Raw genomic sequence first — 141,739 nt, forward strand, 5'->3', positions numbered from 1 at the left:
TTATATTTGCTTACAAAATAGATCCCATTTTATTAGGTAATCATTATTACTTTTATGACAATTATTTTTTCTGTTACTAGAGAGTAGAGAGATCTAGAGAATACGAAAGATGTGTTTCAGCGTTTTTGATAACATATTTAACTCTGTTAACTGAAACAACATCCGAATTGATGAAACAAAAGACTATAGACACGACTATAAAAAATTTGAGATAGTAAAGGCAAAGTACCTGAAAATAACTCAAAATTCGAATTGAACGTCTTGTTGATTTCTTAATAAATAATATTGTCAATACTAAAAATATTGTAACAATTTTTAAAGGCTAAAAATACATAGAATATTAAACAGAGACTATTAATTTTTAATTGATTGGCAAAACTTGTATTGCAAAAGTATTTGATATATAGTACTGAAGTTCAATGAACATAACTTGAGTCTTACAGGCTTAAGCGTAAAAATACTAGTTGGGCCTTAATGTGATTTTAATTTATAAAATACTATGCAATATAAACTACCGTCAAAAAAATCAAAACTTCTTCTTATAAGGCTCTAATAAGGCTCATTGCACTGTGTGGGTTTCACACCCACCGGCTAACAGATTCAGAAACTTAGAAACTAGCAGTTTATGAAGCGAAAATCAAAAAAATAATTTTTTAATTAAATTTAAAAATTTTATTAAATATTTTTCCATGAAAATAAAATCATAAAAAAAATTTTTAATTATAAAAAATAAAAATTGACGAAACCCGAGAAATTTAAAGAAAACAAATGAAGTGCACATTGGCTTTGTGTATTTACGGTTTAATTTGACAAGGTTCAATTATTAACACTTACAGTTCAGGCATTATATACGCACAATTCAATCAATATATAATTTCAAAAACCACAAACAATGGATATTTGACGGCATTTGAAATACCTATATGGTCAGCCTAAAGCGCGGTGCAGACTATCATTTTTGAATGTAATTCAAGTTGCGCTCGCTCTCTTGCTCAAATTTATTCTAGCGATCGAGTTGTCATGCAAACAAAATTTTTAAAGATTAAGGATGTTTGCGCACGCTGCAAATGTGTTTCGGGTGCTGTAAGTGTATTAGTGCAACCACGAAAAAATATGCTCTTGAATGACAGACGCAAGTTCATCGAGAAGCTGAATGATGTGTTTATTCAAAGGTGCAGGCTATCATTTTTGAATTTCATTCATGGGTTTTCTCTCTTGAATGACACTCCAAAATGATAATCTGTTGATTCACTTGTTAAAAATTAAAATTTTTGGGTTTAAAAATTTAGTTAGAATTAGTAAAACAATTTTACTGCCATAATATTTTTTATAAAATTTTATTTTAAACAATATGTACGTAGTTAGGAAGTCTAAAAATATTTTTATTCAATTGGAACGAATTTATTAGTCACTTTAATTTTCACCTTTAATCAAAAGTTAACTGCCCTAAAATTTAGACGCAATATTAAATAAATATAATAGAGAAAATATAGTATAAAGTTTTGGAATTAAAGTAATTTGTATAAAAATTTAGCAGTATTTTGTGTTCCAAATAAGCAAATAAGCAACAAATTAAAATCTATTATGTGTTTTTGTGTGCTCTAAGCACAAAAAAACAATTTCCTTTTAAAACAATTAATTTTTTTTGTGCAAATCATAACACAGTCGATCTATTGTTACAGTATATCTAACGTTATGTGCAGATTTTTTTATGTACGGTTTTATATCGGTTTTTTTGTTGTGGTATCCATTCACTTGGTCAAACTACATCATCATTTCCATAGCCAATCGACACCACTAACCCAGTCACTTGCATAATAAGCGACCGTGATTGCAATTTAAACTTTTCATGACATTCACTGGAAACTAGTTGCACAGAAAGTGCATTAAATGCAGTTGCGGTGCATAAGATTTTTTGCTGCCATTTTATCGATGCTGTTCAAACTTGTTTAATTGCAAAGCGGAGAAAAGCCAAGAAAAGATAGAAAGAATTCTTACTTACTTACTAACTACCTTAACAAAAAACAAAAATAGTTCAATTGTGGTCAATAGGTTTGCGTCGTCATTGCAGTTAGTGTCGTTATAGTCATGCGCCAAGTCTAATCAGTATCACGTTGGCGTCATTAAAAACGAAAAAGAGTAACAATAATAATCAAAGCAATCCCAGTGTTCCTCTTCTTAGAGCACAGCGGTAGCTTGCATCATCTTCATAATGATCAATAGCTACATCATTATCACGAAGTACTTTGCTGTCATCCATTACAGCCGCTGTAGTTAATTAGGCCATAATAGAGTGGTTCTGCGGCACAGCTAGCTGTGGGTTCTAACTATCAGATTTTTTGCCCAATAAATTTATTTAATGCTTGATTTGTTTTATAGAAAAAGTGCATTTTTTTGTGATTGTCTTGTCTGCTGTATAAATATACTTTTTTACCTTTCAATTCTAATATAATTTATGTGTTATATTTGAGTTGTGATTTTTAGTTTACCCGCCGTTAAATAACTTAAGTAACGAAAATACAAAATACAAAAAAGTGACCTTAGCTGGATGTCTAAGCTGATTAACTCATAAAATAGACATTATTTTTAGAATTAAAGTTGAATGGAACTTCAGTTATAGACAATTGCGGCAATAACATAATTTGTTTGTAATTATGATATAATCAAGCATCATTTACCACCTGGGAAGTATCATTTTAAACAGAAGGAAGAGTAGAGGGTTTAACAAAATTTTTATATCTTCTTTTTTTAAGATACAATTGATTTATTAGAAGTATCCCCGGGGGCTTTATATACTTTTTACTTCTAAAAGTATTTATTTTCAATGATTTCTATTTGATGTAAGTTTTTTTTAAACATTTTCTCTGAATAATTTATTGATACATGATAGATGCTTATGTTTCTCTATCTACTGATTATAAAGATAATTTATACACACTGCAATATTCATTACTATTAAAAATAAATGATAGTTAATTTTAGTAAATTGTACGGTATTTAGTAGTAAAATGTATTATATGCTATATCTGCGTCTAAAAAGTTAAGTATGATTATGACTACGTACGTTTGAGTATCAACTAATCAGTAACTATGAAAGAAGTTACCAGTTTAAGTTTCTCTTTGCAAACATTAAATAGATTCTATTGAAAGATAATGCAAACAAAAAAGTGAAGGCATCTAAATCATTTTTAAATCTAATATTAAAATTTTGTAATAAATAAATAAATTTTATATCTCTATCTTTTAATCTTAACTACACTCTTATTGAACTCATGATTTCTGGGAGATGAAAAGCTTGATATTAATGAAAGGACTGACAAATGCAATTTCTTAACTAAAATTTCTTAAAATAACGACTTTTCTGCTGTATATCCACTTGTTAGATTGCAACAGCACTTACAAACTTTGAATATATATCACAAGAGAAGTCATAGGGAGATATGAAGAATCTGAGGCAATCTAACACTTCTTTCAGATTAACAATAAAAATAAGAAGAAGAAGGTTAATCTAAATAGATTAATAGATCATATTATAGTTAAAAACAATTTATTAAAGATAAGATTTGAACTCATTGAAATGCAGAGAAAATCATCCATTAACATTATTTACTTCTGTACTTTGGATGTCAGTAAACGAGTGCACAATCTTTATTTGGATTTCATTAAACTGAATGGGTCTGGCGATATTATTATGTTTAGTTATTGTTTTAAATTATATATGTTAGATTAAGCAACTTTCTAAAGGAACTTTATACATAAAAAAGCATATAATTAAATAGTATTTAATATATATAAAAAGGTTCATTCAACTAGTTTCACTTTTTTGGAGTAGAAGATAATTCACTTCAAAGTTGTGTAGTAAGAAAACGATTACTATGGACTAAGGAATCATCTGACCCATATATGTCATTTTATTAGAAAACACCCTGTATATCAGTTGTAGTGGAAACTTTATGTACACATTTATTTAGTTAGGTGTTATATATTCTTTGTAAAAATAATATAATAAAATATAATAAAAATAATAGCTTCAAATAAACTTTAATAACTTATGACTAAATGTCATAATTTCAAATATTTCTTGATTCCTAAAAGTGCTAAAATACCATTATTTGGTTTTTTTCATATATATATAGTTAGAAAAATGAATTTTTTTGATCATTTACTTTTAAAATCGATCATACTTATTATTAAATATTTGTTATTTTTTTCGTTAGTTTCTCTTAATTAAAATCCAGAATCTGTATATTTGACCTCATATTCAATTCAATGAATTTTTTTTTTATTTTTCACTATTTTCTATAATTTTAAATTTTATTTTATTGTAAATTAAAAATTTTTTTAATTCTTTAACTTAAATATTTATGTATAAATATAATACATAAAGTATATGTTGTAGTTCTTTGAATACGAATATGAAGTGGGTATTTGTGAGCAATCAATGCACCCAAACATGTATCTTTGAGAAGACTAAAAATTGAGAAGATATCAAGGAACGCCTACATAATTTTATGGCATTAAAAGTTTAGAATGATTTTGAACTCATAAACTTGAAAATAATATTAAATATCAATTATGAGATAAAAATTTGAATGACAACACTTTATGGTTGAATACTTTGCAAGTAACAATTTACGCCATTAAAGGTCTAGCTTAAATAATAAATGTAATTTGAGTCGCCAGACATACTTTGATGTGTTAAAAGTTACCTAAAATCATATTTGCAGTAATTTGAGTACAATAAACCCTAAAACAAAACACCAGAGGCTATTGTACTTCAAGTGAAACAAGTATTTCAGTTTCTTTTCTTTCGACTCAACCTATGAGTTGCGGATTTATGGATTTATTATATAAAAAATGTTCAAAAGATAAGTAAATTTTTTTATAAACTTAAAAAAAAAAGAATGTATAACATGTCAGGAATTAAATTGTTGCTCTACTTTATAAGGTAATGTTTTATTATAGATACATTACACAATATAGATATCAAGCAATCAAATTATATGTTAAGCACGTGCGTACTAATATCGACAACGGAGAAGTAAGTGGTAAGTGTAAACCCAAAACCACAATAAACTATTTAATAATAAGGAAATATTGCACAAGTATTGGGTATCGTCAGTAAAAATCACCTCAAACCAATTATTAACAATTACAACCTATAAGTGAAGCGGCGTCGTATTTATAGTTCAAAACCACATAATATATATTCTTCCATATACAGATAATTAGCATATTGTTAAGTAAATGGAAGAGTTTTTATTAGTGGAAGTAGTGGAAAATGACGCTAAATTTAATGTACTATTAACAACTAAAAACTTCATAAAAATAACAAAACGTATAATAATTGAAATTAAGTATGACATTGAAATGCTTCTATAATATCTGAACTTGTACCACCCAAAATAGTTAGTTGGCAAAATGGGTACGTGAGTGTATCTTGCATATATTAAAGTTGGAAAAATAAAAAAAAATAAATAAATAAAAACAATAGAAATAAGAATTTAATATGTGTGAGTACACATATAATTGAACATGATTTATGTACGTAATTAGAATAAATTAAAAAATAAATTTAAAAGCATCTAACGTAATTTAAAATTATTTTGACATTTGCAAACCTACATAAAAATTTATTTGTACTTCACTACATATCTACACAATTATATATACTTATGTATATATGTTGTATAAATGTTTTAAGTATATATGTTTATATGTATAGTAGCTCATAATCATATTCATATTTATCTTGTAAGTTCGCGTTATTTATTCGCATGTTGAATCTATCTTTTTAAATTAACGTTTTTGGTGTTAACGGCTTATTTTGTTGTTTACAGAAATTGCAAGTTCATTTGTTGCCTAATGAGTGAAAAATAACAAATTTTTCATAGTCATAAGATAAAAGATGGTGTGAATAAGTGTTTCGTTGCCACAAAGTACCGCACGATACTCAACAATACAGTATGTTGGCGTTAGATACAATTTACAAAAGAAAAGAATGCAAAAAAATTAAATAGTAAATTTTTATCAACTCTGAAGAATCCACTAATATCAAATCAAATAATACTTCAGAAATAACTTTTCTAAATTTGGTTATGCATAGTTGAAAATAATTACTTAAGTTAAATATTTTAAGAGATATAAAATACAACTTTGAAGTATTTAAAATATTATATTATATTAATATTATTAATATTTTCAAAAGGAAGTATTTGCAATATATATATAATATATATATTATATAAGCATATATATGCAATAAATTATGTTTTATATTTAGATCAGATTATGCTGGCAGACCAAAAAGGCCACGCGTAGACCATTAAGGTCGATTGCGATACTAGATCAGAGTCTTATTTTAGCGATTGTATGCATCACGCGTTTCATTAGCATAATTTATTAGGATTCAAACAGAAACCTCAGGTATGTGGTCCAGTCCTGTTAAACTGACAGCCCCCAAGTATTTTTGTCGAGTTCTCGAGAGAGCCGGGCATTTACACAGTAGAGGCTCCAGAGTTTTATTTTATATTTAAATGAATATAAACTTCATTTAGCTAAAACTATGTATACATTTATAATTATTTCCTTATGATAATATAAATATTTTTTATTTTGTAAAAATTTTTATAGTCAATTAAATTTATTATATAAATATATAATCTACAAACCAATTCCTGTAAATAATAATATTATTCATAAATATATATTACATAGTATAAAGAAAGTTCCATACGCTTTTGATGTAAAGCTACAAATCATATTATTTTATTATTAACTATCTCATAAATTTGCTGAAACAATAGTGTAATACTAATATTAATATTATTTAAATTAAATATTAATATTACACTAATTTTTCAACAAATATATGTGGTAGTTAATAATAAAATAATATGATTTATAGTTTTACCACAAAAGCTTATGGAACTTTCTTTATACCATGTAATATAAATATATATTAATAAAAAGTATTATTATTTGTACGGCTTAATTTGGATATTTCATATTTATACAATAGATTTAATAGACTATAAAAATTTTTGCAAAATATAAAATATTTATTTTTTCATAAGGAAAAAGTTAGTAATATATACATTGTTGCAGCTAAATGAATTTTATATTCATTTAAATATAAAATATAATATATTGCATATATATACTTATATATAAATATTTATACATATATATACATATATTGGAATGTAGCAAATGTAGCAAAAATATTTATTTTTTCATAAGAAAAAAATTACTAATAACATATATACGTAGTTGCAGCTAATCGAATTTTATATTCATTTAAATATAAAATATATTATATTGCATTTATGTGCTTATACATATATATACATATATTGGAATGTAGCAAATATATCTATCCAGGAGCTCTATCCATTATTATGAATGACGCAGAGAAAAAAGAGAGAGAACTCTATTGGGAAATGCTACCAAGACTCTCACAATCTAAAATGCTTTTAGGGACTTACAACCTAAAACGCTTTAAAGATTGCATAGTACAATCAAAAACTAACATAAGAATTATTACGGGATTACTGACCGGTCACTGCAGATTGAATAATCACCTATCGAAGTTAGGAATTCAATCCAACTCAGACTGCAGAAACTGCAGGGAAGAGAGAGAAACGGCATACCATGTGCTTGGGGAGTGCCCGGCACTGATGCATAAGCGAAAGAAACACCTAGGAGGGTATTTCATGGATCATAAGGACTCAAGACTGGGGAAGATAGGATCCATACTGTCTTTCATTAAAGAAATCGGACTTGGAGAAATACTCTAACCCGACAAAGGGGCACAATAGATCTTTCAGGTCGCAGTGCACGATCCCTTACTCAATAATAATAATAATAAATATATCTATATTAAAATTAAATATATACATATGCTATTGCATTTTCAATAAGCATGGCTCGACTAATTTGTAGTTGTTATTGTAGAAGCCCCCGGGGATTTATATTGAAGATATGAAAAGAATTATAAAATAAGAATACATAGGTTAATATATAGGTTATGGACCCCTCCATAAAGTGGCGGAAAAACGTTATCAAAAATAAATAATTTTCGTATTGGTGCGTGCATCTTATAAGTAATAAACAAAAATCGGTTAACAATGAATCGATCTAATGAAACATTAGAACAGGACGATGAACGACTACAAATGAGATGTTAAACGAACACATACCTATTGGTGTAGTCTCTGCTGGTGTAGCGTTAAGCGACGCTTGGTTGTTATATTCGATTTCTCTTAATTTATAAATGTTCGTTACGTTGTTCATCAATTTCATTTTTTACTACACTTTATTTTACTTTTCCTTTTTTAATATGTTTTTCGAATAATAGTTTTTCAATCACAATTTAATGTTTTTAATAAAAAAAATATTAATATGTTAATTTCTTTCGCTTCATTGCTACAAAGCAATTTGCTATTTTTATTTAACTGCAATTGCTAATAACCAATTAAATAGAGAACGAGTCACTAGTAAGTTGCTAAGGAGGTAAGTACATAGTTAGCATTCCTTGTTTTATAGATACTTACGACCCAATAATCGTCGATTTTGCTTTTTTAAGCAAATATTTTGAGAAAGCTTCTATTAATACCTTTTCGAAGGCATTCTATTTTATTTCACTTAAACTTTTTCAAAAATACATTATTTATTTATATTTTTAGCTCAATAAATATTCTGTTCGTAGTTAAATTGTGTGGAAACTTAAAAAATGTTAAGGATTTTTAACTTTTTGAACTTTTAACCTCAATTTTTGCTTTCTATTAATTTAGTGCCTAAATTTTAAAAGTTTAATTTACCTCCAACTAAAAATATTTTAGAAATTAAAAATAAAACTTAACTCCATGTATTAATTTCGTATGCAAAATTAATGTGTGGAGTTTATATATAAATCTTGCAGCACCGAGGAGCTCTGGAAGGAAAAAAGTTGGGAAGAATTTTTTTTTAGTGACTAAGAGTCATGTTACGTAGACGATGAAATGATTGTCAGTCACCAAATTTATAGTTGCTTTTAATCTATGTTAAAGAAATCTAAGCATTGAAATCAAGAACATATATGACAAACGTAGATCATCTGATCATATGAAAGACATGACCCCAAGAGTTTAACTGCTCAACAGTTCAAGGATAAACATAACATGAGAAATAGTTAGATAAATAGGTTGATAACTGTCAAGTATTAATTTTAAGGCAAAGTATATACTTATTATAAACAAAGAATGATAAAGATAAAAACTTAAAAATGGGTCTGGAATTTATTCATTCATTTCTTATCAAATCTGTTTAATCTAAATGTTTAACAATAGTTAATAAATATCACAATAGTTTTAAATTCTATAAAATTGTAAAATTTTTAACTTAAATAAATTTTGTACTACTTTACTTTTGATTTTTATATTTCAAACCAGGTTTATTCAATCAGGTTTAAAAAAATTAAAATTTATAAGAAAATCTTAAAATATATCAACGTTTCATTAATAAAAAAATATATTACCATAAACCCACTACCGGTTTTTATCTGTCAGCTGAACAAAACTTGCTAACAACATCCGAAACCTCCAACACATGTTTTTTGCGTATTACGTCAGATGAAGTTTATTTTAAAATGCAAACTCGTTAAAAGATACAAACAACAAGATACAAAGATACATTTTCAACCAGATTAGCACAAATTAATTGAATTTTTGGAAAGAAGATAGAATAACCTTAAAACAAAAAATATCTACTAGAAATATTTGGTTTTGAGGCTTGGCTCATATAATATATTGTATTTTGAATAATAGTTAATAGAAAAATAAACTGTTAAGAAATCGAAAGTGTTGGTTGCATTCGCGTTCCTAAAAAAATTCAGCATAAACAATAATTTTACACATGAAATATTTGCGCACGCAGGCCACTCAAATCATTAATAGCTGAGTAATTTTCTTCGAAATAACTTGTATCTGTGGGATGCGGCTCATTAGGTGTGCAAAAAAAGAAAAAAATAATGAAAAAAATAAATAAAAATAACATAAAAGTATATACACAACGACCTTTTGGTGTAATTATTATTAATTTTTCTTTCATATGTTCAAGCTTGGCTTACACAATTTCTTAAATATTGTGTATGAAAAATTGCAGTTGTGACGTGACGTGCTTGGTTTTATTGCTTGTTGAGTAAAGTTTCCAACGAATTAAAAATAATTTTTTTTAATTAAATGTATAGTCTTTTATATATGCAAATAGGTATGAGATTCTAGTAATTGATTATACAACTTGAAACTATGGTATTTAACATGTTGCATCATTTCAATCATGTCTATCTATGCGAGTATAGGAGTAATTTTTTTATGAGATTTTTTGAACTTCTTATAAAACAGTTTTCAATTCATACTTAAACCTTAGCATTTGATTTAGCAATAGATTAAATTAAAGAAGCAGATTCACTTCCAACATTAAAAGTTATTAAATTGGCCTAACTGCGTGTAATTAAACTCTGGCTGTGATTTAATCTATATGATTTGTTTTGAAATTCATTTCCTTTTATTCAACAAAGTTGAGATAGATTATTTATTGATAATTATTTAATTTCAATAATTATGTTTTACAAATCAAAATTCTAATTATTTGTGCACTCCTAACAGTCTTCAATGCAATCTTTTATTAATTTGAAGAACAAATCTTGTAATGAATTTAAGTAACCATAACTAACTTTGTGTTGTTTAAGTGCTATTAGTAATATATTTTCCGGGAAGTGATGCTAAAAAATTACAAATATAATACTGATTGCTATGCTTTAATAGCAATTCGATATAGTTAAGTTAAATATCGATAAAATGTAGTAGGAAAAACAGCAGAGCGATATGTTTTGATAATAATTGGGTTTTTTTCCATTTATAAAAATTAATTTAAACAAAAAAATGTTGTTCATAACATATTGTAATTGACTGTAATTATATTAGTTTTATATTAATTTCATATATTATAGTTGCATATTTTTAATATTTTATAATAATTACTACTAAATGTATCGTATATGTTCAGTCAAATATCAATTTATAATCCATTAAAAATTATCTTTGATTAAATTTGTTATAGCTTATTATTTATTAATTTTACACAATTATATAATATTACTATATATTTTTAAATTATTATGCAAACTAATTAATATATAGTCTTAAATGATATTAATAAAAATATTTCTAAATTTTTGTTGAAAAGAGTAGTTACCTAGCATCGATTATAGAAAAATTGTGCGTGAAAGATGGATAATTATTTAGGAAAAAATATTCACAAAGTAATTACTTCATGATATATGTAAATAAAAATGTACATAAATCCTGAGATTTATTATCTCTTTTTATATAGCCTTGGCCACTTGTGGGAAAACATAATTAATCATTACTACTAATTTGATAGGTACGGGATCTATGCCTGTCACTTACAGTCTAAACAAATTATATATGGATTATTTTCTCAAACCACTGATGATATGTACTTGGCATTACTTGAAACAGCGTTGTATGGTCAGCCAAACTTCAATAAATTAACTAAAATTTTTGCCTTTGTCTTTTCATTTCTATTCGAACCCTTCTAACTTAAATAAATAAATAGTTTCTTTTCATCATAAGACGCGTCACTTTTTACAAAAAAAATTAATATTAAAAAATTTTTGTATCTTTCTTTTTTATAGAAAAGTTGAAAATCTGAATTTCTCAAAAAAAATAAATTTCTTACAAAAGGGCTCAGATGCAATATTATATTTGCCATATTAATATATATTTTTACTTCATTTAATACTGATATATCCATACCGATTTCAACCGATTTCAAAAAAGGAAAATCAAAACACTGTGAAACATTTTCTTGAATTTAAAGAGGAATTGTCATAGTGAATTCGTTCCAGGTCAGAAAGTCTATACAGAATTATATATAGGAGCTCAGCACCGATTTTGGGCCAGTTTTAACAAATTTTAATTAAACTTAAAGATCTGAAAAATCATGGTACGTTAATTCTTCACCAAAACAGGCATAGTTATTGAAAGTTGTACAGGGTAATTTAGATCTATATATCTTATGGCTATTCCTCATAATGCAAATGTAACTGATGATGACAGGAAATTATTTCGATACTGTCACACTGAAAGTTTGGACACCACCTAACAATTTTTATTAGTGCTTAAATATATAATTAAATCGATAACAAAAAGCACTTTTACAATTTTTTAAAGAAAATAAGTATATATAATATGATATTTACTTGATGTAGATGTGTCCATAATCTGTTTAATATAACTTAAATACATATGACTTGTATCCGATTATGTAATATTTGAACATCTCCTATAAAGCACGTACGATGAAGTGAATTTACTAATAAATTATTGTTATTGTATTATTTTTCATTTAGTTATTTCATTTACATAAATATTTACTTTATAATATAATATATGTATTATTAGTGATCTTTAAGCTTGAATCTGTTTGATTAATCTATTTTGAATAATTTTGTAAATTAAGAATTATTTATATATTATAAGTAAACAAATATATTATGTATATTGTATATTAAATTTTTTAATTTAATTATATTTTATGAAAAATTTTTAATATTTATTTTATATAAATTTTTATAAAGGAGTAAAAATGTTGATAATTAAGAACTCATTTTATTGATTAAAATTCATTAATTGAATTAAATAATAAATATTAAATTTTATTAGTTATATTAAATTTATTGATATTTATATTATCGATATTAATTTTATTACTATTAATATTTATTAAATAATAAATATTAAATTTTATTATTTAGTATTATTTAATATATTATTATTATTCAATTTAATATTATTTTATATTATTATTCGTTAATACATTAATATTTATTAATTAATTTAATATTATTTAATATTGATGGAATTGTATAATTTAAATACAAACATCCCGTTCAACCTGGCAGATTTATTATATATTATTAAACATATAAAATTATTTATTATATAAAAAAAATTAATCTTAAAACATATATTTCTATTAGAGGTTGGAAATATTGCTCAAAATATCTGCCTCTACTAAAAATCTGTTGCCAAATTGGTATGTCGGGGAGATCGGAACGGTCCCAGAATGGGCAAAAATTGGCAATATATATATTATATATATATATATATATATATATATATATATATAATAATATAATATTATTATATATTTATTATATATTTATTATATGGATTTCATATACTATACATACATGATATATATCGAAGCTGGTATAATATAACTATATCTTGTGATGACAACTTAGTAAATTTAGTAAATTAAAAATTTATTACACTAAATATTAATTAAAATTTTTCCAATTCAAATATTGTCTCAAATAATTAAAAATGAAATTAATTTATTTTCACAATTATTGTATGCATTTACTATTAGTAAGCATTTTTCACTGTTGGTTGCACTATTAAAGTACTGCACATATTTAAGTACATAAGTACGTTAAAGAGGCAAAACAACCATTGTAGGTCTAAAGAGTTTCTCTAAACATAAATATGAGTATCTTTCAAATTAATAAGATTTTCTAAATCAATTTATTTTTGGCTTAACTGATACGAATTGACTTGCATCAATTTTGTACAGCGTTTGTATGAAAGCACTTTTCCCGAAAACTAGGAAGGAAAAAACTCTCACTCATTGTCGTAACAAATCAGATTATCTATAAACAAATTGGAAAATAAACGAATAGAAAAAATTATTAGAAAATGGGAAGAAAAAACTATAAATTTGAGGTCAACAGAAAATACAAAGAAAATTTGTAAATATACCAACATTAATGAAAAGTAAACCAAATTATTTTGTTTATTTTTTTATTTTTTGGGTTTTGGGTTTTGAGAAAATAACAAATTTTTTAATTGTTATAAGCAAAAGCTTAAATACGATTTAAACGTGAAAATATCGGTCAGTGGAACTCATAAAATTGAAAACGAGAAATGAAGAAGATGCGTTACAGCAATTTTTCGGTCGTAGACTTCAAATATGAAATGCTGAAGCCGCGCAGATTATGGACCATTTTTATGATACAAGTACTTGGTATACATCGGTGCACTTATTTTTTTTAATTATGCATAAATTTTTGTAAAAATAAATTACTTTCGTATGGTTGTGATTTAATGGTTTTTAAAGCTTAGTTTTTCATTAAGTTTCTTTCTTTGAATATTAATGTTTTAGGTTTTTAAATTAATAAATATTAAATATAATAGATTAACAGCTACCTAAAAATTTTTTTAATTAAAATTTCTTCAGATTACAGGAAAATGCTTTAACAGAGATATTAGTGCTATCAACTAGCTTCGTTGATTTACAGAAAAATACGAAATAATTAGATTTCCTTTCAAATGCATAGAATTTTATTCAATTAACTGATAAAGTAGGATTTGTGAATAGTACAAATACAAAACAAATAATAGTTAATTTCATTTTATAGTTAATTCCATAATAAATATGAAAATAAAAATCATGTAACCTAACAGTCCAGTTCCTTATTCTTAGTTAACTTTAAAATTAATTTTAATATTAACTTACAAATAAATTAAAATTATATAAATATGTAGTTTTGAATAACATAATTATTTCAATGAGCCATCAGAAATTGATAATTTTACTACAGGTATTAATTGAAATCAGCTCTACAGATAATTTCTATAATAAAATAATTATTATTAGGTGTAAAAGATGCCTATTGACCCGGGTATAATAAATTATTTTAGGAGTAACATAGGTAATAAAACTATATATACATAATACATTATATAATTTATATATATAATATATATATATATGTAGTACATATACAATACATGATATCATGAATAAGTCAACATAGATTCAACACTTCAATCAAGGTGGGATATAAACAAAATATACAGGCTGAATTTTTTATATTAAAGGAATAAGCATTAGAAAGTTCTGGAGAAGGTTTGAAAAATTATACTGAAAAGTTAAACACAAGCTAAAACCTGGCGAGTTATATAATTTATGGCAATGTCTTGTTTAAACCACATATCTTTTACATCGATATCTTTATATCAGAATTAATTCAGATCAGAATTGATGCTTTGTATCACATTGCAGTCATTATCAAAAAAAGGACGGACTTATCACATTTTTAGAACCCGGTGCCTCAGCTTTTAGTGGATCCAATGGTCTTCTGACAGTTACTACTATATTTTTGCTGTCCTGAAAGCGACAATTCTTATTGACTTATCCATCAAGCAAAAAATAATCCTCATTACTGAAGAAAATCTATCTAGTAGCAATTTTTCACAATTGTAGCACATTCAATGGTTGTTAAACGAGGCATATTATACAATGGCAAGTTTTAAACTGAGTACAGGATATTTCAATTGGCAATTTTGTTTGACACATGTCACTAAAATTGAGCTCTCATATCATTAACACGAAATGGATAGCCTCTTGTATTGAAATTAAAGTTTAATAAGATAATTAGATCTAACACTTCTATACTTTTAAAATCACCAGTAAAAATCTGTCAGTTTAGTGGGTAGGTTAGGTTAGGTTAGAGTGGTGGCCTTGTGTACTAAAGTCCAACTATGGATCAAAAATGGCATTATTGAACTCAAAAAATAATAATAAATAATAGAAATAATTGAGCTTTAAATAAATAAGTTTAAACCGCTTATGACAGTTTAGCGTTGTTTAAAAACAGATCAGTAGCATCCGCAAAAGGACGCAGGGATTAACATACCTACGTACAATTCTAGAAGTGGGGGGCTTCTAATGAAATGAAAATGAACCAACGTAATAACTCTATAGACTCTTAGTTAACTTATAATAATTTTATATATATACCGAAATAATATTAATATGCGTAAATTAATGTGGTACCAGGTTTGTTGAATAACTTGATAGCAAATATAAGCATCTCTCATATTAAAATATTTTGTTATTTTCTAAATAGCTTCTAGCTTAATAATTTATTATTATTATTATTTTTATTTTTAGTATTAAGCTTCAGAATTATAAGAGTATGTATTTTATTCATCAAAGCATTTAAAATTTGTGTTTTTGTTATAAATTGAGAATTTAAATCGATTTATTTTTATCCTAAACTTAATGTATATGAAATCAAATTAACATATTTTACACATAACAATACACATATACAATATATTTATATGCAATCTTACCTTGCTTATACACAGCATGGCAAATAATAGCAACACTATTGATAATGTCCTGTGGTCATTGCCTTTTGCGGCTCCGAAATGTGTTCCTTTGTAATGCAATGCCATGGCGTTCGTTGCTTAAGTCCTTTGTTCAAATACGCGTAGTACTTTTGACAATCACACTTAGCACTCTGAATTCAGTAAAAAAATAAAATAAAATTTTATCTTTATTTATTTTTATGACTTGAAGATACTGATTTTTGAATTTTTTTATTGATATCGATTTTTATTTATTTCTGAATCAAATCCATTCACGTCACGTAATAAAAATTCCTGTTTAATAATAATTTCGTTTGCATTTTTAAGTTAGTCAACTTGAAATGTGTGCATTTAATAATTTTTAAAATAATTTTTAAACTAATTTTTTTTGTTATTTATTTATTTTTTTTTTGGTAACAATGTTTTATTGGTTATATTGCAATAAAAAATTTTAAATATCAATGAAGGTTTGCATAAATTATCTCTTCTAAGGCATCTGTTGCATCCGTTTAAGATTTGTTTTGTATTTTATTTGCGAACAGAATAATTTTTCCTAGAATTTATTGTTATTACTCATTGTGACATTTTTTTTATTTTATTATTTATTTTTCGCTATATAGTGTGAAGTATCGCTATACTAAGGCTAAGGCATTTATTCTCGTTCAGATACAATTGTGGCACGTATTTAGTTTTTTATTTGTGTTTTTTACTTTAGATGAACATTCTTAATTGTTGAGTCATTTCTTTACTATTTAAACTATATATATTATTTGTTTTTGCTTTTTGTACAAATTAGTTAAGAATTAAAAAAAAGTTACTATTGTTTTTATTTATGACAAATAATTCTTTTGGTACACAAGAAGTCGGAAGAAAGCAAAGTAACGTTAAGTAATATTATACACAACTTTTAAAAAGAACAGTAAAATAAATTTATAGAGAATTCAGTTAACTTTATGTTTTATAGTACTTATATATTCAATAAAACAAATTCAAACTTTGTTCTTGCGGCATCTTCAAAAGTATCTGAAAACTAATGCCTATTTGACTTAGCACTAATGAAGTAAAATTACATAGTATTGTAAAAAAAACTCTGTCGAAAGAGCATATCCTGTATGTTCTAAATATAATGAAATAACATTTGTTTTGTAAGTTTTCTTATTTATAAAAAAAAATTTTTGTTAAATCTTTTAAGTTTATAAATTTTTATAAATACAAATATTTCAAATTCTTTATTACGTTAATTTCTCGTTTAGGTGAGAACAGCATTATTCAAAAAGATTTTTGTTATAAATTTCTGTTCTATCTCAGCAGCCATTCTATTTTGGACTATATAAACCTTTTTCTCTTATATAGTCAATATATTTAAAAAAAAAAGTTTTTTTTGTTTAATGAATTTTTCATATACGACGGAGGAGTATATTTTCTGTAATTTAAATATTTCTAAAAAGTATATTCATATTATATACATTAACTTTAAATTACATAAAAATTATAAGCAGTCTAAGGCTTCATCTATCTTCAACTTAAAAAGATTGACTTCATGGTTTTTCTCATATAAAATAAGAAAAACAACATATAACTAAAAATATATGGAGTATAAATGTTAGATTATCAAAATGTCGGTTTTGGATTTTAAATGTGAATAACTATAAATTCTTTCAAGCAAAATAATATTAAATAAAAATGCACACCTATTTCTTGATAAAAAATTATTATTATAAAAAGAAGACTAAGAAGATTTTTCAAGGTACCATGGTACATTAGGACGAATGACATCCTCAGGAACATCAAGATTGATCCCATCAAAAAATACATAAAGGATAGAGCCCTGAAATGATTTGCGAAAACTGACAGACTTACCAACACCGCGTTATCAAATCTCAAAATGGTTACAGGCTCCTCGGGGAGGTATGTAGATCTAAGAACAATTATTGCTTAGTCTGATGAAGTGATGAACAATAATCTAGTCAAGGTGTAAAGAGGGGTTTTGAAAATACCTTGAGTTAAAAAAGAGTATAAGTGCTTAAGTGCACTAGCTCAAAACAGCTTCAACATAATAAAAAGAACTTACAGTTTGCTGTATAGATCAATTCTGTATCTGGTCAAAAGATATCATTTAGCCTCAGTTCTTTGAAATATGACTATAAATGATACTCCTTTAGAGAGGCATCATTTTGATAACCATAAGAAAGAAGTGGAGCTTGTGGCTATATTTCACTTATTCAAAAAAAGAAAAACAATTCAAAATTTGTTGCCATCTGATTAAGGATATATTAGATATAAAGCTGTTAAGAACGCTTTGTGGTAATTGAGAAATATGATTTGATAATAATTTCTTATATAATAGCAATATTTCTCTAACATTTGTTAATGAGAGTTAATGAGATTTGGAGTTTGTGATTAAAACTGTCATTGCCAATTTAGTAGCAAAAGCCTATAAGATACACCATACATTTAAAACTTATCCAATGTTTAAACAATAAAAACAGTACATATATTTTTGCATATCAAAAATAAGTACAAATATTTATATAATACAATTTGTTGATAGATACTTATTATTAGCAATTAAATCTCTCAGACATTTTAGGCTCGATGTTCGAAGAACTCACTACCAAATAAATTCGGCATATACACGTAAATTATATTAAACTGTTTATAAACACAACTTATAATAGAAATAGTGATTTATATATACTATTGTGGTTCTCATAGTACTAAAAAAGTGCTATATATTATCTTTTTAATGACAAACGAAAGCACTATTAAAAATGTTTAGTTTAAATTTTTAGTGCTTGTAGTCAAATTGAAAGAAATGAATAACAATATTGAACTACGAGTACAATGTTGTACTACAAGACAATAAAATACTGATTAGTATACTAAGTGTATGAAAAGAGATATTATAGATCTTTGGTTACATTGTGTTAATGAAAATAAATTCAATAAATAATTTTTAATTCGAATTATTCATAGAAGTGTGCAATTGAACATACTTTTTACCTACAGTTTTTTAATCATTTTAGTTAAAGAGGCAAGCTCGTAATTAGAAATTGTATTTAGGGAGATGGGTAGAGGGTCTTTGGTTTTCGGGTTAAATTGCTGCTTTCGACTTTTAGAAAAAATGCTACATCGACTATTATTCTGTTTATCATTCAGCAAATTACTGAAAAGTATTAAGTGCTTTTGAAGAGTATGAGCCGGTTCCCATGTTTGCTGGATGTCAGCAGAAATCATATCGAAAACATGCCTAAACTAGACAATATCAGTGAAGTCTGACAGAAATGGTTTATCCAGGGAGGATCTTACTACAACAAGCTTTTCATTTCGAAATATTCTGATAAGATAAGCAAATACTTACTAAATCTAAACAGTTTGGATTTAAAAACAGTGATTGAAGTGATAACTAGTAACTGCATTTTGAACAAACATAAACCGATAAATGCAGATAATATGTGGAAGATACAGAAACATTTTTATATATCCTTCAACGAATGTCCAAAGAAGATTCCACAAAAAATTGTTTCACAAATCAGAATTGATTTAGATAATCTTATGACTTTTGGGGATATAGTTGAAGTGACAAATATCTCTCACTAACTTTAGAAAGTGCAAGATGCAATAGTCTAACAATGGGCGCAGTATTATGGACAGTTATGCCCGGTATTATAGTCGTAACGTAAATCTTAAAATTGGCTTAAGTATGAATAAGTCAGCATAATGGATGATGTTAGTATGACTTAAGTCAGTATTCTGACTTAAGTAGCGGTTATGAAATCGTCTCTTAATTTTCCAGCCCACGACTATTACTATGACTATAGAGTATGTAACATGCAAATAGGATGTTTCAAATTGAAGCTGAGCCTGTTTCTTTACGAAATAGATTAGAGTGAGAAACTTTTAAGCTTGATTGAACTTATAATTTGATTTAATTTTGCATAAGGACTTATCTTAGGCTATTTTTGATTATGAGAAGAATATTTTTTTTGTTCCGCAAAATATTACACCACTGAGATTCTGCATGTATGGTTTCCTATTTATGTTCTAGATGTGCAGAAAAGATGTGCAGAAATCTGTTTTCGACTTCTCCATGTGCTGAAAATTTGCCTTTTAATAACATTATCATTTTTATATACATTTAAACTTTCGATTCATTTTAAGGGAAGTGGTTCCTCAAGCTCCCTCACTGGTTACGTGCCAAGGAGCGAAGTTCAAAACTTTTACATTTTAAGATATCTATTTGTTTTAATTATTTTTTCGTATATATATTATAGGTATAAGTCCAATTTTTTTTAACTTATAATATATTTTGCATTAAAAAAATATTGTAGAGAGTAAAGATAAGGATATGGTTTCAAGCTACTTTAATACATTTTTCGTATTATTTTATGGTTATTGTAAATGTTAACTTTAAAAAAGTAATTTTATTTTTGTTAACTATTGTAAATTAATATACTTTATATGTAGGCTACTATACTCAACAAATGGCAAGAGAAGATCAGAATTAAATCATTCGAAATGTGGCAACAAAGATGAAACAATAGCACTCAAGGAAGATGGACAGCTAAACTGATACCAAATATAATCCTTTGGCTCAAAAGGAAATCGAAAGATACAAATTACTATATCACTCAGATGCTTATCGGACATGGATACTTTTGTAAGTACCTGTACCGCATTGGGAAGATGAATTTACCCGATTGCATTTATGGTGATGGAAACTGTGACGACGTAGAGCACACCTTCTTTTACTGTAATAAGTGGCTCACAAATAGAGAAGAGATAATAGCACAGCTTGGACCTATAAGTCCCGAAAAAATAGTGGGAAAGATGAGAGCGAACCCAGAGAGTTGGCAAACGATAGAGTCATATGTTATTCAAGTTCTCAAAACGAAGAAATTAGACCTAAAAAGGAGAATCAGAAACTGGTATAATAAATAGTGCAGACATGAAGAATATTTGGTGAAAAATTGGAAGTCTGGACGCAGATCGAAAATTACAAAAGCGTGGCTTGAAATGCCAACATAAAAGAGACCCTCCTCGAAGTAATGCGAAAGCGGTTCCGAGGGGGAATAAGTCTCGCCGAAGAGGGGGTGTTTTAGTTTGTATACTACATATTAATGTTAGGGAGTCGGACACACCATTCTGACGACGATCGGTTTGACGGTGCATAAAGCATTCCACCTCCTCACCACAAACAAAAAAAATAAAAAAATATGTATATATATTTATGAAAATATATATTTAAATTATTTTACAATTTGTCAATAGGTTGTTTTGACAAAAATCATAATGCGCAACCAAAAAATATTAATAAAAATAAATAAATTACAAAGGTTAAAAACAAAAACAAGTGCTGACCACATTCATCCCAATGTGACTGACGCATGCGAATAAATGCTAAAGATACAATTTTCAACTGACAGAATAGCAATAATATTTTAATGGAATTTAAAAATAAAAAAAATATTAACTAATATTATTTCAAATATATTTAAGTTCATAAAATCATTTAAGTATGACTTGTGAGTGTGTGTGTGTGTGTGTGTTCGCACATGACACTAAAACGATGCGGTAATGCCAATATAATTTATGCATGATTATACAAATTGTTATGCGTCTAAAAAGTATTATAGTAGCCACATTAGATACAATCAAAAATATAAAAAATTTTGTAATAAAAAAAACAAACTATATTTGTAAATATGCAAAAGGCGTTAAAAATTTGAGTTAAAAATAAGCGAAATTCGTTAACAAAGCAGAAAAGTTAAATGTTACTGTCATTGTATCTTTACTTCAGACTATTTTTAAAAGCCAAGTTAAGAGGCAAAAATGTAAGAGAGACACTGTTTTTTTTTTGTGTTGGAGTCTAAAGAGTAGTTTAGCAATACTTAAGATTCTGCGTTTTTATTATTTTTTTTTTTTGCCTTAAATCAACAAGCCAGACAGATACTTTTTAATGACTTATTATGGTAAACTCTCGCATTGAATTTTTAATAAATAATTTTTTTTTTTTGCAGTTTTCTGTACTTTTTACAATTTATTTATTTATTATACAATTTTTGAAAATTTTTTACTTATTTATATAAATGCACATATCTCATTAGCTGCACTTTATTATTAATATTAATTTAAAATAAATTCTCACAGAAAAATCTCGTAGTTATATTTCGTTACATAAAATTTACTCAGTTTTGGTTCAACGATTTCGCGCTTTAATCCTAATTTTTTATTTAAAATTGCTTTTTGCGTGAATTTTTTTATTTTTATTTATTTAAAAAGATATCTAATAAGTTTCACACTATTTGATTTGTTGTGTAAATTCTACCTTTTTCACAATACAGTCAAAGTAAACAAAATGTATCTTTACAAATTTTCACAGAAGTTCTTCCGCGCTTCAAACTTATTCGCTCGAATGTATCGTTTAAACTGATCGGAGCTGCCGTTTTGGCCAAGAGGTTTGCGTGCAGGCTCACAAATGACTCAACAAACGTCAGTTCTGATTGTATCTGTTAGTGTTGCTATATCTCACTTGGTATTGAGCGAACTCCGCTTAGCTGAATTGTCTTATGGTTTTTGGTTATATCTCTTGACTGTTTAATGCCTTTTTCGCTTTGTGCTCGAGAACGTTAACAACTGAAATTGTGAGCGCTGAATTATTTGTTGCATTTTGAAGCATTTAAGGTGAAAAAGTGTTGCTGGTTTCAACAAAAAAGTACTTTTCAAATCATTCAGTTAAAAATGTACAAGTCATAAGCCGTGAGATATATTAACATGTTATAACGCATAAATATAATAGTATGTTTCTACTGCCTACGTTAGACCAGTTTATTCAGGTTCAGGTAGTTAATAAAATTAATTGTATTTTAAAAATAAAATTAATTACCTATTATTATTATTATTAAAAGTTTAAATGTGAAATCGTCCAACAGTCGGTACTGCGGCCAGAAGGGTCCTATTGTACCAATTTCACTATTGATTAAACAAAGTTCCATAAAGCTTAGTAAACAAAGTCCAGAACTAAATCTTAATGAACCATATAAAGAGCACGAAACTTTTCAATTTATAGTATGTTTCCACTGCTTACTTAGTAAGAGTAACTTAGTAAGTGTAAATTTCGTTAACTATGCAGAGAGCTTTCGTGCTTTTTAACTTAGTTAAGAATAAATTAAAGAATATTATAACAAAAATGTCAAAGGCAACATTGCAAACTATATATCCTAAAAGAGAAATTATCAAATTTTACATATGAAACAAAATATAAATAAATAAGAAACAAATAAAAAACAAGAGCTGGAACTTTTTTAAAATATTTGTTTTTTATAAATACAATATATAATGGATATATAAAAATATATAAATGAGTTTATATATCAAATATGACATATTTGCGTAATGAATTAATTAATTTATTTTAACAATACAAAACGAAATATCATCTGCTAACAGTTGAATTCTAAAGAACAAAACCTTTCTTACTACTTTCACAGAACGTAAAAGCTCTTTCACATGCCAATAATCAACTTATGCCAATGGAAACGACAAAATCTTAATTTGATTAACAATTTATTTATGTCTTTTTTGTATGAGCTAATTTGTCAAAGGTAAATAATACAAACCTATTTTAAATCTAATTAGGAAATTTGTGTGGTATTTAACACTGACCAGTTAGCCTATACAAAAAGAGATCATATTTAATATATACTAAAATTTATTACAATTTTTTGGGCTGGAGTCTTGTTGTGGATTTAGTTGGTTGACACCTAATTATTTAATAGAAAACTAGATAATAACTGTTAGAATCCAGTATTAGTTTGACACTTTACGTAACCGTTTAATAACGGCAGACTGGCAGACAAACCCATTTGAGGAAGGTGAGATTTGCTTTGAGATTTCTAATCACACCCTTCGAGACTATATGCATTTGATTTGAGTTAAGCAGGTGCTTCAATAAATATTTTTTTTATAATGAACAACTTTTTTACATATAAAATACGAGAAATATATTTTAACATCTTATAAAGTATTTACCGTCTTATCGACAAAATCTCAATTAGTTGCCTATATTGTTATGTTTTATAATAATGTAATGTTTTAATGAAGTTCAATTTAAAAAAATTACAACAATGTAAACCTCTTCATTTTACTCATGCACACACTCATTGACTGCTCTACTTAATAACTGAAATGTGTCAAGTAATTGCATCAAAGAAATGTACTTAAAAATATGTAGCAGTGAAGTTGACAATCATATGAAAAATTTTACTTATATTATTATACAAATTTAAAAAGAAACATAACTAACAGAAGCATGTTTATTTTATCATATAGTCAAGCATTTCTACGGCCCTATGCTCCTTCTAGAAGTTAAAGAATTTAATTTATATAGTCAAGCACTTAAAATGTAAAACATAACTTAACTGCGAATCATCTCTAACTAAACTGGGTAGATTTTCTTTTTAAAAAAATCTATATAAATCTGAGAATTAATATATGAATCCTCTATGTTTTCTATGTTTTCATTTCATACTTTTCTTGAACAAAAACCACATAGATTATATATTTTCTACTAAAAGTGTTGGTTTATGTCTGCGGTGTTGTAGAAAGATGTACATTTTTATAAGTATTGCATTTCGATGAAATTTCGATGTTTTTGGAGATTCTATATTATTTTGCATTTTGTAAAATAAGTGAAATAATATGTGCACATGTCCAAATATATTCAACAAGAAAATATAATAAATCAGATTTCAAGGTACATCGTAACATTTTTATATACAATAGATGAAAATGTTTTTTCCAATAAATTTAATTCTAAATTCTTCTAACACCGAACACCTGCTGGAGATGTGTCGAATTTTTAATTTAAATTTTTTGCTTGAATTATATATATTACAGATCTATGTTTCTGTGAAGAGAAGTCGGCCACACATGTGCTGTTAGAATGCCCTGCACATACGGAAAAGACTCGTGGAATGTTTATTCTTACGGAAGAGGTAGATATTTTTTACGGAAGATATTTTTTATTGATGCAACAGTGCTTAGAGACCTACTCTAAACCCAGAAGGGGCACAATTGACCCAACAGTCGCAATGCCACATGCCCTAACAATAATAATAAATACTATTCGAAATATCTTTCTATTGAAAGCAATCGTTTATATTAAGAATTCAGTTTCTTTCGTCAAAACGGATGTTAAAAATCAATTTATTATAAATCATTGTTATAATATATTATATCATATTATTTAAGTTATATAAATGTCTGCTAATAATACATATTATTAGATAGAGTAAGAAATAAAAATAATAATTCTATCATTATAAAATTAAAATATGTTACTTGCTTGCAATAGTACATTTTCGTTGTTCTATGTTTTTTATTCAAATTTTTTTATTATTTCTTTAAAGTGGATATAAGTACCGCACTGTTTGACAGGCATTGAATTCTATGTATTTATGTTCTTTTTTATATTTTTGAGTTGCTTTGTTCAATTTTTAATTTAATAAATTTTTTTTTTAAATTTCATATGTTTTAACATAATTACATATTATACATATTATGAAAAATGAACTTAATAAAAAAATAATTTTTACAATTTTTTCTTTTTTTAATTTAATTATACTGTTTCGTCCACCGTTTAATTGGACTTCGCGGTATCCATTAATGTAACTCAAATTGTCAACAAATTGTAACAATTTCTTGAAATGCCGCAAAATGAAAATTCTTTTAGCATTTTAAGTATTTATTAATGCGTATGGGACGCATTGAAATCTAAAGTAGGAAAACATGTTGCAGTCAATAAGCAAACTGAAGTAAGTAACAAAAGAAGCGTTTAATTGATTTTCCCTCAAACTTCAGTGAAAACTTTAACCTACAACTGCGAAAGTAGGAGTTTGAGATACAAAAGCAACCCCTAAAATATTCGAGTATCTTCCTTTATATAAACGCTTTATTGCTACACGCTTTATTCCAAAGGAGCAGTAGGTGCACACCAACTCGCAAAAGCAGCAACAATTTTCAAGTAGTTTGAGCGATAATATTAATACTACAATGGAGGTGGGGATTGGGTGATGGAGATACGTCACAGGCATTAGTAAACATTGTTTTATTCTCAATTTTGCTGTATAGGTACTTTCATTGAAACTCTCAGTTCCAAGTGTTAGATTTTTATTTTTCCATGTGAAACAAAAATAAAATGTGCATTCAAATCGATAAGAGCGAGAGAGTCAGTAAAGGATTTAGCAGGACATGCGCAGAGTTGCCTCATTTACATTTTACGTTACAAGGTAGTAAATATAGTAGGGAAAATGCACATGTCACGAGTCGAAGCGAAATACCAACGTGTATGAGAATTATGTTTTATTGTTTTGTTGACATAGTTTTTTTGGAGTGATTTTTGTTTTTGTAGGTGGCTAAAGTGAGTAACCGAATTTCACAACTCAAGTAATTAGTAATCAGAGTTTACAAATAAAAACCAGGTTTGCTGGTTATAATAATGCCAAAAAAGAAATAAAATAAATTCACTGTTTTTAAATACTCCATAGTTTCATACAAAGTTTGATTTTGATGATAAGAAAGTTAATTTTAATCTGGCTGTACGTAAGCCATGCATAGACGCATTGGTTCCCAGTGGTATCAGATAGAGTTAAGCCTCTATACAGAATTTTTTAGTAGGTTTAAGTATTTTAAGTAGTGTTTGAAGCTCCAAGAATATTTGTGAGATAAACCCACCAAGAATTCTAAAATTCTTGTTTTGAAATTAAATCTTAGGGCACACTAAATGTGCAGGAAGGGATGGGAATAACGTAAAGTAAAAGGAGAATGATTGTAGAGTAGAAATAAACTTACCTTGCTTCTAGTTCAAAAATTTTGTTGATTTTATGGGTTGGAGCGACAAATCAATTATACATAAAGAAGGTTATATACTCAAATTTTCATATATTTAAGATGGCTTGTTATGAGATGGTTTTATCATCATGATAAAAAAGAAAGTTCCGAAAAAAAGTGTTGAAAGCGAAATTCGAAGTAATTTGGAAAAGCAAAAGTCGACGGAGAAGACTGTAGCTTCGATGGACTGTTCAAGCTGAGGGAACATTAATCGCACTTGATGTATGAGAGTTGAGGAAGCGCGTAGCAATGCAAGGCTTAATCATTATAAATTTTAAAAACAGCTTATTGGAACCAAAGGAAGCAAAAAAATATCAGAATCTAAAGTGAAGTGTAAGTTATTAAAAGCCGGTTTTATTCTGAGTCGATTAAAGATGAAGAATGAAGGTAGATACAAAATTATTTAAATATGAAAAAATGGAATTTCTAGCTTAAGTTGATTTAAGCAGTTTTTACTTAAAACTTAATTAACTTAACTTTTTGATGTTCTTTGAAAAAGTCCACTACACATTTTCATTGCTATACTTTCATTGCGATATACTTTTTTATGTTGAATTAAGTCAAGTAACCGGTTCATTAAAATCCATTTTTTTCCAACAACACTTACATTAGGGGGTAGTTACCCTCTTATCAGAGTAGAGAAATAAATCACTCTCACATGTGGCTTACTCCCGCAGTATGTATCGCAACTTTTGGCAGTTGGAAAAATCGAAAAGCACTTTACGCTCAGTGAATTTTTCATCACCGCCGTAATCAGTTCAATTTTCTGGCATAAGAAAAATGTTTGTAATTTTTTAATTTGTTATTTTTTTTTTAATAATTTTATTAATAAAGAATTATTTATTAAAATTTTTATTTAATTATTTAGAATCGGAATAATTGACGCAATAATCCAATTAATTGATTAAACCGGGCATTTGAATAGCACCTAAAGTTTTGATTTTTCAAAATTCAATCAATAATATCAAGAATATAGAGAAAAACCTTTTTTGGAAGGCATACATATATATGTATACTTCTCCTAGTATATATATGTATGAGTAAATCCGAAGAGTTTTCGCTGTTATAAACGGATAAATAAAAGTATTTATTTAGCCGAAAAACACATAAAAATCGAAAAAAAAAACCATCGAAAGTTATTGAGAATTGTAAGATATTCTATACTTACGTGTAAGTCGTATGTCGCGTATATACTTACTTTTATGAATGTGATAAGAAAGCCAACGGGCAAATAAACAGTGCAATAGGACGAAGAGCAAAGTTTTTAAATTAAATCGAACAAAGCTTTTAGTCTCATTTTTTCAGTCTCTGTGGAACCGACATTTGGCTACATTCTGTGAAGTGATTAATACGTTAAGTATTAAGACAAAGACTTACAACCCAGTTACCTACTTAATGCGATTAGATTTTTAATTCAAGCTTGGTAAGTGTTAATACAAGACATATATTTGTCTTTTGTGGTATATTTTATATTATAGTTTTGTTTTATCAATGCACTTCAAGTATTCAGCTTAGCAGATTATTAGGATTATAACTTAGGATTTGTTTTAATGGAATTATTAATGCCATAATAATTCAAAAGAATAATTAAAAAAGTTTTTATCAGGCTTAGAATTGGATAAAAATGTTATTTTACTTAAAAAAATATATTATACAAGTTTTAGATAGATATGAGTGTTGAGATAGAAAATTCCAGAATTCAGAATTCCAGAATTCAAAAAGATTTGTAATATATAAAATATTACTTTAAGAAATATATAATTAATTTTTTTTAAGATTAAATTAAAATTTTGAATTGTTATAGTTATTAGTACTTTTGTTTAAATCGTAAATATAATTATAATGATCTTTCTGAAGACGTGTATAATATGAAATAAAATACTAAGTATTATCATTCATCAATCGTAATCATCATCATTATCATTATCATGTATCATTCATCCCTTCAGTAACTTAAAGAAAATAACACTCTGAAGAAAGACATTATATATAAATTTTTACAAATAAAATATTAATTTTTTAATTAGATATTATAATTAAAAATATTTGATTATTAAATTTAATTTTAAAATTTAAATAGAAAATAAAATTATGTTACTTATAGATAGGTTTTTGAATATAGTAATGAGCTATAAGAACAAAAGTAAAATATAAATTGTTAAAGTAAACAATATTATTAAAAATATTTGTTTTAAAATTTAATTGAAAAAATTAATTATGAGGGAAGAAAATTATTTTACTGTTAGAATGGTTTTTGAATAGTAGTGAATTATATACAATATTCCTGCAGATGTGTATAAAATGTTATAAAATACTAAGTATTATCAGTCATCAATCGTAATCACCATCATTATCATCATCATGTATCACTCATTTTATCAGTAACTCAGAGAAAAACACACTGCAGGAAGACACTAATTAATAATTTTTATAATTAATATATACATTTTTTTTTAACTATTAATACAATAATATTAATAATTAATATTATATTTAATTGTAGTTAAAAATATAATAATCTTTTTGAACACGTGTATAAAATGAAAAAAAATACTATGTATTATCATTCATCAATCGTTATCATTCATTTCAACAATAACTTATAAGAAAAAAAACACAATCAAAAAAGATATTATATTAAATAATTTACAATTAATATATAATAATATTAAAAATATTGAAGGAAATTTATATTAAAGTATATTATAGAAGTGCATTGAAATTGGTTAAAATTTTGTAAGACTACAAACAAAACTGTAATAGAATAATTAATTTATTTTGTTTATATTAAAAATATAAATTCATACAAATACACTAAAACTCAATCATTTATTATTTATTTATTATACATTATTTAAATCATTTTACACACTTTCCCTACACAAAATCAGAGTGGATTGGATATTTTCTTATGAGTTAAAAACATTAATAATATTAATAATATGTTATTAATATTATGTTATTAATATTAGTAACATAATATTAACCGATGGACAGATACTTAGAAATACAGATAAATAGACACACTGACAGTTGTCAGACAATACTATATTGTTTGATAATAGTCAGACATACAGTATTATCTAGAAATAACTACCCTGAATGTATAGGTGGTAAACAGTGCTTATAGTAGTTGTATGTGGAAGCAATGCGCCAATAAACGGCTTATTGGAGACATTCTGCTGGAACCAATTGAAGTCAAATTTTTGGAACAACTTCTTCTTTGTTTAAGATGAGAGAATCCGAATATTTTTGTTCTACATATATACTGCCAGATATATTTTAACCATAACCACCATTGTACTCCCTTAAGAAATTAACCTCAACAATCTGAACAGTTTAAACTGCAGGCCGTTAATTTTTTAGGTACAGTAAATTCCACTTCGGTTAGGTGTCGCAAGAGAGAATTAACCAAATCTGTTCAACATTGTATCAGAATAATTCCTGTCTCATTTATTTAGCACTTAGACGGACAAATAGATGAAGTTATTGAAAAGCGGATCTTGTCATATAACGTTGATCAAAGTTTATATGTTGCTTGATACCTTCACCATTTGTGATTTGTCGAGAACGCCTTGCACAATAGTTTAGGGAGTATATTAGTCATACATTTAATTGATAAATACGTTTGATTTCACTATTTTTCAAATTCAAATAAACGCCTTTTAAAAAAGTTTAAGCTATGAACTATTTGATAGTAAAAAAAAAAGAGTTGTAGTTATGAAAAAAATATTGAAGTTTGAAATTGACTTAAGCATATTCATAATTTATATTTTATTGCCCATAATTCATAACTCCTCAATCATAGTTCGTTATTAATAATAGTAGTCGATATTCTGATAGTCATCGCAATCGCTATCGAAATCATCATCGCCATCGCAATCGCTATCGCAATCGTAATCGCAATCGTCATCACAATCTAAATTGTATGTAATCATAATCGGAAACGGTATCGGTATCGGAAACGGTATCGGAATCGGTATCGGAAACCGTATCGGAATAGGAAACGGTATCGGAATAGGAAACACTTTCGACATCGAAAACGGAGTCATACTTAAAATTTTGAATATGTTTAAGTTATAATTTTAATAAATTTAAAAGTCAAATGTGACAAAAGTAATTATTTATTAAATACATAAAATGAATTTGGACAATAGTAAATCACAAAAACGTAACTTTTACTTCAGTTAATTGGATTTTTGGCTAAACATACTCATTAGAAATATTTCTTCTATTAAAAATACCAATGATTGAACCTGTACCCTGTCAAAGTTAAAACTCAATGTTAGCGTTTAGTTAACTGAACCAAAATTATAAATGAATTATATAGTTTTTATTGAATAAGTTTTATATCAAGTTTCATTTTATAATTCTCATTAAGTTTAGTAAAAATATACAATATAATATAAATGATTTTTGATGTCTTTGTATATTTGTTTAATAATTGAATATTCACTTTTTATGGAATAATGAGTGTACTGTTGTACTGTTGTACTGTTTAGTTTCAATTATTTATAGTACAATTAGCTAAGCTTAGTACCCAACATCTGTTGTAATAGTAATTGGTAGTTTCTTAAAATTTTTTGTTGTCTATTTTACTGAGAGTATCCAGTTTCGCAGTCTTGTTGTCTTTTTCTATATATTATGATAGTACCAAAAATTCACTGGGTATTGCTATTATCATGTATTGGGCTATCGCTATGTTGACCTTTCTATGTTCCTTTCTTTAAGTATCTGATATCCGTTTTATTGCTTCACTGTATATTTTTATCTGATTGTAAAAGAACTTTTTAATTAATGAATTTCCAAATTAAGAAGCAAGAGGCTTCTTAAATGTTCAAATGTTGGACAATTAAACATAGTCTAAATATTTTAATAATGTTATCTAAATATTTTAATAATGTTGCAAATGATTTAACAGACAATCTTTATTTGTTGTTAATTATTTGATATTATTCACTTTATGTATTCCAACCTAACTTTGAGCCATTTCAGTTTCAATTAATTCGAGATTGTCATATTAATAAGGATTTTAATAAAATTGATGCTTCCATTAATTTTTATAAAATTCAAAAATATATACCAGACAGAATTTGTCAATTTTAAATAACATGTCAAATCTATTAGTTATATCTGACATAGATATATAATCTTTGTATAAGTGATATCTGATGACTTTGATACTGTATATGTTATCAATACTATCTTTTACACGTGTCGCCACTTTAGTCCTTGTTTTAACTGACAATTTATTTGTAATTTTTTATTGATGTTAGAGTGATATCAGTGAACGAGAGATCCTTTTTGAGATTTCTATAGCAGTGATGCCGAAGAAATTAGTTAATATGTGTTATTCAGCTACTCTAGTTTAAACGTGCAACGTGAACAAGTCCAACGAGTTCTCGGAGGTAATATAACGTCAGATAAATTAGTAACGCGCATACTAGCCTCGACAATTAGAGCCGTCGGAAAGCTATTGCCAATGGTGTGGAAAAGAATTTGACAGTAGTCCACATCCACCTCATGAAACCATACTTGATTTGTATCCGTGGGGGTATACGGAACAATTGAGGGCGGCAAAGGGGGTGTTTTAGTACGTAGGCTAGTCTCAACTGGAGTTGAGACGAAGAATCGTGCATGCTAACAGTACGGGCTGTTAGTATCTATGAAGATTACACCTCCCTCGGCGTACCGAAAAAAAAAAAGAAAAATGCATATAAATCAGTGATGCTCACAGTAAATGTTCAGTACCCTGTATTTGGGGTTACTGTGTGTATATACATGTGTGCAAAAAATAAGTTTTTACACAGTAAAGAAATGAGCTTTTGCGCATGTTTTACTGTGAAAAAGCGAAAAAGTTTTTTTGTTCAAAAATTTTTTTTTATTAATTGTATGTAGTTAAAATTTATTTTATTGATATATTGTAAAAATTAATAATAGAGTTTAAAAAAAATAAATAAATAAAATATTTGTATAAATATACAATGACGAACAATTATACACATAGATAAACTATTTAATAAAATTCTTGCATTGTTCATAAACTGTATAGATTTTGTTTATTTTAAAGCTTTTATAATATACTCTAAATTTTGTTTCAAAATTTATAAAACTTATTTATTTTTTATAATAATATTAAGTATAAGTAATATTTTTTATGAATATTAATATACTAGAAAATATAAATGCACCTTATTTTTCTCACTGTATTTTCATCACACACAAATATTTCAGACACAATAATTGTCTTTGGTTTAGTGTGGGCACCACTGATATAAATGCATTTGAATACTGAAAAAAAAAAAACAAAAAATCCTTATCTAACCTTACTAACTTTTATCCTTCACCTTTTAATCCTTATTATCCTTTTTACTCATCAATTGATTCTGTTAGATGTTTAAACAAAATCAATGCCAACTATGGGATTATGTGTAATTAAATAAGAAGTACGTATTATGACTGGGCATTGCAGGTTGAGCTACCACCTTAAGGAACTGGAAACCCATGGTAACAAAAATAATTGCTTTTTAAATTTAAGTAAATGTAAAATATGAAAAAAATAAAATTGACAATTGTGATATGATTGCCTGTAAGCATTGCCTTAATGGAGCTTCGAGGTTCTGTAGGAATGGAATTTTGAATATAATTTAAAAGAGCGTAAAACTGGTATGACCATTCGTCAAGTATCTTTGCGTAATAGTACCTTTAAAGAGTTGATATAGATAAATAGATAAATGATTGATAGATAAATGAGTGATTATAAATAATAGATAAATGATAATAGATAAATGAGTGATTTTGCAAAACATGTAGCTGGAAAAAACATAAATAAATTAAACTCCTTAGTGGGCATCTTATATCGGATGAAGAAAAAACACTTTGGTATAATAATAATAAATACTTTGAACCTAACAAAAGATTACTACAACAATATTATAATGAATAATAATAGTATTAAATAAAAATTTTTTTCTCGAATGTGACACATCTTTTGACCAAAAGAAACTAATTATAATTTAGAAGGGTTCGAACAATTATGAAGAACTAACAACAAAAATTTTAATTAATTTGTTCAAGTCTGACTGACATCCTCAGTGATCTTAGAAAATAATCACATGTTTATTTAATTAGTTTATAGTCTGTAGATAATTTGTTAGACTGCAAGTGCCAGGCTTAGAACACTTGCCTGTCAAATTAGATGACTAGAATAATGGTTAATTATTTAAAAGAGACATAATAAACTCATTTCAGCTATCATTAGGCATATGGTAAGAGTTTAAAAAATGCTTTGATCTTGTGGTCTGATCATTTTTAGGTATTCAACGCTGTTGTCGTATCTTCTGTACTGATTCTGGCATTCAAAAATTTTTTATTTGAATATTTGCTTACCAAAGGTTTGTACTATAGTAATTTTATTCTAAATTTTTGTCAAGAAACCTCTTGTTGTTGGTCAATTTAAACTTTGCACTTTGTTTAAATCTAACAAAAAAAAATTTTATTTTGTTCCACTAATAAGTAAATTCTTAATACCTTTCGTTACTTCCAATTTATTTTATATAAACTTTAGTATTTTTTTTGCCAAATTGCAAGTGAAAAGCATTTAAATTCTAAGTTCGAAAAGTTTCTAAATTTAATTTTTGGTAGCAGTGAAAAGTTTAATTATCTCAATTACTTTAATATAAATCAAAAGTAAAGTTCTTTGTACGGGTAACTAACGCCATCAAATCCTTGACAGAATGACAGTTTGAAATCAAATTGATGTAAGAGTGCCAAATACCCTATATACATGCAAGAAATTACACATATTTGTTACTCAAAATGATATGTAGAAAATGAAATGTCACTAGCAAAATGAATGACATTTAAATTAAAAATTTACAAACATTTTTATTGTAAAGTATGTATGTGCAGTTGAGATTATATATTGGCTCTGAAGTTTATTTACATATTGATGAAGTAGAATTAATCGAAAATGTAATTAGTAGATATATAAATTAAAATCTATCTTATATCACAATCTATCAATGTGTTTTGATAAAAGCACTGAACTTGCTTTGAAATTGTCACTGAGCTTAATAAATTAGGGAACATGAAGTTTTAAGCTTTCAACAAAAACTGTAAGTAATTACAAAAACTGAGATAAAAATTTAATTAAGAGATTATCCTGTGTCACTAATGCGTTTATGTAACGACGTATACTACCATTGCTTATACTATAATGTAGCAATTTTATAACGACCGTTGAAAACAAAAGCGACATTGTGGCAGCCGAAAACTATGCTATGGAAAATGTTACAAGTTTTATTTCCGCACATCCGCTTTTCTCGCTCAAAATTACAAAATTTTTTGTTTGAAATTTTGTAACGCGTAAGTCCTTTGCAGAAATACGCTCAGTGACTCGGTAGGCGGAAAAAAGTGGGTGTGTGGTTTTCATATAAACCACAAGAGTTGTACGGATCAGAAAACCGTAACTTTATGCAAGGCAAATGCACTCAACTGTGCATTTGATGCGCACGACTACAAATAAAAGCGCAGATAGCGTATTAAAAGTCATAAGTACTCACACATACATACATACACACATAGATGCATCTTCTTCAGTTACATAATTTAAAATTTTCATAGTAAAAATGTCTGTAATTTGTTGGCTGCTGAAATGTTTTTTTCGGTGACTAAGCGTATAATGCACTATACAAGCAAGCAAGCAGAACTGGGTCAAAATATGAGCAGCAAATGGATTCCCCCGAAATGTCTTCGACCTCATAATGATTATGCTGGCGACTGTATCTGCTACTGAAACATATAGTGAATGTTATGAAATTCGGTCTTGCATCCTGTGACATATGGTAATGTTGTATTTTGTAGTGAAGCATTGTGGTGAAGCATTGTACTGTATAAAATATAGTGCTATATTTTGGACAATATTCGATTTATTTCGAAATTTGTTTTTTTTTCGTGCTGAATATTTTGTTGTGACAAACTTCTGAATAGTGTTTATTTTTATTCAAATAATTTTACTTTATGTGAGCTCTTTTAGTTTCTTTTGGTACTTTACTTAAAACTTGGAATTATTTCAAAACTTTTCACCATATTTTATGACAAAGGGTTGCTTCTTTGTATTGTTATTTCAATGAAAATAAATTCGAACAAAAAAACTTTTGTTCATTATTAAAGAATTATTCTAAAATAGTTACTATTTAAAGTTTTTTTAAAATTTATATAAATTCCTCACTAGTGTCAGCTACAGTTTTCAGAAACTATTCTTATACTATTTCAATTCAGCTCTGTTTATAGTTTAATGACATCAGCAGGAATTGTCATAAATCCAAGCTGTCCAAAACATGCTATTATCTATGAATTCCATACAAATGTATGCATTAATAGAAGGAGGATGTAGAGTACAATATTGTACATTTGTGTGAATTTCTAAGCACTATATGTGATTATCATGGTTACTAAATTTTAAATCAAAATTCTGTATAAGTGCAAAATGGATATGAAGTACAACATGGATAATATGTGTGCATTTTTGAAAACTAATATTCTCAAGTTACTTCAGTCGGTTCCTAATTAAGAAAATTTCATGATAAAAAAATTTCAAAACTATTAAATTAAAAAATAGGAATCAAGAATTTTACGCAATTATTGTTATCGTAGCATGTTTATAGAGATATCACTTATTCGTTTAAGATTGCAAAACCTGCTCCTTTCTAGCGTTATACAAAAAAAACTGTTGTATATATTAAAGATATGTATTAAGGTGCTTGCTTTATGAGTTGAATTATATGGGTGTAATGTATATATGTATTATTCTGTACTTAATACAGTACATATAAATTTTTTATGCTTGTTTCAAATCAAATGGGATCAATGTATTAAAATTTTTGACATGTTCGAAATCTATGCTTGTTCTATCCTTTTTTCAAATCAAATGGGATTAATGCATTAAAATTTTTGACATGTTCGAACCAAACCCATTATGAACGCATATATTTATTTCTGCAGCCCTGCAACCTATTTAGTGATTTGTATGGGCCCGTGATCTTATCTGGCCCTGCTGTACATGAAAAAATGCAGAAAGGACATATTAGATTTATCAAGATTTTTGAAAGGCGTTGACCCCATAAATTAGATATATTTGTGAATCAGTTGTGTACAATTGATCTGCGAGTTGAATACAATAAGCTTTGTCTGTCTCTCATTTTTTGACCTATTTGCAAGGGTACTTTGATCATTTGTTGGATTGATAGCTATACATTAATGCAGCTGTAGTCTTGTTTTGCTATAAACCAGCATTTAAACTTTTTGAATGTGTATATTAAAGCTAAGTTGAGCACTGACCACTTCCATAAATAATTTGAAAAAACATTTTTAAATTATTCTATAAGTTCTTTAGAATTTGATTATGTGATTTTTGTATATTTTCTCGTACACATTCTTAATATTTAATATAAAATTAATATAAAAAACTACAGTTTTTAATTAAAATTTTTTATATTTGAATCGATTATTGCAAATATAAAATAGTATGTACGACATGCTCTTATTATATAGAATTCATTTCATCAGCAAATTTCTAAGAATTTTTCATGGCTGATTAATAAATTTTCAATGATTGAATGAAGCAAAGTTTGAAATCAACGATATATGCTTTTACAAAAAATATGTTCTCAACTGCACAAAATTGAAGCCAACTGTGAAAATATAATGAAAAAAATAAAAATTAAATTCTTTTCTTCAAATAGCAAAATTCCAACAAAGCAAAATTAATCATTACTTAAATACATATCTATATTTCACTGTGTATCTTACTCTATGATCCTAAGTCGAATATAATGAACAGTGGGAAGGTTAGATAAATATTCAATATATGCAATAGATGAGTAAAGCAGATAAAGGAGGTAGCAAAATGAAACATGAACAGTTATGTATCCCAGCTTTTTTGACAAAAATCTTTAATAAGAATATACAAAAAATAAATAAAAAATATAATTTAATACCATATATTCGTATCTTAATTGAAGATTTAAGTTTAAATCAACTGCACTTAAAATATTAATAAATTTTTAATTAAGTAAATTTGAAAAAGTTGCTATAGTATATATGTATTGTATATAATATGTATTGGTATATAAGAGCTATAAAAAGAGTTAAGATATATATTGGTATATAACAACAACTTAAAAAATGCACAGCTTAAGTTTTAATTTCAATTAAAATTCAGTTTTTATATTCTAGCATGCTTTTAAAGATTAAGATTTAAAAAAAAACATTTTTTTTTGGCTTATTTGTCATTATCATTGAAAAAATAAAAAAGTTTCTATAAAATATATAAATAAATATGAAATAGTAAGTATTTTGAGCAATATTTGCAGGTGCAACACACTTAATGTAAATTATAGAAAGTAAAATCTATAACAAATTTTTACTTAATTGGTATATAAAGATTAAAAATAATTTATTGTTTAAATAAACAAATATTTTTTAATAATAATTTTATTTTTAAAACAAGTTAATTAGTCAATAGTTAAATAATACACTTTTAAAAAATTTTTTTCTGTTCTAAAGGATTTTATTTTAACCAATATATCGACAATATACCCTATATCAGGGAAACCTGAAGATGACTATAGAATTTGTGTTTAAAAAAAAAAATTAAATAGTGACAAATTAACAAAATTATTATTAAGATTAAAAATATATATTTTGAAGATTTTGAAGCATATTTTATGACTACAATGAAAGAACAAAAAAAAAGGATTAAACAAAAGAAAAAAATGTAGTCGCTAAAACAACAAATGAGAAGTGAGAAAATTTTGGATTATCGAAAATATGTGGGTAGGAATGTGATAAGTAATTAAATTAGACACTAAATTAATAAAATATTTCAATTTTGAACTCAAATTCTTTTTTTTTAAAAGAAGTCGCAACTATTATTATCAATAATAGCTTTAGTATAGCTTTTAAGTAAAATGTATTTTTATATTTCAACAAAGGATTAGCAAAATCATAGTTATAACTTTTCAATATCTAAAAGAGGGGATGGGTAAGAATATTATGAGTAATTTAATTCAACTTTACCTAATTTAAAGCTTTAAATTTCAAATTAATTTTGTTTTTTAAAAGAAATAGAAATCATTTGTATATTTCACCAAAATATATAACACAAACTTTATCAATTAAAAACCATTTTATATCAGATTTTTGCTTATCATGCAAAAACCAAGCACTCTAAATCTTAATCAAATAAGTGCCAGAAAACCACACTTGAGGTTATATATATATGACTGACTTTTAGTTGATATATTATCGATGCTTGCTGCAAAACACACTCAATTATTAATTGCTGACTTAACACATTCTGCCAGAAAAAACTTTTTAAGTGCCAGTAATTTTCTCAAATTTGTAATACATTTGATACTAAGCAAATAGAATTTTCTATCCTCTAACTTTAACTAATGGAAATTGTCTGTTAAAGAAAGTTTAAAAGTCAAGCAAAACGGAAGTTAAAAATTAATGAAATCAAAGCTATATACTAAAAGTCTTTTTTTTTGGTTAAACTGACTTTAAAAATATCTAACATAGTTGCAAAGTGAAGCAAAATCATTTGTCTGCACTTTAATTAAGCAACCATTTCAATGGAAATGCACAATCAACACGATTTTCAAGCATACGCCCAACAATACATATACATCTACACCGTATGAGGTAAGAAAGAAGGACTTTACGGAAGTAACACTAAAGTGAAGAAAAAATTTTTTTAAAAATATTTTAAACTAAAACATTGTTTGCCTTAAAGGACATAAAGAAATAGGTTACAGCTTCAGGTAGTATATTTGTTTTGTTACATACATTTGTATATAGCTATTTTTATACATATATATATACATGCATATTGAAATGTTTATATCCTGACTTAAACTTCGTTTTCATTCTATTTGGTTTTCTTTTAATATGAAAAATGTTTTATGTCGGCTTTGTCACTACTGATATTAACGTAATGGAACTTTTACTGCATAACTGGGAGCATAAAATATAGTAGAACTCTGCATAAAGATATTTAGCATATGCATAAAATCTATTTTTTACTGCAAATACTATACACATTTGTACGTGTATAAGTAGAAATTTTATGCTTTAGGCAATGTAAGTTCCGGTTAGGAAAAATATTTTAACTGCAGTAGCAAAAGAACTTCACTTGCAAGCTATTACCGTTGCTATAGTAAAAAAATACTACAAAGTTAAAAAAAAAATATTAAAAAAGTATATAGAAAGTATGAGAATAAATTCAAACATAAATGAAATTATATATATGAAGCATTTAAAACGACAGCGGAGCTAGTAGTTGGCTTACTCAAGTCACTTTATAAAAAATACTACATTGCGTATGAGTAACTTTTGTTTACTCATTTGTGTGTAATTGCAAAAAAGTTTAGCAAAATTGTGTATATCTAATTTAATTAGATTTATTTGATTTAACTAAATAAGTTAAAATGCTTAAATTTACAGAAATTTTATTTAGTGTTTAAAATGTTTTAAATGTCTGAAATAAAAAAATATAACCTAAAAAGAAGCATATTATTTAATATAATAAGTAGAAAAACATTACTTTTAAATTAGAATTTATTGTAGTGTTATTTAATTACCCGGTTTAAAAAATAAAATTATTATTGAGATTAAAAATATATATAACCATATATATAAAAAGAAGAAGAATAAAAAAAAAAAAAATGGAGTTGCTAAAATAATAAATGAGAAATGAAAACATTTATGATTGTCGAAAATGTGTGGGTAGGAATTTAATTATATACTTAATTAATTAAAATATTCAAAGTTTAAACTGAAATCCTTTTTTTAAAAGAAATCGCAACTATTATTATTAATGTTAGCTTTTACAGAAATTTTATTTAGTGTTTAAAATGTTTTAAATGACTAAAATAAAAAAAATTTAATCTAAAAATAAGCATATTATTTAATATAATAAGTAGAAAAACATTTCTTATAAATTAGAATATATTGTAGTGTTATTTAAGAAATAAATAAAAAATTTTTAATAATATTATTTTTATGTATATTTATATAAATTTTATATATATTTAAGTAGAAAAATATATCTTTTAAATTGAGATTTGTATTAATGTTATTTAAGATATATAAGAAAACATTTTTAATAATATAAAGCTAATATGTATATAATGAAATAATATAAATTGAATAAAAATTTCAGAAGATTTATTTTTTTAATATTTTTAATATCTTTAAAAAATTTAAATAAAATAACTATGTTTATATGATAAAACTAAAATTCAATTAATATAAGTGCAAAATAAAATATGATGTAATTGTTATTAAACTATATTCACACTCCTATAATTTTTACGTTTTATAACTCATTTCATTAATTAACATTTCATAGTCAGAAAGTATTTTCTCATGCAATGTTGCAGTTTAATGTGCTGTCATTCAAGCTGTCGCAAAGTTGAAATAGAAATAAAAAACTTTGTTGCATAAAAAATAATTGAGAAATATTTTCTAGAATGTTTCTAGAATGTGCAACATTTTAAACTGAATACAGCAAAAGCTTTAGAAGAAAGAATTTAGTTTCACATCAGCATTTTTTAAGATTTATTTCGTTCAAACATTTGAGTATCATATGTCATGATTAAAATTGTTGAGTGTTAAATACATATTTTATGTTGACTATTTTGTTGCCAATTGTGTTAAAATATAAAAGTTATTTAATTAAGTAAAATTTTTAATTCCTTTTTGTAGAATTATATACATATATCTCGCTTATATAAAGGTAAGTGAATAGCGCTAACTTGCTTTAAATTAATTTTGTTTAATATTTGCACTAAATGCACACGTAGTGATAATAAAGGACACATATTAATTTAAGCAATTATAACTAAAGATCAAATTATAAACATAATAATAATATAACAAATACTGGCATTCATGATATTTATACTTGAACCAATAATATAATTAGAAACCATTAATTACACGCAAAATTACATTTATTGCTTTAGAGTCATAAACCCACAAAATTGTAAAATCAATATAAAGAAGTATTTTATTAAAAATGTATAATAAATCTTTTTTCCTTATTAAATATATAGTGTATCATGAAATTATTGATTTTCAAAAAATATTCTTCTTACTACAAAAAAAAACCAAAATTCAGAGAAAGAAATGCATATGTAGAAATAGTAAATATAATATTTACAAATTATATGTATATGGAAATATATATTCGGTTACTAATAGTTGGTATTTTTGTAAAAATTTTAAATATTTGTTTTTTAATAATTTAATTATTGCATCCTTTTATGCTAGGTTTGTTTTATATCCGTTAGCTTTATTGTAGACATTCCAAATTTATTTCCTTAAAACGAATCCAAATGCTTTCCACACTTTTCCTTTGGCAAATCTACAGGAAAATACTATTGAAAATATCGAAAAAAAATGAATATTGAATAGTAATAAGTAAGAATTATATAATATATATGCGAAAAACTTCCAGCTAAAGTTTTTTCAATGATGATTAAATGATAAGTCAGAAATCTATGACACATAAAAATAAATTTTGAGAGTAGAGTTTTTAAATTTTTGTGTAGTTATTAAAGATATATTCAATGTCTACCTTTGCAGTAAAAAATAATTAACTTTCTCTGAACAGTTGCATTTTAGTCTTTTACTTGCATAAAATATGATAGCCCTGCAATCACACTAAAGATATGACTTCACTTTTCTTGTCGCCAATATCGAATTGTCAACAACTTTTAACCCGGACCATATTTTTCCAATTTTTGGCAGTTGTTATCATAAACTTCAAAATAATACCAAATACATTCTTTTCCGACAGCGATTATAAAGCATAGATGAAAACTTAGTCCATTATTTAAAGTTCTTAACATAGAACTTTGTATATAAGCCATTTTGGGATTTATATTCAGTTTCTTAGCGATATTTACGAGCTCATATGCCGTTATTCTTGTAACTCTTTCGTAAGTTTCTGTGATATCTAATCAGAATGAAGAAAATATTTAAGATTTGTAGTTACGAATTGAAGGTGATTAATACCAAATTTACACTACACCAGTTAATGGTAATGTCTATTAAGTTGTAGCTGTTGTACATATATATGTTGTTTTGAAACTTGCTTATAAACTTTTGCCGAAAGTAGGCAGGAAAAAACCTCTTAAGTATTTATCCAAAATCGTTTTTTTATCTTCTTTATATTCATTCACTTGTATTATATCCAAATTATTACAGAAATTTGCACATTATCACAGAAAATACCTAAGTTTCTTCTCATTACTGGGTGGTATCATTTTAATTTCAGACTGCAACTGTTTCAAGAGGGAGTATGGAATGTGAATGCACTTATTATACTCTTTCTGTAAGAGCTCTTATGTAAATGAGTATAAAGTATTTTCTGTCAGTTGTCGACGATAGTGTACTTACAACGTTAATACTACAGACCTTTTCACACATCTAGCCCACTTTTTCTTCTTTACTATAGTAAAAATGTGAGATACTTGGATTTTTTTTTGCTTGCGGTTTAAACAATATTAATATAATCATGAAATATTAAACTGAATAATGTATTCACATTATAATCAACTAATTTTGTAGTCTTCTAGATGAATTGCAAATGTAATTCACCAATTTATAGTTATTTAACTGAGCTGTCAAATGCAACCTAATAGATAACTAAGCAGTTAGAAACTATAATTTTACTTAACAGTTTTGTTATTGCTTAACACTCACCATTAGACACATTTTATCTTTAGCGTCTAACTGAATGAAACAACTGACGTCTTCTAGTCAGATAGCTACAATATAGACAACAAAGATATTCTCGTTTTGTTAACATCAGAAACAGTCTTTAACTGGTAACTGTGCCCCTATAAATGAGGACTTTACTGCTACTGTGTAGAAAACAATCTTTACCTGGAATAGTAATCGTAGTCCTATGAATCAGAAATTGGACTGCATATTTTTAACGAGACCGAGCTTCTTGGATCTACCACTTACCAACGACTCGTCTCAAAATCGATTGAAACGCATTGATCAGAATAAGACACTTATTCAACGCTAAATTAGATATCATTTCTCTAATAATCTCTAGTTTAATGCTTTCTTATTAACATATAAATTAATAAATTTTCATTTTTCTATTTATTTCGAAACAAATGATTTATATTTTTTTTATTGAGTGGAATTGTTTCAATATATGTTCATAAAAAGTTCATGGAAACATAAATTAATTGCAAGGTCAACATTGTTCAGTATATTTCTGTACTAATTTGTTCCAGTACAAAATTTTCCCAATTAAATGAATGAATAAATGTAGATTTTCCTGTAATTAAATGCGTTACAGTTAAAGGCATAAAAATTTGCTCACCATGAAGTAGTGAAAGTGCCTGCTTTCTATGATAATCATTTGTCCTCAAATTAATGCCACTAACTTTGACATTTTCATGTTTGAATAGAACAAATGTCAAATGGTACAACTGCAGCAAACAAAGTTGCATGTGTTGCCAAGTAAGCTTCATTGAATCGCTACAAATTTCAGTTTACACGAATATTTATCCTCTTCCTAAATGTGTGTAAACCTCATCGTACGAGTATTTTCGTATGCGATGTGGCTCACACACATCGATTTTTTTCTACCCCAAAATGGATTTACCACCCGTACAGGATATGAGCACGAATTTTTTACTTTTTGTTTTTTTGGCAGACTAAAAGTCGTCAGCTCAGTTTAACTGTCTTCCCTAAAGATGTTTTCAACTGAATACTGACAACTGACAACTGAAACTAAGTCCTTTATTATCAAAATTTTTATTTGTATTTTCTTTTTATGTATATTTCTCGACAACTTTTCATTACTCTTCCGCTTGTTTGTTAGTCTTGTTTGAGTTTCCGTTTCAAATTCTATATTTTGTTATGTTTGAGTATTTTTCCGGTATTGGTATTTCACTACTTATCTACTTATTGAATTTTTTAAAGATTTTCAAAGATATGAAATTTATTCAAAGATTGATTTAATTTGCTTGAAATCCATATTTCAGTTCGAGTAAGATGTATAGATATTTCATTCAAAATAGTTGTTATGGTTTGAATAAATCATGAAAGATGAACTGATATCCTGAAATGGAACATGAAGAATTTGCTGTATATGATTTTTAAGAAATTTTGCTAGTGAAGATATTTTTAGTAAATATAGATGATATATTTTATGTAAATTGTTTACATCTTTTATCTAAAAATAGTTTATAACTTTTGTTGGTTAAAATGAGGTACTATAAATTTGTGGACGTATTTGTATGTATACTGTGCTTGCGTAAAACTTTGAACTACCCTCGAAATTTCGTATTGATTTTTTTTGAAAAAAGTACAGTTTTAATGTAGCTCCTACAAGGATATTTTTTTGTTTTTGGGATAAAATCACAAAAATTGTCAAATACATGCCTTCAACCCACTTATTTTTTGCTGAAAATGCTGAAAACAAAATTCATTTACGTCAATTGTCAACTGAAGGAGTTTCAAAGTTTCTGATGAATACAAATAATTAAAAAGCTTAAACTTGCACCAAATTAAGTTTTTGCGTGAAAAGCAGCTATTAAAGAATATCAATTTTTATAGTTTTTATTTAATTCCTACCGTCTGACAGTCTAACATATATGTATTTACTATGTAACTAAGCTTCATTAGAAACCATTATTAATTGTTATTAGTCTGAAATACTATAACATTTATAAAAGTTATTTCTTTATATATAATGTTTCCTATATACTTCTGAGTTAATTCCTTAGATGAAATGGTAGACCAAATGAGATAGCTTACTATCTTACATTTGTTTCCAAAGTATTATCTTCTAACACGCACGTGTTTCTGCAAAAACATGTTCAAACATTCTTATGTAAAATATTTTCCTATTAAATTTTGAATTTTGGATGCTATTCTTATTAAATTTTGAATTTGTTTTTCGACCTGGTTTTTTTAAAAATTGTTTTTTTATATATTTTGTATCCGGCTATAGGTCACCTTTTTTAAATTAAACATTTGTTTAATATTTTTTAATATATTCTATATTTCGACTCTCTTTGAGAGTCATCATTATAATATATAATAAAATCAAAATCTATTCGTCGTGTTTGTGATTTGATTTTTGTCAGTACAATATGGACAACGGTACCAAAAACAATAAAATTTTCCTCAAAAATTATCATATATTCTTTAAGAAAATCAATTTAGTACCAACATAAATTTTTTAACTAATCAAAAGACAAGCACATAGGTAGACGTCCAATTAAAGGATTAAAAGTCAATATATGACTAAAGTTCAAATAAATTAGATTTGATTTATAAGACTTTTCTTTATTCATTTCAATCTTTTTAAATATCAAAACTGGCATCCCTGTCTCCCACATACGATTATTCATTCTTTGAAGTTAGGACACAGCCCTTCATATATTTTATGATTAGTCTGTAGGAATATATTAAGAATAGTTTTAGGAAAAGGTGTAAAATGTAATCAATGATAAAGTTCTGCTTATATGTCACATAAGCGTATAAGCTCCTTAGAGTTTTACTAGCAATACTCTTTTACTAACACTTTTTTGTTTAAAATATAAAATTAAAAAGAGAAGCAATTAAAATTTATCACAAGAAAACTGTATTTCTTTAATAATCCAATGAAAATTGAAAAATCTTTACTGAGAAGTGGTGTTACAATCACGGTTTAGTCCTGACATTGTAGAGTGAGATAATCGCTTAATTTGATATAGAAAGAAACTGCGAAAAGCAGTTCCATCAATTTTTCAAAGATAAAACTTTTGAATTCTACATTAAAGCAATAATAGTGTTAGACGAAAAGTGATAAAAAGATGTCGAAAAAATAAACGCTATATAATATAATAAAAACATTGTGTCAAAAAATCAATGAATACTCTTTTCTAACTCAATATGATCACGTATGATATCATTTGAGATATATATTCTTGTTTAAGCTTTGTTATTTTTTCTGTAATTTTTATTTAAAAAACAATAATATAATTGTTCTTTCTTAATAATAATAATTATTAAAAGAAGGGATCATACACTGCGATTTTAAAGATCTATTATGATTTCTTCAATAAAAGCCAGTATAAAACCTATCTTTCCTAGTCCATTAAATACCCTCCAAGGTGTTTTTTCCGCTTGTGCGGAAATTTTGATTTCTTTCTCTCTTTTTTTATAGTCTTTGGTTTAAATCCAATTTTAGGCTTACATTGAATAATTACGAGGAGCCAATTAAAAATTTTAATATTTAGGGAAATAAATCCTTAACAAGAATAATTTACATTTTTCATTTGCTCAGTAACAAGTTGTTAACAAAAGAGGTAAATTGGCGATAAAATATGACCTTTTTAAAAATGAATTTTTTTTAAGGTACAAAACAAATTTGTAGCTAACAATACTTGTACTTTATAGTACCTCAAAAAAAAATATATATATTGATTAAAGTAGAAAAAAAAACGGTTATTAAAAAGTTTAAGAAAAATGTAAATAAATTCTTTTAAAACATTTTTTGTGGCATGTAAGGATTTAGTGGATTTAGTAATAATTTGTACATTTAAGTAAATCAGAAAGGACCAAAAGAAATTTTAATGAAAGTTAGAAAAAGATTGCCTCTACGTCGCACAATTTTGTATACTTTCACTTTTACTTTCACAAGGGAAAAATTAATGAAGCGGGACGTATGCAAACTGGCGTAGAAACATGAAGTTGAAGTCAACACGGTAATGTAGCACGAAAGGTGAAGGCACCATATATATATATATATATATATATATATATGTATATAGATATATATATGTTGATATGCAGATTAAAATGTTGCACGTGTAAAATTGAAAGGTGTTGCCGTGCTTGGGTTACATGCTTTTTTTTATAGGTCTTTTGTGTAAAATTGTTGAGCAATATTTTTATAATATTTGTGCGTGTTCCACCACATATGTTGGCTTGAAAAGGTTATATTTATTTATTATTTTTTATATGTATCTTAAATATGTATTTCATGTTTATTATGTGCAGGTTAAAGTATCTGAGTAAACACCTATACAATGTGGGAATATGTAAATCAGCTGAAATGAAGTTTAGGGTGAATTATAATGAGAGGAAAATTTGAAAAAATTGTGCTATTCATTTCGATTTTATTATAATTTATTATATATTTCGTTTTCATAACAAAAATATTTATTTCTTAAATTACGTGAAAACCACGCATTTATCTCATTAAATAGACTACATAATTTTTAACACGCAAGAATATATAAACGCACCTGCTGCTTCTTTTCAACAATATTAATGTATCTTCTTTATATCTTCCTTAATTTAATATCAAAATTTTATGCAGCAGCTGACTATACTTTAAAAGATAATACCATTGAAATACATTACTTATAAGCCATCATGGCTAATTTGAAATCTGTTATGACAATCTTACGAACACACTCAACATTACTAACAAAGTGCGAACAATAAACAATGCAAATCCTGGCAGAGCATTTATTTATGTATTTAAAAGGGATTTAGATGTGCTTAAATATACTCCTGAGACTTAAGTAGACACTGCTCATCGACTGAAATAAATTGCTTATAAAGAGTCGAGCATATTTTGCATAAAATTATGTGTTTTCAAGTAGAGTGACAAAATTTCACGTCTTATTTTACTATTAAGTTAGAAATAAAATTAAATGAACTTTAAGAATAACTAGCGTTTTGCCTATATATTAATACGTAAAGCACTACAGTATACGATATGTAATTATAGTTAATGCTTATGATTAAAATCTTGTTTTACATGTAGTTTAATGTTCATTATTCAATTAAATTTTCACACAAAAACGTCATAATGGCTCACATGCAAATGAATGCGTTATTCAATTTTCTTTGTTTCCATATATTAGACCCAAAGGTCCTTTCAATTTATTTATATGTGTGTTATATTTATATATACATATATGCTTATCTCTATTTAAATGTAATTATTTTATAGACTATTAACATTTATTTTTCTAATAAAGCTATTAAGCTAATGCTCGCTCAGCGTCAAATTTTTGCATGTTTTAATAAATATTTTTATGGGCACAAAAATTATGTTTATTTATTTATAGTATATAAAATTATACTATATGTATTCGGTGAAATAAAGTGAGTATTTATAATAAATAGTCAAAAATATAATTCATAGTAGCAATATTTTATTAATTTAGATATTTTTAAATAACTTTTTATATGCGCTTTCTGACACTAGAGAAAAGAAACTAACATATCATATAAAGCTATAAGTCTATTATCTATTTTATCTTAACTCTTTAAAATCTCTTTGAAAGTTTTAACTAAACTTTTAATAAAACTTTATGCATAAAAATTATGATTACTATTACTATCAAACTTATTATATAAAATACTAGAAAAAAGAAACTATCATATAAAGCTATAAGTCTATTATATATTTTATCTTAACTCTTTAAAATCTCTTTGAAATTTTTAATAAAACTTGCATACATAAATATTTAACACAATAAATATAACTAAATTATTATTCCTCGTATAACGAACAATAAGTTCTGATTATGAAAAAAACTTAGCATGAGGCCTATTCTTTTGTAAGAATATCGCAAAAGAACAACATAAAATAAGCACTACTATCGACGGCAACTCTGGAAAAACTGAAACTTTTTGTTTTGATATGCGATATGTTTAAATATGCAAATACTCATAGTTATATACACATATTTCAAGTTGAAGTTAAAGTTTTGAAAATGAATAATAATTTTTTAACAACTACGAAATACGAATAATTATTAAAAAATTGATGATAGTTAAAAGGAGATTTTGAACATACTTTAAAAAAAAGCATTCATAATAGAAGAATTTTTAGACTTTTAGGCAATCATGCGATTTGAGCTACTTTTAGTTCAGTGATTTCAAAGAACTTGGATTAAAAAAGCCAGTGGTGTTATTGTTTCATATGTTATTTTTAAAATAAACGGTTGTTTTTTTGCAATATGCTTACAAAAGAATACGCCTATAATAGAGAAAGAACTTTGTATATTAGGAGAAAGGAAAAAAGTGTTAGAAGTTAACAAATATATATTCATTATTGTATATATGTCTTTAAATAAATTTAACTTACATCTTGATGTATGTCACAATATACATATAATCAAGAAATATTTTTCCTTAGTTTGTTATGAATTTGTTTTTGGGTACGAGGATCAACTGATTGAATTAAATCATAATAACAGAAAAAACAACAGAGAGGAAATTGTCATAAATATCAAAAAATGGACACTTGAAATATTGGGCGTTATATAATATCTACATAATTAAAAAATATATAATTATATAATTAAAACACATCTCGGTAAATGTGTGACAAAATGTTAAGAATGTTTATGATATTCAAGAAGAAAGAAGCTCATATGTCGTTTACCAAACAACAGGATTTATATGATTTAATATACATATACATATTTATATATAATATATACAAAATAATTTTTTTTCCATATAAAATTTTATCAATAGGTAATAAAACTTATACTATGTCATTCCCAAAAGGGAATGGTTAATGTTTTTTTTTTTGGCTGAAAAGAATATCTTTTTAGTTTCAATTTAAATGTCTTAAGATATTTAAGCATATAGTTAAAATATTTAAATTTAATTCATTATAAATTGGAAGACCATATTACACTATATTGTCTTAATACGTTTCTAGATTTCTAGTTCTAGTAGCTTGAATTCCTATTAAATTACTATTTACTCAAAAGGGTGAATGTGAAATTTAAATTGAATGAACTTTGAAGAATTTCAGCATAAGTCTATCAGATGCTATCTTAAACTTTATGGAATGTTCTTATGTATGCATGTTACTTTTAAGTATATGTACTATATGTAATATAAACTCAATTGTTAATATTTCTGTCTAAATACACAATTTTAAAAAATATATTTATTTTCAACTTAAAAGAACTCTATCAATATTATCGATCAAAGTTTTCTTAGAACATTTGATTGCACAAAATCAATAAAGTTACTTTTGTAACTTTATTTCTTACTTAATTATTTTCGAATAGTTTATATAACAATATTTTTTTATACTTTTTACAGAAGCGCATCAATCGTATAGCAAACAGACTAATAGACAGTGAACCCATATCAATAACGGAAACGGAAACCAACATTGTGAAGTGGAAAGAATATTCAAGCATTTTTTCATCATCAAACTCTTGCTTGGTTATAAGTGCGTAGAATAAACTTCATTGTACGCCATTTTGCTAGCAATCATCCATAAAAGCATATACATTGTAGCATAAATAACACACCAACATCAACCAATTCGTATAGCTAATCGGCCCAACCTCCCAATTATCCAACTAACCAAACAGCCAATTTACCCGCCGCCGCCGGTCGTTTCACAACACAGTCGTCGCACCGCAGGATAACGTGTGCGCAATTTTTACTGAACAGCAGCTACTGTTCGGTAAACTCGCTTTTCTCTAGTCAATATTAGTGCAATAGCAACTGCTGGGTGTGGGCGAATTTGCGCCCCGCCACCGGTAAGGCTAACGACTCATACATTTTACATTTTTCATCGCTTTGATATTACAGCACAATTAAATGTTATGTATATTATTAAATTTTATTAATTATTTTTGTGTGCTTTATTTTAAGTGCGAAATTTTCCCATATCTGTTTTGAAAATTATTTAATTTTTATTTTAATTTTATAATATATAAATTAAGCTTCCATGAATTAAAATATTGACACATGCACCGCTAAATGCACCCATGCCATATCTTGAATAAATACAGTAGCAAGCAATACAAAAGAGTTTCACATATATATATATATATATATATATATATATATAACAATTAAAAAAATAAAAATTTAAATAAGATACGTATGTACTCGAATTTGCATAATAAGCCTTTCTATATGGAACATATTTTTTATATATTAAAACTAAAAAGATTCAATAACTTTTAGTCAAAATTTAAAAAAAAAACAACAGAAGAATTCAAAATTCTCAAAAATTTCTCAGAGCCAAAAATGTGATAGATTTATTTTCTATTTTATTATGTTGAGGCTAGTTGAGTCAGTGCACTTGAGCATATTTACTCTCTATTAACTGCAAGGTTTCTTCACAACCCCACTTTACGCCTTAACTGGATTATTGTTTATCACTTCATCAGACTAAGCAAAACTTAATAAGCAGATCAGATATAATAAGTAATTTGAATATTTTTTACCAGAAATAATTTTAATGAAACAAATTTAAAAAAATTATGTTTTCAGATTACTCTGAAGAGGTGATCTTAAAACTAGAAAAGTATCGTGTTATCTCTTCCTTAAACTTTATTATCGCTAATAAGAAATCTTAACGCTGTGACCTGAATTGTTTTAAGGAAAAAAAAAAACAAACATCAAATCTAAGTTTTTGAGTATATATTTTAGTTAAGGAAAGGTCTTTAGTAATCAGAATAATAAAAGAATTTGAATAAAAGAATAATACTATAAAATAATTTTCCTAAAAGAGCAACATAGACATTGTGGATATTATCAAAAACTTGGTTTAGATATTAGGTGCCCAATTTGACATTACTGACATTTCCAAAAGGAATAGCTTAGATTATTGCATCTATTTTAAAATTCTTAGCCAAAAAGAATAGCTTTAAATATTGTGTTTCAAACAAAATTCCACTATATTAGAAAAAAATAAAAAATATTATATTTAATATATATGTAAAAAATAAAGTCAGTCTATTGACGAACGTCGGCAATTGAGGTTGTGTAAGCGCGGCATAAACACATATAACACATATACATATATATATATATATCAAAATTAATATAAAGACGTGTTTTATTTTTGACATATGTATGAAATAAATAAATAAATATATTTAAATAGGTTATAAGTGAACCAGGTTGCAAATTCATAGTTGTTAAACGATATTAGATAGGAAGTTATTTTTAACGTGGCCCTTTTTAATATACCGAATGCATTAAAAAACCGAAACCTATATTTAATATTGGAAAAAATATTATTTCCAAATAATTTTTACTTCATAAAAATGAAATACTAAAAGTTTTTTTTTTATTGCTTTACGTTTTCATAACTGGGTCATAATTTCAGTATGACAGTAAAGGTTTCCAAGAAAAAATATAAATAAAAATGATATTCCACAAAAAGAAATATAAATGAACTTTTAACAACTTTTTTTATAATCGAAAATACTTATTTCAACATATATTTGTTGAATGAAAGAAATATTTATTTAAAATGCAATATATGAAATGTGGAATATTTAAATAAAGGGATTTTTATTATATATAAATAATGCAATAAGAATTATTCAAGAGAAATTTTACTCAACATTAAAATTAAAATAATTTTTAAATACATTAATTTTTGAAAAACTTCGTTATATTAATTTTATTTAAAAGCAAATCTGCCGAAAGAAATTTTTTTTAAATTGAAATATTTTAACGTAAATTTTAAATTTAATTATTATTAATATGTTTTTGGCGGTCCATATAACTGTTTCGAATATTTCCAGATATACCTACATTATCAGTAGATTTCGGTAATATTTTTTTGTTTAATAATTTGTAAATAATTTTTTAGACTGCAAGTACTAAAGTGTGAACTAATGACTTGCAAAATTTTAAGTGTAGAGTCATGTTTGTTTATCAACTAACCCAACACCGTATTCAAAACTGCTTTCTTAGCTAATTGAGGTGGAGTCGTTCCTCCCTCCACTTCAACAACCCAACACCGTACTTGAGTTTTTTATTTTTACTTAAAGTTTTGTTTATTTATTGTTAAAATATTCACTAACAAATCCACTTCCTGTGTTATATTAGAACGCAGTCAGAAACCACAGTCACATAATAACTATAATTAACTAATTGTAGTTCTTGCTGTCAGATTTCTATATTATTCCTTTTACGAGTATAGAGACCATATTTGTGAAAAATATATTTATCATTTTCTTATGTATTGCTCCTTTTTTGGGCACTTATTATTACTAACATATATAACTACAATTACACTGATGAATATAAGTATGTAATTACACTTATGATGAATAAATAATTTTTATACTAGAAACACCTATATGGTCATTCTAAAATTCAATTATTTCAATTTATAAGAATAAAAATGTTGTTATTTTTCTGTTTATTGTTAAAAACTTTTTTTAAATATAATTTAATACTTCTATTTTAATTTTCTAACAACAAAGCCAAATTTTTGTTAAAATTATAGATATTTGTATTAAATTCAGCTATGACCTCGATATAATTTCTTTTTTATTTATAGGTAATAGTATAAATGTAATTGGAATTTGAATTAATATATTTATTATTGCTTTTTTTGCATTTCAAATACTTCAATATATACGTTTCTTCTTTAATAATGCATTTTCTTATAGTAAAACGACATTTCTAAGAAATGATTTGCATATAAGCACGCACAAAATTTACAATAAAGCAAGTGCCTTTTATTAAAAATGAATATTTAATATAAAAATTCTAAGAATTAATTTATCCTTGAATGCATGATTTTGCAATGGGACTATAATTAAAATTAATATGCAAGGTTTTGGAACTAGTTCAGATAGTGAAAACGAAAAGCATTTATTTAATATGCTTGTACAAGATTTCACAATTAGAAACATATGGCCTTATTTAAATAATGACACAAAAATTTTGGTATAATTTAGTATATTATTTATATTATTAAACGGGATTTACTTGGATTTTTAGATTTGAATGTTTTGTCATTAATACTTCCCTTTTTATTCGAAATGGTTTTCTTCTCATAGGACATAAAACTCTTAATTAGAAATTATAGACATATAGAATTTTCTTCATAAGTATATTTTTATATTAATACTGCTTATTGACTAAGTACAAAAAAAGAATACAGAACTTTTAAAAAAAGTCGGCATTCTAGTCAAACAATAGTTTGACGGCATCAGTAATAGTCCGAACGGGATCAGTAATAGTCCGAACGGCATCAGTAATAGCCCAAAAAATTATATGTGTATAAGGCAAACCTAAACTATATTGTAAAATTATAACTCCAAATGGTAATATATCAGCCCTAATATTTTATTTAAATATTTACAAAAATATTTTATTATTTATATATTAAGATTCGTAAATCAATTAAATTTATTTCAAAAAGTTGGTATGCTTTGATTGACTACCAAATATAAGCTCAAAAATATAGTTCGTTCAAAACTTGAACGCCAAGTTTTGAGATTGAGATTATATAGTTTAAGGACACATTTGTTCAATTTTAGTGTAAAAGAGCAGCATATTCTAGGCTTTTTAATTTTTGAACTACTTCAGTAAAATACTTTATGCAAATATTCAATATACTTCTATACCTTTAAAACAAAAATAAAAAAATTTTATATCTTGTGAGAATAAGAGAAATAATTATTATTAAAATTTAATTCTTCCTTGTCTCTAATAATAATATAGTGTGTAAATGCAAGTATATGATTTATTGCACATATAATGAGTTCACAAATTTTCCAACTTCTTACCATTAAAATAAAGTCACAAAATATATTTAGTCTTTATGTGGCAGTTAAAATTTTTTCGATTGCTGTTTTATCTATAAAATAATCAATAATGAGTTATTAAATTATTGTTTTATTATCATTACTGTGGTTATTAAACCTCAAAAATACAGTAAAATTTACAAAATTTATTGGTTATAATGATATAAGCAATAATATAATTTTCTATAATAATTTTTATCAACATAAAAAACATATAAATATATATTAATGACAAGAAAAATGTGAATTTTGATATTATTTATATAAACGCACATCAAGAATAAATAAAATTTATTATCAAAAGACAATTTTTAAAGCACTAACAACAATCAAGCCTGTGTGAAAAAGCACATCCTCTTTAATAAAATCATTCAAAAGACAAGAACACAAGGATGTTGGCAAGGATAGCAAATAGCAATTTATTTCATTTTGCTTGATTGTTTCTACTACTGCCTCTCTTTGATTCATTGCCATGATTATGCCGAAGATTAATACAAACGCTTTCGAGCTGCCATTTGTTTATATAGAATAAAATGTGCCAAATGCTTTTATCAAGGAATAAGCAACAATAAAAAGCAGTCAACACGGGTAAACAATTAAGTTTTTCCTTGATATCCCTCTCAGTAGCCATATAAATATTGACCGCTTGTGTTGCTTTATTTGCACTGCATTTCAGATTGTAGATACTCAGTATAAATTTGCAAAAAAACAAAAACCAAATTGTTTTTATATGCAATTTATTTATTTAATGAAAAAGAAGTCATAAAAAATCTGCATATTGGTACCATTGTATGGCAAATAGTTTAAGGTCCTTTAAAACAATATAAAACCATGTTAAGCTGCTCGGCTATTTGCACATATTTGTCATGAAAAAATATTCCATTGTGAGTGATACAACAAAGACAGATAGTTTCATTGAAGCTTCTACAAATCCGGGCACAATTGACGGTGCTGATGACGGTGCTTTAGCTTCAGTTGACAATAATATCAGGGAAGTAAGTTTAAATGAATTTTAATTTATTTATTAAATTATTTTAATTTTAATTTAATTGAATTTTGATTTAAATTTGATTGTATATAATTCTTATATATGTGGAGTGTATGCTAATTTTTTGTAAGTTTGCAAACGTGTAAGAGGTAAATTTTTTCTATTTTTATTCTAATAATACTCTCATCTGTAATTTCTATTCATACTAATTTTGCTTTTCATTTATTGCCTTTCATTAATTTCATTATACATATATAACAGTCTCGTATATTAAATGTTATTATCAATAAAATATATTTTTACTAATAAATATTACAAGAAAGGCATATGAAATTTTTTTTTTACCCATTAAGAAGCTTTTTATATTAAAATTAAATGAGTACTGAATGAGCTTCTAATAATATTTTTACGATTTTTACCATCTTTCAGTGTTAAGATTCTCATTTGAAGTTTATTAGTTACATTATTACGGCAAACAATAATATTAATAGATATAATATATTAATAATAATAGGTTAAGATAGGTTAGTTAAGATAGTTTTAAAAATGAAAGGAAAAGTAATTGGGAGTTAGTTGAATAATGGTTAAATCAAAGTAAAACATAAAGTTGTGAATCAAAATAATTTAATAAAATGAAATATATATTGAAAAATTAATATATTGTATAAAAACGAGATTTAATAAACACTTCTACTGTTAAGTAGTCGTCATAGAAGTCAGAAAACTCAGAAACCAATAGGATAAGTAATTTAGAATAAATCTCTTAACAAAGTCATTATATCTTCTAAAATAACAAATATATATATTTTAAAAATTTTTGAAAATATCAAATCGGAAGTTTATTTAAAGGCTGAAGGAATGGCAAACATCCTATGAAAACATCCTATATGTAGAATTTAGTTAAAACAATAGTTTGTATGTTCTTCCTTTTAAAGTATCTTAAACGAGAAGTCTCTTTTTTTGTATATCATGAATTTGAGAGTTAATTTCAATAAAAATATATTGTTTTCTTTATGGATTTTTAAATTTTTTGGGTTACAGAAATTCTACAAAAATTGTCAGTATGAGAGAAGGTATCCATTTTAAGAGTTCAGTACTTATTACTCTAAAGATACTATTAAAAATTAGGACTATAAATTTCACTTCAATTATAAAAAATTTAACCATTTTTGTTAAGCAATACTTTGAATTCTTAGAATATTATACAAATGATATCTTTCCAATGAAGAAAACTAACAAGATATATGACTTATTGCTTAACTATTACTTAACTACCTACCAATATGATGTTTATGACATTAGCTCTACAAAAATAGCATCGACCAAAAAATCTACATATTTATACGAGTATATACCTAATATATGCAATTTTTATTTAAATAATGTAAAATATTATATTAATCAACTACTGCACAATATAAATATGCTATTATGCACTGCAAAATACAAAATGAGCCCATTTAAAAAAATGCATATACGTATAAACTATTATTTGATTAGGTGCTTTTTATGTTTGTCTTACGCCTTTATATGTTAAAAAATAAGCGCACTGCAATATTAGACAAAAAATATATAAAAAAATATTAATTAAAATTATAATAAGAAAAAATTAAAAAAGCAAAAAAAATCTCTTTCTTCTCTTCATGCTTACAAATATAAAATTATGGTTAAATAGGAAACTAAAACCAGCACCCTGAATTTCTCATCGTTTAAGTCAAGCTTTACTTCCAATGTTAATTTCCTGAAGAGAAGGTAAAAACCTTAAAAACTTCATAGTATAGAATTTATTGACTAAAATTTCATATGTTTTTCTACCTTTTTTTCTTTCTTTCTTTTTTCTCTGCTATTTGGTTACTTTCAAAATTTTCCCCTGCACACTTTAATCAAAAAAAAAAAAAATAATAATAAAATAATATAAAATAAAAACAATCATATAAATATAAAATAAAAATCATCAATAAATTCCAAATTATAAAACCCTGACACCATAACATCATATATATTCACCCGCAACATAACAGATTTAGTTCGGGGGATTTATCCTCCGAAGCGGATGATGTCGATCCAAATGATTTACCACCAGCCGCACGTCCTATACAGGACCAACCAACGAAACCACCAATTGGTACTGGCGGACCACCGAGTATGCCACCACCACCGGCACCAGGTGCAACAGCACCACCAGGCACTGCTGCACCAGAGCTTTCATTAAGTTTCGGTGGTGCTGGTAAAGCGGCTCCAGCACCACCGCGTGGTGTTAGCGCTCCCACCAGTCCAGCTAAATCGCGCGAAAGTTTACTCCAACGCGTACAAAGTTTAACAGGAGCTGCACGTGATCAAGGCGCTTCCATATTAGGTACATACAAAAACTAAAATATTTTATAAAGTTTATATAAAAGATATGATATATATTTATTCAAAACAAAATTGTAATTGTAGTCTTAATATCCTCAAAAATAGTAAATTTGATTGAACTTAAAGAGGTGTGAAAGCCAAAAGTTATTTTTCAATAATTTTTCAATCAATTAGGCATATAGCACAAAGTGCTATCCTTAGACAGTACCAACAGCTATCTACAGGCAGTACCAGTAGCTATATTCAGATAGTACCAATTACTATGTATTAATTGAACCCACTAATAATTAAACACAAAAATATTTATACAAACTTTTTACAGGTATTTAGCTAATTTGTCTCCAAAAAACTACTACATTTTTCTATAAATAATGAACAAAATAATAGTAATAGGAATGATAATATAAACAGAGTCTTATATACTAGATTTTTTAATATATTAGCAGAACAATTATGAAAAAATGGATTTTTAGTAGTTAAAGTGATTTTATTTTTCAATGTAAATTTCTTTGACTTTAATAATAATAACTCAACGATCATCAAATTTTTATATTAGATATCTGTGGTAGTTCTCTGAAGGTCTGTAAAATACTCTATTGCTTAGAAACAACTAAACAAAGAATGAATTAATATATCTAAATCAAATTTTGACTATCGTATATATAGTTTATAATTTAAACTATATTAATTGATATATTAAATTGTATATATTGAATATATATATATATATGTATACATATATATAATTTTTATATCGTATTTTTATATATAATGAAATATTAAAATAGAGTTGTAAATTTAGATTGAATATTGATAAAAGGATCGATCTTCTTAAACTTATTGGTTAACTTAGTATCGTGTTTTTAACAATCGACTGTGTTGTTTCACTAAGCATAATAATTTTCTCACTTTATTACTTTATTATATTAACCCATTATATTAACATTATATTAAAACACGGCTAGTTTTAATAATTTTTAAATATTCAAAGAATATTTTATTATTTTTAATTAAAGATAAACTAAGAACTCTCTTTCAAATAAATATTAAACTTTTGCCATTTACTTAAACTTGTTTTATTTTACTATATACTATGGAAATTTCCCAGTAAAATTTCAAGTATAAAATTACGTGGTACTTAATGGGTTAATAGTCCACCTGAAATTACATTAAAATTATAGTATAAATATTGTTAATATTTTTACTTATTCCTTTAGACTTCTATTTTATTAAGTTTCCAATTAATGAATTTCAAATGTGAACTCATTATCGAAAAACTAATCAAATAAACTATTCTGAAATAAGTTTGCCGTGTGCGAGTTTGAGTAAATTGATGGTAAATTAAGGGAAAGAGTAAATTATGTCGGTATGGCAGCGAATGTTGGTATTTGCCAAAATTTCGAGTAGGGTAAATTAGAAAAAAATAGGTATATTAGGTATTACCATTGTAAAAATTTTATAAGATATTTAATAAATAAATAAATAATATTTGAAAACTTAATAAATAAGTGCAATAAATAAATAAATAAATATTTAAATAAGTGCAATAAGTGCAATGCAAAAAATTCCTAGAAAATTTCAATTTACTTTACCTTAATTTACTCGCACTTGCACACGCCTTAAAGTAAACTAAATATTTGAGTAAAATATATTAGAAAAAAATAAGAAGTAAAATAATTTAAACTCAAATTGCTACTATATTTAAATTGTTCATTATATTGAAGTATTTTTTAAATAAAAAAAAATTATTTAATTTAATAGATATAAAAAATCAATGAAAAAAAAATAATTATAAAAAAAATATTAGATTTAAATATGAGACTTTAAGCAGCGTCAAAAAATGGTGCAAATACTAGGCTAAAGTAGCATCTTCATAAATAGTTCAGCAAATTAACGTCTTTAGAAAAATGTACTCAGACAATCTCATTAAAAAAATAAATGATTAAAAAAGTGTATTTGTGTTCATAATTTTTGGTTTTTTTTTCCAACGCCAACAGGCGCTGCAGTGCAAAGTGCTACACGTGCCCCGGCATTTAACAAGGACAAGTATTTCACTTTGCTGGTGCTCGACGATCAGAACACGGATTGGTCTAAGTACTTTCGCGGTAAACGTTTACACGGCGACTTTGATATACGCGTTGAACAAGCTGAGTTCCGGGTAAGCGCACACACTATGTACATAACCTAAATTGTACTAAATTGTAACATTATATAAGTATCTACGCAAATTTTCCTGCAAAAGATACGGTTGAAAAAAGATACAGTGCAGAAAATATTTCACTTTTCTGTGAAATGTAAACTATGTAAACTAATTTTAAATTTTGCAGATTTTTGTTGTAGTTTTTCGTAATATTTCCATTTATTCTATTTATTTATTTTTTGCGTTTTCTGCAGGATATTTCCTTAACGTCAAGTGCTGAGACTGGACCAGTGGTATCAATGGCTGTTTATAGGGGCGGAACAAGAGTAAGTAAATAGAAACTTGTGTATATAATATTTGTGTGTTCATTTATGTTTTTATTTTGTTTATTTATGCATAATTTTTTAATTACTCTAACCACTTACTTTATATGGCTTTTTGTTTTACTGCATTCATTTTTCATAGTTTTCACTGTAGTTCAACAGCAAAGAACTTGAAAGAAATGGAAAATGCTATATTTTTTATCATTGTTTGTCTAAGTTAAGTGAAGGTGAAGTGCATTTTCTACAAAGGTCACCTTTGCCATATATATTTTAACTTGTCGTTGCGAAAGTGGGTAATATTGCTCTTAATGAGACGCTAACAGTACATAAGGAGCTCTGTGAAAGCTCTTATTGCAATGGGCTGTATATTAATAAATAATATTTATACTCGTATTTTTGTAAATTAATATATTTATTATAATGATTGCATTTAGCTCAGATTTTTCTTAAAATTAATTTACCACTTACTATATTTCTTGAATAGAGTTACAGGAATAAGGCTTTCAGGTGGATTTTTTACCCAATTGATACACAAATGATAAGGCTTTCAAGGATACCAAACTGTTAGTATTAACTGTTAGTATTAGTACGAAAATAATTTCAATAAAATATCTGTAATAAGAAATAAATTGTTAATATTTTCACAAAAGGACATGAATATACGGCCACTAGTGTGACCCTCAGTTATTTTTTCCCCTAATTTTAGTGTACCTTTTTGAAAAATTCAATAATATCGCAATGTATTGAAAATAGTGAACTTAGGTACAGTTTCCCCGTAACTTTTCAATAATTTCTTAATACTAAGGTTTCGAAAAGTAGTGAACTACAACAACAAAAATTCTTTTTAAATTTTTTTAATTAATTGAATTTTTGGCTGACCATACAGTTGTTTTGAATACTGCCAAATATCCAACTTCAGTGATCTTGATCTTGATTCTTGTATTTAATTATTCTTAAATAATTTTTTGTTTTTAAGAATGCAAGTACCAAGGGTTGAACTCGTGCCCTGCCAAATTTGAAGTTCAGAGTCAGTGTTCATTAGCCAACTGACCCAACTGACTGTACTTGAGTTGTATGTTCTGACTTGGAGTTTTGTTAATTTGCTGTGAAAGTTCATTAACAATACTAAATAATTGTGTTCACAATGTCGAGTAGCGAGCTAGGATAACGAACTAGGGTAGTAATTGGGATTTTAGGAAGAATCTACTCATAAAAAGACTAACATTATGAAACCATAGGAAGTTAGTTTATGTTAAGTAATATTTTAGAAATTTTTGTTATGCTATTTAAAAAACCGAAAATCTTAAATTTATCTATTTATACCATTTTATTCATTTTTTAGGTAGCACGCTCTTTTCGTCCGGACTTTGTATTAATACGTCAACCACCACGCGATGGTTCCAACGATTTTCGTTCAACTATTTTAGGTCTTAAGTATGGTGGTGTGCCAAGTATTAATTCTTTGCATTCAATTTATCAATTCCAGGTAAATATATACTAGATCCTTCTCACTATAACATATCAAATCTGTTAATAAACCACAAATAAAATTAATAAAATTATCATTTTAGGATAAGCCTTGGGTTTTTGCGCATTTATTGCAACTACAAAGACGATTAGGCAGAGATGCATTTCCACTAATTGAACAAACATTCTTTCCTAGTCCAAGGGATTTGGTAAGTCTTTAATTATATTTTTTTATATAAAAACATTATTTTTACAAGCAAATAAAACGAAAAAAAAAATTTGTGTGCATTATTATATTTGATTTTATTTGACCATTAAACCAAATAATTAATTCAAATAACATTTGACATATTAAAGCTCTAAGTGAAACAAATTAAATATGCTTAAATCTAAAAATATTTATAAATTAAAATACAAAAATTATGAGTTACAGAAAAAAATAACTTAAAACTGCGAAATAAATGAACATACACATATGTATATACATATATATATATATATTTTAATGGCATTTTTCTATACATTTTCGTATATTGAAATGAATAAAAATGAAAATAAAAACTAATATTGAAAATAAAAATAATATAATGAAACAAAATAAAAAAAAAATAATAAAATAAAATGTTGTGAAATTGACAAACTAAAAATGAAATTTTTTCAAAGTAAACATGGCAACCAACCGGGAATTTGTATATACCGATATTTGCTTAAACCAAAAAAACAATAAATGGATAAAAAAAAAATTAAAAATAAATTATGGATCTGCCATGCATTCTTTGTATGCCGGTGTTCTTCGCCAGTGGCATTTTGCAATGACGCCTTCAGGTGTACGATATGAAGTTGGCATGCAAGCACTGAAATCGGTTTCACACTTGGCAAATGGCGACCATCTACAAAAGTCGGGGCCTTCACGCTGCTGCAAGCATTGGTTGCCAAAACAGGGTTTAATCTACAAAAAATAAAAACAAAAATGAAAAAATAAAATAAAAATTTTGTAATTTTTTATAAAGGCAAAAAAAATTTGCAGTACACACCTCACACTTGCAACCCTTGCGATAGACACCAGAAAATCCCCGTCGCTCTATTACAGACATTTTCAGATACTCCTTTACATAACTGCACAAATTTAAATACGGCGCACGTCCGGCAATGACGTAAAGTTTGCCAACCTCCAAATTAATACCGCAACCAGCATCCGAATCTGGTGTTATGATACGTCCATGTTTGAGCATTTTATGTGCCGCTGAATTCATCTGAAGTCAAATAAAAATTTGCATTATTTTTATATTTTGTAGCTTTTTGAGGTGTCATCTTACCTTGTAAGATTTTTTGATTTCTACTTTGTATGCCACACTGTTCGCTACTAAACGATGTGATTTACGTAGCACTCGCAACACCACAACTGCAAGGAGATATAATGAAATATATATATATATATGTATAGTATAGTTTTATGTAACTTGTAGATAAATAATAGTAAAATGTCGAATTTAGTAACATTAAGTGACATTTTAAGTAACTGAGGTAAATATTTATTAAGAAAACCATAACAACCGTAAAGTTACTATTGCTCCTTTGACAATTAAATTTGCGGTGGAACCACATACTTTGCAAATTTTATCGTTCATGGTTACAACTCTTAGTTTGCGTCTACTAAATTTAGCTGTGTGGTAAGAGTCTTAAATTGTGGTTTTTCACAGTTGAAAATTTCAAAATTAGATATAAAAATCTCAAGTAAGTATTCACTAAACCGCTGATAATGTTAGTATGGTAGCTAAAATATATTTATAGAATTGCCTTCATGATTAAAATAAAAAAATTGGTAATGATAATAAGAAAAATATTGCTTATATGCTATTATGCGTTTACGTTTATAACTAATGGAAGTTAAAGTATTTTAAAAATATTATTCGAGTAATTTTATAGTTAACATAAATACAATCTGGTTTCTGAAACTAATAAAATACATATAAAAAATAACTATTCATTAATTAGTAGCGCTAAAATATTAAAAAGGGTCTCTAAACACCTCATGAACTGTACTAAGGGTGAACTTACATCCATTTTGAATTGACTCTGTACTGTTTTCAAGGTTTTTATTCCGTTGTTTAAAAAGCTTACAAAATCATTCAGTTTCAGAAAATATTTCAAAATATTTGCAATACTTGCAGTCTCAAAAATAATTATTTACGAATAATTAAATACAAGAATTATTTTCAAGACCACTGATGATTGGTATTTGGCAATACTCGAAACAGTTGTACGGTCAGTCAAAAAATACAACTAATTAATATAATATAAAATTAATTTTTGTTGTTGTAGTTAACTACTGTTCGAAAAAAATTCTTTTAGAAAATATTTCAATAAATTGCAGTATCTTATGAAGGACTATACTTGACGCGTAAGAAAAAGAGTTAGTTCAGTAGGATTGGTTGGCTATGTTTGAATTGTTTGATTGTCTAACCCATTCACCTCAATTGTGATTTTAATAAAACAGTTCTGGTATCTGATATATTATCCTATATCCTGCGGCAATTAAGTTTTTAAGTTATTAATTATTAAATTATTAGGCTCAGTGGGATTTTTTGTCTATATTTGAACTATTTGATTGTCTAACTTAACCGACTCAATTGTGGTTTTAATGGAATAGTTCTGGTATGTGATATGTTTTCTCAATGAAGTTTGGGGCAATGAAGTTTTTAAATTATATGTTATATTTTTAAAGTGAACGTTGAAGCAAAAATAAGTAAATTATGAGATTAAAGACTATCAAATTTTAAGATAATAGTCCCCTAATCTCTTTATTCATAGTATTGCTTTATACAAGCATATCATAAAGCATCTAATCATACAATACAAATAGAAACTATTTGTATTTCTGTTATAAAAATACAACATAAAAACATTAGGTTGGCTTAAAAATGTCACGTTTAAATTTTCATTTCTTGTAATAAATTTCTATAAATTCCTATAAATATATAATAAAAAGAACTTACCATAATCCGCAGTGCAGAAATGTGTCTGTGGATGACTTGGCATGCAAGAGCACGCATCCGCAGGATTACTTTGTATTACCAGAATAGCAAGCAATGCCAATATCAATATACTTAAACACTTTTTATTTAACATCGTGATAACGTGTATATACCAATTCAAACTTCAAATGTAGAATTTTCTTTCTTTCACACTAGAAATAGAAATAAAATTTTAAAATAAAATAAATTAAAAATACAATTTAAAAAAAATATTAAAAACTATAATTTTGATTAAAGTACAATGGAAATATTAAAATCTACTACTAAAAATGTTTAAAAATTAACTTTACTCAAGTGTTTCTTTCAGCTTATGTAAAGTGCAATTTGAAATGTTTTTTTAATCATTATTGAATTTCTTTCTAAAGATCATAATGGAGCATTTATGAGAGTACTTGAGAACTATTCATTGGAAAACTTTTTAAGTTGACACTAACATATGTACACTTATCGGCTTCTCTATTAAACATTGAACAGTAAATGTTATAATAAATGTAAAATGAAGTATTTTAAGTTTATACTTTACTCTTATCTTTATTTTCCGCTTTGACGTATTCAAGCAAAAGATGTAAAAAATAAAATTCAATTTTAAATTTAATTAAGTGAAGTATAAGAATTTATCTAATCCTCTATGTCCTTGCATTAAACAAAATTTATAGCGACTGTGAAGTATTCGTAGTGCAAGCATAAAAAGTTTATGTTCATCTTACTGAAGAGAGCTGAAAATGGATTTCAACATAAATCAATTTTAGTAGATTCTTTTAAAATAAATCACTTGTTAAATTTCCTTACATTTAATAATCACTGCGTATTTTTGATTATGCTGTCATAAAAAATTTTTAATTTTGTTTATCTCTTAAATGGTATATAAATATTATTAGTTTTTATAAAATAAACAAATTTATAAACGAATATTAAAAAATTTAATAATAATTAATTTTCTTTAAACTACTTTAAATATGCACAACATCATTTATTACAGAAAATGTGCTAAACATAAATAATGGTTACAAGTTCCAATAAAATAAGCCAAAGAATGTTCAAACATAAACTGAATTAAAAATGATTAATTGATTAAGTATAAAATTTGGCACTATATTGTGCATTTACTTTAAGGTTGGAATTTTTTTTTAATTTTTAATGAAAAAATTAAATTAAAAATTAGTAATTAATTTACTACACAGCCAACGCGATATTTACTGTCATCTACACCATTAAATGTGTTATCCATTTTACGGTTCAAACGTAATTTAAACACACTTGTGATTATAATTTTGATCAAAATACTTATGCCCACTAAATAAGACCTTGCCTATAAGGTATAAGATATAATGCCGTAAGGTTTGAATTACATTCTTATTCAAGTAACATTATAGGGACTGATTCCTTCCGATGTGATTTAGGGTGACTTGTCAACATATAGAATAAGCATAAGAAAGAACAGGGTACTAGCTTCCATTTGAGCAGAGCACCGCGACCATGATTGATCTTTTGTGCTACAACAGACCCTAACTGAACAAAAGACATTCCGCCTTTCGAATGAAGGCCAAAATGTCGGTTGTTGAGGACCTCCTAGTGTCGGAAGGTGATAGCAATTTCTGATCCAGTGATCTCCTCCTGGCCCAGATCAAAGCTGGGCAGTAACATACTTGTCAACATATAATTGCTAGTGCAACAAAGTCAAAACAGTAAGTATTGAAAGCTTTGTTACACTATCATGCTGATATTTCATGTCTTCCAGATTCATATCTTCAATTTCAAGCCGAACAAATTTAAATAATAGCATGTAAAATTGTGTTTGTTTTGAAAATTGTTCCAATAATCGTAAAGACTGGTCAATGGTCAAGTCTCTAACATTGCATATCTAAGAACTTAATCTTAAAGTTAAAGAAAAAGTTCCCAGTTATCTCTATTCCGTGTCATGTATCTAAGTTCGTTAAGCAACTTGGATGTTTCAGTTAATACTGTTCGGTCCCATGTTTTCTTTATACGTTATCTTCTTCTTGATCCAGCCGCCATTAGATCTTCTTTTAAATGAGGCATTCTGAATGTCATTTGAAATGTTAAGTATATTATCATTAGTTGGGCTCAGTTGTCTACACAAAATGTGCTATAGTCGCGGGTATTTACTTCACAGAAAAACCGGAATTCTGTTTAATTCTATTCCTTTTTATTTTAAAAATACAAACACCATCTTTAATTCTAATCAGTTTCAATACCACGTTTTTCAAAGTTCAAGATTTCTGCTCAGAAATGTCAAACATAGTATTACAAATATAACTTTCATATAATGTGCGAAGAGCATTCAAATAAGTAATAAGTAATTTCTTAGAAAAGTGTGACAACCATGGATAAATCGCATTAATAATTTACTCTAAGTATACTAGACACATTCTTTTTCCTGATTAAATGTACTGAATAATTTCTAATATTCATCAATCCTTCAATCACTTTTTCAGAGTGTTTACTTACTTAATTTGATTTCTTTTATTGATTGAGTATATTTTTGGAAAAATTTCATATCAAATAAAGAATAAGTAATAAATCAAAAGAAAAGAGAAAAATAAATATTTAAAATATTTATAAATGAAATGTGAATATTAAATGAACTTCACAGATTCTTACTCACACACTATAAGCAAGAAAAAAAACTTCTTCGCTGTATTCGTAATTTATTTTCTATATATATATATATATTGTGCTGATTTCATTTCCTTATGAAAAATGAATCTAAAAACGCATTTAGACTGATTTTGACAATTAATAAAAAAATATGTAGAAATAAATTAAAACCGCAAATTCAATTTATGTAAATTTTACCTGCGCGTAGCAGATTAAGATGACAGCCCACAATAGAATCTGATTCCAACCCCAGCATCTTGATGTATCCGTGCACTCCACATACAATATATTATAATTTTTAATAATTTTTTATTTATATTCTTTGAGGCTGCTTAGTAGCAGTGTCAATTGTCATGTTGACAGCAATGCGCCAGGCGGTTAGCTATAAGCACCCAGTGTACCCATCGTGCGTTCTTAGCTCCAAGCAATAGTATCAAGCAATGTTGTTGTTGTGTTGTTGTTATTGATGGCGCACGTTTGTGGTTTAACCCAATGCGTGTGGCTTACAATTTCCGTCATGATTAAATTCAAAATTTATATTTATTGTTTACATATACGTGTTGGCTTATTAAATATCACATCTCACAGATACAATAGAAGATGTGCGAGCATTAAAAGATGTGCTAACACATGATTTTGTAAAAAATTTGGCTGATTTTGATATGAATTGGATACGGAAACAATGACCCTTTTTCTTAGATTTTTTTTTAATTAAATGTCATTTAATATATATATGCGACGAGAGGACAAAGATTTGTTCATTAGGCATGTTTATGACGATGACGTTTGACATCTTATAATATTTGTGCATATTATAAATATTTTTTTCGTGCTTTTGGAATATTGAAACGAATATATTGTAGAAAATTCTTAGATCTTTAGAACAAATCAAAGAAGTTTTTTGGTATAAAAACGTACTATCTTCTATATGAGTGCTATGGCATAAGTTATTAAATACGACCAAGGAAATTAAAATCAGCAAAATATCACCTTATATTCTATAATTATTATTATTTTATTGATTCATGATAGTAATAACTGAAAAAACAAATATCAAATTCATATTTTATTTTTATTTTTGTTTATTTTTATTTATTTTGGGTTCTTTTGACTTATATGTTAATTGCTCTTCAATATATTTATTATGTAGTTAACATTATGAACAACTCTTAACAGTCTAAATCAAATGGTTTAATATATAATATATTATATTTGTTATTTATTTGATTGCATTCAATTAACATTAGAATTGTAAAAATGTGATGACTTACTGCGTCATAACTTATCAGATTGGATGTTGAAATGTCGAAACAATGTCAAAATGCATCGATTTCAATTCAATTCAATTTTTATTGATAATGCTCATTTTAATTAAGATGCATTTGAAAATGAAAAGAAAACTATCGTTTATGTACAGATCCTACGGTACTAGTTCCAAACAATTGCTTAAAGCAGTGATACCTACATATAGGTTAATAATTGTATGAGGACATAGTATACTTTATCTACTTACTGTCAAAGTTGGAAGCAATGTATTTGACATCTTACATAATCACAGTTTGTCTATGTTGGACGGATGTACGAAATGCTTAAAAATAAATACGCTAATAAATAAATATCCCACTCACAGTTTTATCGTTGGTTTGGTCTGCTACTTGAATGTTGATGGGACCTTGAAAACGGTGATCATGACTGTCAGAATGTTATACGCTCCGGCGCACGACTCTAAAATCTATAAAGTTTAGCATTGCATAGAAACTTAAAAAATTTTCTTAAGGAGTTCGTCAAGTATATTACCCTAGTAACTGATGATGAAATCTATTACTTCCTATCCGAGCCGAATAAAAAGACTTCGAGATCAGCTCAGAAGTCGCCAGTAAAGTAGAGTTAAAAAACAGAAAACTTATGTAGATCAAACTCAAAACAATATGCGATAGCTTTCTTCGATTCAAAGAGAATTGTACACAGTGAATTCATCACAGAAGGTTAGACGTTGAGAGCTGATTATTATCTACAGTTCTATTATGTTTATAAGCCAGAATATTACGAGTTCATTCGGAAAATCAAAGATAAAGATTTTATTACATATTGGGTCATAACTTTTTAAAGCATGATATTTTAACTATAGGATTTGTCTGATAATATGTAAAGAATGACTTCATTCCATGCTTGTTATATAGTATTGTCTAACATATGCTAATTTGCGTATATAAACTGAAGACCTTTAAAACAGATATAACAAAATTTAGATGACGTTAGCTTTTCTTAATCATTGTGTAATATTGTATTTTATAAGTAAATGTTAGAGATTTTAGATTATACACAATAATGATATGCTTTCTTTGAAAAATTACAAAGTAACTGCATTAATTGTTTCACAGATTTATATAAATTTTTATATGAGTATAGAGTACAGTTTTCTTTAATACGTTCCATCTAGCACAGAGAATGAACTTGCTTTAGTTGCAATTATTTTCAGTACAAGATAAACGAATCGGCACAAGTTAAAGTCATTTTATATAGCAGGGAAAGGAAATATTCTGCATTATATGTGTGATAAATATTTTCATTGCTTAGCTAAATATATGTAAAAATATGAATACCTACAATGATAAATAGTATGTATTGTTTTTGTTCAACCTTGTAATTAATAGCTTGCAACATTGTATGTAATTAACTATCTTAAATACTATCGTGTTTTCATAATAAAATAATATAAAGTAAACTAAAAGGTCTTGCATGTTGACAAAACATATTTAAACCAAGAGTAACAAAGTTACTCATTAAATATTAGCAGTTCTATTAGTTTGTTTTAAAATTGGGTTACGATAAAACCTCATAAAACAATCAACAAACACCCACATTTAACAAAACAGAGTAAAAAAATAATAATAACAAATTTCAAAGAGCACTTCCTAACAACAAATAGATACAATAGACACAATTATTGTAAATTAATGAGTTGAAGAGGAGATGATATGATGCACCTAAGTGCCTGCATTTACTGATTCTGTTAACTATACCACAGATTGACAGCAAAGTCTACAAAAACCAGCGGGTTAAAATACAATGGGAATCATGTCAAATATAAGCCGCTAACGCCGCTAACATGTTGCACATGAAAGCAGAATGCCTGCTAAAATCTCTATGCCTGCAACAATATCAGATCGTCCAACGGTCTATCTATATGAGTGATTTACTTTGTATATTCAAGCATTTGTGATTGTCTGTCCGCTTGTTAGTTTGTCAACAGTGTCATATGTCATTTAGGTATACACACAAGTACTGACATCAGGCACCAACTGAAGGCACCAGCACCATCAGCAGTGGCAGTGGCAGTAGCGGCAAAATCAACACCAATGAACGAACTAATTAGACACTTAAGCGCCTGTAAACTGTCATCTAGAAAGTTTTATGTTGCGCAGAGCAAAATTGACAGCGTCAATCCAATTGAATTAACAATTGCACCACTGCAAATGCATCAAAATTGATAATAAATTTTGAAATGCTTCGATTTTGTATTTTATTACAATTAATTGACATTCGAAAATGTCATTTACCACCAAGAAATAGACCACAACAATGACGTCATGCGGTGTTGTATATCGAAATTGAAAAATAATCAAAATAAAAGAATTAAAGTTAAAAACATTTTATATTCAAATTTCAGAAAATAAAAACTTTGAACATAATTTATAGTTCAAATTTATTGCACATTCATTAAAATCTGCTCTAATTGCTTTAATTACTACAATATATTTTCGAAATATTCTTCACGGATCTATAAAAACTTTATTAGTGTTAATATATCTGCGAATGATTTGAATTTTTGTATCTGCAGTTTGGTGTGAAAATCTGCAGTTTTATATGTAAATTATTATTGCTCTAATTTAAGTAGTTCAGGGAAAGAAAACTGTTACAATTAAAAAATTGTTTTTCAAATTATTAAAATATTTACAATATTTCTTTTTAAATTGAAAAAATATGTACTTTATTTTAATATTAATTGCTTCAATTAGTATGTAAAAAAATTATGATAAGATATACGATGTATATATTGGCATTGTTTTTCAAGCCAATATATGGCCCGTTCTGGTACCATATAATAGCGTTGTTTCGTATATAGACAAGGTGATCAGTATACATTTAACGCCGAATAAGGAACGACTCTCCCACTTAGGTGAAGGAAAACCAACCAGACAATTCTATGAATCTGGTCAGAAGCCAATATTAAAATTGTAACATATTATATTTTCGTATCTAATCTCAAAATCTATAACTATGTCAAACTAAGGAGCTATAACAGCAGTGATTGGATTTTATAAGAATTTTGTAGATTCTGAAATAATGTCTTATATAATTATTTTTAAGTTTTTTGTCATGAAGAACTCAACTATTGATTATATGTATAATGTTTAATAAATATAATGTTAAAATTAAACAAAAAAATAAGGTCCCATTTCGTACAGAACTGAGTTTTATTTAATGTCTGATGTAATTGCATGAGTACTCATCCTAAAATAATTCCTGTTAATAATAATTACCCTACTTAATGATGATCTTTTTCACAGCCAGTCTATATTTTTTTAATATTATGTTCTAAATTTTAAATCCATACACACATTTTCTTGCTGAAATAAATTAAAATGTTAAATCTCAAGTATATTTTATTTAAAATATATAAAATTCAAAATTAAATCTATAACATTTGCTTTTTCTAATGTTGATTCACCATTTGAAATATTATCATTAAAAAATTTTTTTGAGATGATAATCGATGCACTTTCACTCAATTTTATACAATACAAGCACACATATCTTTGAGGACTCAACATAAATTGACGGAATTTGGTTTAGGCTTTTTGACGCCTTTCGGTCTCTATAAAATACTCCTAATGATAAAAAATTGAAAGACCGAAGAACCTCTAAAAATCAAAGTATAAGACACAGAAATATTCTATACATACATATGAATTTTTTTAAAAATAATTATTTCACGGGCTAATTATATAATTTATTATTGTGTCTATGTAATGTATACCTTAATATTAATTACAAAGTATTTATATTTATAGTTCCCCGATGATGACTACAGATTAAAGTCGAAATATTGGACAATAAAAATCTTATAAAAAAATAAATTTTTTTTTTTTTAAAAATATCATTATTTAATAACTGACCAATTAGCCCGAGAAATAATTAATTTTTTAAAAATTTCTTTTGGTCATTAAAACATTTAATTAAAACATTTAATTAAAACATTTAATTATCATACATATGAATAAACAATTAATATGGATGAAATTTTGAACCTACTCGAAAAATTACAAGGAGTTATTAAGAATCATTGCCAATATATACTCGACTAAAATATATTATCAATAAAAAACATTTTTCTTAAAAAACATACCAAAAACCATGGATATTTTTTATATCACCTATTATTTGTATGTATAAGGGAAAAAGTGATACCGTGTACAAAAATCTTGTCAAAGTCTAGTCAGTATAGATGCAAGGTTAGTCTGTTGATCTGATATACCGACGTGCTTTTACGATCAATGTGGGGTTTTGAAATTGTGATAACTGAAATCGTTTGATAGTTTGTCTATAGGTATACTTGTATCTTTTGAATATGCTATTTGCTGTTCATTGAATTGTTTGTTTTTAATGTTTAGTTTTATTAAATTATTATAAATAATTATTTTAAATATTATATTATTTATTGTTCTGTTATTATATTATTTTATTGTCAATAATAATTTGGTGTATTTAAAAATTAATAATTTTAAATAATTTTATAATAAAGTGATTTTTAATTTTATTCGTATTAATTACTTAAGTTTACTAAAATCTTAACATTATTTCCTTATTAATATTGAATTTATTTCATAGCAAACACGAAATAAAGTCCTTCTAATACTAACGGAATCAAAACGGAATTATGAAAAAAAAAGTAAAAGTCAAAATGCCAGTTAACAGTACCTAAAAAAGGAAAAACTAAAAACTGACAGCTTTTAGCACTATAAAATCGAGAAGAGAAATTCACAAGAAATGTGTATAGTAAACTTCTATGTTAGCATTTTGATGTTAATAGATAAATTAACAAATAGATCAAGAGATAATAGCGCAACACTGATTTTCTACTAATATCAAAAGTATAAATATTACTTATCGTCTTAAGAAATTTCAAATAAATTGGAAAAATTAACAAAAGAACAGAAAAAGAAATTTGTAAAATAGCAACATTTAACTAGATTAATTAAATTAGATTAATTACTTTAATTAAATGATATCTAATTCAAGACAACAAAAGGAAAGAATTTAAATAATGTTTTATAGGTTTTAATGAAATTTCATTTACAGATACTTTTTACTAACTACTAACTAATTTTTCTGTACTTTTTTCCCTATTTTTTTTTTTTGTTTTTACACTCAAAAGTAGAGCATTTGCATATGCGTTTCTTGTTAAAATGTTTTATATACAATTAATGTCAATGCATTCGCTGACTATGTAAAGATAAAAGCTTGTTTACCTACTTTTTCACTGTAAACATTTAACATTTGTTAAAAATATTAACTGTTTGACGTTTATTTTTGCCACTTCGCGTATTGTTTGAGTGCTTGAAAAGGTTAAACCGTCAATATAGCCACAGAAGCACATAAGACTGATAAGACTTAAACGACGGATTAACATATATATTAATTACTTTATTTTTTTTTAAGCAGATCTGTATGAATTTATATACAATACATTAATAGGTAATAAAAATATGAAAAATGTTTTTAAAGTCACTCAAAAAAGAAGTAAATAAAAGTCATTCAACTACTTGAGTTGGGATTGCAACATTTGTGTTTCTTTTGTAAGCAATAAAACGCGCGTGCTGCACATCATAAGTACACCACTTTAATTAAAAATACATGTGTATATGTACATACATTGTACATACACTCATATATATATATATATATATATATATATATATATATGCGTTCATATATAAAAAGATTTAATGGCTGAGATACATTAGCGTATTGCCACTTGAAAATAAACACTTGAACGTCATCGTTTTTCTGTCTTTTATTATTATTATGTTTTTTTCTTAAATATTTATGTTGATGCAGTTAAAATGTTTGGTACTCATCAGTCGAGACCGCTTTTAAAGTTTTTGTAGGTGCTATTATTGATTATTTCCGTCATGTTAAGAAAAGCTTCCAAAGTGTAAGACACACAAAATTTCTATATACACATATGAATAAACAATTTCCATGGATATAATTTTCACATACATGTATTATTAATAGATATTTTCTTCTATTGATATCATTATTTTATGAAATTGTTCAATATATTTTAAGAATAAGTAACATCTTAGAATTTAAGGTCACCAAAGAATTTAGTTACTAAAATAATTCTATTAAAAAAATTTTTTTTAACATTAAAGATGTCTTATTATTATTATTATTTCCCTACTCGATTAGGAGCTTAAGGAGCCTACAAAAATGTCCACTGGTTTCTATTTTGCACTATTGCTCTCAACTCGTTCAGAGTTGATTTCCCCATCTCCTGCTGAACTGTCCTTCTCCAGGTCATTGCTGGTCTACTACTGCGCCTAGTCCCCTGGAGATTCCAAGTAGGTAAGTGCAGCATGCACGATATCTTCATAAGGCTTACACAGTGTGTGTCCAATCCCTTCTTTATTCTTATCTTGCTGTACTTCTTTATTCTTATCTCGCTGTTTACGTTTGTTTGGTACGTTTTTCTCCATAACTCTTTATTTGAAATCGTTCTAGGCCACCATATACCTAATATGTTGCGCAGGCATTGATTGATAAATTATTGCAGTCTTCTTTCGATTTCGGAGACAGCAAGCCAGGTTTCCTATTCATATAGGTAAACCGATTTGACGGATGTGTTAAAAATTTTTACCTACGTTTTGGTAAGTATATTATGTGCCCGCCAGATGTTGCGCAACTTAGCATGTTGCTTTTTAATGCGGCTATTGATGTCCTTTTTCGCAGCCCCATCTACCAATAGAATACTCCCTAAGTAAGTAAAGCTCTCGGTGTCTACGATGTGGTGCCCATTGATTGTGAATCGAGTTAAGTTTTCAGTTTTTATACGCATTGCTTCAGTTTTACTGAACCAGTGGTTTTATCTTCAAGAAAGCAGTACAATGTATTCCGCGTACTCTAAATCTTCCAACCTAAGATGTCATACATAATGATAATCGTCAAAACTTTTTTTGAATTCTTCTTTATACTTATTTAAAAATGTTTGCAACTCAACAAAGAAACTGACCATAAGAGGTTCTAAAACACATGTCTTAGACCACAAAACTGTACATTGTATAAAAAGCCATCAGAAATAATTAGATTAAGTGTGTCTGTACAATTGTCTGACCTTTTATACACACACTCACACACAAATGTCTGACTGTTTGTCTGCTGTGTCTATTAACCCTTTTATGCTCAATGTTATCTATATAGGCAACATTAATGACTAATCAAATGCAAATAAGACTTTTACATCGATTTCTTTTTACTGTTTCATGCGTATGTTTAATCGATACATATTATTTAGAAATTAATTGAAATTAGATCATTTTTATATGTAGAGCATTTAAAGCATTTATACTTTAACTCCTCCAGTTTTAATTTCATTTAAAATGAGAAAACCAACAAATCAGTTTATGTTTAAATTTTTTAAATATTCGATTAAAACTATATAAGGAACTATCTACAAATACTTATAGAGTAGACGAATGAACGATATGAGTTAATTATTGGATATTATATATCATCCACACAACTAATATGAAAATTATGAAGACCACTTTTTCTTGGCAGCATGACTTACTTTAATAAATAAAAGACTTATAGGCAGCCGACTTCCAATAAAATAAAGCTCTGCAACCATATCTGATTTTTTGTACTCCTCTTTATATAGATAATATAAATAGTAACATATGAAGACTACTTTTTTCGGGAACACTAATAAAAACTTTATTGAATATTATAGTGTTCGTTTGAAACATAAAGAAAGACTGAGAGAGATCTTTTTTCATGTATAGTAATACATTCCTACATTGTGCTCTTCGGGTGTTGCCAGATTTGATATAATTTCCAACATATAGTTATTAATTTCCCATTTTAATTTATATATACTTTGAATTTAATTAATAATTCTTTTTTTATTAATCTATAGATGCAAAAATGTTTCTTTAAAACATAAGTTAAATAATCCTAACGCAACAATCTATACATTTAATGGTTTTTCTTTATATCAATGAGATGAACTCAATGTCAACCTTCAAGGTGATGTGGGCTATAATTTCAGAAAAAATATATATTACAAAATTAACATTTTTATTATTAAAAATAAAAAAAATTTTTATCGCCTTTTAACAAATCCGAACCAAAAATATATATTTGTATATAAAAATATTATTAAAAAGAACTAAAATAAGCTAAGCAAAAAAAAAATGTAAAACCAGTACGAGCATTTTCGTTAGAATTTATGATGTAAATAATTTTGCGTCATTTCGATATGTAATAAGCGTTTTTAATGGCCTCATTAAAGGCCTCGGATATGTCAAATAACGCACAAATGCATTAAACACAAATGCCAACAGAGCCCTGAGTACAGAAAGTGGCTTTTATGGAAAACACTTGATGGCAATAATATGGACAAAGTTGCATCATTAAAGTAAGTGATCCGCAAGCATAAAACCATCTTTGACAATGAAAGCAAGCGTAAACTAATTCCAAAAATGCTACTGTAGATGCTTTGGATATCAAAAATGTATATAAAAACCAAAATTATTTTATGCAACGAAAACAAAATTTGTATAAACAAAAAAATCAATTTGTTGCGACGAGAGGGCGAGAGGCCAGAGGAGCAGCATTACACTGAACTGAAACAGAAATCGTATTAAGGGGCGCAATAAATAAAATTTAATTATTGAGTTTGCTATGCAGTAAAATTGAAATTAAAATTTTGGTTTGTTCTGAACGCTCTCCATTTAATAGCTTGGCATTGTTGAAAGAATAATGAACGCCACCAAAATCATTGCCTAATTAAGTGCTCGGTTTATGGATTTTTTTTTGGTTTAAAATACCAAACTTAATTTAAAATAAATAAATAAGTAAATAAAAATAAATATTCCAGTAGAATTTTGTTTAGTGAGTGTTGATTGAAAATTCAATTTTTAGCAATTTTTAGCTTGAAATGCTTCACATTAAATTTGTTTTTGCCACTCATCAGCAAATATTTACGTATATAACGTATATATAATTTTTAATTAAATTATGTACTAAACTTTATACACAATAATTCTTAGTTGCTTTTAAAGTGTTTGATTTTTTTAACTTAATTTTGTTGACTTTTTGATATCAATTTTCACTTTGTCAATGTTATTCGATTTCTGCAGAACTAATTGAATTCAAGTGCTTTCAGTGATTCTATTGAGGGATTATTTACACAAAGGCGACGGGAATGTTTGTAAACTTTCAAATTCTGTTGAATGGGCAAATAAATTTAATTTTATGCATATTTCTTATCAGTGTTTACTAGAAGACACTGAAAGAATATATAGTGACAGCTTTGTTTAACGGATACTCTCATAAACGCATACTTTTTTTAATCGCGCAATGTATCTAGTTTTCTTTGTCTATATAAAGTCTATTCTTTGAAACTGATATTTTTCTTAACAGCATGTTCAAACAAATCAATTGCGATTTAGCCATAATCATTTATTTGCCTATTTATCATCTATATGTTCGCTAATCGAATGAAGCATTATATATAAGTACATTTTTTGAATCCTCAAAATTTGTGGATGTAGGGCCACTCATGTAGGACCTCTCCTTTAGGGCTGATACAAAATTGCTATATAAAAAAATGCATTAAATACGGTTTATAAAAAACGAAAATCTAATTGGGGTAAGCTAAGATTTTGTTTTTGCCACAATCCGGCGGCCCTGAAAGTGAGTTCCCGACTCGCACGGACTAAACCACTCCCCTCATTCCTAGAGAATTTGTCCTACTCCGCGACTACGTGAGTATTACTTTAGCCATTTAAGACTTCAATCGGTGTGACCTACGTTAAGCTAAGATTAAAGTGGTAAGACTCATAATGGTGCTGACGTTGCATAGTAAACTGTGTTTGCATCCATACACAAAGATATGCACTGAATATTTTCTTTGCAAATGCTCAAATATGGGAAGATTAACACATGAATCTGGCAATGAGCATATACAGAGATAAATAATGAGCGATTTTTGATTCATATAAAAATATTTAATTGAAAAAATTCATCACATTCTTTGTAAAATAATTCAAAATATTTTAAAGAATTTTGACTCTAAAGAAACATTGCTATTGTATAGATTATTGAACTTGTTGGACTTTCCATAGATATTTAAAAATTATTTATATAAATCATGCAAAGAATTATAAACAAAATATCATATATGTGATTATTGAACAAAAGAGCTAGCTCTGTCGACGACTTAAACCTGAAACCACAAATAAGATGACGAAAGTATAGAACCGAACATTTGCAAATACTTAAATCTAGCAAGATTAACACATTTCATTATGGAAACTAATAAGCCTAATCATAAGCATATACAGAGACTCATAAACCTACCAAACTATAACAAAACCAATCTTTAATAGTAGAAAAAAAAATTATTTCTAAACGATTTAATTTTTTAAAAGAAGAAATAAATCTATAAGGAAATATTTTTACTTCAATAATCAAAAATTAATCAAAAAGTTGTTTAATGCACATAAACAGAAAAAGAAAATACGCTTTCTGCTCCTTAGCAATTCTTCTAAAATTTGACCTTAAGCTGGTCTCCACATGAAATCTTATAGAAAATAATAAAGTCACGATTGCCTTGATCAACACGATTGTTATGATTGAGCATTGATCAAACTGCCAACGAAAATCGGTAACTAAACTTAATTTAAGGCCTTTAGTTGCCGTTTTATGATTGCATTATTGTAATTGATGATAAAAGTGTGTCTACTTTGCAGGAAGATTTAAGTTTAAAGAGGTTTTTATGAAGTTATTGAAATTGTTGTCTTTAATGAGCTTCAAGCAATGCAATTGTAGAAGCATGTAATTATATGGTGAGCTCAACTGGTGACCCTGTTCGATGCAATTTTTGACAGATAAAATATACAAAGGCGTATATAAATCATTTAAAGAAAGGAAGAAATTTTGAAATGAAATGTTAAAGAGAAAGTTTAAGAAATTAAAATTGCATTATTTTGCCATTTAAATAAGCATTTAAAAACAATAAATGCAAATGCAAATATTCAAGATAATAGAAATAGTAAAACTTATAGTATAGTCGTAGTAATTAATTTGTCAGACTTAATAAATTAATTAGTAAATGACATTTGAAATTAATTGTTTTGTCATTAGTGACACCTTTTACTTGGAAAAGCATAAATAATTAAATCGAATTAGATTTGCAATATCTCTTAAAATTTTAAATAAATAATAAAACTGTAATACTAAGCCTATTTTCATTTGGGGCGCCATTTAGTTGAGCTGCTAAGCATGTAAACAATTTCTAAAGTATTAAAGTATAATTTTTAATCTATTGATTTTTAAATAAATTTTTTTCATTATTCTAATTAGCAAATATATATTGTTTACAAACTAAACAATGATTTATCAGCTCATTTCATTAGAATTTTTTTGAAAACTAAACATGTTCACTTACTGTCTGTCTCTTATTCAAACAAATACCGACTCTATCTATTACTAGTTATATGGAATTATATATACAAATTTTAGAATTTCACATGAACTGCACTTAAAATGCTTCCTATTTTACCGCACATTAGTAAACAATTAAAATCTGAAGTATTGTTGAATATACCATTGGAATTTGCAATGAAAATTTTAATTAAAATTTATTATTCTTGATTGCACTTTTCTTGACACCGCTCTTCAATCACCTTTTCTATCTACTATACTTGTCAATATACTCTTATACACGCCTCGATATTGGTGCTAAGCAACTGTTGACAGCTCAATTCAAGCACGACAAGATATGTCAACGCAAGCGACATTAGCATCAGCGACAGGCAACCTCTACCGTTTACTTCACAATAAATTAAAATAATAAAAATAAAACAAAAATAAATAGAAAAAGATTTTTTTTTATAAAAAATTTTAAAATATTTTACTACGAAAATTTATAGTTAAATGGTACATTAACAACTGATGCGAGACGTACGCCTCACCGCCTAAATCAAAATAAACACCGAGTATCTTATGAATGCATGACAATCTCAAGTAGACTGGATGGGATGGAATGAATTTGGTATAATTTGGGGCAGAGAGAGATGAAGTTCAATATTTCTGTAATTAATTTTGTAATTTGTTTTAATTATTTATTTGCATAAATTTCAGTTAAAATGATTTAATTTTAAAGGAGTGTAGACATTAGATTGTAGAAATTTTATATACTCGTCTGAGATTTTGTTTTGTGGGTGGTGTTCACGATATAATTTAAAGTAACTTTATATAGCACTCGGTTTGTGGTTATTTATTCAAACTAATTACGTCAACAAATAATTTATGCTAGTCTAATAATACCATTTATCAGATTATTAAGAATATAATTTTGAATTTAATTTAAAGATTCTTAAATATATAATTAACTTAAACAGCAAAACTGGAAAATTATAATTTATGTGGAAAAATGTTTATCTATTATTTAATTTACATATATTTTACATATAACAAATATTTATAACTATAATTGAATTGTTATTATATTGCTAATTTGATTTTATATATATTTTAGTAGTTAACTGTAGGAAACGAGAAAGCCATAATAATTAATCACGAAAATTTAATTATAATCTTTAAACAAGCCTTTAAAAGTATTTAATATTATTAGGGGGAACAATAGATCTATTGCGATAAGCTCTATTAGCTGTCGGTAGAAAAAGTCTATTGAGCTAACAAAGAAAAATCAAGTCAAAAATCAAGTTCTTTCGTCACTTATTTGAAAGGTAGTAATTAAGAGAAGAAAAATATGTTCAGTTAAGGAATCTGTGACAGAATCTAGGCAGAAATGTACAATTTTTATTTATGACTTAAATGAACTGACTTTCGAATAGTTTATACACCGTGTTCCTGAAAACTGAAGCTATCTGACAAAAATTCGGGGTCCTACGACTCTTTTCAAAGAACTATTTATTTATTATCACATATATTATAGTTTCTTAGCGATCATAAGATGTGTGTATATAATATTCTTAGCCTTCAATGCATTATTTTTATTTAATGAAACCGTATACTACTTGTGTGCATTATTAAGTATTTATAAATTTTTAGTTCTTATAGGTCTGATTGATTAATGGTCTGTGAATGATTGTTTGTCAAATCCGTACTTCTTTGTACTATGGTATTTTCTATGATTTTTAAGAATTATTAAGAATATAAGATTTATATATATTACAAATTTTACAAGCTTTACAAGTCATACTTTTTCACATCTACTATTCATGAGTCTTTAAATAATAAAAAGTAATATAAAACGCATTACAAAAGGAAGAGAGTGCAGTGCAATAAAGCATGATAGTTAGATAGTACAATAAGGAGGATGTAGAAGAAATGGATACATACGATTAGGTATGTAAAAAAACATTGAGAAAAACTATTAGTATTGAGAGAAGAGAAAAATAAAATGACAAAAGAATATAAAAGTTAGAGAAAAAGGTAGCACAAATAAGAATAGTAATAAAAAATTAATATTAGAGAATAAATTAATGAAACTATTAAAAATAATTAAAAAGAAAAATAAAGTTTAAGATTTATAAAAAGATAAAACTTAGGGAAAAAAATTCAAATAAGTATAAGAATAAGAAAAAAAACATTAAGTAGAAAATAAGGTGGGGAAAAAGGATAATCGAGAGGTATTGAAAATGAGATGGAGAAAACGGAAATGGAGGAAAATTCAAAAGCAGTAGGTACAGATAAGGAAAAAATACAGAAAACGCGAAAAATATATGATGCTTCTAGTAAAAAAATATATGAACTGAATCAAGATTCTCTAAGAATATTATAATGAAAGTTGCATATATTTAGAGTACCAAAAACTTACAGATCACTTTATACTACTGCTTTTTTTCAAAAATATACAGCATATACATATATGATTAACAATCAATATTATTTTGTTTGTATGATTGCGGCACAAATTTCTTTCTCAATATATTCGTAAAACTTTAAGGGTATAAAATATGCATATTGTCTTTTTCCTTTCTGAAGAATACAATAGTATTAAGCAAAGTATGAATTGTATCTTTTATGTGCATATATATAGAATAAATTCTGTTTGATTTTTATGAATTAGCTTAAATGTTCAATTTTGTATTTAAAATATATATATTCTTTTATATATCTCAATATTTTTAATATTGACGCCAATTTCTTTATTTAAATTTATGCCAAACATAAGTACACATTTTTTTTTTTGATTTTTTTAATCAATATGCTAATTTTATACGCGCCTAAGTAGACATTTAATACAAAATTTGAAACATTTTCAAACATTTTGCAACATAAAAATAAGAGAGGATTTTTAAAAGAATTTCGTTATACAGTCATGACATTAAACTGTTCACGAAATATAGAATTAAATTTTTCTCAAATTAATTCAATGTATCTGAATACGTGATACTCATATTAATAATATTTCAATTGAATAATGCGATTTTACGTTTGTACCAATTTCAATTAATTTGGCAGCAATCCACCCATTGAACGCATTCATTTCAAAAATATTTTACGCTTCAGTACATCTAATCTTCAATCATAAATTCATGCGAACTTCTTAGAAATTTCGTAATGAGTCAATACAGGCGGTGTACATTGGTAGAAACCCACAATTGTGTATTTCAATACAATTGAATTTTGAAGATATCGATACAATATTTACTACATATTTAACAAGCAATAAAAAGAATTTTCAATAAACATTTATGAGATATAAACTATAATTGCAAAAGATATTGCTAACCAACATAAAAAAGTAAAATGATTCATCCTTAAATATAGTATAGATGTACATGTATTTCTAAGATACAATAAGATTGGTTACAATTTGGACAGGATGTGAATTATCTCAAATATATTATAACACGAATCAATTAATTTCTACAGTCGAAATCATTCATTAGCTATTTTAATTTTGAAATACTTACACATTTCTTATGACGTCATAGTTCAATTTATTGAAGCTGAACTAATTTATTCCGCAGAGATCAATAATGAAGCCACCAAAAATAATCGCGAGTATTAAACGAAAGACTATAAAAATTTTGTGATAATTTTCTGTCGAACGATTTAAGAAGAGGAAATTAAAAATTAAAATTTCAACTTTTGTCACGTTTCATATTCATTTTTATATAAAATGTTTTAAATTTTATATTGCAGACATATTAAAATATTAAAAAAATGTTGAAGAGAATACCAAAGCACCATTGTTTTAATAAATTCACATTTGGCCCCATTGCGACGCTGTGTTCCAATGCAAATAGCAAACTTACAATACCGCAACGTACATAAAAATTTCAATAAAAAATGTCAATTAAATTGAATTTTAAACTGCACTGTTCTTTCAGTTAAAATTATAAAAAAATCAGAACATTTCGTGATTAAATATTATAAAAATTACATATAGGCCTACAGTATTCAATGCATGTCTGTTGTGAAAAGTTTTTAAAACAAACAAAAATCCATCCATTGTAATATAAATGCAAATATAAAAATATTATTTAGGTTTTTGTAAAATGTTGGTATACCAGACTTTACAATAATGCCATAAAGAACTATCTATTCGCTCAAAATCAGAACTAAACTTCTGTCGTCCATTAGAATAGAGACAACATTTCAACAACGAAAAAAATTAAAATAAAATTGTTTCAATTTCATTCAGCAATTCAGTATATTATAAGAAATGACTATATATATCACGAAAACATGTTCAGTAACAACAAATTTGATTTGCTATCACTTAGGAATCAGTAAAGTTCTAAATTTAAAAAATTATACCCGTATTTCTAAAAATCTCATTGAGTGCAATATCCTTGAAATTCTTATCCTTGAAAAGTTAGATGAGTCTAACATTATAATATAAATAATTTAACTATTAGGATTAAATTGTGTATTAAATTAATAACAGATATGATTACAGATCATTAAAATTTAACTAAAATAAATGTATATATAAGAGACAAAGAACTAAAACTCACTAGATTACAAATAACTTGATTATTTTAAGCTTAAGCTTTCACTAACGCTATTTTGCTCAAGCATTCACTCATTCGAAATTTATTCGTTTATTAGCGGTTCACAACATTATCACTCACTTATACGTGGTCTGGTAAGTACTATAAAGCAATTGTAAGAAATTAAATATTTAGTATGGAAAATGTCTTGCCATGTAATTTATTTCTAAATTTTGAGTTCTGGAAGATAGAATTCTAAATAACTCATATAGTGCGGAATGTTTATTTATAGTTATATAAATTTAAAAGTAATAAGGTATTTATAGCGCTCTAATAAATACCTTAATACAGTCATCTGGAATCCAATTTGACTAATAAAGCTTTATTATCTAGAACCAAACAATTAATCAATTGAAGTGATTAACAATGCTTAAAATGCATAATGCATATGTTACATATGTAACAGTTTTTAAGCTTTTACAAAAAAAAAATTTGACTATATAATTTTTAATATTCTATATGATTTAATTAACAGAAAGCAATAGCAATCATTGCAATACCAATGAAAGGTAGTACAATTAACCAAATATTAATATGTGATGTACTATAAAGGCGATGGAAATAACACAAATGAGACAGACGGATATATCATTTATCTACATTAAGTGGCTGTAATGTTCACTAGTTCTATCTAGTATATGTAATGTACCATCTTCTTCAATAAGAGTTAATGATGTTCTCTATCGGTTGTGTATCTGCAGATGTTATCAACTCAAGAACTGTTTTAATTTTAGCGCTCTTATCGATTTGCAGTACAATGCGTAGATATTGAAGTCGCTTTATATTAAATTGTTCAGTCTCGAGGCACATCATTATTGGATCAGTATTTCTATGAGACGTAAGTTTCTACAAAAACTAGCTAATTTCGTTTGCACCTAAACATATATATTAGCGATTAGTCATCAATAATTTGTACAGAGAAGACTCTAATGAATAGTCATAAAGAATAATCTGATCCCAAAATTAATCTTTCATTGAATCTCTAGTTCCACATTATAACATATTCGGTATTAGGGATGCTTTTAGGGCTAAAACAAATATCTGTCTTTAACACTTTAACGCAGATAATGTTCCTAAAATTAAACGTGATAAAAACTAGATTTAAAATTTTTTAAGGTCTACGTCGTAATTTTATTAAACATTTTTATGTAGATATACTATATGCCATCTTCTTTTTCTTAACCACAAATGATTTGAGATGATTATTTGAGAAATTTGGAAGTCTATTAAAGCAAATAAGTTTGGTTTTTATTACTTGAAGATATAATTTATATAATAATAATATTGTTTAAGCCCAATTAGGTATTAAGTTATGCTGGCAGATCAAAAAGGCCATGCTTAGACCAGTAAGGTCCATTGCGATACCAGATCAGAGTCTTCTTTTTAGAGATTGGTACATCACTTAGGATGCGCGTTTTATTAGCGAATTTTATTCGGATTACAACAGAAGCTCAATACTATTATTTTGAAATGCAGTGGACTAAATTTTTTAAATTGCAATATTAAAAAGATTGTTATATCTATCTCTAAGTCCAATAACTGCAGCGTTTGGGAATAGCATGGGACCCTTAAAGTATTTATTGTGCTACTTACAAAATGGAAATTTAATTAAACACTTAGGTACAGTAACTTGAGGGAAATACATAATATAAGTTATTGTACTTTTATATTATTATGTAAATATTTTAATGTAGTTTTTCTTGTAAAATTTGGTTTCAAACTAGTTACTTTGTAAATACTTTTTAATTTTTTTTTGAACTGTAAAAATGTAAAAAAAATGTTCAAATATAACAATGCTCAAAGTTTTAAAAGAAAAAACAGCAAGCAAATAATTTTTTAATCAAAAACAAAAAAAAATTTTAACTTTGTACCATTAAAGTCAATATTATACTTTTCTTAAAATGGTAAAAATATTTTTGCTCTCCCATATTTACTTAAAGCCTATTTAACATGTATTAACAAGAATTCTTAGTATTTCAAGCAAATAAAATAATTTTCAAAGTATAAAAGTATCTTTGAATTACTGTAATATAAACTTCCGCTTATAAAATAATTTTATTCAGAGAATTGTTTGCTTTTGCTTGTAATTTAATGTAATTTAATTTTAATTATTTTGAGAAGATAAACTTAATTTATATACTATGCCGTCTAATTAAAGTCTTTGATAATCGCGATTTTAACGTGCAATTCAAATTAACACTAAAAGCACTTCAATTCCTATAAAATCACGTAAAATGCCATAATTTCTTTATATTTACATGTACGTATGACTTTAATCTGTTAAGTCAAGCAATCTCAAAGTCATTGCAAATCGCTTAAATTCTTTTATTCATTCGTATTTATATTTTATTCAATCAATTATTTTTAATCTGCACTTGTATCTCCAAACAAGTGTGTAATGATTACAGATTTATTTTAAAATAAATCTTGGCACTATGGCAAAAACTGTAAGAAAATGTTTTGTTTATAAATGCATTGAATTGCAATTTGTATATTAAAAAAAATCCATTAAATTGCTTTTTTTTGCTTATCTTATCAAAAATGTAGCTCGTTTCGGTTGTAAAACGATTTAATCTATAAGCGTTTTTTGGAAAAAAACCGCACCGAAATGATTTATTTTAAATAAAATTTGTCCAAATAATACATTACATTTTATCACAAAAACTAAATATATAAAAAAAATACAAAATTTGCATTAACAAACATATGAAAAAAAAAATAATTATTATACGACTCTGATAAAATTATTAATATTATCTGTGTGGTTAATTTAAGCGAAAATTTATTTGAATTTATAATTCAATAAAAAAATGTTTCGAAGAATTTACTCATGCATAACTGCCTACAACCTTACCGCAAAGCAAATTTTGGTACATTACACCAAACTTTTTGGACGCCCCCGCTGAATTAAACTTCAATATAAATAACATTAAAACAAACCAAAAACCAAAAAATATTTTCATTTGTATGTTTATGTCTTTATTAATAACTTTCGCATATAGTAAACATATGTAGGCCCCCATTATAATATATATATTCACCTTAATTGACATTCTGGTTTAAATTGTCGTTTTTGGTATTTGTTTTCAGGCCCAAATTATTTAATCATTAAAGTTGCAACAATAATAAACAAAATGATTTTTTTAGGGAAAGTATACCATACTTTACTAAAGAACATTTCCGCAGGAAGAAGATTTATATCTACTTCATCTTGTTTACTGATGAGAAAGTTTTCTCAGGTTTTTAAACGTATTAACGCGATTTTAGGTGTACGAGTAGGAAAAACATCTTCTTCGTAACATGTTAAAAAGTTTTTAGATAAAAACAAATTCGTAAGTTTTGTGTTGATTTTATATTAAATTTGTTAACTTTTGTTAGTTTTGTTTTAACGTTAGTGATTTTAATTGAAGGTAAATTATGTCTATAAAACTAAAAAGAAAGTGTGAAAAGTTTTTGGAGTAAAACACTAAAAAGTTTTCGAAGGTTATTTGGTATATTTTATAAAAAAAAAAGAAGAAGAAGAAAACCAAGTATACGAGTGAATAATTTCTTATTCAAGCTATTAAAAGTTATATAAGGTTACGAAAAGGTGAATCTTCAAATCAGAATACAAAAACACAATAAGAAAAAAAAAAACACGAAAATCGAATGAATTTTGAAACCACAGCTGAGATACCATCCCTTTTCATCATCAACCTTTCAACAACCTTTCAATTATTTTTTGACATGAATGTATCCTACTTACTTCACTTTATAAAAGATATTGTATATGTTACCCTTTTTTTATAAGCTTATTTGTTACAAACATAAATCCGATTTACTTTTGTTTGTTGGTAATCACTACAAAAACGGGAGGTTTATCTTTTGTATAGAAAATTTTTTCAAAAAACATTATTTTTATACCTAATATTGTATCTAAACGCAAGCTCAGAAAAGAAAAACAGTTTTAGTAAATATTAAAGTTTTATTTCTAATGTCCGCAAATTGAGATTTTCCATTGTGACCAAAATATCTACTTTCACAAAAAGGTATACGAAACAAATTTCATAGGAAACTTTTTTCCTTTCGATTTTATTTAGTAAAAATTTTAAAAAAGATTTAATTGAAAATATGAAATTATGTAGTTAAAAACATTATTATGCAAAACTAACATCAACAAACTCCAAACTATAAAGCAATAATACCATGGCACATCAGATCCAAGCCAATACAGAAGGAACTGAAAATAGAGCCAATGAAGACACATATCAGAGATAAAGCAATAAAACTATTACAATAAGTTGATATTCATACGAATCACACCTAAAAATACTTAGCAACAATAACTCGTCCAGAAGATATGCAGATCTGAGATCCACTTGAAAATAATGACATTTCTGGTATTCGTTCACTTCGCTATTTTTTGTAATAAATATAGTCGTATAGCATCAATGCTAGAATGAGCATTGGGTTTCCATGCTTCAATAGTTGCTGGTTTTTTGGCATAAACCAATGTCTTAACTCAGCCTCATAGAAAGTAATTGAGAGTCAATAAGTCGTACAAACGACGGGGCCAGATTTCGCAATAAATCGAATGTGAAACGCGCTGTATGACAAGTTGCGCCGCCTTGTTGGAACCATATGTCATCGATCTTTAACTGATTAATTTTAAGAAACAAAAGCTCAGTTTGCATGTCCCGATAGCACTCGTCATTCACCACAACGGCAGTTCCTTCCTCATTTCGGAAGAAATAAGAACCAATGATGCCACTGGCGTGTAAACAACACCAGTCTAATTAATGAATGTAATAGTGATTCATTAACGGCTTAAGAAGTATCCTCGCTTCATACATTGTGACCGAAAAGGTTCCGGAAATTTTAAATAAAACGCAAAATTCTTAATCTTCATCAATATTTATTTTATCTCCTTCAAAATATGCTCCATTAGAAGCGACACACAAATGCCAACGTTTCTTCCAATCATCAAAACATTTTTTATAGGCGCTTTCCGGTATGGCTTTGAGTTCCCTCTGCGAATTCTGTTTTACGTCTTATATGGATTCAAAACGCGTTCCTCTGAGTGGTAATTTGAGTTTGGGAAACAGGAAAAAGTCACACGGTGCAAGATCAGGTGAATACGGTGGCTGTTCGATGGTATTTATTGAATTTTTGGCCTTAAAATCGTTGATAATGTTGGCTCGGTGCGAGGGAGCATTATCGTCATGAAAAATCCATGAATTATCCTTCCACAATTGAGGCCGTTTACGGCGGATAGCTCTCACGACCGATGCCTAGCTCTCGTGCTATCTCTCTAACACTCACATGAGGATTTTGGAACACGATTTCCTTTGCCTTTTCAATGTTTTCGTCGGTGGTAGAGGCCGAAGGTCGTCCAGAACGCGGCATGTCTTCGACGGTCGTACGACCGTCCTGAAAGGCTTTGTACCACTCATAAACTTGAGTTTTCGATAAAACTGATTCCCCATAAGCCTTTTGTAGCATTCGCAACGATTCTGCACACGAAATTTTGTTCGAAACACAAAATTTGATGCAAACTCTTTGTTCAATATTTTTTTCCATTGTTTTTTTCGCAACGCACTACTGAGGTGAACTGGTTTCAACAGCTGCCGTAAACGAACTGTCTGAAAGATCGCGCTCATTTTTGGCATAGTAATTAAGGACAGTGCTGCCAAACTACATAAACTTAAAATATCGAAAAATATACAGCGCGCGAATTTTAAATGAGAATTTCCGAAAACTTTTCGGTCACAATGTATATGGAAATTTTGCTTATGAACGCAGTCATTTAACAAGAAATGAGCTTCATCACTCTATGGGCTAGGTGCTCTATGAACTTTGCGTACAGATTTAGTTCTTTAATGTAAATTTCCACAGTTTGGAGGCGTTGTTCTAGCCTTAAACGATTTATGATGTGTTGTCAAAACTTACTAAACAGAAATGTTAACACTGTTTGAAGTTCTCAACTGTCACATATTTTTAATCTGCACATAGTTATTGATATCGATAGTTCTCATAAGGCTATAAAAAAATCCCAATATAAAGAAACTATTTGTAGCTTGTAATTAAGATTTTTCTAGGTATTGCGTGAAACATTTGTTTTTATGCTTTTATTATTTTTATGTCAATATTTTATTCATTACATAGTTATTTAATAAGTTATTTACATAACAAGTTAATTATTTAATTTTTTTTAAATATTAAATTCAATCAATTCTATTGATAATATTTTTTATTTTAAACTGCTACTTATCTAATTAAAAAACTAAAATTTGATTAACTTTAGAATGCACTGAACTGCACTTAATTAAATTTTTGAATTATTTAAATTTAAAAAATGATTTATTATTTATAATGCTTGTATGTTAATTACAATGATGTGGTTAAATATTGCCCGTTGACATATTTCAAATACAATTTTTTTATAGAAATCTGATTAACATATCAAGTTATCAGGCATCAAATGCATTTGCATAACATAACAAACGTCACTTTAAATGTGTATAAGATGAAAAAACAAAATAAAATAAACTAAATAAATAATATTAATTTACTAACTAAATTTAATAAACGTATAACCTTGAATTATTTTAATTGTATAGTTTTATTTGGTTTAGCGATAATACAGCTAATCGAAGTAAATACAAAAAAAATAATAGAAGTATCTAAACTGTGTAATTTAAAATTGCAAAATAAATGAAAATTGCTATAAATTAGTACAAGAAATTTCTGGCTCATTTGTGCCAGTTGTGACAGTTGTCACTTTTATGGAGACAATTAAGGATATAAAATTGCAATTTAACAAGCGAATTACGTGATGCACATACCCAGCAATTGCAAGAAAACTTTGGTGGAACTTTACAAAAACAATTTGCATTCAAAAACTGCATAAATTTATTGCAAATTAAATAAGTCAAATTAAAGGCATTCTAAATTGCGCCTTCGATTCGCTTGCATCCATTATCCATTTGACCGTAATTCGGCAATTGCAGCTGTTACCCACTTTTGGCAATGCAAATAAGTGCATTTAAAACAATTGCCAAAATTTCAGTTCATTTTAAATTTTCACTTTATTTGTTTAATATACAAAATTATTGTTTATTTTCATTTAGCAAAACATGAATTTCACGAAACTTTTGTTTAATATTTTCGTGCTGTTTTGTTTTTAAGTTGATCGTTTTTGTGCTGGCTTTTCAAAATTTTTAAAGTGGAACGCTCCGCACAACTCCGTAGCGTAAGATACTTAATATATATGCTGACTAATGCGTATTTGACGAATCCAATGCACAGTATCTTACAAATGTGTAATTCAACTAATTTACTTTTTGTTGTGTTACATTATACACACGAATTCATATTTCAAATTATTGTTTGTTTCGCATTTTTTATTGAAATATAAATCAATTTCTTTAAAGTATCTATATACTTTTTTTTTGCCTTTAACAAAGCCACTTGAGTTTTTGTTATGCACATTTACTCATCAAAAAAAATGTATAGACATTTCTTTTATTTTTGTCTGCTGAATAATTCTATATTTTAACACGACAAAAAAGAACATTTAAAATAAATATTTATTTCTATTTATACATATTTATGTATGTATAATAATTAAAAAAGGAATTTTTCTAGTATATGAGTATACATGTGTACTATTAAATACTATATACTATAATATATAATTATACATACATATGAATATATTGAAATTAATTATTATATTACTATATACTATATATTATATACTATAATATATAAATATATATACATATGTATATATTGCAATGAATGAGTTTATATTATTAACTTTATAAGCATATACGTTTATACTACATAAATGAAAAATGTATTTATATATGTATAATAATTAAAAAAGGAATTATTTTTAGTATATGAGTATATATGTACTATTATATACTATAATATATAAGTATACATACATATGAATATATTGCAATTAATTATTATATTACAATTAATATATTACAGTTAATAATATAAACTCATTTATTGTAATATATTCATATGTATATATATTTATATATTATAGCATATATGAATATGAATATATTACAATAAATGAGTTTATATTATTAACTTTATAAGCATATACGTTTATACTACATAAATGAATAATTTATTTATATATGTATAATTATTAAAAAAAATTTTCTTTTTGGATAGGAGTATATATGCACTATTAAATACTATATACTATAATATTGGTATATATAGGTATATATAGGTATATATACATATATAACAATATTACAATAAATGAGTTTACATTATTTACATTATTATACATTATTATAAGTATATCAGTTTATACTACACAAATTATTTTAGAGGAAAATTTAAATTAAATTTTGATACAACTAACAGCTGATACAAATGAATTTCAACATAGAATATAGCTATATAGTCAATTCAAAATTTTAAACAATCCTTAATCTGAACACAAACCAAATCACTTATTACTACCTATAACAATAAGAGATACCAGGATTGTATGAACCTATCAAAAGAAAAACTTAGAATCATCACAGGAATCCTAACAAGGTACTGTAAACTAAAATATCACCTTATAAGACTTATATTGATTCCATGTGTTAGTAAGATAAGGTTTAATTGAAAAATAAAAAATTTTTTCAAACTTTTAAAATCGTTGCCAATTTTGTATTTTTTTTTTGCGGCAAGGAGGAGTGTAATGCCTAAGCATTGACCACAATCCGGCGCCCCGAAAGTAAGTGCCCAACACGTACAGACTAAAACCACTCCCCCCTATTGCTAGAGACCTTAGCCTACCCCAAGACTACGTAAATATTACTTCGAGGTAGGGTCCCTATTAGTCATTTGAGACTTTCACCTGCATTCAGGTCACGCTACTGCTTGGTGCCAATTTTGTAGTTGGCGGAGGACATTTATATAAAGTCAAAGTCAATAACATTTTTTCAGTGATCAGTTTGCTTAAAGATGGAATCATAAACAACTTCTTTGTACCCAAAAGACTATTAGCTTCCATAAACAAACTAAAACTGAAGTGCGTTACGTTTTGCGTTATATAGGTCTGTACAATTTAAGATTTAAATACAATTTTATTGAAAAAGACTGTTGCAACTGCAGCTGCCTGTGTCTAATGGCAGCATATCTGCCTATTGTGTCTGCATATTATGCTTCCAAAAATGGATCCCAAAAAGAAGCTACCAATTTATTAATTCTTACTGTTTGAGACGAAAGTCTCACTGAACTCATTCAAGCCTTATCAAAAGAACAGTACGATGTATCTTTTAAAGTAATTGGTACTTCAGATGATAGAAAGTACATATCTGTATTACTATATTTATTTAGATTTTTAGTATACAAATATCTGTCCTTAATACGTTTCAAATCTGTGTCTTTAATACGTTTTAAATCTGTGTCTTTGATATGTTTTAAAGATGTAGATTTAAGAGACTAAGTTGAATTCTGCACGGTAGTAACATCAACTACGGGTACATTTGTTAAACCAGGCAGATTGTAGTAAAAATTTCAATCTTCGATCGTATATATGATATTAAGTAGTTTAAAAAATATATTTTTTATTCAGTTTGGCATAAAAATTTTTAAAAAATCCATTTTTATGTAACATTAAATAAATTTTCAATTAAAGTTGTTATAAATCTTCTATTCTAAAACCACAATTCGTATCTCACAATTATATGTAGTAATCTATTTTTAGTTTCGAATTACTTGCATGCTTTATTTCAAAATAAAAATCTGATATTTGTCAGTTGGTTAAGGTTTTTATTTTTATATTTACATTGCATTAAATGCGGACATATATTCAATGAAGTGCGATATAAGCTGCTTCAATCTGCTTAACTTTTGTTATCGTCTATTTGTTTTTTGCGCCAAACAAAATCGTGGTTAACAGAATAATAAAGTTTTTTATTAATTTTTATTTTTCTTCAATTAGTTTTAATGAACTTGTGAGTATTTTTCAGCACGTATGATTTATTCACTTTATATGGTCATAATAATGCAAATATTTATTATTATTGTTTTTTAATAAGGCAATATTTAAATATTTGATTTGGTTGTCTATTTTTCAAGTATATTATAATAATTTATATATTGAACTTATATCAATTTATATAGTCGAATTATTTATGTAATATATTTACAATATTATATATAACGAATTACAATGCCAAAATAAAATATTATTTCAAAGCATAACGCAAATTTAAAAATAAAATATAAGGTTATGTTATATAGTATATCCGTCCGATTACATCCAAATATATTTTTTGTAATTAATTTTGGATTAATCGGACCAAAATACTTTAGAAACGACAATTTAAGAATGTATAAGTAATTATTGTACAATTTGTCGGTTAGTGTTATTAGACATACATACTCATAAAGCTATATTATAAGATTTTATTTATAAGACAATAATAAAATTGTATATAAAGCGTTATATATACTTATGTTACTTAAGAATCTGACATTAAATTAATGTTTATAAAATAATTTTAAGATTTTAAAACAATCGCTTATTCAATAAAATTAATTTTACATATAACTAAATTATAAATAAATAATAATAATAAATAATAACAAATAATTTAAAAGTTAGACCGATTCGAATAGCAAAGAAAGGCAAAGACAAAAATTTTTTATTTAATTTATTGAAATTTGGCTGACCATACAACGCTGTTTCGAGTATTGCCAAGTACTCTTCATCAGTGGTCTTTGGAAATAATCGAATTTTTATTTAATTAGTTTATAGTCCGTATATAATTTGTTTGGACTGCAAGTGCCAGGCTTAGAACTCGTGCCTGTCAAATTAGAAGCGATGACTAATCGTGTTTATCCACAAGAAGCCAAGGCTGCACAAACTTTCAATGCTCAAGTTCCAGGTTTTATTGTCACTTATTTTTATTTAATTAGTGACACCAACCAAAGCACTTGCCGTGCTTTAAATTAGAACGAGCTTATAAACTACAGCTTTTTATTTGGAAACACAAGTTCAACGAATTGAAAGTTAATCTTTGAGCTTGCCTATTTTTGTTTCAAAGCTATTCTTTTTTTACCTTAAAAATAACAAATAATGTTATATTAATCTTCAATTATATACTTGTTAACTCCGAATCGAACGATTTCAAATGAAGAGTTATGGAGAATAACGTAACAAACAAACGTAAACAACGAGATAAGAAGAAAAAAGTATGGTTAGATTGGACACATACTGAGTAAGCCTTATGAAGTTATTGCGCATGCTGCACTTACTAGGAACCCCCAGGGGATTAGGTGCAGAGGCAAACGTGGAGCAATGATCTGGAGAAGGACAGTTCAGCAGAAGACGGGCAAATCGTTTAACGAGCTAAGAGCAATAGCACAAAATAGAAACCAGTAGAAAACTTTTATAGATTCCTTAAGCTCATAATGGAGTGTTAAAATTATAATAATAATATATACTAGTTTAATTTAGGTTTTATTAAACCATCTAAGTGTTAAAAAAGAAACCAAAACAAAATACACTTTCTGGAAATGTTTTCAATACTAAAAATTCCGAATAGCAAGAAACTTAATTATACAACGAATACGGACAACTGTGTCCAGGCTTATAGGAATATTATAACTAAATGTGTTATTATGATTATATTTTTTGTATGATTTTCTTTTTAATCTTCTCGCTATAAATTTTACATTGTATATATTGTTAATTTTCCTGAAGATCACTAACGAAGATAGTCGAAATATCAAAATAATATTTTAATAAAATATAATTTGTTTAAATATAAATAATAAATTATAGTTTTAATTTTGTATTTTGATTTAACAATTAGCCCGCTAAAACAAATTATTATATAAGCCAACTATGGTATATAAACTTGTATGTATCGAGTATTTTTTAAAAGTTCAATTAGAATCACAAAAATTTCTAATTAAAGGTTAATGAAATTTTTAAGTTATATTAAGATAAGATATATTTCATTTTTCAAGTTCTGTAACATACTCTGAAAATTTTAAAAAGATAAAACGAAAAGAATAAATTGTTCTAGTAAACTATTTACTGAATATGTAATTCTAGTTTCTAAAATATTGTATTTTCGAATCAACTATCAATGGTTTTTGGATGGTCTTTTGTTTTATTTGTCTATATGCGATTTATTATGTAATTAGGTCTTGCAAGCCTCAATTGACTTAATCACTTCCGAATAATTAAACCAATAGATATTTCCAAAGACCACTGATATTAAATATTTGAAGATAGCGGAAACAGCCTAATTACATATAAAATTGTATATGAATAATTATACTAAAATATGTTTCTAAAGACATCGATTGCAGAGATGATGGATATTTTTGGTGGTTTTTAAAACAATCTCATGATACATCAAAGAATTCACTTCATTAAAAATTAAATTTTTGGATTTAAAAATTTCCTTACCAACACCCCTTTTCTTTCTGAAGAAACACTTGTCATAGAACATAAAATTTTTAATTAAATTTTATACAAAATAAATTCACGAACTTTTTGGATCCCATGTGGCTGCTTAAATTTTCGTAACTTTTCATACTAATTAATTTACCTACACTATTTTATTTAAACTAAAATATAATGTGCACAATTTCTACGTTATGATGCAATAAAATATTCTTCACTTCAAACATAATTTTCTTAATAAACATAAAAGGAAACATGTTTATTTGTCATAAATTCATAAGAAAAATTTTTGATTCATATCACAGTGCGTATGAGCATCGCGTAAATAACGAACATTAACTCTCCTTGACATTTTTTCTTATTAAATAAATGATATACAAAAAAAAACAAAAAAACAGCGCGGTATGGAAAACTATGAATACCCAAGGAAATAGACAGAAATACACATATTTCACAGCAATTACAGAAGATACAAAATCCAGAAGATACAAATTAATATCAGGCACAAATAAATTCGCAGAGTGAAAACATAATAAATTTGTTCGAAGCGATGAAAAATAAAAATAAAATTAAATAGGAAAAAACATAAGGAAAAATAAATTTTGACACAAAAAATAAAAATAATAATAAAATCAAATACAAAACAAAATAAAAATACAAACAATCTAATAAAGTAGCAAAACACAAATTTTCTGTTTACAAATTGACAACACTAAAAAGTTTAAGCAAAAATAATAAAATAACAAGAATAAAATTAAAAGTCTGAGAAGAAAATTTAAGATAAAAATATTTAAAAATAAAAATCTTAACTGTGTCGTTTCGAGTATTCTACTAGCCAAAAATTTACAAAAAAAAAAACAATAATACTTTCAATTGTAAGAACAACACTTGCATTTTCATGAGAATGTCACAGAAAATGCATTTCAAATATTAAAAATATTTAGTCGATTACTAATAATTTTGTTCATTAAGCTTATGTCTGAGATATATGCATTTTTATTATGATTTTTCATGTGACCCAAACATAAATACTTTCTTTAATACCTAATGGTGCACGTTTGCTGAAGTAAATTTATTTTATTGCCAACATAAACTCACCGAAATATTAAAAATATTTATATTTTTCTCAGCCAAAAATAAATGCAAAGGTGACACGTTCAGTGAAGTTAACAAATGTTTTTAAAAGTAAAAAGTAAAAAGTATTTTATTAGAATAAAATACGCATTCTAACACACTTGTTGAATAAGTTTGATATTTGTTATTTTATATATTAATAAAAACTTTCAGATACTTCTTTGCCACTTTCTTTAATTAAACTGTTCTGCACAATTTTTGAATTTAAAATATTTTCATTTATACTTTAGAAATATTTTTAATAATTCAACGCACGTTTATTTTTTTTTTGTTTTTTAATAACAAGATCGCACACTTTAATCTGTCAAATTTTCGATTGCATACACTAAATTCGAAAAAAATATTCAATTAAAATTTTTTATTTATGAAACGCTGCCCCTATACGTTTTGCAAGCGACTAACGACTGATTTACAAAATGAACCGTTTCGCCTTTTTAAAAATTTTTTACTAAAATCAAAAGTTACAACCGAAATGAGTGTATGGCTCTCCGCCGAAAAAATCGTATCGATAGTTGAGTAGAAAATTTTCTTAAGCACTTGAGCTGATCGCCACAACACAAGTATCTTGAGTAGCAAATTTATTCGCCGACACACAGAATAAAACTCAAATGTTCGCACTGACCAAAGCGCCAAAATTAAATGCTACTATAGAGTGTTTCATTCATTAAATATTGTTTGGCATATTGTTTGGAATGAGTATCGGTGTATTTGCTTAGGGAGATCTCTCCAATTCGCATAAAGTAAAATCAACTCATGAAGTGTTCAAATGTTTTGAGAATTTTAAGCATTTTTTAGAATATTTTTCACCCGCATAAGATACGAGTATTTTAATTTACAGCTGACGTTGTGCTCAGTAATGCCTGACTTGCTTGCTCACTTCAGATGAATAATAGAAATACACTCGATGATGAGAAGAAAAATGTGGCACACGTCTGCGGCTGTTCAATTAACCTGATCCCAATTCACAACTGCATCATTTGCAGTGTATAAGTATCTATGAGTTGCTCCGCATTAAAGCGTAGCTACATCAAACTATAAGATTGTTATCGCTATGGCGCTAGACGTTTTTCCTCTGAAATAAGCCGAACGCATTGCTTTCATATTACATTTATTGTTTATCAAGCAAAAACTCGAGTAAAATGTTTTAAATAATAGAAAATTTATATTCTTGCAATACACTAAGTAATTATTTTGTATTATTTGACAAGTTCAAAATTAACGTTATTTATTAAACTTTAATTTAATTTATTTAATCTGAATTTAAATTTGTTTCTCGTACTGGTTTCTTAATAATTATTTTTTATATATTTTAAATTCAGCTACAGGTCACCTTTTTGTTGAAAATTAAACTTTTGTTTAATATTTTTTAATATATTTAATATTTCGACTCTTCACCTTTTTTGTCGAAATTAACGTCAGAATCAGGGTCTAAAATAAATAAATATTAATTAATATTAATAAAATCTATATCCTTACGTCATGTTTCAGGTTCCGTTGTCCATATTGCATAATTAATTTATTTAATTTTATTTTATTTTATTAGATTTCTATTTACTTTATTTTACTACATTTTGTGTCATTTTATTTTATTTCATTTGATTTTATTTCATTGTTTTATTTCATTGTATTTTATTTTATTTCATATTATTTTATCATATTATATTTCAATTTATTTAATTTTTATTTTATTTTATTGCATTGTATTTAATTTTGTTTTATTATATTCCATTATATTATTCATATTTTATTTTATTTCATATTATTAAATTATATTAAATTTTATTTTAGTTTTATTTAATATTATTTTGTTTTATTTGATTTAATTTCAATCTATTGTATTTTATTTTATTGTATTCTATTACATTTTATTTTATTTCATATTATTTTATCATATTATATTTCATCTTATTTTATTTTTAATTTTTTTTATTGCATTGTATTTTAATTTGTTTTATTTTATTTTATTCTATTCAATTTTATTATACATATTTTATTTTATTCTTTTTCTTTATACAAATTTTATTTCATATTATTTAATTATATTAAATTTTATTTTATATAATTTTTTTTATATTATTCTATTTTATATTATTCTTTTATATTATACATCTTTTCTTTTATTTTATTTTATTTTATATTATTTAATTATATTAAATTATATTATTTCGTTTTACTTTATTTTATTTTATGTCATCGTATTTTAAATTATTTTATTTTATTATATTTTATATAATAATATTTAATTAATAATATTTAATAACATCATGCAAGACAGTTGTTATGTCCTTACAGCTTTGATCAGTCTTTCCACTTTAGTAAAAGAGAGCTAAAAACCTTGTTAGGTTAGCTGAAAGAGCTACATGGTATGTTTAAGTATCTTAACGACATTGGGTTATCTGCCGATACAGAAGGTCGGATTTGTTCTGAGACAAATGAGACTTCCAGTTATATCCTTCTTTGTGCCTATCTGACTTGCATCTGGGCAAGGAAAATAATTGGGATAGACTGAAAGCTTCTATCGTCATCTAGGGGGATTTTTTCTTCCCCAAAATATTTTACTATCGATATTTTTTACTATCAATTAAATGATTTCAAATCAGTACACTTGGGATCAAAGGACCATAATAAACCATTCATTAAAATTTATCAGTTCTCATCTATGCTAATATCATCATTTAATAAATATTTTGCTGACTTGAGAAGTACAAATAAAATTAAACGAAAAATTTTTATTACATGTAAAATGTAATTATTTAGGAGCTTAAATATCCAGCTAAAAAAATCTATACGATAACGAAAATACATACATTAACAATATTTTCCTTTAAAAATATGAAATAAAACCTATTAAGTACAAATTCCAAAATCGGGTATGTAGATAAAGCATGCTATTAAAACCTTCAATTTTTAAAATAACCCGCAATCATTTTTATTTCAAGTACTTGAGAATTGTAAGTCAAATTGAATGTAAAATTTTTATTGTATCTGAAATATGTCTAAAATGTAATCATTTAAAAGCGTAAATATCCTACTAACAAATCTATACGATGCCGTAAGCAATGTCTTAAACCAGAACACAGATGATAAAAGCGTATTAAAGTGAAGTACCAATTAATATATACATTAAAGTTTTCAAAATTAAATGTCTTACACATAAGAATTTTAATAAAAATTTTTTTTAAGTATATGAGAATTATAAGTAAAATTTTGTTATGGAAAATAATAATTGAAAATTAATTATTTATGGGACTTAAATAACTAGCCATGATAAAACAAAATATACCTTCAATATTTGAAACAGTTTCATTCATGAATAAAAAAAAAAATTGATTTCAAATCAAGAAAATGCGGATGAAAATGACTTAAAGACTTGTAACAATCAAAGCATATATTAAAATATTCATGTTCTAAAATTTATTATTCTTATTTACTAGTATCTTTATTTCAAGTAGATGGGAATTGTAAATCAAATTGATAGTAGTATGTAATAAAACATCGATATTTAAGCTTAATTCCAATTGTATTGTTTCAACCTCAATATTGCATCTGATATTAGGAAATTACCAATGGGATATATTTTCGTTTTCATTCCGAGAGACATTCGTTTTCTCAATTGACATAGATTTAAACATAAAATAATTTGAATGACTTCAGGTCAGTTAAAAGTATCCTATCAGTTTCTTTTGTAGCAAATCTCCAATTGTGTTTATGTCTCTGACAATGCATAATTTTTTTTCTATTTTCAATAAACCCATGCTTTATATTTTTTTCATTACATTATGTCCATCAATTTTAATTATTATACGCTACTGCTACAAAAACCAAAAATATATATTTTTTGTATTCTGTAGTTGGTGATACAGATAATAATAATTTTTAACCATATTAATGTATCAACATAGGCAAGTGCTCGCACGTGTATTTACCAAAGACACCGCAAATGCAAATAAAGCCACCAGCCCCACACGATATAAATATTTACCAAACAAAAGAAGAATAAAATGAATCGTTACACTTCCGAACCATAGTAAGTATCTATAGACTATAGTTCACTATATGCACATATCTACAATATAAGAGACACGGTGGCACAATTGCGCGGCTGTGAGTATGACAATGCGTCATGTTGAGTATTTTAGGCCCGCTGATTTAATTCTCATATCAACAAATTAAAGCAGCAAAAAGCAACAAAAAAGGAAAACTGAATGAAAACAATTCAGCGGAATTCAATGAATGCGTTCATCTTCAATAAATGCGGTAACATTTATTTACATAAACTGATTATTGAAAGTATGTGAAAAAAAAATTAAAAATTAAAAACTATAAAAATAATATATTAAAATAATATTAAATAATATATTAAAAGAAAATAATTACTAGTTTATGGGTATTTAAACTATACGCCTTACATGTTCTAAACGCTAACAGCTAACAGATCGCATAAAATCAAAGCTAAAAGATTAAATCTGTATGAGTAGTCAATCTGTAGAACTTTATTGCCTCTTCGACTTAATTATTTCGCCCGTCATTTGTTGCTCATTGTTGCAGTTGCTCAATACGGAATAAGTATACTACTTAAGGAGATTGTATGCAAGGGTAGGCGGCTTCAACATTAAGTAAACTAACTGAAAATAGCACAATCGTATATGGAACAATTCCTTTTATTGTCGTCATCATTTTAATCATTTGCTACAATTTTCACTGCAATAGTTATGACATCATTTCTTTATTACAATTTCCTATTTTGTGTAAAATTATAAGAATAAAATATTTGTAATTACTTCAATATGTCTGTAGTTGAGCGTTTAATTTGCATCTGTACAAGTATTAATTATGCGATTAATGTCGATAAATATAAGTAGACATAATTATACTTGTAATTAAGTAGATTGCTGACGCATTTGCACTTAGATTTAATACCAAAGACCCAATAAGTGTAAAAAAACTAGAATTTTTTTTACAATGTGCGATTAAGAATATTATATCAATAATATTTATACTTCAATATAAATTTTAATATTCATTTGTTATACATTAAATGCAATAATCATTAAAAAGTTCTTTAAAATTTTACATTATTGCAATAAAATTATTATTGATAACATAAATTTTATAGAAAATTCGCAACGAATTTTTGAAATGTATATTTTATGTTATAATTTCTATACAAAAATCAAGAATACATCTACTAACTTAATTAATTAAGTCTAATTAAATTTATGCGTTGCAACACGCATGAAGAAGGTGCAAGCAGTGTTTGGACAATTACGGAATATATGGAAATTGCGGCAACTTAACAATAGAACTTAAATGCGTATTTTCATGGAAGTTTTCTGCGAAACATGGAGATATTCAAAACAGATAGAAAGGAAGATACAAACATTTTTAAATAAATGCCTGCGGTAAATCCTAGAAATATGGTGGCCTAACGACATATCAAATGCAGAACTTTTGCTCCAAACAAGTCAGAAAGCTGCTGTAACCGAAATAATGCGAAATGCGAAAATGGAATTGGATAGGGTATACGACCAAATAAATACATTTCACGACAAGCTTTGACATGGAAACGACAAGGCAGTAGATGCTCTGGTACACTGGCTTTAACTTAGAGAAGAACAATTGATAGAGAAATGACAGAAGCGCACTATACATGGAATTATATATGCAGAGAAGCACCTAACAGAGTGCGGTTTAAGAGAATCATTAAGAAGAAAAATAATTAATTAACATTCTTAATTGTGTACCTTAAATTCGCAATGAGTTTTTGAAAGAAATATAATGTACCATGAATATTGTACAAAAATCAAGAACATTTTTCAATTTTTATTACCTTTTGAGTTTCTTAATTGTGTAGTTTATAAATATTCTAACAAAAATATTCATTGGATTGAATATTTTTGAATAATTACATATTAACTCAAAGTTAAGTGATAATTGAGATATTGGATATATGTAGTTATGTATAAATATGAACTTATAGCAGACATAGAGTTTCTTGAATAAAATAGATATAATCGTATTTTGAATAATGATATAGTCAACACTGTACTTTACAACATTGAACTGATATATGAATGGTTTGAAAACTAGCCACAAATATAATACACTATTAGCTTCATATCTTTATGCGGGATATGTGCTCGTACATATTTTATAACTAGTCACTTAACAAATAAATAAACCACCTTCAGATCTGAAACAATAAACAAAAATGTTTAGAGGTATATTCAAAATCATTTTCTAAGATTTATAAAACATAAATGGAAAACCGTTCTAGGCTGTAAATAATACCAGCTAATATGTTCAAGCTAACATTTATCGAAAGCAGTAATAAAATCGAAATATCCGCTTTGACATACCACAACCCAGTAGGCACTTCTAACGGTTGCAAGGAATATTAGTTAACACGGTCATGTTACTATGTGTCGAATACTGAAAACTAAGTAAACTAAGATTAGACACCCATATCAAAAAATAAGATATTCCCTTTGACCAGAAATGCAGAAGCTACCAGTTAACAATTCATATGTAAATACCCTCAAACGAGATAAACACACTTATTCATATTTAAATATTTTATGAACAAAATTATTATTATTGTGTTATATTAATTAATTATTAGATTAATATAATCTATATTATATTTATTATAATTAATTTTTATATTAATTAGTCAAATACGCTAAATTTTCTTAAAAATAAAATTTAAACAAAAACAACTTGTCTTATTTTATATTGAATTTAATTTAGTTCAATATTTTGACCAGCATAAAAGTAATAAATTAATATATCTAATGGACATATCAAATAAATCGTTTACAAAATCAGTATCCAACATCAATTGCGCTAAATCTGAGAATCTCACCTTCGGTATGTGGTAACAAGACAGCTCGATTTCGCTGGATTGAAAAAGAAGTTTTATGCACTTTATTATGATCTTAATCGTATATACATTACTAATACGTTTAGACCATTTTGAATTTGCTCATACTAGCTGAAATGTTTCAATGGACCTGTTTATCCTCTTGAAAATATTTTCTTTAAAAACACAAAAGAAAATAAGATGATTTCTACTCAATCAACTTGTTAAGAAAATAATTTATAGAATATTAAAATAAATAATTTGTTTGCCAAGTGTTTAAAGATTTTTTGTTTAAAATCTTGATTCACAAAAATAAAAATAATCTGGTGAATAGATGTATTTTTAGTGGCGCTTAAACAAATATCTTAAAATATACCATCCAATTAATATTATTTTCTAAGAATTTCAATGTCAAGGTTGACTATTTATTTACAAAAAAACAAAAGAAAATTGGTTAAAGCTGATTTAATAAATTGGTACTTTCATCATAATGTTCTTTTACAAATTGTTTCAATTAAAAAAACAATATGTGCATTTTTACTGTTCAGTACCTCGGAAAATGAATAAAATTTCGTGGAAATAATCAAAAATTTCAGCTACTCTTTTATCTCTTAACAATGTAAGAAGAAAAAAAATAATCAAAAAAAAATTATTAAAGCTTACGAAAACATTCATAGGAAAAATATATAAAAATCTTCTTATTACCAAAAAGCGCATCACATTTTGGCCAAAAGCCAAATTCGTATTTTTTTTCGTTTTATTCTTGAGCGTTTTCATTAAGTGCCCATACTTTTCCCACTTAAAAATTAACAATAATGCAAGCAGTAAATAAATAACAAACATACAAAAACCTAATTAACTTTTGTGTATTTCCTGTCTTTTATTGCAGTTCAGCTGGTCGAAATTTCCGTGCGTCTTGAAAGCTGGCCACTGCCATGGCGGTGTGGCTACAGCACGCTTGGAAAATCAAAGCGCACTGCAAGATGCCGCAGGTCTCGTTACCGGTTCGGGCAACGATAGTCACTGTTACTGCACACTTGAACCTTATATCGATGCTAAGTTCGATGTGCACATACAAAAGATTGGCAACAATTACAAGGCATTCATGTAAGTACGGCTGAGGTGTGACGACTCTGTACGTTGCATGTCTTAGCCCAACTTGAGTAATTTTGTTGTGGTTTTGTGTGCATTAAGCACACTTAATCGAACATTGTTTTATTTTTTTTATTAATTTTTTTTAATTTTTTTATAATTCTTTTTTTTTAAATTGTTTCTCGAACATGATACCAAGCTACACGTCATCGAAACAATCAATAACAAGATCGAAATCGAAATCGAAATCGTGAGTTGAAGATGCGATTTATGCGTTTGAGCCAGACGACCTTGGTGTTGCATTTAATATATCTGCCACATGTGTAACAACTATAAACGGATGACTACAAAAGCGCCTACTTTAATTGCAGTTTTCAATTAAATTCTTTCTTGTCCATAAGTATGGAATAATAATAATAAGTATTTCAACAAGTTAAAATGTAATCAGAAAATTGTCTCAGAAGAATCATCTACCATGCGTTAAATGTGTTAAACTGAACTTATTCAATCAAAAGATAATTACTTCACTCGTTAACACTATCACTCAGTTATAAATATAAAAATACCTCGTATATAGAAGCTTCTGTTAACTGCTTCATATTCTCAAAATTAGAATAGATATGTCGCTATATACTTAATGTGATACGTGTTAAACCTATATAATGAAATCCAAAAGATTCGTAAAATATCGTGATAAGTTGTTTATGATTGCAGGTCAGCAAGTATCTCTTCGCTTACCTCAATGAGCGATTTTTCACCATTTTACAAAAACTAAATCCATTCATCTCAAATTTAGATAATTTTATAGATCTTTCATCCTTACTGATACACAGTCTGACAAATAATCAAGAAAATACTTCTATAACAGCCTATTTCTTCTGAAGGTTAGAGCTGGACATTCATAGAGAAAATCTTTATTTCTTTTTCCCCTAAGTTTTCACAACTTCACTAATAAGTATTGAATGCGCAATTGTTCTTTGTGGGTTGCTAAACACCAATGATCAGAAAGAACTACAGTAATCCTTGCAGTATTTAGTAACTGTTTGTTCAGTTTTGTGCGTCCCTACTATATGAGTCCCTACTATATAATAAAATTATTAATGTACAGTGTTATTTTTTTATGCATTCTTACTGTTAAACTTACCATAAAAAATGTGGTTTTAAGAAAATCAATCAATGGATGGATCGGGGAACAGATTGTTTGCATATCCTATTAAGTTGATCAATACTATTAGAAGTCATTTACATTGTCTAATATATCTTGAAATCTCAACAGAATTCACTTTCATTGACTCATAGATTGATGAAATTTCAAAATGGATGTTATAACTATTATAATTTAATAAAAGGCATAGACGTTTATCTTCAAGAAGAAAATAAATAAGAAAACATTTATTTTGTCCGCAAAAGTATTTGCTTCTTCAAAGATCTCTAGGGTTTTTATTAAAAATATGTTATTCAGAAAATCAATTAATAGTTGAATCTTGAAACAAATGTATGAATATGACGTTTAACTGTTCAAACCTTAACACTATCAGAAGTTATTTGCATAGTATTATAGGCTAATATACCTTTAAATTCTAACAAAAGTCATTCCCATTATTTCATCGGTTCATGAAACCTCAGAATATACTATTAATTGCGAAATTTGGTTGGAAGAAGAAACGATCAAACACTTTATTCACATTTTTTGTAGTCGTATGCATAGTAATAGATCTATGATTATATTAGGATCCTATTAGATGGAAAATTTCGTAAATATTTTGCCAATTAAGCTCCACTTGAAAGAAATAGAAAAGACTCCACTTTTTTCACATTTTTTGTAATCCTCTGGATATATGGTTATATTAGGCTCTTATTAGATGGTACATTTCGTAAATATGTTGCCAATTTAGCTATAAATAAATTGACTCCTCTTGTGTCATTAGCGTGTGCTAAGTAATTTGGAATATCATTGGGATTATGTGATGTTACAGCAAAGTTTTAGTGTAAAATAGTCAACCGATGATCAGTAAACCAAACTATTCTTATCTTACCAAAGTATTTGTTAATTTATGGTATTTTTTGTTTTTAACATCAGTACTGAAAGTTATCAATCAATAAAACTAATGATTGATATTCTAAGATTTGTTATGAGATGGATCATTAATAATGATTTGATCTGAGTTATTATAACACATAACTATTACAATATTTATTTAAATAATAAGCATAGAACTAATAAGTAGAATATAGTATATTAAAAATACTAAAAAAATTATTTGTTTATATTATGATAATAAAAGGTTTATAATTTGACTATTAACGATTAATTTCATTTTTAATACAAGAAAACGTAATAGATTACAAACAAAAATATTTTGTTAACTGAACCTTAAAATTAACCCACAACAAAAAGTCAAAGACCTCTTCTAATAATATCTGTTTGCATTATTAAATTATATATGTTTATTTATACAAATATATTTGTGCATATATATATATATGTATTTTAAAAACAATATTTATGTTTACATTGCGTAAATTTGATAATCGTCCAATATAGTTAACTTTCATTTTTGTTATCGTTACAGGCGCAAATCCATCTCAGGCAATTGGAAAACTAATCAAGGTTCAGCCATGCTCGAACAAATCACTTTAACTGAGAAATACAAAAGTTGGGTGGATGAGGTGAGTTGCCACTTATAAGTTTTAGTCTTTTAGGCAATTTTAAAATTAATATGATTACCATAAATTTTCTTACACTTTAAGCACATAAATGCTTTGTGATAAAATTTATGCTCATATAAAATGATTTATTATGCAAATTGTGTACAAAATTTCACAGAATGTTCGACTTCCAACTCTGCACTTATGGTAAAAATGAAAATATACTTAAGATTTGTGGCAATATGTAAAATATGGAATTTATATTCAGAAAATTTTATAAAATCTATAAAACTGACCTATTATGTGGATGAATGTTTGAGGTAGTCTACGAAAAAGAAAAATATTTTACATAAAAATAGGTATGTATTTTCATATGCCACGTGTTTCAAATAAACATTGTTTCTGTGTATGGATTCCATATTTGGCGTAACTACAGGGAAGCGACTGGAAGCAACTCTTTCGGGCCCACGAATTTAGGGGGCCCCATTATAAATTTATGTATTCATTGTATTTATTTTTAATAAATTCTCAAAAGTGGGACGAAACGATTTGCCGTATAGTTGTGCTTCAATCCTCAATTTCTATCGGTCCTATATTTAAATCTGCATCTACTCCATATTGCAAAATAGTCCATTAACCATTAACATATACCAAATTTCATTGGAGTATCTTTATTAAAAACGGAGAAACCCCATATCCGGTTGTTAAGTTTATATGGCAGCTATAAGAAATAGTAGTTTAATTTCAATCAAATCATATGGTGATCAGGGACCGCTCCCAAAAAGTATGTGTGTAAAGTTTCATTCGAAGAGTTCAAAAGCTGAGAGAGTAGTTTGAACTGAAAAGGTATATATATACTTTACTGATATATACTTTATAGTATTTGCGACGTTTCCTTTAATGCGTTACGAAAATCTGGACAAACTTTATATACCCTTTTTACACGTTTTCGTGTAAAGGGTATAAAAAGATGTTAGTAGGGGCCCCTTAGTTAGTAGTTGCTTATAGGCCTAAAAAATGTAGTTACGCCACTGAGTTGGAATTAAAGTTTTTTGAGAATAATTTTATACAGTAACGGAATTAAATTTTAATATTTTATTCTAGAAATATGAGAAATTCCAATTATAAGTTAATGGAGTTAGTAACAGCTAACACATTTACTACTTACTCTGGAAATAGCTTTTAAGTGGAGCTAAATAATTAAAAGATGGATATCTTAAACCATCTTACCTTTATGAACTTGATGATGTTTTTAATAGAATAGACATTCTATTCTTTATGTACTTGACAATGATTTCAATAGAAAAAGATCTCTATGTATCAGACTTTCTGATATATCAGAGTATTTTTAATATCTTTCTTAGGGTGACATTTGGAAATTTTAACAGTTCTGAAAATTGGAAAACGTAGCTAACCTTACTAAAACCAATACAACTATACAACAATGATAACTTTCAATAAACTAGAAGCTTTAATTTTAATATACTTAGCAATAGTTGCAATAAAAAAAATCTATATATAGGTATATATTAAAGTTTCTGACACACCATTGAATTTGGGTGCCGTTTTTACAGTTATTGAAAGGGGAAGATGTCCTTATAACTTGCTTGTAGATGAGTATAGATACTGTAAAATTTCGAAGTAATAAAAATTAATAAAAGGTTATAATTTTTTTATATCTATTAGCATAAAAAAACTTTTAAATATTTATGTAGTCGTATTCCATTACTGTTAACATAAAATCTCCATTCTTCTTTATTTCTTCTTAAGAGTCTTGAATTTCCTGGATTCAATGCTTCTAGATAAATTTGATTACACGCATTGCTTGTTACCTTTGGACTTCCATTCCAATACATAGTATATTTCATTATAGAGCTTTTTTACCATCTATTTCAGCACATAGACCTTAAGGGTAAACTATTGTTTTATAATTTGAAAGTTAATATTTTCTTTATTTGTTGTTTGTAGTAGGGTGCACATGACAATCGGTCTGTTCAATTAGAGCTCGAGAATTGGGGTCACGGTGATATTAATTGTAATTACTCTTCTTTTAGTTTGGGTTTGCCTTAATATATTATGTATGGAAAATGGTTCGTAAAGCTTTATATTACTTCACCAGTCACTTAACCTTACGATAGCGTAGAATTAACTTTACATACGGCTTATATATAAGAGTTTTTATTTTGAATAAGAGTATATTTGCATTACATATATTATAGAAGTTGATTTTTACATATTGCTCTGTCAACGGTGCCACAGTTGCTTCTCAGGTAGTATATGATTTAGACGCTTCGTACCATATGCACTTCGATAACAGGTCGTTTAATTTACTCTGAACCATATTGTTAGTGTAGTCTAAGATTAACAGAGTAGTTTAAATGTATAGCAATAAAATAAAGTACCGCTATTTACCAGAAGCTTATAATAAATTAAATTACTTTAAGATATACTTGTATATAATAAATAAATTCTTAATGTAGGAAACAGACAGAAACCTATGAATATTAGTTTATCTATCTAGGATACATCTTGAATAAGAAGTGATGTTAAGAAGCTTATAATAAATTAAATTACTTTAAGATATACTTGTATATAACAAATAAATTCTTAATGTAGGAAACAGACAGAAACCTATGAATATTAGTTTATCTATTTAGGATACATTTTGAATAAGAAGTCATGTTTAGTCTAATCACTGATCAACTAAAACAAGTTGATAATAATTTTCCGCATTACTGAATCATTTTAAATTAAAATTAAGTAAATTGATTTTATGTGTTTCATTATCAGCAATTAAAATTCCATTAATGACCTTAAAAAGTAATTACCAAAACATTTTTTGGAATAATTATAAATTTATACAATTTGTTTGCACAGTTATTGAGGAAAAATTAATGTTTTTTAAAAATTAAGTTAAATTAAAAATAAATATTATTATTACATAAAAAATAAATTTAAGTCAACTTTAATATATTGAACAAAATCTTTAATTTATATCTAAGCCATAGCTGAGATTGTGACTATAAATACTGAAAAACTCATATATTCCCAGAAAGTGACATGAATGCGTTCACTTGTTGTAATTTATTGCTTCGTGACTTAGCAATGGCTACTGATAACCTAGTAAACTAATCTTACTAGGTGGGTGGCTTGCAGTCGTCAAACGATGTGGTCGTATTGACTCAGCTAGAATTTTTCCGCATAAAGAGAAATTGTTTATTTTTCATCAACGACCATGTGCTGAGTTGTTGGAATTATAAAAATTGCATATTACTAGACTGTTTCTAATCAGACTAATTGCGACTTACGAACTTAATTAAAATCATACCCACACATTTTACTTTATTAATTACATGCTTAAGCTTTACAGTTTAAATCATCAAATTTGAAATAATTTTATTATATATCAAAACCAAATGTCGAATTAGATATCATTAATAATGTTTGATCTTACAGATCTCTGAACTCTTTGGCGGAATGGAAGTGTGTGGAATTTCTGTAGTTGTTGCTAAAGATGGACGCGAGCACATCATAAGTGCTTGTGATAGCACTTTTGCTTTAATAGGCGACAGCCAAGAGGAAGATCGACGTCAAATTGCTGATTTGGTATCTTCACGCATGCAAGTAAGTTTTCATTAAAAAAAAAAAAGCAAAATATTAATTAATTTACTTATTTTTACAGAACGTTTGTCGCCCAGGTATGGCACAAACTTCACATGGTAAACTACCATCACGTTCGTCAGTTTCGTCACGTGCTGAAAGTCCAACTGATGATATGTCAACACCACCAGCGCCAGCTGGTCCACGACCTGCACCCATGGGCGGTCCACCACCAATACCAGAACGCACTTCACCAGCTGTTGGTTCAATTGGTCGCTTGAGTAGTCGCAGTAGCATTTCTGAAGTGCCCGAAGAATCCATAACTGCATTGCCAAGTGGTGCTGCTACTGGTGTGCGACGCGATTCACAAACTTCACAAGCATCCAGTATTTCATCAGCTTCGAGGACATCACAACGTCCTCCGCAAACTCAAACCTCAGTTGTTGAGGATGCGGAGGACACAATGAAAAATTTAAGGAAGACCTTTGCGGGGATATTCGGTGACATGTAGGAATTAGCGAACAAAAAACGTGGAAGAACCGTGAGTGAAACAAGCAATAGCAGTGGCGTTGGCAGTGGTGGTAGTGGTATTGCTAGCGTTGGCAGCTCGTTTCTAGGCAAGCAATTCTCATTCGCTTCTGGTAAAACTAATTTGGGTGCAACAAATGAAGTTGTCTCAACACAGCCAACACCAAAGTCAGCAACTGAGAAACAACAAGCGCTTGATGCACGCTCCGATACGTCATCAACATCGACTTTAACTGCTGCTAGTGTCAGTGCTAGTGGTAGTTCAGTTGCTAGTTATAGCAGCAAACCATCTTCCAGCGTTTTAGATAATTTCGACAAGCCTGTTACCAACTTTGAACCGCAAGAACGTGTGAATCCCTTTGATAAGGGTACTATTAAAACATCTGTTACAAGCAATACCATCGGTGGCTCTTCAACTACATCATCTTCATCAATTTCATCCTCATCTATATCTTCGCGTATTAATCGTAACAGTACCAGTGCCATAAAATCACCACCACCACCAACCGGACCACCACCGCCACCACCACCAACTGCGTCTACTGCTGCCAACACAAATTTCGGTTCTAGCTCAACAGTTAAACAAAGCTTTAATTACGGCAGTTCAACTTCCATCGATACTATAACACGCATGGACACAACCACCACTGCTACTACTACAGCCACAGCTGGCGCTGGTATTACCAATAACCCAAGCGCTACATTTGCTACAACAAACTCAAACGCAATAGATTGGAAGTCGAACATGGGTGTACGCTCGGCTAGTGTTTATAGCGCACCTGCAGCTGTTAATACAACTCAACCAACAAATATTGTTGATACTTCGGGTTATGGTTCAAACAGTCCTGCCTCGAATGGTTACAACAATCCAACTGAGTTACCATCATATACGCGCCCCTCATATTCGCGTTCCGAGAGCAATGGTAATTATTTAGCCGTTGGCGTACTATTGGTCAGCCTTACGCTACGAAAAACTTAATCATTACATATTCTTAATCGTTCATGCATTCCATTCCTAATAACTCATTAAGCATTATCCAATTACATTACCTTATACAAAACTACTAACTACGAGGAACCAAAATATTTTTACAACACTTTAACGACCAAATACAATATTGTGTATTTTTTAAAATTTTTGCTACTACAAATTTTAATATTTAACTTAAAACTAAAAAGTATTGCATCTACTACTAGTGCGTAAGCAAATAGAAAGTAACTATTAGTATATAATTAGTAACTATAAGAGTTAGCAGAAAATGGAAAAAACTCCCATGCTCCGTTCCATAATAATATATATTTCTATCCAAAAACATAAAAAAGAAAACAAATAAACCACAGTTTACCAGAGGAGACATTTAATGAAAGACAAAAATAGTGGCGAAACCAGGTTCAGGCGGGTTAAGTACTATAAGCTTGAACTGCATTTTGAGGTGTGTATTTTTCACCGAAACGCTGAACGCAATTGTGTCGTAAGTTCGATTTTGACGTCACCAAATCACTCAAGAAAAAACGCAACTAAATTATGAAATTAAATAATATTGCATCCGATTTATATTTTAATCTGTGTCTAAGTAATCATTTGAGTAAAAGGCGCAGTACGACTGTGTCATAAGTTTCGCTCGCTCTAAATATACAATAAACAAATTAGTTTTATGTTTTTCAGTTAATACAACAACACAGTACAGCAGCATTCACCGCCTTTTTGTATTATATTTTTGCTTTTGGGCACCCAACATTCTAACTCTACACAGACACAGAACTTCCAGAATAAACAAAAAGTATCTTAGTTTCAATTTCAGTGCTAATTTGAGTTTGTAATTGTGTTTTTAAAGTCCATTTTGTTATGTACTGTCAAATTTCTGGTTTAGTTTATTTTTTATGTTTTGTGTATGTTTATGTGTTGCAGATGTGTTATCAAAAGTCGTTTTATTCTTTCAGGTTAATATTTAAAAAAATAATTCAATTCTTATCAAATTTAAATTTAAACACACACTACAACTGTACACAAAAAAAAACTAACTAAAAAGATACTAATAAATATTACAATTTTATACATTAACCTTAAAATCTAACCAAAATCAGTGTTCTTAACTACATAATAACCAATCAATAATTTCTTTAACATTTTATATAAAAAAAATCTCAAGAATTACAAACGTTGACCAAACAGTTCACCAAAAACTCTTCGCTTGGAGAAGTGATTATAGTATATAGTGAATAATATTGATCATTTTCTATTGTTTTCCACCTTGTCTTAAATCTACTAAATTGTTCTAGTCTTTAAAGACAACTGCATATTTATAGAATCTAAAAATTGTTCTATTAGAGCTGAAACTCGTTGCAGGACACGCTTTTGTCAGGCTGCATCAGTATTTTAAAAGATCTAATAAAAACTGTGACAATCCAAACATTAATTCAGATCAGCAATAAATATTGAAGACTAACCTCTCTGCGGTATATCATTTTGTCATACTGCATCAGTAATTAGAAACTACGCATATATATTGTTTTATTTAGTTACAACTTCGCTAAAAACCTCAGTCAATCCAAACACTCATTCACTTTAGCAACAAAAACGACAGGTTCCTCAGTCTAAATACAATAAAATCCGTATTATTCACTAGTGGTTCCTGATAACTATAAACTTTCAGGGACGTGACTAAAACACATTTAGATACTTTGCGAAATGCTACGCATACGCAACCTTTGACAAAAAACGAATACACATCGGATTAAATAATAATCTAAAGGTTTATCGTGAATAATATCTTTTTTCAAATTACATCGTTTTTGAATAATACTAAGGTAACCAATCCGATTTTTATCACCAAGTACTATTCTGTTTAAAAATTACTCGTTTTGCATTTTATTTTAGCGATATTTATATAAGTTTAATAAGAATTAGTTTTTCAAAATGATTTTTTTGTTTTTTGAAATTGATTTAATCATTTTTTATTATTATTACTCTATAATTATTTATTAGTTTGACTAAAAAAAACTTGTCTGTGATTACTATTCAAATATCTAATATAACAAACGATATCAACTGTGGTTATAGTTGCCTATATACAACCTATAGGCACGATTACTTTTAGAATAGAAACAAATAATTAATTCATATATCTTTAATACATATATTTAATATAATAAAATTGAAGAATTTATAATAATATAATGACGTTGTCAACTAAAATCGTGGAACACTTCAATATTCATCAACAATGCATTACTACTCATTTTTACTATCATGCATATGACATAATAATTCTTATCATTCATATTTGAGATATCAAAATTTAATATTAGCAAAAAATATAATTATTAATTAAACGATATTTTGATAACTCATTTCATTATCATCATTCAGTGTTATTGGCAAAGTATTTTTAGAATGGCTTATTATAATAAACAAATATCTATTTATAATGTGTAATATATTGAATATTTTTTAAAGCGTAATTTGCACTTTTTAAAAAATAAAACTGCAATTCACCTTTATTATAATTTAATATACATTATAATTATTTAAAATAGAAAACTGATCATTTTTCAAATATCATTTATAGCTTCGAATAAAGTATCTGATTTGGATATAATATTCGGTGATAATAAACCCACATACGGCAATGGCAAATACACTCGCTCAGGTGGTTCACTATCGGATGCTGAACTTATATTCGGTGGACCAACAAATTACAAAAATGAACGTTTCGGCGCTTCAAAAAGTATGAGTGTAACATCTGATCGTTCCAGTGCAAACAGCAACAGTGGAACTTCCTATAAAATCTATGACGGCATACAGAATCCAGCCTTCTCAGATTTTAGCGATGCACAAACTAACAAAACCAATACCACAAGCAGTAATAGCAGCATCGCATCTTCCAATCGTTGGAGCAAAACACACGAGGAAGATGATGAATTGGATTTAAAGTAAATTTAAAATGCTTGTTATATGAAAGTTATTCATTATTATATTATTAATATATATATTTTACTAATTCATAAGTACATTCAACAAATTTATATTTAACAAAAATAAAAACAAGAATCTGTTATTCATAAACATAAACATAAACACTAAAGCTAACATGAAATCATACTCATATAATCGCCTCTGAAGTTTCCTGGTTTCATGAAAATCCTAAAACAATTTTCATGCCACTTTATTAATTTATTTGTTAATTTTATCTGCGATATATATATAAATATATATAAATACAAATATAATATATATAAAGAAGTACATATATATATAATAACAAATATAAAAATGTTAAGAGCATATATGTAGTTAATAAATAGAGCTAGTTACTGCACGCAATTTATGTGTTAAACTATCTATGTTTAACGTAATTATTTCAGATATTAATTAATATAAATTAATTAATTAAAAATGTTAGCATACGTTTATTTATTTAAAGTAGCTTATATATATTATATTTAGTTGAAACTGAAATTTTAATAATTATTTTATATATTTAAAAGATTATTATTGTTATTGTTTATATTCAATATTTAATTATTTAATTGTTTGTCTAATTATATTATTATATTTTATTATATTTTATTATATTCTGCTTACTTTGTTGTTATAAAACAGTTTTTTAGAATCATATTGATTTCATACCAATAAATAGATTAATAGATATCTATAACAATACAAATATTAAATAAATTAATAGATATTTTATTATATGTTTTATATAACAATTCCTTTTTACGTTTTTAACTTTTATTATTTTATTATATTATTTTATTTCATTAATTTAAAATTTGTTTTATATTATTAATTTAACTTTTTCTATATAATTATATATTATATATAGTACATAATTGTATTATTTTTTGACAAATATAATAAAATTTTACGTTATTTTTTTTATTTTTTTTTAATTTAAATATTTTTATTTGTTTCTTTTTGTTTATTTATTATTTATTTATTTTTTTAGGTGTATTAATTTAAAATATTTTTGATTATTTACCATTTATTTTTAAAGTATTTAGTTAAAAATTTTTTTTTTATTTATATTTGTCTTATTTAATTTATAAATTCAAATTGAAATTACTATATAATATATTCGAATTTGTTAGAAAACCTTGTTTTGTGACAAATTTTGGAAAATATTTTCTTTTAAAATAAAGTAATTATATATTATTAAAATAATTTTAAACTTTGGAAACTATAAACTATAGTATAGCAACACAAAAATAGATTTTTAGAACAACAACCACCAAAACCAAACAATAAACATTTTAGCAAAAATTAAAATAAAATAATAATAAAACATTAGAAGATTGGTAAAAAAAACTGGACTGTTTAAATTTTATGATAAATTTTAAAGTTTTTGAAATATTTATAAAGAAGAAACTTTTTTAAATATATGTTGCGAAAAAATTTCGATTTTAATTAAAAACTAAATGGAGTTAAAGATTATAATAAAATAATATTATTAAATGTTATTAAATGCTACAAAACTATTTAATATATATATATAATATATACATATATATAAAAATTATTATTATATATTGTTATTCCAACATGAGACACACTAAAAAACAAAATTGAAATGAAGACAAATTTTGATGAGAAAAAAATTTGTAAAAATTTATATGACAATATACGAAAACAACAACAATTATAAAAATTTATTATAAATTTATATTTAAAAAAATTATAATTATATATATATAAATATTATACATAGTTATAAAATTATTATTATGATTATTATTAATATTACTAATATATTAAAATTATTATAACTACAAACTTAACTAACAGTTCTTGAAATATTATTAGCTCCATTCATTTATTGTTTTAAATATGCAATTTATAGAAAAATTATAAAAAATAAAATCTTAAATAGTAAAATATAATTAAAAAGTTAATGCAAGCAATGTTACGTTAAGTTTAAATAAATAAAAATTTTGAGTAAGTTTTTAAAAACAATTAAAAAACGTTAATGTATGTTTGAGAAGTTATGGAAATTGCAATATCGGCAACAACGAACTCAAACAGATATTGGCTTTTCACTCATTTCGCTATGGAAATCATATAATTTATTGTTAAATTACTCAATAATATAGATATAAATGTAACAATTTGCTTAAAATACAAATAAAAGAAAGGAAATTGAATGCATAAAAAAAATAGTATTATTTAAATTTATGTTCGAAAGGAGCTGTTAAGATATTAAGAAACGCACATGTCTAACGAGATAATTGCTCCTTATAGATAATTATACATAACAATATACAATATATACAAAAATGTTATATCATTTTTATTCCATGTTTTTAAATAAAATAAAATAAAATAAATTAATATATTTTAATTTTGAAAATTAGTACAATTTTTAAAAATTAATCTAAGTAAAATAGTCAAATTTTTAAATATATAAAATAATAGTTTTTCTTCTTCATTAGTAAATTTTGGTTGTGCATAAGCATATTTCAATTAGCTATGAACATACAAACTTAATTACTTATATTAAAAAGTCGTTATATGCAATTATTACAAATAATATGAAAGTAAATAACATATATAAAAAAAAATAAAATTCTTTATTTAAACTATTAAATTGATTATTAACTGTTGTGAGATTTTGGCTAATGTTATTTAAAATTAAAAATACAAAATTATATATAAAAATGGAAAATTGGAAACTAATTTTAATCTCAAGTAGATAAACGTATACTAAATAATGCACTTCTAGTGTTTAATACAATATATATACAAATAAAAACTATATGCTAATAATGAACAAAGAAAACAAACCCAACAAAACAAATAAATAATTATCAAATTGTAACAAAAACATATAATTCATTTACCTTAATTATAATTAATGCAATACAGTTCTATTTAAATGATTAATTTTTAAGTAAGAGTTACAAAAATATAGCAAAATTATATATATAACATAGCATTAAATAAATATCATCAGTGTAAACACGCCCACAAATTATAGCATATTGAAATTACATATATCATAAATTTTATGTTAAATTAACACAAGTAATATAACTGTTAAAATCTTATTTATATATACATATATAAATTTGCATATATCACTAATATAAATCATTCACTAATTCACTCAATCACATATTAAGGCAATTAATACTCATTTTAAACACTCGTAAATGAGTAGCACTCGTAAATGAATATCACTCGTAAATGAGTGATACATCAATAAAATGCTGAACAATATATACAAAATTATTATAAAAATTCATACTAAAATTCATATTTAACAATAAAGTGTGAGTAAAATTATTAAAAGTAAATATTTATCTATTGTATTGTATTATGTATGTGTTGTATGTAATTAAGCGTATATAATATACGCACATTTATACATATTTATGAATATGAGTATAATTATTAAAGGATACAATAATGAGTTGATGAAAAACAAAATAAAATTATAAAAATATTACATTTTTAAAATGGATGCAAATATATGTCTTTCATTTAATATTTAAATAATTAATCAAATTTTAATTAATTAACATATTTTTTAATTTAATTGCTTTATAAATTAAACAAAATATAAAGCACATTAAAAGAGTTAAGTTGAAGAAAAATATCGTTTCTTAAATGGAAAACTCCTACATTATTCCATTTATTCTTTTTAAATCGATATTAAATATTCTTAAAATATTCCTAAAATATTTAGTTATGTATTCTTTAAAGAAAAACTCTTTCATCTGTTAACAGTATTGTACAAAATTATCTTTTTATCTACTTGCCGTCTGAGTGACGTCATTCAGTTTATGCGACACTATAGACTTTGATCACTCCGACACATCAAGAACCGTAGACTGTTCAATACAAATCTCAAAAAGATTATATTTGAGAACTTGAGAGTAGTGGTGTCATATATATACGAGTATGACCGTCATAGTCTTATTGTTGTCATGCAATTTAAAGTGTGACGATTACTTGACTTATATGACAAGTTTTTAATAGTCATAAATAAATCAGTTGTGCATTCTATGAATTTTTTGGCGTTATTTTTGTATAGTGGTATTTATTTTAATTGCATATATTTATTTGTTAGTGAATAATTATGTATGTCGTTCACAATTTCGTCATATTTAATGGCACATATGTATGACTGACATTTATATGTATGACGACATTTATATGTATGACGACATTTATATGTTGTGACAATGTTTTAAATCGTCCGATTCTGTGTGATTAATATAATTAAATAATATTTTTTGAACACACCAAATTCCGTTTTTATTTTAATTATTTTAATCAAGACGTCATGAATGTGACGATGTTCGCCTAAAAATTTTAGAGAGTAATAAAACTTATAAAACATAATACAGATAATAAGTTTTTAAACATTTCCAAAAAAGCCTGTTTCTTCAAAATTTTCTTAATAATATATTATATATATTATATAATTACATATACCTAATTACAATGGAAACAAAAATTTCGAACATTAATGCAAGTATCAACTTATATTAACGATCCAATCAGAGACAAATATTACTTATATTAATGGTCTCAAGTTTGAGAAGGTGCGAAACTACTCGAAATCTACGATAACTCTTTGTGGTATGCTTGTTAAACTATTTGGTCCTTCATATCAAGTTAGGCTTGTAAAAAAACAATCTATTAGACAATGAAGTTGCTTTGTCCGTAGTTCTAAATAGAGACATGGGAAGTGATTGATGAACTCCACTTATTCCTATTCTTAGCAACTCCTGCACAGTCAGTTTATTGGAATAAGGTTGAAGCAGGCTTGTGAGGAACCAATCTACCAAACAATGAGGTTGCGTTGTCTGTAGTTTTCAACAGAGACATAGATCGTGATTGACGGTCACTTACTTTTCAACTTGTCGATATACCATTGAAACATCTGCTCAAAAATATAGGAGTCTGTTAGCACTTTCAGTAGAAACCGAACTACAAGTTTTTAATCTTTTGTTATACAATCTAGGCAAAACTCCATAATCTAATCCATAAACAATAAGAACAACACAAAAAATATAAAGAGTATAATTAAGAAAATATAGTGAGACTCCTAAAATAACTTTTTGGGTGTTTAATGAGATGATTTGTGCTTTAATATATAATCATAGTTCTGTTTCCAAAATATTTGTAATTCTAATCAATTTTGAGAACATATTGTTTTTTTAAGTTTATGTAAACATATATAATTGATGGATATTTTTCTTGAATATTATCTTAATTTAATATTTTGCAGGAACCTACTCTGAATGGTACCTATTTATACTTTGATTTTATATAAACATATATAAGTGATGAATATTTTTTTTCTTGGATATTATATTAGTTTATTATTCAATTTATTTAGACACTAATATTATATATTTATTGTGTGGATTGCAAAACAGGGTAGGATCAAAAAACCTTTATGCACTGCAACCAGAAATGGATTGAATGGACCTTTTTAAAGTTTTTTGATCTTTAGTGTTGTTAAGAACCAATCATTTTAACAAATTGAATTATGTTTAATATGTGAATACAACTATATTGCAATTTAACCAATATTTAACTGAAGGAAATATACAAATATAATATTATGAAATATGATAATATATAATAATAATATAATCTTATTATGATATTTATAATATTATGATATATAATAATATTTATGAAATATAATAAGTTTCTATTAAAATATAATAGTCATTCTCGTCTGGAAAATTTGACGTTAAATTACAACTTATATTAACAAAATATTGGTCTCGCCCGTGCATGACTTTCTCAGCATTACGTTTCTAGATTAGGTTCTATACATAAGAAAGAACAAATCAAGCAACAAATAATGCCTCTACGAACAGAATAGTATTAAAATTTAACAATTAAAAATAAAAAATATAATTAATTAATTAATTCAATTATTCTACAGCTGGTTTATGATTTCGGTTTAGTGTAAACACAGCAAGTAAAATTGTTAATAAAAACTATCACAGCAAAAGTAACAAAACTCCAGAAAAATATGCAGGGCCAGAATCAGGTGCGCTGATTCTGAGCTTCGCATTTAGCACGACCCGAGTTCGATTCCTGGTAGTTTAATTATTTACGAATAATTAAATACAAGAATTATTTCCAAGACCACTGATGATGGGTATTTGGCAATACTCGAAACAACTATATGGTCAGCCAAAAATTTAATTAATTAAAATAATATTTAAAAAAAATAAAATTTTTGTTGTTGTAGTTCACTACTGTTCCAAAAAATCTCTTTATAGTATAATATTATTAAATTATTATAAAATTTTTTTTCTGTGCAATTTTAACAGTTATCTCATTACATGAAAAAAAATTTTTTTTGGTTAATTCTGTAGATTAATTTGATTTATTTTGTCGTTTTTACTAATATCAACAAAACATTTCCTTCCAACAACTTTGAGTACGTTTACCTGACGTTTTGTAAACATTTTAATGGAATCCTTGAAGCAGAAATTTTTATTTATTTTCATCGACGCTTAATTGTTGCTTATTTTGTCAGTTGGCATTCATAACAAATAATTTTAAGATATTTATATCACTTAAATGCACAATTGCCTGCGTTCGTAATTGACTATGAAAATATTACAGAAATTTTTGAAAGAAATGCACTTGCACTTTCAGGTAATTTATCTGCAGTTAAACATTTTTGGCTCACTTGCACTTTTGCTTGCGTGCCCAGCGAAGCCTGCAAAATTATGGCAAATTTTATGCTAACAATGCGACAATGCAGGTAAAATGCATGTGAACGGTGTATCTTAAATTACATTCCTGATTTCCTTAACCAATAGTATGAGTATTAAGCTACTACACTTTATTTTGGTATAAAAAACGCATTACCTTGTAATAAAAATTAGTCAACATTCGGTATCGGCACATCACAAATCACGCAAAATTCGAGTGTTTTCAAAGGCATATTAATCAAATATTAAATATTAATATAAAGTATATTAATAATTTGAAAAATTTAGAATATTATTGTATCCATCATAGATAACATAGTACATATATATATATAATGTGTCGGTTTACTGTTTATGTTCTATTGGTTTTTGCTGCTCATCAGGCTATGAGTGAAATAACAGCTTACGAAGTGAATAATTCAAGTGAAAATGAAATAATGGAAAAGCCATTTACTTGGCTAAAAGGAGTTCAAAATATTGTTTCCAGTCCAGCAGGACATGTTGCTGTACAAATGGCTAAAGAACTAATAAATCGTTCAGCTGGAAACAGCCAAGTATGCAAATGACGAAAAAAATAATTAATTTAAATTTATCAAATATTTTAAATAATTCTATTACTTTATTTTGTTAATGTGTTATTAAAAAATTAGTAGTCTAAAGTTTAAAATTTTGCCGTAATATACAAGAAATAAACTTATTGAATATCCCTTGCAATACATTAATCCTTTAAAAAAATATTAATACAACTACTCAATCAGGCAATCTTATTTGATTACACGGTTCCTCGTAAAATTTTGAAGTAAAAATGATTAATTATCATTTGACTACGAAACTTATTACACTGTAAAAAATTAGAGTAGGCAAAAGTTGTAGCCTAACTCTAAGTAATGCAGAGCAGGAGAGTGTCTTAAATTAAAAGATCATCGATGTAATGAATGCATACTGAGTAAAAACTACGCTAGATATAGGTATCCAAATACCGTATAACATATATCTAAGAACACACATTTTGTGTGATTAATCTAAAATTTGAATTTGAAAGTATATCAGATACTGACTGAAAACTACCATAAATATAGATATCCAGATAAATTTCAATTTTAAAGTACGTCAGATTATTCTTTACTCAGTACTAAGTACCAAGAATGAATGAAGGATAAAAAAATTTTGATTTGACTTTTTAAGATAGCGGTAGTTATACATTATAGTCACTTTATGATATTGGTAACAATTTTTTTTAGATTTCAATTTCACTTAGAGAGATCTGTTAAGAATCTGCTTATAAAATATTATTCGATTAGCTTTGTTAGTTAGACAGTAGATTTTTACCATACAGAGAAGCTAAAGATATATATGCATATAAATAAGTAATTTTATTGCGTCAATATATATATTATATATAAGGATTTATATGGTATCCATTAAATCAACAATTTCACCTTCTCTGGTTTAAAAATATATGGAATCACTTTTTTACAATTTCTTAGTATGTCTTATATCTATATACTATATAAATATATGTGAACAAAAGTATTAATTTTCTTTATATATAGGTTCTAAGTTTGAATCTCACAAACTTACTGATAATAATACTACTAAAGATTCTAATATTTGCTGCTGGTATGTTGGGCGCTGGTCATTGGGGCGGTTATGGTTACGGCTATGGACGTTCTATTGATAGAAGCAGTGATGGTAATTATAAAATTATTTTAAAATATTAAAGTTTTCTTTTATATTACATTTGCTTTCATTTTATATTGGATTATGAAGTATATGAATATGGTCTCAATGAAGGTGAAGCATATCTTATTACTGGATTTCTGGCAGCTCAAGGGGCTGGAATAGATGATTGCCTTTATGCAGCTGCATGTGAGAGTCCGAAAGTAGCATATGAGTATGCAAAAGCAGCCAAAGCCTTAATGGAAGGCATTAAAAAGTTTGAAAAGTGGGTATTAATAACATATACGTAAATATATTTTTTTATAATGTATTGGATAGACCACTATAAAATATAAAGTTAAATGTTAAGTTAATTATACACATTTGCTCATCTTTTTGAAACATTTCAAATTTCGTGTTAAATAAAATAAAATAAATTACTTAAAATAAAATCATTTACAGCAATTTTGCCGAATCTTCAATCTTTTGATAGTATTATATTTTGTAGCTGAAAATAAATCAAAGTTATAGTATTCCACTTGGCAATCAACTTAACAGAATTGACAAAAAATAATTCTTAATTAATTAACGATTAATTTACTAATAAATTTACTTTTTTTACATTTTACAGTAATTCTTTTAGTAATCCACGTTATAACGATCTTCTTGTATTAGTGGAAAAAGCAGCCCACGATGGTTACCGTGGAGTACCCTGTAATACGACTTTTAAATGCGATGGGCTACTCTGAAGATTTAAATATTAAATTATAAAATAATTTTTTTCTAAATATAATGATAAAAAAATAATATAATTTTATTTTAAATAAAAAATATATTTAAGAATAAATAAAAGAAAAAAATTAAATTTACTATAGCATTGTGAGCAATTTTATTTCATTAGAAATTTACTAATAAGTTAAATACAAATTTATAAATTATTTAAATAATTTTTAACTATTTTATTATAATTTTGAGTATTTACAGTCTTAATAAGTTACGTTGTATTGTAATAAAAAATGTTTATGTGAGAATAAAAAAGAAAAACAATTTAACTATTTATTTATTAGTAATGTTATTTGGCATTTTGCTTGTGTGTTTGTATATTTGTTTAAATTAGCTAACGCGTAAACTATTAAAAATATATATATTAAATATACTTTAAAAATTGTTATTAAGAAAAAGTTATAATGCACTTTTATTTAAAATGGCTCCGGCGCACCGGCAACTGCTTTCACATATTCCGGATAATGTAGAAATCCATCTTTATTTTCATCCGCTATTTGCAGGAACTCATCAATGACCTCTAGAATCGGTAAGATCTTTTCTTGCATTATATTGAAATTATATAAAAACTTAAATAATTTACCAATTATGTGATTTAATTCATCGCTGGTGTTTTGTAAATAGTTATCTCTATCTATTCTCTTAAAGCTATCATCCTGATGCATAGCTGCTTGTAACATCTCTAAGCCATCCAATGCGTTGTTATTATCACTGTCATGAATCTGTAAAAAGATTAAAATAAATTTTATTGATTATTATAACATTTATTGTTTTTTTAGTCAATGTTTATAAAAATTTTTATAAATCTTATTTATCGGTGACAACTTAGTGACTTTCAGTGTCTGCTTTTAACTCAATATATTTAGACTAACGTTTTTACAAATGCCTTTCAAATTATAAGTTTTGTCAAGGTTCTTAAAACAGGCATTTGTTTCAGTGATGAAACATTTACTTCATTTTACCCAAACTTTTTCCTGCCGAGACATATCTGTAGGTTCATAAACAGAAAATAGTTAATGAACAGAAAAAAATAGGGATATGAATAATCTAGAGAATAATCTAGTTAATAGATAATCTAGAGAAACTTAATAGGATAGCAGTTCCTTGCCCAATTTATCAATATTTACGAAATGTATTGTCTTGATTAAAGAGCAAAATATGTGTGCAGAATGTTCGCCTTTCTGTAAAAGAACCAACGGAAGAATTATCCAGAGATAGATGCAGTAAATTGAATTTTCAAGACGTAAATAACTGTTTAATTGAAAAATGTAATGTTATTCGAATCCTCTGATAACTAATGACGTTATTTTTTATATTATTTATTTATGATTAGAAAAAGATATTCAACATTTTGCGAAAAAAATTCCAGATCTAAGCAAAACTACTCTAGAAGAAACTTATCAATATTTTAGCCTTTAATAATATTAAAGATACACATAAAACATTATACTGTTTTAGCACTGATGATTTCATTCTCTTAAAATGTATCTAATGTTTAAAATATTTCAATTAAAATAACAATTTAATGCACTTGTACTTATATAGTATGTTATATATTACATTCCTTTACATGCGAGCCAAACCCTTTTTTTAATTTTAAATTCACTTAGTTATGTTATTCTACTTTTTTTTAATTAAAATTTACTTACAAATACAATATATCTTTACCTTAAAATAGTAAAAATTCTTTTCTTCTTCAGTCATTTCTTCTGGATTCACACTTATGCCCATTTCTTTCAAATCATCCTCAATGCGACTAAAATATGTTATATGTAAATTCATTATTCAAGAAGACTAATTTCATATAATGGATAAATCAGTACTCACTGTTCCTCATGAGTTAAATGTTGATCAACTCTTCGTGTCTTTGACTGTTCACTACGTGGATGATGAGGCCCACGTTTAATAGCCATACCAGAATCCAAGGTTTGACTAAATGTCGCAATGCAGATAATAAAATTCACAAAATTTGATAATTTACACATTTCTTTTTCTTCAAAACACTTATATTTCGATGTTTGTTATACAAAAATATATTTTTTATTAATAATTATTTTTATAATATAATAAATTTCAATAATATCTCATCAATTCCTAAACAATTTGTGCACCCAAAGCGAGAAAGTCAACTAAAGTAAAAGTTAAATATCAAAAATCAATAATCTGAAAGAGCACGCATGCTCCAGAATTATTTATTTATTATTTAGAGTAACGTTACAAACGTAACGTTAACTTAATAACGTAAGCATTCTATTTAAATACGTTACTATTTACAATTCAAATAGCTCTACATTGAAGTTGCCATGGAAATTTTTAAACATTTTATCAATATAAAGTAATGACTTTATTAAAAATTTTATATAAAACAGAATAAAATTTTTTCTCGATCAGAAGGTTAACAAAAATTGTCTAATTAAACTTTGGTAAAATGTGTGAGAACTTTTGCGATAGTCTGAAGGGTGCAAACTTCGAGGAGGAGTATGCGAAGTTTTTTAAAAACAAATCCACTGTGAATCGCAGAGCTCAATATGATAAATTCACTGTTGAAGGATGTGCTAAAGATTGCAGTAAGTTAGTCAATATATTTTTAGAAAAATATAAAAAATATTTATAAATCTGTGTTGTAGTTTACTACGCCAACTATGGTATTGATAAGGAGCAGTACGCAGATCCTTTGTACCGTACCAGTAACAGTGAATATGGTTACTTTCCACCAAATCATTTTACCGTTCCTTATAGTCATTTTCCATTGTCGCAGAAATTTACCAACTTTGCTAGTCGCTTTGGAATGTATCGCAACTTTTCTCTCAACACTAATCCTGATCGTAACTACTACTGATGCTTAATCTATGTAGCGACCCTCTGAGAGTTCAAATTTTGAATTGAGTATTGATGGGTTACTTGCTGTAAATACATATATATTTTGTTTTAAAATTTGTTGTCTAAATAAAAATTGATATGTTTCTACAATTATAATATATAACAATATATTAATCTGCTAAACATAGTGTATTATTTATTTTACTTAAAAAAAAGTCAACCGACTGACAAAGTAGTATATTAAAAGAGTCATATAAGTTTGTTTTTTTTTTACCGAGCAGTAAACTCATCGGAAGTCTCGTCCCCGAAAACATCGTTACGTATAATGAAATATAAATTGGAATAATTTAAAGAGGTTATGCAAAGTATTTTAATAAGGATTACACAAGATGCTCTTAAGATATACGTTATCTTAAAAGCAGCAATTCCTCCTATCTTATATTATAGGATTGTCTACAATAGATTCATACAGTAAGTACTACGCAAATGTTTGTACAAAATACTAGAAAGTTTTGGTATAAATAAATATAAGTACTAAGATTAGTACTAATGTGTCTTTCTGAATTAGCTTTAGATTTAAATCCTCATGAAGAAAGTTTTCTTAGAATATTAAACAACTACTGAATTTTGATGAATATTTATTTTCATAGAACACTTAAGTTCGTTTTATATAAAGTTATACATTTTAAGAGTTCTATCCTCTCTGTCAGTATATGTGCTTAGTTATTAATTGAAGAAACAATACCTCTGTACTATCATTCTTAATATACATACTAATGACCTCTAGAAATTAAATAAAGATCTCCACTTTCTAGATCTAACAAAATGAATCCAACAATCTTTTAAATTTTTTTACATTAACGAGATCTTCTCTCAGAAAATTACTACTTTATAAATATATAAATCATTACTTCTAAAATATGTTCCTTATCTGCAAACACGTAACGATACTCGTTGCATTCGATCCATTCACCTTACTAGACGTCTACACTGGCTAAATACGTATCATTTTCGAACTTTGTCGGGATTCAAAAATTTGTGTTTGTTAGTGAAAAACGCGGGAATGTGTATAAAAATCTTGTCAAAGTCAGTGTAGACACAGTGTTATACGTTGACAATATAAATAGTGGTATTTAGATATGTATACTTCAAAACATTATAATTTAACCTCTAGTCGTTGCTCAAACCATATTAAAAATCACTTACTTCAATTGAAATTAATAATAAAGTTTGACGTCTGTAAGGGACTTCAATATTCTAATATTTAGATTTTAGAGTTTTCACGCTAAACCCAAATTTAATTATTTTTCCAATAAAACTCGTTCAAACACAATTTATTGGATAGTTATGATTAGCTGTTATCTAAGAAGAAATCGTAGATTTCAAGTAATATACATATTAATAAAAAAAAATAACTTTAAAATAATTAATGAAATTTTCTACAATTATTTAAAAAAGATTTGTTATATTTTTAATATAAAAAGTTTTAAACAAAATTCGTTTGAAACCCGTAATCCTCTAATAAAATTAAGTGATAATTATTTTAATTCTATTCATAAGGTAGTATTAACTTCAATTCTAAGTACAAAACCACTGAAGCTTTAAAATGGGGTAAGCACAAATTCTTATCGAAACTAAAAAAACAATAAATTAAGCTTGAAAAAAAATATTTTAATTTAAAAAACAATGGTTACTTGAAATTTTTATTTAGCAGTACAGTAAAACAACTGTTGAGTGCTTTATTGTGGGACATTTACAGTAAGAAGCAAGCAGAGACAAGTAAGAGCTCAAGAAATTTACGGAGGCTTCACCAGTTAGAAGATATAACAGATATAGCAATGGATTTGCGACAAAATATGAAAAGCTTAAAGAGGCAAAATGTGCCCACTCTGATTGATACGGTCGCTATACTTAACGTGAAAGTGATTTTGATGGGCTATTGTTTGGAGCAAGCGTTAGTACAACGCGAACGCTCTAAACATCAACAAGAAATATTATGTGGATTTGTAGACGCTATACTACATATACAATTTGGTGAGTTCAAAAATATTTATTATATAGATTGTCAGTTTATTTATAAAATCAGCATGATACTTATAACGCATGACAAGTACAAAATATAAAAGAACAGAGACGTAACTTTAATATATGGTCGAAAAAATGATAACGAAGAAAAACGACTTATCAAAATAATTATCCAGGTTTGAATTTTCATCAAAATATGGAGTTCGTTTTATATATAACATTAATAAGCTAGATGTAACATGTAAGCCGAGTTACTACAGCACTGGTAACAAAATTTTTAAGATTGAAAATTTTGTATCTATTAATGCTTTCTTGTTTTGTCAACTTTATTCTACCGTTTTTGGTTTTTAATCCAGACATCCACTGTATTCACAATACCGTAGCTATAAATACCGTAAATAAATGCCAATGAGTGGCATTTGACATGCGTGAGATATGTCAAAATTTGCTAAATATAAAGCTGATGCCTCTGCTTATATGTCAACAGTTTCGTTTTGATCCTGCAGCTGTTAACTCTTCACTTGTATAATACGGAAAACTTTTTACTAAATGTGTGAATAAAATTTTTTTGTTGTTAGTGTTGTTGTTACCGTTTTTTGAACAAAAGCATTGACCGCAGAATAACGTGCCACAGTGGTGGGTTGAGCAGTTATAAATAAGTGTATAAAAACAACCCACCACACTAATTCAAACGCCACCCACAGCTGAGCCACTTACAAACATACATACATGTACACAAAAAAAAAACAAAAAAATACACCACGCAAAAGAATTGTTTTGTACACGTACACATATTCCCGTGTCTGTGGAGGGTTTGTCTTAGGCGCTGGGGGCAATGTGAGATGATATAACGACCACGATGGCTTTTTACGTATTTTTATAATTTTTTTCTTTACACATTCATTACGCTGTTACCCTTGATATTCGAAAAATGTGCTACAACAATTCAAAGCAAACAGTGTTAGAAATATTAGCAAAATGTGATTGATTTCTGTGACAATTTGTGTAACGTTGCTAATGAAAGATAAAAAAAAAATTTAAAGCTAATTTAAGATATTTAAAAAAATATCAAACAAAATCGAAATGTTTTGAAAGTGCGAAAGTATTAAGTAATCAAATTTATAGCACCGTTTATCGATTTAAGTGCGAACGCCAAAAACAAAACAAAGGGAATTGCATGTGCACTTGCATTAAAAAAAAAAATAAATTAATTCAATTTAAATTATAATTAAAATTTGATTGAAGCTGAGCAAAATTAATTTTTACATATAAATAATAAATGAACTGCATCAAAATTTATATTATAATCAACTTGACATATTTATTTTTTTTTATTGATTTTTACAAAAAAAAACCCAATTTCAATAGTTTTGACCTTGTCTGCATCATGTGCTAGTTTTTTTTTAAATTAGGTAATTTAAAATTTTTAGTTATGCAATTTTAAAATATTATATTATAATAAAAAAAATTAAAATCATAGTAAAAATATCATGTTAGTTTATACATATTATGCATTCATTAGTGCTTTTAGGCAGACTTTATTATTATTTAATACTATAATACAGTGATTATATAATTTTATAATAATGATTGGTTTTAGACATACAACAAATTTCGATGAAGAAAAAATTGTTAATTCTTTATTAACTTAATAATCAAAATCGAATCTTTATTCTTTTCTCTGCCAGTTAAACGATACGCAACAGAGTAAACAATCAAAGTAAATAAAAAAAAATATGTACTATACATATATAAACAATATCATAAAATAAAAAAAAATAATAAAATGAAATAACAATTTAAAATAATAAAAAATAGTATAAATGATGTAATAAAATAAATTAAGAAAACAAATTTTTATAAAAATCAAATTATTTAAAAAATATCTTAAAAACTAAAAGAATGCTACATTAAATAAAATAAAATTAAGTAAATTGAAATAAAGTAAATTGAAATAAAATACAGAAATTAAACGTTTAAAATTTTTTATTATACTACATATTTCGAATCTCCTTGGGAGTCATCATTAGGACTACAATACGTCATCGTCTTTATTCTATCATCTATATTGTACAGTATTATATCGTCTATATTGTACAACATATATATCTATATTCTACAATATAGACGATAGAACAATATAGACGAAACGTTTAATTATTTAACTAGAAGAGACCTTCAGCCAGATTAAAAATATATAAAAAACCATTTTAATAAACAAATCGAAAAATAAATTTAAAATAAAATTATAATAAATAAAATACAATAAAAATAAAAAAAGTAAAACCAATGATATACAATAAGGTAAAAAAAATGGAATAAATTTGAATGAATCTAAGTAATAATAAAATTTAAAATCAAATAAAACAAAAAAATCCAGCCAAATTATTTTAAATAATATTGTTGTTTTATTAATTAAGAAAAATTACAATAAGCATATATAGTCTTTACTTGTGGTATCGTACAGCGTACTGCAATAGATAATTCCTTTTTTCTGTTTAGAAGAAAATATCTTCTCTTTTTTTTTTTTTTTTTTTTTTGAAATTAATAAAGAAAATAACAATAAAAAATAGAAATCGCTGAGAAAATGTTTTGTTAATTAATTTTATTGCCTTAATTTATCCACCACACACAGCTGATAACATTTTATCAATTCACCAAACTCTAATAGTATCATTAGATATATCGTTATTTTATATTAAACTTAATCTATTAATATTTTTGTTGTATTAATTATGTTTACAAGTAAATATCGAAAGCGTATTACATCTATTCATAAATAATATAGAGTGGCCAAATTGATCTGCAGATAACAAACTCAGACTGCTTCTCAGACTGCTAAACTGATGTAAACACTGTAGCGATATTTCCTATAATCACAGCTGATACTATTGTTTTTGAAAAAACATTTTATTTGTGATAGAAATCAGATATATTATACTATGAACTCGCTTTTTTGATTGGAAACCATATTTTACTATTGATAGAATCCTCAAACGACTCAATGTAGATAAATTTTCGTGTCTGGTACCATAGCACGCTAAAACGAAACTGATAGTGGTGATCGGAAAAACGAATTGCATCTGCATCAAAAGCACTCCGAAAATTTAATAATTAGGTTGAATGAAATTCGAATAATGTAAAGAATAATCTAAAAAGTTTCAACAACGGTAAGATTTCATCGAACTTCAAAAATCAAACTGTAATCGATAGAGCAAAGGTCTTTCTCTCATACAAACGCGATCAATTTGCTAAGTATTGTTTTATAAAAGAGGGAAGATTCCACAATATAGTAATTCGTTAACAATTAAAATGATCGAAGTATCTTTATAAAATAGAAGTCTCATAAAAATTTAGTCATTCGAATGAACACAACAATTCGAGCACTATCGTTTGTGTAAATTTAGAAAAGTCAGACGGTCGATGGTCGCGACTCTTTTCGGACCATAGTATATGAAGCACTCAACCAAGACTTTTTTCATAAAAAGATGAAGAAGTTAGTGCAGCGTGCGACTCGTTCGTCAACTGACTCATTTTAAATAGAGCAAAACAAGGTTTTGAGTAGTTGCAGAGTAATTCGGCCACAAAATATATGTCATTGCACTTCCCTAAACCCCTTGAATGTTTTTTTTTTTTATATATATTTGTAATAATACTTTATACAATATTGTTCGGTAAAAATTTTAATTTGTTTCTGTGATTATACTATTTATAATTTATTACTTATTCCTCGACTGATTGTTCCGTAGTACACACATAATCAACTTTTAAATCTTAATTCATTATAATTATTTTTTTCCGTACGGAATAGGCTCACGTCCACACTATATGTAATCAGAAATAAATATTAACATTGTTCTTACATTAATAAGAATTTAATATTTATTAATAAAATTATTTTCAGTATTAAGTTCAACATTATCACGTTCTAATTAACACAAAAGTTTTCTTAATCTCAGAATAATTTTTGAAATTTAAAAATACCACTAAAATGAAAAACTTAATATCGAACCCAAACATTGTGCTATGGAGCCCCACATAACATAATGTCAAAACACCTTTCAGCATAGACATTTTATAATGTCAAACATTAAAATATGTTCTGCATTGGACCCAACATGTTTCAGTTGTTGTTACTTCAGTTAATGATGTTGAAAATATTCTTTAATGCTCTAGTATAGTCTTTCTCAACCGCTAGTCCACGCCAATAATACAAATGATATTTAACGTCATTTCTTTGGCTTTATATTATTATTCGGTCTATCGAATCGAAACTATTGAATATTCTACTGATCCTTGTTAAATACATTAAATATTTCTAAATATTTCTCCCTTTCGCAGTACTTCTGTAGGTGAAGAAACAATGTTCTACAATGGGCACAATTTTTCTATATTGTATTTTCTTTTTTCAAAATTTTTCTGTTAGTGCTATTAGCTGGCATTTAGACTGTTTCTTTTTTCCATCGTTTTTAGAGCTGTGAATTGGTACAAATGCTGCTGTCCACTATGATTAATATATATCTGCTTAGTGAGTGTACTTCATAATGGATGTATGTTCGATTACAATTGACTGAAAGTGTTTCCATTGTATTTTGTTGAAACATAAATACATCCATAAGTAAGTCCACTTTATAATAAAGCCATTTTTCAATGTCTGATTCAACAGTTTAAATGAATTTTAGCAAATGGTACTACATTTTTTATTATTAGATTACGGAGTTATTCTTTTTGTCTATAAAATAAATATTATTAAATCAAATATTTTTTACTGCTTTTTTCAGACAAGACCATAAAATTTTATACATTATTTTATTATTATTAGATATTTATTTATTGTTTTAGAAATCTTTTATTATTTTTATACATAATCAGCGATTCTACTGTTCTTTATAGAATTAAATTTTTATGCTTTGGTAGTAAATTTGGAAACACAACTTTTGACTGAAGTTCATAATTGATTATCTGGTTAAAGTAATTGCATTTAACACCTTTCGGAATTCTGTTTAAACACTTTAAATAAAAAAACTTTTCTTCAACTTATCCGTACACTTAAAAACTTATTTTTAAGTTTTAATTGGCCTTTGTCGCACAGTTTGTTTTGCGTTAGTTTATCAGTTTAATTAGACTTTATCTTTTGTCATATTCGGTTCAGCAAAAGTACGTCAAGTGAAGCTTTCATTTAAACCCACTCACCTATAATCTACATACAAAGACCACCTACCGTTCTGCAAACTGTTATGCACCTGAACCATTTCATTGTCAAATGAACTTTTTTATATTTCAACTTATGTACACAAAACGAAAAATGTTAGTAGGGCAAGTACCTAGCAGTGAAATGAGAATTGAGGAATTTTGTAGAGGCTTAGAATTTGCTTTGAAAGTACCTTTTAAGCTGAAATATTCTTAGAAATTAATTTTTATTTTTTTCATTTCTTAGTATTTCTAAGTATGTATAATTTTAAAAATATTTAAAATCTAGAGGAAAACGTTTCCATAAATATTATTAAAGGCAAATAAATACTTATGAATTAATTATTTAAATTTATATTTTTTATAATATTACACACAACTTAGATTAAGGTATAAGGTGTATTCTGTACAATTTATTTTCAATTGCATAATTTCAAAATATATTGCTTAGTAATTATTGTTGAATAATTAATAAGAAATTTAAACTTATTTTTATTTTATTAACTTTTATTTTAATATGTTTTTTATTGTAATTTTGTTTTTAGTCTATTATTTGTATAAAAATACATATAATTTTTGTTAATTGATTATTTAATTTGTTAAATAATAACAGAATATTTTGAAAAATGTTTTATATTTTTTATATCATATTTTTTATATTTTATATAATATATTTTATATTATTTATTTATTTATTATTTCATAAATTATTTAATTTTTTAAATAATAACAGTTTTTTGAAGGTAGCATTAAAATTATTTTATTAAAAAATTAAAATATATATTTTTTTATTATTTTATTAAAATATATTATATTTTTTATTTATATATGTATATTTTTTATAATATATTTATACATTTTATATTATATTTAAAGACTACTGTATATTTCAATAATAATAATCCGATCGCAGGAAGAAGTCAAAATAATTTGAAACATCAGTGATGTTTATAGCCATAATTATATAAAATTAAAATAATAAACCAATTTAAGTTTCTTACACAAACTCAATTAAGCCACAAATTCACTAAAAACACATTTAATACTAAAAAGTAAACTTGTAACTACTCTAAAAAAATTTTGTATTATATTTTATGAACAAATATATTTTTATATATTATAAATATATATATTTATTATATTTATTATGTATATATTTATATTTCTGATCAAATTAAATTTATGTATGATCAAAGAATAATTAAACATAAACTCTTTTTATACATGATATGATTATGTTTTTTTTGAATTTAATTAAAAATATATTAACATACAATACGTTATTTATAAAAAAGTAGGAAAGTATTTTTCAATATAGTATAAGAATTTATTTGCTAATTAAAGTTAAGAAATAAGTTAGAAATAACATAGAAACATTTTAAATTATATAAAATGAAATAAAATACATACTTAAATTTAATTTAATTTATCTCTTTTTAATGTAAAAAATTCAAAAGCACATTGCCAACATTTTCTAGACAGTAAGATATTGTGTATGTTACGATAATGTGTAGATATGGTTAAATTTTTCTGTTTCTTTTAAATTTGTTTTTTTTTTTTGTAATTTTTATTTGCATTTTTATATATGTATATTTGCTTTTTTTTGTACTGAGTGCACTTCTCTGCAACACAATTGTAAGAAGTGGGTCAAGACAAAACGAATCGATGCAACATAAAAAATCGCTTAAGCTCACCAACAACAATACTAAACACATATAACCGTAGAATATATGTAATATTATATCCTTCTATCATTATTTTGGTGCAATGAGAAAGTACAAGTAAAATCTTCTATCTTTTTCTTATGTGTCATTTTTTTCTATTTGTTTGAACAAAAATAGTTTTCAATGCCATGAGTTTTTCCACATAAAACCAGGCCTTTAGAGCCTTACAGCAATGAATGAAAAAATGAAAATTTATATAGTATACTATGTGAAATATATGAAAATAAAACTATAAAGTCTCTAAAATATTGTTGCATAATAATAATTTCGTTACATTATAATATATATGAAATCAAAAAAGTGACGCAATGTAAGCAAAAAACGGAATAATAATTAGTTGAGGATAAAAAGTTTAAGTATTTGGAGGGAACACAATTAAGGACAACTGCAACTTAACAAGCAACTAGCAGCGCAGTAGAACATGGGTAAATATTCTTTATTTCCATATATATAATATATATCAAAATCATCGAATCGTACTTACCTATATATTGTACAACTAATATACAAATGTCATTTAAATATATTTATAATAGCAATTATATCTTTCATATATTCTCTTTATTTCTAACATATTTATTATATTGTTTAAGCACTTGTACTAATATGTGTTAGCGTAGTTTTAATATTTTATATATTCTATTCAATTATTCTACATTCTATTTAAATATCAAACTGTGACTAACTATTTTTTCCATACAAAACTAACATATTAAAAAGGTAATTCTTTTGTAAATATATTTTCTCTGATATATCTATCTAAAATTTTATCTATTCTATTTTAAATATTAACTATTTTTAAATTTTTCATACATTTATAGTGTCTAAATAATCGCTCTCATTTACATATTTTCTATAACGTTTTTATAATCTCAAATAACGCTTCATTCATACATTTCTATTACAGTTTTTTTTTATTTTACTTCAACTTTCAATTCCTTTCGCTCATACTTTTAATACATTTTGTTATATTTTTATAATTTTTAATGACACATTCCTAAAGTAAACAACATAATTCTGATTCCTAAAATATGCACAACAAACCCATTCATGCAAACGTACATCCTTACGCCAACACGAGGCATTGCCTGCGTAAACAAAATCTTCCCGTATTTCTTCCCATCATTTTCAGCGCCATTTTTATTTCTATTTGTAGCTGTTCCATGCACACTGTACACACACACACACACGCAAGTGGATACTCCTTTTTTTGTTTTGTTTTTCTTTGCAAACAACTGTTGCATGCTTGCTTCCGCATATCGGCACGTTGTTGTTTTAGTTGTTGTTGTTTGCGTTTAAGTTGTCGTTGTAGTTTTAGTTGTTGCTGTAGGTATTGTTTTGATGTCAGTTATCCTGTTGACGTTAGAGTTATTGTTTATGTTTCAGTAAGTTTATGTGGTTCCAAATGCTATTCTCTCTACTAGAAACCATGCAATAAACACTGTCAAAGTCATAACCACACAAACGGCAACCACTCACACTCCACAAAACTTTATTGTGATTTTTTAATAAATGCCACAGAGTCCTGTCAACTTGCACAGGAGTTAAGAACCTTTTAGAAATTTTTTTTTTGTTTTGGTTTTTGATTTTATTTTAATGTTTATGTTTTAAAAGCTACTGATTTTTAATCAAAAGCTGAAGGAAATTAAGGTTAAAAGTTAAGCCTCAGGCATGAAAAGACAAGAGAATTTTCATTAAAAATTAAAATTGCCTTCCAAATTAATTATATATGTACATAAGATGTGTTTATGCTTTTTTTTGGAGTTAAGTTAAAAATATGTTAATATACAGTATGTTACTTACAGACCGTTGATTTACAAATTCCCACTGGAAGTGCCAAATAAAAATATAACGGAAGAAATTTATATATGAGAGTATGTACATATATAATAAATTATTGCGCTATTCTATAATTAGAAGCCAAATTTTTTTATATTAAAAAAAAAACATTTCAATGAGTTTAATACTTAATTACTTATCCTAAATATGTAATACCTTTATATTATTTGGTATAATGTGTTCTGAGATTGTAAGTGAATGTAAAGAAGGCCACTGCAACTAGTGTTTTCTTGTGTTATAAATAAATAATATTATAAATAATATAATATTAATAAATACAGACTTACCAACATCGCGTTATCAAATCTCAAAATGGTTACAGGCTCCTCGGGGAGGTATGCAGATCTGAGGTCAATTATTGCTTAGTCTGATGAAGTGATGAACAATAATCCGGTCAAGGCGTAAAGAGGGGTTTTCAAAATACCTCGAGTTAAGAAAGAGTAAAAGTGCTCAAGTGCACTAACTCAAAACAGCTTCAACATAATAATAATAATATTATAATTAAATAAATGTATAAAAAAGTCATTATATATCATATATATATTATATACCATAATATAAATATGTTATTCCTTAGTTTTCTCTTATGAACATCAGTTTTTATAAATCAATCAAGTACTTTTATAAATTAATCAAGTACTATTCATTATAGATAGTTCTATATACGTCAGTACATCTTTAAAATTA

The 141,739-nt window shown here is 26.4% G+C and overlaps 6 protein-coding genes across 7 annotated transcripts; 4 read left to right on the forward strand and 2 right to left on the reverse strand.

The window, feature by feature from the left end:
- The first annotated feature begins 58,429 nt into the window (after positions 1-58,429).
- Positions 58,430-118,273, forward strand: LOC119678776 (synapsin). Its single transcript, XM_038090826.1, has 11 exons — positions 58,430-58,505; positions 58,775-59,109; positions 61,106-61,266; positions 61,503-61,574; positions 62,914-63,057; positions 63,143-63,247; positions 107,338-107,555; positions 110,114-110,210; positions 113,646-113,813; positions 113,872-115,240; positions 117,887-118,273. The coding sequence occupies exons 2-10, from the start codon at positions 58,899-58,901 to the stop codon at positions 114,298-114,300; spliced, it is 1,605 nt and encodes a 534-aa protein (XP_037946754.1). The 5' UTR covers positions 58,430-58,505; positions 58,775-58,898; the 3' UTR covers positions 114,301-115,240; positions 117,887-118,273.
- Positions 63,645-100,027, reverse strand: LOC119678777 (tissue inhibitor of metalloproteinase). The gene is made up of 5 exons (XM_038090827.1): positions 99,551-100,027; positions 66,035-66,225; positions 64,355-64,440; positions 64,073-64,291; positions 63,645-63,987 (listed from the first exon to the last, which is right to left on the reverse strand). Exons 2-5 carry the CDS (start codon positions 66,165-66,167, stop codon positions 63,793-63,795), a joined length of 633 nt encoding a protein of 210 aa, XP_037946755.1. The 5' UTR covers positions 66,168-66,225; positions 99,551-100,027; the 3' UTR covers positions 63,645-63,792.
- Positions 118,274-125,347: 7,074 nt separating the features above from the next.
- Positions 125,348-127,420, forward strand: LOC119676360. The gene is made up of 4 exons (XM_038087598.1): positions 125,348-125,566; positions 126,566-126,704; positions 126,783-126,957; positions 127,303-127,420. Exons 1-4 carry the CDS (start codon positions 125,348-125,350, stop codon positions 127,418-127,420), a joined length of 651 nt encoding a protein of 216 aa, XP_037943526.1.
- A 184-nt stretch (positions 127,421-127,604) lies between these two features.
- Positions 127,605-129,647, reverse strand: LOC119681479 (multiple coagulation factor deficiency protein 2 homolog). 2 transcript variants are annotated; one of them, XM_038094686.1, is made up of 4 exons: positions 129,282-129,645; positions 129,123-129,210; positions 128,038-128,176; positions 127,605-127,990 (listed from the first exon to the last, which is right to left on the reverse strand). In XM_038094686.1, exons 1-4 carry the CDS (start codon positions 129,437-129,439, stop codon positions 127,965-127,967), a joined length of 411 nt encoding a protein of 136 aa, XP_037950614.1. In that variant the 5' UTR covers positions 129,440-129,645; the 3' UTR covers positions 127,605-127,964. The 2 variants fall into 2 exon arrangements, with proteins under 2 accessions (XP_037950614.1, XP_037950613.1); XM_038094685.1 differs by having other exon boundaries at positions 127,805-127,974; positions 129,282-129,647.
- A 180-nt stretch (positions 129,648-129,827) lies between these two features.
- On the forward strand, positions 129,828-130,385 carry LOC119681480. The gene is made up of 2 exons (XM_038094688.1): positions 129,828-130,021; positions 130,082-130,385. Exons 1-2 carry the CDS (start codon positions 129,883-129,885, stop codon positions 130,291-130,293), a joined length of 351 nt encoding a protein of 116 aa, XP_037950616.1. The 5' UTR covers positions 129,828-129,882; the 3' UTR covers positions 130,294-130,385.
- A 1,385-nt stretch (positions 130,386-131,770) lies between these two features.
- Positions 131,771-136,235, forward strand: LOC119676362. Its single transcript, XM_038087599.1, has 3 exons — positions 131,771-131,885; positions 131,986-132,308; positions 136,204-136,235. The coding sequence occupies exons 1-3, from the start codon at positions 131,881-131,883 to the stop codon at positions 136,233-136,235; spliced, it is 360 nt and encodes a 119-aa protein (XP_037943527.1). The 5' UTR covers positions 131,771-131,880.
- The last annotated feature ends 5,504 nt before the right edge of the window (positions 136,236-141,739 follow it).

The sequence above is a fragment of the Teleopsis dalmanni genome, chromosome 2 (genome assembly GCF_002237135.1).
Source record: "Teleopsis dalmanni isolate 2A chromosome 2, ASM223713v2, whole genome shotgun sequence".
NCBI lineage: Eukaryota > Metazoa > Arthropoda > Insecta > Diptera > Diopsidae > Teleopsis > Teleopsis dalmanni.

Bases quoted from the DNA above. Each gene is read 5' to 3' on its own strand.
- LOC119678776 (XM_038090826.1), top strand. From the start codon at position 58,899: ATGCCACCACCACCGGCACCAGGTGCAACAGCACCACCAGGCACTGCT. The intron at 59,110-61,105 runs GTACATACAAAA...CAACGCCAACAG, and splicing joins TCAAGGCGCTTCCATATTAG to GCGCTGCAGTGCAAAGTGCT. The intron at 110,211-113,645 runs GTGAGTTGCCAC...TTGATCTTACAG, and splicing joins ACAAAAGTTGGGTGGATGAG to ATCTCTGAACTCTTTGGCGG.
- LOC119678777 (XM_038090827.1), bottom strand. From the start codon at position 66,167: ATGTTAAATAAAAAGTGTTTAAGTATATTGATATTGGCATTGCTTGCT. The intron at 64,292-64,354 runs GTAAGATGACAC...ATTTGACTTCAG, and splicing joins AAATCAAAAAATCTTACAAG to ATGAATTCAGCGGCACATAA. The intron at 63,988-64,072 runs GTGTGTACTGCA...TATTTTTTGTAG, and splicing joins GCAAGGGTTGCAAGTGTGAG to ATTAAACCCTGTTTTGGCAA.
- LOC119676360 (XM_038087598.1), top strand. From the start codon at position 125,348: ATGTGTCGGTTTACTGTTTATGTTCTATTGGTTTTTGCTGCTCATCAG. The intron at 125,567-126,565 runs GTATGCAAATGA...CTTTATATATAG, and splicing joins GTTCAGCTGGAAACAGCCAA to GTTCTAAGTTTGAATCTCAC. The intron at 126,705-126,782 runs GTAATTATAAAA...TGGATTATGAAG, and splicing joins TATTGATAGAAGCAGTGATG to TATATGAATATGGTCTCAAT.
- LOC119681479 (XM_038094685.1), bottom strand. From the start codon at position 129,439: ATGTGTAAATTATCAAATTTTGTGAATTTTATTATCTGCATTGCGACA. The intron at 129,211-129,281 runs GTGAGTACTGAT...AACATATTTTAG, and splicing joins CATTTAACTCATGAGGAACA to TCGCATTGAGGATGATTTGA. The intron at 127,975-128,037 runs GTAAATTATTTA...TACCGATTCTAG, and splicing joins TGAATTAAATCACATAATTG to AGGTCATTGATGAGTTCCTG.
- LOC119681480 (XM_038094688.1), top strand. From the start codon at position 129,883: ATGTGTGAGAACTTTTGCGATAGTCTGAAGGGTGCAAACTTCGAGGAG. The intron at 130,022-130,081 runs GTAAGTTAGTCA...TCTGTGTTGTAG, and splicing joins AGGATGTGCTAAAGATTGCA to TTTACTACGCCAACTATGGT.
- LOC119676362 (XM_038087599.1), top strand. The intron at 132,309-136,203 runs GTGAGTTCAAAA...AATTATTTTCAG, and splicing joins TATACTACATATACAATTTG to TATTAAGTTCAACATTATCA.